The sequence below is a fragment of the Chenopodium album genome, chromosome 19, assembly GCF_948465745.1.
Source record: "Chenopodium album chromosome 19, dcCheAlbu1.1, whole genome shotgun sequence".
NCBI classification, from domain to species: Eukaryota; Viridiplantae; Streptophyta; class Magnoliopsida; order Caryophyllales; family Amaranthaceae; genus Chenopodium; species Chenopodium album.
This window is the reverse complement of record NC_137852.1, coordinates 37,363,797-37,507,975: the sequence shown is the minus strand read 5'-3', so window position 1 is coordinate 37,507,975 and position 144,179 is coordinate 37,363,797. Positions and strand designations below refer to the sequence as shown.

Sequence of the window (144,179 nt, the reverse complement as noted above, 5' to 3'; positions counted from 1 at the left end):
GTGTAGCCTTGAACGGCAACGACAAAAACGTCATGGCGAGGGGTGGACGGACTGTCGAGGAAGAAATGAGGGGGAAGTGAGACACGATGGTCACAAATGACGCATATCAGCCATTAAAATGAACATATCAGCCAATTGATGTTTAATATCAGTCAACATTAGGGACATATTAGACATTCATAAAAACGTATCCGTCGGCACAGTTAAGGAACATATCAGCCAACAAATATAGCATATATATTAGCCAACAAAATGATGAAATCAGCAAACAAAAGCAATAGGTAAGCTAACAAAATAAAACATATAAGCCAATAATTAAAAATATGCATATCAGCCAATTCGCAACTAATTTAAACAAAGTTATTAGTCAGCTGATGTCTGATAGCAGCCAATAAAAGAAACATATTAAACATTAAAAAAAAATAAGTGTATCAGCTAACAAAAGAAATATATCAACCAACACAAAAAACATATCAGCCAACAAGTGAAACATATCAGTCAAATCTTCTCTACTTTTCTTTTTTAACCATTGTAACTTTGTTTCATACATATTGAGGTATCTTTAGATCATTTTAGGACACACTTTACAGCAAGATGTACAATATTTATTGTACACTTGATTATTTTCTTTTATTAAGTTTGTAACTTATCTTCATTTGTTTATTTATTTGAAATAGAAATAAATTTTGTCAATATTGTCACTTGATTATTTTCATCTTTACACGTGGCTTTATGGCCCACTTAACGGATTCCTAAACAGAATCAATTAAGTGGTGGTAAAATCCATATTTTGGAATTTTGTCTGGTGTTAAGATAATTATTTTTTTTTTAATTTTTTTTTATGAGGGTGTTAAAAACCAATTTCGGGTTTTTGTGTTATGTTAAAATCTAAAATTTCCAAATTTATATGTCAAAATCAATGACTTGTTTTTCTTCTATTCTTTACTTCCTAACTATTGATTTAAGTTGTACTCCGCATCAAACATTATCGTTGTGGTAAATTATGTATATGATTTCAAAACTATGTTTATAGTATGTGGCGTACAACTTTAGCCAATTTTTTTTTGTTTAAATACGTTTATTATATTAATACTAACCTAGTAAGTTATAAAAGATGGGTATATATGTGATGATGTGAAGGGAGTGTGTTAAGATTGATACTCAATCACTTGCCTTTCTCATTGATTATGATCAAATATTTATACAAGAGGACTCCTTGGGCTACAAGGAAGATAATACCAAATAATATCAAACTCTATCAAACTAGGAAACTAGCAATACTTTCCTAAGATAAGATAATAACTACCATAAGATAACTAATTAGAGATTCTATCATATCTTTCCTAATACCCCCCCTCAAGTTGGAGCACTTGGGTCAAAGATGCCCAACTTGCTAAGGAGATAATCAAATTGTTGTTTACCCAAGGCCTTCGTAAAAACATCCGCAAGTTGCTCATTGGTACGTACATGAATTGGAGTAATTAGACCTTCTTGAATTGCATCTCGAACAAAATGACAATCAACTTCAATGTGTTTTGTTCGTTCATGGAACACCGGGTTTTGAGCTATATGGATCGCGGCTTGACTATCACAAAATATCGGAATAGCTTTAGGATGTTGACCCCCAAGACTTAAAAGTAGACCCTTCAACCATTTCATTTCCATTGTTATAGCACACATGGAACGATATTCGGACTCACCAGACGAAGTGGCCACCGTGGGCTGTTTCTTGCACTTCCAAGAAATCGGTGAGTGGCCCAAAAAGACCAACCAACCCGAAACGGACCGGCGCGTGAGGGGACAAGCTGCCCAGTCCGCATCGCACCACCCCTCGAGGGTGAGATCACCATCTGTTTTCAGCAGTATGCCTTGACCCGGAGTAGCTTTAAGGTAGCGTACCACATGTAATGCAGCTAGGCCTGTTCACGGATCGGATATCCGATCCGAAATGTGATTTCGGATCGGATATCCGATTCATCGGATGTCAGAAATTGAAATCCGAATCCGATCCGAAAATTTCGGATATCCAATATCCGATATCCGAAATCATTCGGATCGGATATTTCGGATATCCATTATCCAATGTTTAATGAAAACTCAAAATTTTATGGTTGTATTCTTGTAATCCTGTACGGCTGTACTTGTTAATCCTATACTTTTTTTTTTTTTTTTTTGAAAAACCTATACAATAATTGTAGTAGTCTTTTTTGCAAATTAAATTAATTAAAAAAAACCATTAAATACTCCACAAACACAAGCAGAACTGCAGTACGTAGCATACTAGCAATCTTAGTGCATTACAAATCCAACTCCTCAAATAAAAAATACAAAGCTTAGTAAAGTCTCAATATTACAAAGTTTACCAAAGTCTCAATATTACATTTTACTAAATAATAAAAACAGTAGCAAAAAAAAAAAAAAAAACAGTAGCAATAATACTCCTCAAATGCATGCCTCAAATGTAGTCATCAACAACCGAAACCTGCTCAACCAAAGTGGACAGTTCTATACCAAAAAAAAAAAAAAAGTTAATAGTTATCATTTAACTCAAGGCTAAAATAAAGAAAATAAATTATACTTGAAATCATACAAAGAAAAAATATATTACCTTCTTCAATCTTCTCAAGATCTTCAATACGCTCTTCCACCACAAGTGGTTCATTTGTCATTCGCAACCAATCTTGTGCACAAATTAAAGCTTCTACCATTGTTGGTGAGAGAGAACTACGAAATGGATCAAGCACGCGACCACCGGTGCTAAATGCGGACTCCGAAGCTACGGTGGACACGGGAATGGCTAATACATCTCTAGCCATAAGAGAGACTACGGGATAGCTTTCCTCACGTTTTTTCCACCACTCTAATGCATTAAAATTCTTTCCAATGACATGTGGTTCTCTTTCATCTTCTAAGTACTTGTCTAAATCACTCTTCTTTTGAACAACACTTTGTGCACCAACATCTCTCTCAAATTCATAAACTGCCATATCATGCTCATCATAGTTTTCCAAATCTTGTGAAGACAAATCATCTAACTCAGAAGTGGTGGACTGATTTTCAGATTGTTGTGTGGCATAATGCTCATATAAAGAAGTCAAAGTCTCCTTAATCCTACCATACAACTCCCTAGCTTTATCCGAATCATATTGATCATCAATTGCCCACTTAACATAATCCAACTTACGCCTAGCATCAAGCACAACAGCAATATACAACATCAAATTGATATTATCTATATTTTCCCAATACTTATCATGCTTTGCCTTCATCCCATAAGCCATCATTTTCTCATTATGATCATGAGAATCACACCTTCTCTTAATCATTCTATTGATTGTCACAAGCTCTTGCAAGTACATATTAGAGGTAACAAATAAAGAACCAAAAAGTCTAAGAGTGGCATCATAAAATTTTTTAAGAAAAGGTATCAAAGAAGCAACACGGTCCCAATCTTCATCTTCGGGAACACCACAAGTCTTAGACAACTCAGTTCTAAATTTACCACCATCACAAGTTTCAAGCAAATCAAATGCTTTACGATAAATCAAGGCATAATCTAACATCAAGTAAGTGGTGTTCCATCTAGTATCAACATCTAGACAAAGTTGACGTTTTGACTCGATTTGCTCTTGATTTACACAATTTTTAAATTTTTGCATTCTTGCCGGAGAGGATCTTACAAACCTCACACCATTACGAATTCTTTTTATTGAGTTATCTGTTTCTTTCAAACCCTCCTTCACAGTAAGATTGAGAATATGAGCTGCACAACGCATATGCACAAACCTACCATTCAAAACAGTACCATCTTTCCACCTTTGAAACCTCCTTTTTAAATATTGAAGTCCTACATCATTTGAGCTTGCATTATCTACTGTTATGGTTAAGACTCTAGTAATGCCCCACTCAAGCAATCTTTTCTCAACTTCTTTACCAATAACTTCTCCAGAGTGACCACTAATTGGACAAAAGTTCAAAATTTTTTTATGTAATTTCCAATTCTGATCAATGAAGTGGGCTGTTAAACACATATAACTCAAATTTTGACAAGATGTCCATGTGTCAGTGGTGAGACAAATACGTGAAGAACACTTACTAAAAAATTTTTTTAGATTTTTCTTTTCATCTACATAGACACGATTACAATCCCTAGCCACAGTAATACGAGAGGGAATGAGAAAGTTTGGTTGGACAACCGACATAAAGTAACGAAAACCCTCACGCTCGGAAAACCTAAATGGCAATTCATCCATTATTATCATTCTTGCAAAAGCTTTACGACCATCATCTTGCTTAAACTTCCACAACTCTAACTTTCCTTTCTTTTCCCCCACCACATTTTCACCAACACTATCATCTCTGGTAGTTTGTTCACTTTGTAAAGAAAGACGTCTTTGTGACTTATCAATGTTAGGGGGGTATTCTTTACAAATTTGAAGGTGATTTTTCATAGGAGTTGTGCCAAGTCTAGAGCTACCAGAAACATCAATTTTACAATACAAGCGTTTTGATCTTTCAACCCCATTTTTATTGAATTTCTCAAAATGTTCCCAAAGCCAAGATCGTTTTTTTTTTACCTTTACTTGGAGCATCTTCTTCGTTTGGTCTTTTATTTGAATTAGGAACATCTTGAACTTCTGGTTCAGATTGTGGAGTTGGATTTTCTGGAATTTGTGTACCTTCCTCATTCAAAGGAGTGGCACTCTCACTCGTCATATCAACGGTTTCATCCATTTACCTACAATTATTCATATACAATTACAATATAAGAATCTGAATTCTCCAACAAAAACTTAAACTCACATAATTATGTTGAGTATAGCACTAAAGCAGTAACAGAAAATAAGAATTTGAACAAAAATTAACAAAGAAGCAAGAAATTCAGAAAATAAGCAACAAAAAATAAGCACGAAATTCAGAAAATAAGCAATAAAAATTCAACAAAATTAACACAAAACTTAATAGCATGCTTAACTGTCTATAAATATAGCATCTGATACTATTCAATATATATATCTGTTGATGATGCGTAAATCTTTAGTAATTTATCCTTTGTTCCTTGTAGTTCATTGATTGCATCTTTGATTCTTATTCGATATAGAGGTGACTCGACCGAACATTTTAATCCAACCTTAATGCTAGATTTAATGCACTTGATGTAACAGTCAATACTAGCTGCCAAATTATCATCTTGATTCCCATTTCTTGCACCAATTCTATCATCTAGAAGTCGTGGATCGATTATCTTGGACAGCTGGTCTGTCAATAATGCTGATTTTGCGTACTTATGAAGGTCTAAATCTTCCCCAAACATCCTATCGGTGGGAGATTTTGCAGTCATCATCTCTAACAAGTCACAAATAGCTAGAAAACTAGATGAGTAAGATGACAAATAAACTAGCAGAAAACTACAAACAATAATTTGACAAAAAAGTAACACAACTAAATAGAAAAAAGTAAGATAAAAATCGATATTCCAAACAAATACTAGTAGATCGAAAATCTAACAAACAACCAATTTTCCCAACAAATAGAACAAAATTTAGATAAAAAAACGAAATTCACAACACATATTAAAATAAAATTGACAGGAAAACCACCAAAAACATCAAAACAATGAATTTGAACTACATACCTTGTTTGAGGCCGAGCAAATACGAGTAGAAGGAGATCTGGGCGAGTGGAATGAAGGAGATCTGGAGCGTGGTGGTGGGGTGGGGTGGCGCCGTGGCAGTGGGGTGGGGTGGCGCCGTGGCAGCTTGAGGCCTAGAGCGGCTGAGCGTAGAGAGGGAAAGGGAAGAATTTAGGGTTTTTAGTGAGAGAAAGTGAACAAGTGAAATAGTGAATAGGTTGTCTATTGTGAGTATTGTCTACTGAAGTATTGACTCTACTGAGTACTGATTAAGTGATTATTAAGTTTTTTTTAATAATATTTATTTTTTTAAAATAAAAATATATTTAATTTCAATAATATTTACCTTGTAAAATATCGGATATCAGTTCGGATATCCGATATCCGATATCCGATATCCGATATTTTTCGGATATCGGATATCCGAAAATTTAGAAATCAATATCCGAAATTGTATCCGATATCCGATTTTTCGGATCGGATATCCGATCCGAAATGAAAACTCGGATCGGATATCCTAAAATTCGGATCGGTTGCGGATCGGATTTTTGGATTTTCGGATTCTCAGATAGTTTTGTACAGGCCTAAATGCAGCGTCCCAGTGGGCCTCTTGGGGAGCTTTCAAGAACTGCGAGAGAACGTGCACACAATAAGTTAAATCGGGCCGAGTAACAGCAAGGTAAACAAGCCGCCCAACAAGCCTTCGATAAGGCTCCGGATCATGTAAAATCGGAGTAGTAGTACGCCCCAAGTGATGATTTTGTTCCATAGGAGTCATAGCCGGTTTTGACCCTATGAGACCTGTTTCTGAGATAATATCTAGAGCATATTTGCGCTGACACAAGAACAAACCGGTACTACTTCTTGCAACCTCAATGCCAAGAAAATATTTTAGAACACCCAAGTCCTTCATATGAAAGCAAGTATTCAAGTAATTTTTGAACAATTTCAAAGCTGTAGAATTGTTCCCTGCAACAATTAAGTCATACACATACACAAGCACATTGAGTTGAATCGAACCCTTTGTGTAAGTGAACAAAGAATAATCCGAATATGACTGTATAAAACTATATTTTTTCAAGGCCGTAGTCAACTTGGCAAACCAACATCTAGGAGCTTGTTTGAGACCATATAAAGACTTTCGAAGGCGACAAACAAGACCCGGCTCATCAGTGGTAAAACCCGGGGGAAGTTTCATGTATACTTCCTCATTTAAATCACCATGCAAAAATGCATTGTGAACATCCATTTGATGCAACTCCCAATTCTTCGAAGCGGCAATAGCAAGGAAAGCACGAACCGTGGTCATCTTGACCACCGGGGCAAAAGTCTCATCATAATCAATGCCTTCAGTTTGATGATTGCCAAAGACAACTAGTCTTGCTTTCAATCGTTCAATACTACCATCCGAGTTGTATTTAATTTTATACAACCATTGACTTCCAAGGGCCTTTTTACCGGGAGGAAGCTTCTCCAAAGTCCACGTGCCATTGGCTTCCAAGGCACTCATCTCTTCTTTCATGGCCACTTGCCAACCATGATCTTGCATTGCTTCTTTGAATGATCGTGGTTCTTTCCCACCTGTAATAGCTGCAACAAAATTTTGGTGTTTTGCAGAAAACTTATCACAACTAACATAATGTGCTATAGGATACGGCATACCTGAGGGAGGAGTAGCAATCGGATTGAGTGATGCTTCGGATGGACTATTTCTTGCAACATGAGTATGAGTAACAAATTCCCGATACTTAGGATTTGGGAATTTTGGTAGATACCCACGCCCCATCAAAGTGGGTGCCGTGGGGTCCTCTGCTGCTGACGTGTCAGGGGTGTCAGGGGTCCCGTGAGATGCCGCGGCTGGGCTAGGTAGCGGAGCAGCCGTCGGTGACAGTGGTGGAGGGGTGGCAGGCACGAGAGGCTGCGGCATTGGCTGCCCCTCCTCACTGTCGTGCATACTTGGAAAAAATCCAAGTTGTCTCCCATATTAATTGTAGCATTCATACCACTAGTGTCTAGATCAATATTAGTACTTTCGGCATCCAAATAAGGGAACACATCCTTAAAAAAACGCACATCACGAGAAACAAAAAATTCCTTTTTATCCAAGTCAAACAAATACCATCCCTTCTTCCCAAAGGGGTATCCCACAAAGATACATTTTCGGCTTCGGCTTGCAAATTTATCCCCTTTTGCCCTTTGATTGTGAGCAAAACACAAAGAACCAAACACTCTCAATTCACTAAATAAAGGTGGGGTACCAAACAACATCTCATAAGGTGTTTTATTTTCTAGAAGGATCGAAGGTGTACGATTAATTATGTGAGCAACCGCAAGGGCACACTCCCCCCAAAAATAAATTGGTAACCCCCCCTGAAATCTAAGGGCTCAGGCAACATTGAGAATATGTTGATGTTTTCTCTCAACCCTCCCATTTTGTTGAGGGGTGCCTACACATGAAGTTTGAAATAATATACCCTGGGTAAGGAAATAATTTTTCAAGCAAAAAAATTCGGTACCATTATCACTCCGAACTATTTTTATTTTTTGTGAAAATTGCCTATCAATCATAGCAATAAAAGACATAAAAATCTTAAAGACTTCCTTTTTATCAATCAAAAGATATATCCATACGGCACGAGAATAATCATCGACCAAGGTTAAAAAATAATGAGCACCACAAGATGAGGGTTCAACATAAGGGCCCCAAAGATCACAATGTACTATTTTAAAAATACGGGAAGCTTTATTATCACTTAAAGGAAATTTGTCTCTAGTGTGTTTAGAACGATGACACACTTCACAATTTTTATTTAAATGACCACTAGAATTGCTAAGAAAAGGGAGTAGCTTTACAACTTTTTCGGAAGGGTGTCCCAACCGTTTATGCCAAAGTTTCAAGGTATCTTCAACCGAAATTGCCGCAATTGATGCCTCTTCTCGAAGATAGTATAGTCCATCCTTGAGATCACCCGTTCCAATCACCTCCCTCGTGCGTTGGTCCTGTATAGTGCACAATGTAGAGTTAGTTATGACTTCACAATTATTAGTAGAGCACAATTGTGAAACCGAAATCAAGTTACAATTTAATTTAGGAACATAAAGCACATTGGGAAGAATTATTTTTTCCGTTATTTTTACAATGCCTTCTTTCATAGCAATCACATTCGAGCCATCCGGAAGACCAACATTACAAGAAGGGACATCATGAACGTCCGTCAAACAAGAGAAATCACCGGTCACATGATGAGAGCAACCGGTGTCAATAATCCACTTACCATTCACTCGATGAGATGGTGTTTGTGCATTACCCATAACGGCCATCACAGTTTGCCATTGCTCGGGGGTAAGATGCGGCATTGAGGTAGAAGCCGAGGAAGTTTGAGAGGGTGCAGCATTAGGTGGGGTTGGGTTAGCTTTGACAGGTGCACCTCTGCCACGGCTTGCTGCTCGAGTGTCATCCTTCAAGCCATATTTCTCCACATACCACGAGGGAACCCCGTGCTTATCGAAGCAAGTGGTTGAATCGTGGCCTTTTTTGTGACAATGAGTGCAGACCAACGCTGCCCTTTCAGCACGCAACAGCTGTGGTCTTGGGTTATTGTCCAGTCGAACCGCAAAGCCTGCTACCTCCGGAGTCTCGTCTTTAATGTTTGCGATGCCACGGACTCGTTCTTCTTGAGCAATAGTCTGAAAAGCACGGTTCAAAGAGGGCAGGGGTTCTTGGGATAAAAGAGTAGAGCGAAGAGCGGCATAATAATCAGAGTAGAGCCCAAGTAAGAACTGCTGGAGGCGATCCCCTTCACGACGTTGTGCGTGTTGCCTTCCAATATTACATGTACACTTGCCACACTTGCAACCGATCAAAGGCTCAAGCTTATCTAATTCGTCCCAAAGCACCGAAAGCTTGCTAAAGTATACAGCGACAGGCATAGATTTTGTTTGTTCACACCGATTAATTTCGGATTTTAATTGCTGAATTCGAGGTCCATTAACGAGACCAAAACGTTCATGTAAGTCATCCCAGAGCTTCTTCGCATTGTCATAGTTTGATAGCATGGACCGCACCTCCGGATCAATTGTGTTCATAAGCCAAGAAACAAGCATGCAATGTATTGTTACCCAATCATCCTTGGTGCAAGGAGGGGCAAAGTTCGTGATAGTACCATCTAGGAAGCCAAATTTGCGTCTGGAAGATAGAGCTATATAAATTGCATGAGACCAATCATTAAAATTGTTTAATTTAAGACGTTGAGAGGTAATAAAGTCACCCGGACGATCTTGAGGTCCTAGGTAATACGGGGAGTTAGGTTCTATTTTTGGTGGCGGTGGTGGCGGTGTGCCATTATCGCCAGACATTGTGTATGGTTGTTAAAAAAAAAAAAAAAATTGTGAGAAGTAACCTTGCTCCGATACCATGTTAAGATTGATACTCAATCACTTGCCTTTCTCATTGATTATGATCAAATATTTATACAAGAGGACTCCTTGGGCTACAAGGAAGATAATACCAAATAATATCAAACTCTATCAAACTAGGAAACTAGCAATACTTTCCTAAGATAAGATAATAACTACCATAAGATAATTAATTAGAGATTCTATCATATCTTTCCTAATAGAGTGTCAAATTGTAACGCACATGATGAAATGAGTTGTAATCCAATTGTTGCAAAGAAGAAGAGTGATGGGGATAAACATACAAGTCTTATTCGAATGTTATGTAGTTTAATCCGATGTGAAGTTTGTATAATTAACCCATTAAATATCTATCAAAATTCGACTAGTTTACAAAGTTGGTATAATCATTTAAAGCCCAATTGTATGATCAGCTTATCAAAGTTGATTTGTGTTTTATAAGAACAAAATTTTCTTTGGCAATAAATTGGGTGGGGCACGCTAAATAATTTGATCCTCGCATTGAGGGTAAAGGCCAAAAAAATGTACGCATATTTTGTTTTCTCGTTTAGTCTTTGGCATTTTTCTTTGTGTGAAATTGACCAACGTTGCTATATTTTCTTAAGGCCAAATAAATCATTATATGGCCATAGCATGTGTTCGTTGGTAACATGTTCGAAAATTTCTAAGACGTTACTTTTGGGCCTATCAAAAGATCAAAACCTTTTGCATGCACCCGGTTTACAATAATTTTATTGTACATCGAATATTTTACGAAAAGTGACCCTTTTTTCTTATAAAAGTGATCTTTTTTTTTACAAAAGTGACCCATATTTTTATAAAAGTGACCTTTTTTTTCACAAAAGTTACCCTTTTTTTCACAAAAGTGACCCTTTTTTTTTTTACAAAAGTGACCTAAATCTTCACAAAAGTTACCCTTTTTTTTCACAAAAGTGACCTTTTTTTTCACAAAAGTTACCCTTTTTTTCACAAGAGTGACCTTTTTATTTACAAAAACAGAGTATCAAAATCAAAAAATAAACACAAAATGCATGCAAATGTATGCTTGATTGATGTCGTATGCTTAACGAACAATTAGCTTAGCTTGTTTCTGAAATTGGGGTTTGAATAAGGAGCTCCTCCTTTTTTTTTTACTTGCTGGGTAGAGTAATAATGTTGAATGATGAATAAAGTATGCAAATATTGGTCAACTTTCAATTTAATTTAATACCAACGACACCTAACCATTGTTGAAAATTCAATTTTCAGATCAGAATCCCACCCACCCCGGCCAACCTAAAACCCCATTAACCCAAACCAACCTCAAGACTATTCGAAAACCCACCCAATCCGACATTGAGTTCGATGCGAAATCGGGACAGGGGTTGGAGTTCGACGCGAATCAGGGGATGAAGGAGGTCAGCGGCGCCGGAATCGGGGGATGGGGGTGGTCAGCAAGGTCGAAATCGAGGGGGGGACGCCGGATTCTTGGGAGAAGCTAAGGGAGTGGCGACGGTGGTGGGTGTTTTTCTCGGTGATGAAGTAGCCCAGCCCAACCCGATTTACACTAATTTAGTGTAAACCGGATGTTATTAAAAGTTTGTGATCAAAAGATATATACGTACATAACATTATTCCGTTTCATAGTAATGTTAACATTTCACTTTTTAGCAACCAATAGATAGTAATAATAAATAATTTTAGGGAGCGTATATTCGCAATTGTTCAAAGAAAAAAAGACTTTTCTTTTAGTGTTAGTTATATGATATTTCCTTGTTCATTGATTAATCATTGTGATGTGCAATAGAGAGTGTAATAATACTAAAACAATAACATACAATTTACTTAGAGCTAATCAAATTAAATTTTATGATTACTAGGAGTTAACTAATAAGTATACTCTAGTTCCTTATAACAAACATATAAAATAATCAAGATCGATTTTGATCCTTGGACATAATTAAGTTTTACTGTGCAATTTACTTGATATATTGAATCAGAATCTTGAAAGAAGTCATACCTAGTTTCTCCATGTATCGAACCTTATTAATAAAATAAAAAAAGAATAATAACATAATATGAAGTAATAAACTTATATAAATCTAATTATCTAAAACAAAAATTGTCTAAGGTTAATATACTTCTTAATGTTTAAGTGTTGTTGGTGGCTTGGCTGAACTCTAAAGATGCAAGTAACTATTGAAATAGTTAGTAATAATACGGAGTATAAGTTTTTGAAATTTCTTCTATTTTTATATCATAATTGTTTCTAATTACCAAAATTCATAAAATTATTGACTTTAATGAAGTTTCATTGGTTGAACAGAAACAACATACTCCGTACCCCCATGTAACATGCTTACGATTGGTCTATTGCACTTGAAATTTAGGTCTTTAAGCATGTTGTGTCAAAGTGACGGTTGGTCTATTGCACTTGAAATTTAGGTCTTTAAGCATGTTGTGTCAAAGTGACATATTGCACTTATGAATGAGAGCTACCATGTTAACTGGCATGCGTACTCATTCTTCCTAGCATAATTAAGACATCAAAATGCAAGATGCGCGAGACAAAAAATCCGACCAATTAAGACTTAGCTCACTTAATACGATTATATATATATTATATAGGCCCGGCCCTTAGGGTGTGCAGGGTAGGCAACTGCACATCTGCACATGGCCCAAAAGTTAATAGGGCCTCATATCAATTTAAGAATATAAAAAATAAGCTAACATTATTATTGGGAATCTCCGTAGGTAGCTCAATGGTCAGATGTTGGAGAATATTTACAAGTGGTTCAAGGTTCGATGATTGTTGTGATCTTCACTCTAAAGCATCTGGTCTGTAAATACTAGACCGTACCAAAACCTGTGATGATTGAGTTTTGATCAGGGTCCTTTTCCTAACCAAAATTATAAAAGAAAGAAAAAAATAAATAAAAAAGACCGAGAATACTTTCATTGGACCCATTTGTTATCTGTAATACAAGCAATTTTGGAAGAATTAAATCCATAAATTCCCACCATTGTACTCTTGTAAAATGATAAGGAAATGTCCCTACAATATCTTGTTTTGAAAATAAGCCATATTGTATTGCGTATTCACCCCAAAAAGTCATAGCCAACTACGACATTGTCATGTGCCTTTGAGACTGACTTCAATGAGCCTTATATATGGTGTATTTAGTGTTTGCATGTGGCGGCAACAACTAATTAAACGATGTTGAGTTTTGAATCGGTTTCTTCTATATTTGGCAAATCTCCCTGTGCTAATTTGGATTTAATTTCTAAGTTTCAAAAATTAATACTGTACAAGTATTTCTACAAACTTATAAGAAACTTTCAAAATAATGATGTATTCATTTCGTCTTAATCCAATTGTCACATGATGACATATACAAAGTTTATATATGAATTGTTGCATATCTAAAAATTAGGAAAATTTTTAACTTACCACCGAAAAATGTATAATATCATATCCTTTTTAACCCCCCCCCCTACAGTAGCTCATGTTAAAAGAGCGATGTGTAAGTGTTTGTTCATTTTCTTTACTTTATTCACATATTAATGTTTTATATTTTATGTTTCACACAAATCAAACACGTCATCCAAATCAATAAACCAATCAAACCATAGACTTAGCCAAACTAATAACTTTAAGAAAATCTCTAACAACAAAAAAACTATGTACACATAAGATTGGAGTAATTAAGACCCTTTTTTGGACTTATCTGAGTTTATTTCAATTTATCTCAGATAAGTTCAACACAACTCAAAAGAACAGGGCCATAGACTCTCATAAATGAAGAGGGGATGCGATGCTATTATATTGGTGTTATATTAATAGTGAGAGTTATATTGCAAATTCAAGCTTGAGGAGGATCCTAATTTGATCTTATACCTTCATGTGCATCCTCTAATCTACCGTCTAATCTTGCAAGTTACTAAGTACAACTCGGGATGGCAATGGATCGGATTCGGATCGGGTGGAGCTTCACCCGCATCCATCCATTATTCCAATCACTCCATCCACATCCATCCGTCATCCGCTTCACCCATCATCCATATCCGTCCGTCCATCATCCGCGGATGAAACGGCTGGAGCGGATGACTAATGGATGAGTATTAAAGTGGAAAAAAACTCACATAAACTCTATTTTTCTGTTATTTTGACAATCATTTTTTTTTTATTAATACAAAATGAAACAATAACAATATATTGTTTGAAAAATTAATTTGCAACAAAAATATAAGTAATTTTCTTGCACATTTCATATTTTATTATTAAAATTCTTAGATTAAAAAATATAATATATGTTAAACGGGTGGGTGGATGGTTAGCGGGTGAAAAAAGTATCATCCACATCCGATCCATCACTCGCTTCATCCGTCACCCGCTTCTCATCCATTTAATTCGGGTTTTCGTCCATTTATTTATAGCGGGTGGAGCGGGTTCGTGGATATCCACTTAATATTGTCATCCCTAAGTACAACATACTTATTCCGTGTTTGAATACTCGCATCAACTTGACTTTTCTATTTATTCCAAGTGTTACATCTTGATCGACATATCAAATGACGGACTTGCAAAAACATGTGTTTAAAACCTATCAAGACAGATAAAAATCATACAATACAATCCTAAAAGCCCAACAAAATAGAATATTCATTATTTGAAAGTACTTCAAGTTGGGCCTCTGAGAGTATGGGCTATGACAGCTAAACGACTTATTGAAAGGTCCATATAGAAGAGAGAGTATGGGACATGAGACTATGAGATCATTGAGATGAATCCTAGACTCCTTCCAAAGAAAATTTGTGATGGATTGACAAGTTAATTGTTCATGTTAACAAGGTTGAAGCAATTAAGGGGTTGTTTGGTTCGCACGGGTAATCGGAATGAAATGAACAAAGGGAAAGGAGAAGAATGGAATGAAAATACCAAAAATTTGCCATGTTGTTTGTTTTAAAAACAAAGAGAAACAATCCCACTACTCCCACCACCACGTACACAGCCACCAAAGTCATTAGCTTTCCACAATTTTCAGCCACCAAACTAGTCACTGCACCTCCTCCACTGTTCCCCGCCTTTCGCCAGCCCTCCCCCATCCCTCGTCGACCCAGTGGAGGTCATCCCTCCCCCGAAAACCTCCTAAGCCCAGAAAACCCTAGATTCGAATATCACTACTCACTCCCTGTGAAACCCGTCAGCCGGCCCTCCTCCACCGTCAAAACCCTAGCGCCTAGGGTTTCGATGGTGGGGGAGGGTCGATTGGCCGTTTAACAGTGAAGATGGGTTTTTTTAGGTTTTCGCATGTGGGTTTCAATAGTGAGGAAGACCGACGAGGGGTGGGGGAGGTGCGGTAGGAGGTGGGGGAGAATTTATCAGCGGGCGGCGATGGGCGAGGACAGGGCGGCGATGGTCGGGGAAGGGGCGGCGAAGGTCGTGGAAATCGGGGAAGGTCATGGAAGGTTGAGGAAGGGGCATCGAAGGTCGGGGAAGGGACAGCGCATGTCGGTGGATCCGTGGAGGTGCGACTAGGCGGTGGAGGTAAGGTATAAGGGTGGTGGCTAGTTTGGGTGTGGTGGTGGAGGGGTGGCTAAGGAAAGGGAATAGAAAAGTCTAGAGGAGGTGGGTAATGAAGTTTGAAGGATTTGGGGTAATGGAGGGGGTAAAGGGAATGAAAAAAAAAGTGCTTAACAAACAACAACAAAGGCAATCGGGACAGTTGATTCCCATTCCCTTTGTTGAATCCTGTTTAAATATAATATCTAGTTATCCAATCATTCTAATCATGTTTAAGAACATCCGCAGCCATTAGAATCTCATGGTTGCAATTCTAACAATTATAATTTTTCTAGCTAGCAATTCTAAATCAAGGATTACTTGTTCTTCAAGATTATAACAGTTAAAAATTAGAAAATTTCAACAAGTGACAACATTGACATTTAAGAAATAAAAATAAAAACATTAAAAAGGTTTCTCACATTTGAGACTCAGTCTTTTTTAAGACGTTTTAATTGAATGAGTACATAAATTATCTTAAGAATGTGTTCATGAGCATGCTAATATAAGGGATTACGTATTTACGTGAATAAAGATAATGCATGCCATCATGCATGCAACGTTGAAACTTTCTGTAACAACTTCCTATATGTTGAACTCGGCCAATGTAATGTGTTCGTTGTACGTAAAATTTGTTTTTTAAGGTAATGCATTGTACGTAACAATGTACAAACGATTACTCATCATCAACTTGTATCAATTAAATTCACTAGCTCGTGATTCGCGAAAGTTGACTAAATATATGAAGAATGGCAGCCCCGTTCCTAGAAATTTATGGGCCCTAGGCATAATGTAAAAAAAGGCCCTTACGTAAACAGATTTTTTTTTTTTACGCAATCGATTTAATTATAAACAAAATGAAAATAACCTATACTACCTCTGGTTCAATTTACTCGCAACAAAGGAATATTTTATGTCTCACAAATAATACCCCTTTGTTGCGAGTAAATTGAACCGCGTAGTATTATTTAAATAGTAAGTCTCTATACACAATAATGACTTTGCATAATAGTAAAAATTAATTTCTCCCTCCTAAAAAATCATAATACAGAGTATTAAAAATAATGGGCCCTAGATGAATTATTTTTGTTGTTATTTACGGAGTACCTGATTTAATATTTTAACCAATGCCACAATATTAATTAGCCAAAATTAAAAGGCTTGAAATTTGGAAATGGAATAAATCTGAAACGGTGTATTTGGAAAGATAAAATTTTTGTAGCAGATTCTCATAGAAACAGGTAGTTAAAAGAAGAAGTGAATCGTTGCATTGTAATCTCTACCAAAATTGACTGCTAATTAATATTCTAATTTAATGTTAATTGCTAAAAAGAGGCAATAATTATCTTTTTCAATCTAGCTGTTTTTTTTTTTAAAACAAACAAAAGTACGGAGCAGCTTTCTACAAGTATTGAAGCTGATTTTTTGTTATTTGTGGGCCCCCTTTTGGCGTGGGCCCTAGGCGACGGCACTCGAGGCCTACCCTCAGGGCCGGCCCTGAAGAATGGGTTAAATATGGTTAAATTCATCGCTTATGTTTGTTTTATGATTTTAAGTGTAATACCCTGTATTTTGATACGTATTTTCTTCTTCTTATTATTATTTCCTAAAAAGGGTATTTTAGAAATTTATTTTTCTATTTGAATTTTGGAGCAAAAATGATATTTGAATTTTGACACCAAAAGTATTTTGAAATCTAGTTATTATTTTGGATAAGATTTATTATCCATTTATTTTATTTTAAAAACCGGATTATGTATACATTTCACATATTTCCATTAAAGTAAAAATTGTTTTTTTAATTATATAAAAGGTCCAAAAATTCCCAATTATGGCCGAGAATTTCGGATTTTCTATATATAGAAAATCTGATTTTCTTAGTTATTTTATTGGTGGATAATTGGTATTTATTTAATTAATTATTTTATACAAAATAAATATATTATTTAGACAATTATTTTTTAAAGCCTAAATTGTAGCAAAAACTTTCCCTAAATACAACTATATGGTCCGAATTTGGAGCTATGGGATTTGTAAAAATTATTATGACTAGTTTTAATCAGATTTATAATGGTGTTTATGAGAAAATAATTTGAAAGGTTCATGTACATATAGTTGTGGCTTTTTAATTTAATTGTTGTGATTATTTGTTAACCTTATATTAATTAAGGTTGTATTCTTTATTAGGGTGTGTTCAATCAAGGTTCTTGAGGTTCTTTTGTGTGGTTTTGCTAGCAAGGATCAATGTACGATTAGGTGGCTAGATACCTTTGAAAGTGATTGAATTGAATAACACGTTTTGAATGATATTATGATGATTGAATTAGTTTAAATTGAATTATGATTGGTGAAATAAAAGCATGTTTAAATAATTGGTTTTGATAAATAATTTGGAGTATTGATTTTTATATTATGATTTGAAGGATTTAAATTATTATTCATGTTTAAAAGGTTTGATTTTGAAAGCATGTTGTTTTAATTAAAAAGGAGTTTGAGTATTTATAGGAACTATTGAATTAAAGAGGTTGATTGATATATTTATTTAAAACTTTATTTACAAGCATGTTTATTATATTAATCCCACTATGCGGAACATTGAAAACTATGGACTTTGGATGACCTAGTCTTTCTCCAAGAATAGCCTTGAAATAGTAGGAGATTAGCTTGGGGGCGTGCACACTTAGAGAAAAAAAAATGGGTTTTTGAAATTAATTGATTTTATCAATCATCATTATTGAGTTATTGGAATTGTTTTGAGAACATTGAGAATTGGTTTTGAATCATGAGCCTTAGAATTTTTCGATTATTATTGTTATTGATTTTAAAAGCATGTTTATGAATAAATTGAATTTAATTATGTTTCACTTATCGTACTTAGCATATTTTGTTAACCTGTATTTCTTATTTGTTTTGGTTCACCCTGGCCTGTTTACCTTAATGGTAAGCAGTGTTGACTAATTTCAGGTGAAGTTAATATGTGAGCATATGGAGTCCTGTGAATGTCTTCATCTAGATTAGGAATGTTGGTCTTTGTCTTTATTTTGGGTACTCATGACAATGGTTATTATTTATGGTTTTATTAATAAAGAGTATTGAAGTTTTTCGCTGCAAAGTATTGGTTTTATTAAGTAAGTTTGAGTAGCCTTGCATAATTACGCGGCGGTAATACGCCTAAGTTTATATCTATGGTATAATTGTAGGTATTATACTAGTATTTTCGTAGAGAGAGATTTGGGGGTGTTACAAAGTGGTATCAGAACCAGGTTTGATGAAGCCCATGACAAGTTTGATGAAAAAGGAGCATAAGTTCTCATGGACTGGCTCATACGTTAAAAGTGTTACATTAAGAGTTTTAAATCTGTACCTCAAACCCCCCAAGTTCTAGGGTATAGAAACATATATAGAGAGGGGAGGTGATGATGGATTGGCTCATACGTACCAAAACTTTTAGCTTAGGTATCAATATCATATAAAAGAATTCTTAATACCCAATAATTTTGGTTCATCCCAAGTCCCAACGTTGAACATTTCATTTCATAATCATACCAAACATATGATATTAAGAATCAAGTTTCAAATCCATACCGTTGTTATGATTTCATTCTTGATTCTAAGCCTATAACAATTTGCGAAACAAACACCCAAGTCAGGGAAACCAGTTTCTTGCGCCAGTGGTAACCTCACGTGGCCCGATTTTGGGCAGTGATCTACGTAGGCGTTGTTCGAAGTGCGCCTACGTTAAATATGTGTGAATATGCTTGGCACTCATAGGAAGTGGGAATCGACATTACAATTAGGGACACAATTAAGGACAAGGAAAGTAGGGAGCCGCCAACAAGTTTTTAAGAAACTTGTAAACCGTTCACGGATCATAAAAGGCAACCACGAAAAGGGACAACGATAGGCAACAACGATTGACCCGTGAAGGTTACACCCCATTCATAATCCATGAGATTACTAACTCCATATGGTTCGGAACCACGAAATGATGATCGGGGATGATGGTACGAAGTGATCTCAAAGGCATACAAACAAAATATTCAATTCGCTCCAAACTATTATTATGCTAAATTGGTTGAATATTAATGCAACATATAATTTTGATTATTAGTGATCATTTGATTAAATAACAAGATTAAAGGAACCTAAACCGGTTGTCCAAATTATCTTATTAGGCGTGATTTTCAATTACATATTCTCTTTAAAATGCAATATGCATGGTGATCATACAAAAATATAATAAAATCAACATTTATATAGGAAGCAATCATAGCAATAAATCCAACAATATAAAATCGTTAGAAAAATAATAGAAATAAAAGGAGCATGATTCCTTACTTTGATTTTGTTTGCTTGCGACTATAAAAACAATAAACGCGTTAGTAACTTCAAGGAAAAATTAATAAAACAATAATTAAAATGAAATTAAATTAAATGAAATAGAATTGATTTGGGGCCAAACCCTCAAACAGTTCTACCTTTCACGCCGTGGTTTAAGGACAGAACCTTGGGTAAAGTACGGACTCCTTAGCTTGGAGTGCTTAAGGAAGGTATTTTGAGAGAATAGGGTAGGCTAGTGTTTAGGCTAGAGCATAGAAGAGAGAATGAGAGAGTTCATTGATGCCCGTACATCTGAAATGAGGGGGTATTTATAGAAAAAATGTGCTGAGGGAACACACGGAACCCTAAAAAGATTAAAAAAAAACCCAAAAATATGCACCGCGACACGATAGAGGGCACCGTGTCATGGGGAAACCCACCGTCAGACGGGACATGTTACCGTGACACGGTGGACCAGTGAGTGACGCGGGAGATATTTAGGGTACGAGGGAAGAAAACGCGTGAAGGGTTTACACGGAAAGGACACAGAATTGCCCCGTGTCACGGGGAATCCCACCGTCAGACGGGACATGTTCCCGTGACACGGTGGACAAATCCTGTGACGCGGGATTCTGTAATCCGATTTTCCGTCTAAATTCACTTTTAACCCTAATTTCGTTCAGCATTTTTAGTGCCGATTGATAATTTCGGGCCATTTCTGATTTATTATTATTAATTGGGCTAAAATAATAAATGAAATTAATAAAATAAAAAGGTTTGGGGCAAAATAAAAAGAAACTATGCTTTGACTAAACATCAAGACTGATCCGTGGGTTATTTTATGAACTGAATTTGATCGAATATGAATTTTAAGCACTCTCAGGATTAAATACTCAACCCGACCAACTAATGGCGGTGAAAAGTTGTTCATCATCGGGTTTGGTTTTGGGGAGACATTTTTAGGTGTATACAGTCTATTGGGCCAAGAAAAAAAAAACCTCCTTGTAAAGCCGCCATCTTCGATCCATCGCGGTCGCCTCTGACGAGCAATGACCCTACTTTGTCGCTACCCCTTCTACTAGCGGGTGTTGCAGGGGTAGGGAGATGTGGGGAGATTAGTGTTGCAGGTAGTGGTGGTGGTGGTTGGGGATGCAAGGTAGTGAAGCTGGTGGTGCAAGAGGAATGTGGAGCTGGTTGGGTGATGAGAGAGAAAGGAGATAGAAGATTGGTAGGGGGTTAGTAAGGGTATTGAAGATTATTCACACAAAATGTAGGTGTTTTGATAAAATTGTGGGTGGTGTTTAACAACTTTCCGATTTTGTGTGTATGTTTATTAGTTTCTAACATACTTTACCCTTATGCAAATATTTACAAATTAAATTTCACTCTCTGTCTTTTACTTTATTCATATTTTTCTAAGCCCCGCTCACCTTTTATACACACTCTCTCTTACCAACCTTTTGTTACACTACCCATCCTCACCTACTCATATTTAGTATCAATAGACAGAAAGTTGTAAGAAATAGTTAGGTCATTAGACCACCTGATTTGAGTTCTTAGAGAGAGAATTGAACAATGGCCCTGTTTGGTAGTAAGTTTATTGGGGGTATATTAGCTTATTTGACTAACTTTAGCTGATTGACTAGTCAAACAAGCTAATACAAGTGTTTGGTAGTAAGATTATTGAAAGAGTTTATTCCACTAAATAAGCTCTTTTTGAAAAAGCTCATTTTAGGAGCTTTTTCAATTAGCTTATTCATTAATTGTTGTGAAATGATACTGTAGGGAATATTTCAAGCATTATAACCCCAAGCTTGAACCCCACTGTGATCATACACTAAAGTATGGTGGCGTCCAAAGGGAAAAAAAAAGAGAGCAAAAGAGTCGCCAACAAGTTTTAGGAACTTGTAAACAAATCACGAGGTGAAGGTTACACCCCTTAACGATCCATGAGATTGTCAACTCCATAAGGTCTTGAACCAAATAGGGTTCGGGGATGATGGTACGAATCCAATCTACAAAAGAAAGGGTTCGCCCTATAAAATAGGCCTTTACTTTATTCAACTCGTATTCTTGTCGCTTTTTGACTAATATGCAAACATTAATTTAATCCTAAACCTGATTACCTATGTTGGTTGAATATTAATGCACAAATAAAACTATTATTGGCGATCACTTGAATTAAAATCATATTAGCCTAGACCAAATTATTAATTATCTTATTAAGCGTGATTTCAAGTATAAATTCCCTTTAACATGCATAAAAGGCGTGATCAAGCAATATTAATAAAACAATAAATATCATAATATCAAGCAACATAATAATAATCATAATCATGATAAGGCATAATAAAGCTTAATAATAATAGCAAGATCCTAGGCATGATACTTACAAGATTAATAACAAATCCTAACATGTCACTAAGCAATAAAAATCAAAGATTTAAACCTAGCATGGTACTAACATGATATTAGAAAAGAGTAAAAGACACCCTAAACATGATACTAGAAAGCAATAATAACATCCTAACATGATATTAGGAATATTAAACAATACAAGCATGCTCTCTACATTGCAATAGTAAGCTAATCCACTTACTTTGAAGCCTCGTATCTCTTTCTAATAACAAAATACACAAGTTAGTAAACTTCAATGAAAATAATAAATCAAAGAATTAAATTAAATAACTTGAAAGAAAGAGTTAAAAAATTTAGACTGGATTTGGGACCAAACCCTCAAAAATTATCAACCTTTTCACGTCTAGGACGAAGGCAACTTTGAACTTGGCTAGGTGTTTCAAGATCGTATGCCCACAAATCGACAATGTATATCATGGATCTCGTATGCCGACAATTTTGTTACTCTCGCATGCCGACAATGTATTTTGGCAAGTTATTTTTGTGTGTTTCTTGTTGATTATTTTTTGTTCTTTCTCGTATTCTATTTCTAACGTGGCCAAAAATCTTTTTTAATATCATTTATCTTGTATAATTAATAAAATAGTTGAATATGTAAGATTTATTTAACTTACTCCCTCAAGCAATTTTTTTTTTTTTTTAATCTTTACATTTCAATTCTTTTTATGAGAGAAAAATGGTCAATACATAAAGATTAAAAAGTGACGAAGGGAGTATTTTCTTTTCATTATTTTGACATACTTAAACATTATCAGTCTTACCGTACCCCACCCGTTATAACTTAAACAATAATTACTTTGTGATTGCTCTTATAAACATACCAAAGTAATTGAGGAATAAACACGTAGTATTACTTTGATAAATCGGTTCAAAAAATATATATTAAGGCTTTAATTAATTTAATTAGTGTGTGGCCCGGGCTTTGCCCGGGTGATACTTTGAATAATTTTATTTTATATATTAGACGCTTTAAAAGACTTAACAATTTTTTTAACGTGGTAAATTAGAATACAATAACAACAATAACTCATTTTGGATTTTTTTTTGTTTTTATTCTACATTTGTATTATATGTATTTATACATAAATGTGGATTAATTGATTATAATTTAATTCAAGCTAAGATGGTAATGCATATAGTTTTTATTCAATGGGGTTTGGGTTCGAATCTCTTTGCATACATTTTTAATTTGTATCATTGAATGATGATGTGGCATAAAGGTAGAGGTTGTTGAATGATGACATGGCGTAATATTGGTGTGAGAAGGGGTACACGTGGCACATACACCAATTTATGTACGCCTTTTAATATATAGTATAGATTTGTCATCAAAACTTTTATCCCAGCGAACCCAACAACTAAACTTTGGCATATAGTAGATAGGAATTATCCAATTTCACTAGGTTAGTTCATCAAATCATCTACGTCCAATGGGAAAAATTTTAATTAACGAATTAATCAAACTTAGAATAATCTTTATATAATTTTCTTTGTTGGTTAGTATATGGTATGACGTTCATACAATCTCAAAGTATCACTAATAATCTTCCTCACTTTTTTGAAATTTTAGGCTTATAATCATCTATCTCTTTTCATTTAGGCTAGGCTTTGCTTTTACTTTTGTACCTTAATTTGCTTTTATCTAAAATTGTTTGGCAACGATTGATACTTAAAATGAGCTAAAATTGACAAGTTAATTGAAATTAATAAGGTAATAACTTATACTTTCTCCGTTTCTATTTCGTTGACACGTTTGATTTAGCCACATATATTAAGGAGAGGAGAGAGAGTGAGAGAGAATGAAAAAACAAGTGGGGTAGCTTGTAAATACAAGGTAAAAAAGTTACCCCAAAAGAAAACGTGTCAACTAAAAAAAATTCCTAAAAAGGAATATGTGTCAACTAAAAAGAAACGGAGGTAGTATTAATTAATGACGTAGTTGATCACATCATCAAGGCATCAAGTGTTTTATAGAACTACATACTTCGTATATTTATTTTAAATTTGGCTGAAATTCATTCCTTTACTAACTTCTTCAAATTTAATCAACAATAGAGATAATCGATTTAGACAATATAAATATAAAATTAATTTCAATATATAATTTTGATACGGTACTCAAAGTAACATCTGAATTCATCCCTTTATATCATCTTAAAATAATTTTACGGAGTACGTGCTTGTATTATTTAACATGTTCGACAATAAATCTAATCATTTAAAGTGCCTTATGCCAAATATAGCCTAATAAACTTATTATTTGACTAATTAGTTGATATATGTGAATTTAGTAACAATTGTTCGAAATCATATTTGATAACACGTATATATAACCTCAACTTGTAAGAGCTTATATTGGCCGTAGCGCCACCTTTTCTATTGACCTACTTCTTTTTTTTTTTTTTTTTTGAAAGGGAACTATTGACCTACTTTGTATTTCTTATAACACTCTATTCTAAATTTTGAATTATATTTTTTATTGAATAACTCAAAACCTTACTCTTAGGGCTTGTTTGGCATCGTTTTCTGTTTTCAGTTTTCTGTTTTTTTAAAAACAAAAAACCAAAAACTGGAAACAAGAAAAAAGTGTTTTCACTTTTCTGTTGTCAGTTTTCAAAATTATCATGATTTAAATAAGTTTGACTAATTTTTGTTTAATTATATAACTTATATCATATGAGTTTGAAAACCAAAAAACAGAAAACCACAGCAATGCCAAACGAACCCTTAGAAAGTTGTTATATATAGGACCTATAGTTCTGGACCCTTCTGGTAAGAAAATATAAACTCAAGCAACCTAATATATCATATAATCATACCTTCCTAAACTACACATATCTTCCTTCTTAGCTTTCTCCTTTGCCAATATCTCTTAGCTAACTCCAATAATGGGTGTCCATAGAGACTTCAATGTTTCGACGACGGCTAAACACATCGTGGCAGCGGCCGTGCCACTACAGGATCACCGGCTACCCTTAACAAACTTGGACTATCTGTTACCCCCATTAGATGTTAATGTTTTTTTCTGTTACAAAAATAGTGTTACAACCATACGTGACGACGAAGGACAACAAAACGATACGTTCAAGTGTAAGGTGAGTGTACTAAAAAAATCCTTAGCTGAAGCACTTGCGTACTTCTATCCCTTTGCAGGTGAAGTTGTTAAGAACTCCGATGGCGAGCCGGAAGTTCTATGCAATAATCGCGGTGTCGAGTTTGTTGAAGCATTTGCGGACGTTGATCTTTGTGAGCTTGATTTGTATAATCCGGATCAAAGTATTGAAGGCAAATTGGTGCCTAGGAAGAAAGATGCCGTGTTCTCGGTTCAGGTCATTGCTTAGCCCTTACATAATTCCTCTGTTCGATTTACATTTTGACTTTTGACAATATTTACATATTCTATAAATTGACTAGATTTTGTGATTTGAAAAAAAAGTATTGTATACGTACTTTTAAAATACGAAGTATCTATATATTTTAAATAATTTTACTTATGAAAATTAGAGATATTTATAATTGAATTTATGAGTGCAATAGTTGAGTGAATTTTGCTTGTTATTAGTATTTGGTCCTGGAATTTATAACAAATTAATTACTCCGTAACATGTAATTTTCTACCAATTTTGTTAACATACACTAAATGAACGAGATCTACAAGTGTATAGCTCTTGAAAAATATTTAAAAGTTTATTTAATTACGCTATCACTTATACAAAATTTATTTTTCTCTGTTTATTTTTCCTACTCATAAAATGTCATTTTATGTTTATCATTGCACTATTTTATTCACTTATATCTATGATTATAATTAAATGCGTAAAAATAATTAAAATTTGACATTATGAAAATATAAATTAGAGAGAATATAACAAGATCCTACATGACTGATGATTATATGTTTCCTACAATTATAACTCATCAATGCTAATTTTATTAAATCAAAGTGTTACAAGTAAATAAAAAAGAAATATCAGAAGTATAGGATGACATACATACATATATATACATATATATGTATGTATATATATATATGTCCCTAAAAATTGCTATTGTTACATGAGGTTTTTCTTTATTATTATTATTATCTTATTTTATTTTATTTTAGGGACATGCACATGGTTTTAGCAATTAACATTTTATTGATTAAAGGTTAATGTCGTAGATTAGAATATGTCTGGAGAAGTGATAATGCATAGTCCCCACAAACATGTGATCAGGGTCGTTTCCGAAATTTGGAGGCCCTGTGCCCTAGGTCTTAAGATTCTAGATGACATCATCATTTTCTAATTTTGCGGTCTTAACACGAGACTTTATTATTTTTAAGCATTTATGAAGTTTGGTCTTAATAAAATTTGAAGTGGAGTCTTGAAAATTCAAGACTCAACTTCAGACTCAATTTAAAACTCAATTAATTTTTTTTTGACAATTTTTTTTTTTTTTATCTTTAAAAAACTTTAATAATTTAATTTATATGTACAAAAATGAGTCTGAGCAATTGAAGAGATAAATTTTATTGAGTCTTAAGGAGTCTTAACATAATTATAAATTAGAAAAAAAAAATTAAATTCAATCTAAAAAGCTTATTTTTGGAGAAACTAGGGTAGCTAATGCGTACGATGCGCGTGCTATAGCTAACTATATTTGAAATCTCTTTCGGTTTGCCTTTACATCACAAATTTAGCTATTGGCAGCATTAATGAGAAAAACTATACTATAAACAAATATATTTAGGGGTATAAATATATTCTTTTGTTCAAAAAAGATGTAATTATCATTAGTGAAGGTAAATAAGTAAATAAACATTTTAGATGGTCCGATTGTCCAAACACTATTTATTTTTAGAAAAACGTGTATTATTAATGAGAGTACATATGTAAATATAAATATTTTGAATGATATAATTGGCATCATACTATTCATAAGAGTAATCTTATACCCTCCGTCCCCGAAAGAACGACCCTTTTGGGTTGATTTCGCGGGTATTAAGAAAGTTAAATAAGAAAAAGTATATTGGAAAGATAAATTTACATGGTATTTATAAAAAAGTAGAGAGAGATAGTAATAAAAGTACATGGAAAAAAAAATTAAATGGGGAAGCTAATTTTGCACAAATATTGTTGCAAATTAATGGGTATTTTAATGTTAATGAGTCGATCATGTCGGGACTAAAATTAAGCCATAAGGGGTTGAACTTTTGGGAATGGAGGGAATACTTTTTATAAGGTAGGAAGGGATAGAAGAATATGAAGAGTTTGGTTTGAAAATGATAATGAATTAATGACCAACTTTTACAAGGTTATTTTTTTAAAAAATAAAAATTAATCAGTAACTTTCTTAATTTTGGGCCCTTGATTTTTTGGGTCATGTTCTAAAGCTCATAGAAAACAATGTAATAGACGGCCCTGCATGTAGTGGAGTGTTTGGCTGTTTGCTTTGAAGTTTTTAAAAATAAAAAGACAATGAATCACAGTGATTTTCTTTTTTATTACTTCTTATTCCATATTTGTTAGATTAAATAAGTTGGGTGGTTAGGTTCCAGTTTCCTTCCAATTGTTGTTGCGGGGGATCGAACACGGGTCCTCTTTATCAAATATAGTCCCAATCACCACTACACCAACAACCAATTGGCGGATACTCCATATATCAACAACGCAAATAAAACCCAATACATCATAAAATATTGTTTTTCATACATATTAACATTTTTTTGACAATTTGTTATTTGTTTATACTTGTATTAGGTGACCGAGTTGAAGTGTGGGGGAATAGTAGTGGCTTGTGCATTTGACCACCGAGTTGCAGACGCCTACTCAGCAAACATGTTTTGGGTCACTTGGGCCGAAATGGCAACCTTTAAGCCCATTTCAACAACACCAAATTTTCAACGATCTCTTGTTGGCCCAAGAAGCCCAGTTACTTATAACTCCACTTTTGATGAAATGTATATACCCATTTCATCCCTCTCAAATTCAAATCCAAATCCAAATCAAACTATGGACCCACTTATAACCCGGGTTTATTATGTCTCAAAATACCAACTTGATATCCTTCAATCATTGGCTCAAATTGAATGTTGCAAGAAAATTAGCAAACTTCAAAGTTTTAGTGCTTTTCTTTGGCAAATTATTGCTTCTCATGCATGTCAACTTGGAATGGATAATGTGAACAAGATTAGTAGGATGGGCATCGTTGTAGATGGTAAGCATGCATTACACAAATACACGTACATTTGTCGATACTAATTCTGATCGTAGATAATAATTACTATATGTACATTATTTCAACCCCGCATAATATAATAGTAACATAACCACAAAACATTATTTGAAATCGTTATATTAAAGGTTATACAATATTTGACTTTAGACACATAAAAATTTGTGACTATTATTTTTTAACGTTCTAACCTCTTGTAATTTGCTTTTGTTATTTATAACAGGCAGAAATAGATTAAGCAATGAAGAAATCAAGGAGAAAGCACAAGCTTTTAATTCATATTTTGGAAACGTGCTATCAGTACCATTTGGTGAGCAAAAATGTGGTGATATAATAGACATGCCAATTAGTCTAATGGCAAAATTGGTGCATGATTTCCTAGCAAAATCAGTAACAAAGGATCACTTCTTGGGCCTCATTGATTGGGTTGAGGCACACCGCCCCGAGCCCGCCATGACAAAGATCTATTGCACCGAGGACGGTGATGGGCCGGCCTTTGTGGTGTCTTCGGGCCTAAGGTTTCCTGTTTCTAAAGTGGACTTTGGATGGGGCAAACCAAGTTTCGGATCATACCATTTTCCATGGGGTGGTAGTTGTGGTTATGTGATGCCTATGCCAACACCACTAGAAAATGGAGATTGGGTTGTGTACATGCACCTTCACAAAGACCAACTTGACTACATTGAAGCTCAAGTTCCTAATGTGTTCAAACCCTTTTCTTTGGAGATGATTAACTCCAATTAACCATGTCAAATCAGTAAAATTAGGCAATATAATTATGTACTTTTATTAAACAATCTCACAAGGCTTTTATAGGGGATCACATATTGTAAAAAGTATTGGGGGATGAAGTTATTAGATTAACCACCCTTAAATTGTGTGTGTACGTGTGTGTGTGTGTGTGAAGTTGGATGAGTATGTATGTAGTATAGCATAATCTCATATTAACATTTAGTATCTCTTAGATATGGATTATTAATCCTCTTTTTATTATTAACTAGTGTATAGTTGAGCGTTGCTACTTTTGTAGTTGTGTAACTGTTAATTTTTAAAAAGACATTTATTAGTTTATATGTAATTTTAATACTTTTGTAGTATAACATTAATTTGTGTGCAAGATGATAACATAAGTGACAATTAGGCCCTGATCTCTTCACCTTAAAAAAAATAATATTAAGTAAAAATAATTTCAGTTTAGTAAAAATAAGTTCAGTTCAATAAAATTAATTTCAATTCAGTAAAAATAATTTCAGTTCAGTAAAAATGAGTTCAATTCAGTAAAATTCAATTTTCTTAAAGAAGAATTATAAAAGAAAATCAGTAAAAATAATTTCAGTTCAGCAAAAATAATTTCAGTTCAGTAAAATTAATTTAAGTTCTGTAAAAATAATTTAAGTTCAGCAAATATAATTTTGTTTCAGCAAAAATAATTTCAGTTCAGCAAAAATAAGGTGAAGAGAACGGGACCTTAGTTAAATGGTAAACAATGACTTTTCATCTAAGAGGTTGATTGTTCGAACCTCTTTATCCATACGTTTTTTTTATTAATTAGTTGAAGCATCATATAGTGTAATTATTGGTCGCCTGGGTGATGTGAGATTTAAGGAATAGAGTTTGTGACATGGCATATTGAGGAATTGAGTATATGACATGGCGCAATGAGGAGCCTATGTGGCACATAACAATTTTAGTAACGTCTTGTAATATAATAGTATAGATTTGTTTAAGAAAGGTTAATAAAAGTCAGGAGATCAATTAGCAGAAATGGATTTTGTAATGAAGGGTCATAGCTTATGCATTAGAGGAGTGGTCTATCTGAGATTAAAAAAACGACTAAATTTACTATTTCTTAGATATTTACTCTAGCTACAAGCCTCAGTAATAAGAAAATCCCTAAGCGTCCCTTCATCAGCTCCCATTATTATTATTTGGCGCTAGAAGCCCTTATGCATTCCATTAACCATTGACATTTTCGATCTGTATGCATGTACGATAATCATTTTCTTCAAGTTTTCATTTCTTATCGCTCTTCTTCTACAAACTCTACGTTATTAAAGGCTTGAAAAAAAATCCATTATGATGATTATACACACATGTAGAAAGAGGAATGGAATACATATCATTTCAAGTACAACAACGTTAAAATGATTCTAAAAACAATTTGTAATAACGAAGATGACTACATTACTATATTTACTATATGCGCCAACACTAATCCTTTTCTGGATCGTACAATCTACAACCATACTCTTCATCACTATAGCCTACAAACACACATGGATGAGTTTTGGAATAAAGTTTTGACCTCAGTTCTTTCGGCACGTGCACAAATGCCTTACTTCAAAAACTCTCAGATGACCATTTGCAGATACAACAGCGTAAAACAATTCCAAAACCAGTTTGTAATAACGAAGATGACTGCATTGCAACATTTAGTCTATATACATCAACACTAATCCAACGAAATCATCAATCTCATATTAAGAATAAATTTACATCTCAATTGCGAAAACGGGCAATTCTTAGTTAATCTTACATTCCACTCTTGCCTTGATTGTGTATTAATAGATTTAGATAAGAAAGTGATGAATGATGATCAACACTACCTTAACAACAACGGTTATATGACTTATATCATCGTCCTCTCGCATACACGCATTTCTTTTTTTCCTTGTTCAAGTCGACTCAACTTTAAGCGTTACTAGTAGTATAAAACAGTAAGAGAGGAGAGAGAAACTCAACTCAACTCTGAAAACTTTGAGAGCGAAATACAGGTGACGTTGTCGTGCTTAGATTGCTTAGGGTTTCGATTTTTACTCCGATTTCTTCATGAAATTGAAACCCTAAGTTTAATCTCATCATGGATTACTCTAATTCTGCCCAATTTGATATCTTTCATATCTACCGGCAATTCTGCGGTAATTTCAATTTCAATTTCATAAATTCAATTTTGTTTTTGAATTTATGCTGTTCTTTGTCATTTTCTTGTTGCTGATTGTTGGGGTTTTCATGATGATTGTTTTCTTTATTGATTGATTATGTTTTGCTATCATTTTGAGATGATTAATTCTGCTTATTTTGCTGATTGTTGGTTTGATTATTGGTTTTTCATTTTATGGAATTTTGGACTGATTGGCGATTCTTGAATGTTGCTGAATTTGTTTGCTTATCATGGGTTTAATGGAGGGTGTATATCTGATTGTTTGGGAATTTGATTGGATGAGTTAATCTTTTTGTTAAATGGCATTCATTGGTTTTGTCTTTCTGAATTCGCGGCAGTTCTGAATCGTTAATTGATCAGAACGAAGTGTTCAAGAGTGTTAGGATTACATAGGAATTTAGGGAAGTTAAAAGAATTATTTTTTATATGCTTCTAACGCTCCAAGAACTCTTCTGTGGTAGTTATTGATGTATTAGTGAAATCTTTCCGAATCTCTTGGCGTGTTGTACTAATTATCAACCAAGAGATTAAGTTATTAAGGGATTTGTGAAATATTCTGTAGTAGTTATTGACGGATTAGTGAAATCTTCCGAATCTATTGGTGAGTTATACTAATTTTCAACCAAGAGATTAAGTTATATAATATTTTACCTTCAAAATTAGTACAAACCACAATGCTGCCATGAAGCTAGCCCACTTGATTGACCAAAGTATATCACTGGTTCTTTCTCTAGCGTGTAGTAGAATTTGGCATAAAAACAATTCAATACAGTATTTCTGTTTCGAATGGAAGCTTTGTTTTGTCCTGCGGGAGGGAATATTCTAATTAATGATGTTTACGTGGAACTTTTATTATTACGGTGGGACAGCTGGGGTTTTGGAGATAGTATGTGAACCTCAGTACGGTTTAGTGGAATTTTGGACTGATTTGCTTTTCTTGGATGTTGCTGAATTTGTTTGCTTATCATGGGGTAATGGAGGGTGAATTAGTGAATATTTTATTGTTTGGGAAATTGAGTAGTTGAATTAATCTTTTTGTTAAAATGGCATTCATTGGTTTTGTCTTTTTAAATTCACGGCAGTTTCGAATCATTAATTGATCAATAGTGTTAGGATTACTTAGGAATTTTAGGAAAGTTAAAAGTATTATCTTTTATATGCTTTTAACGTTCCAAGAACTCTTCCATAATAGAATTTATTATATACATCCGGGTGCATCGCATACCCAACTAACTCAAGGTTAGTTTTTGCTCTTCATTTGATGATTAAATGAAAAACAATTATCATAATGAGAACAAAATACTCATGGGTGTACGTTGCGCCCGAGTGTATGTAACAATCTCTCCTTCCGTAATAGATATTGATAAATTAGTGAAATCTTCTGAATCTGTAGGTGAGATATACTAATTATCAACCATCAACCAAGAGATTAAGTTTATGATATGTTACCTTCAAAATTAGTACACAACCACAATGCTGCCAAGTAGCTAGGCCACTCGATTGACCAAAGTAAATCACCGGTTCCTTTTTCTAGTGTGGTAGAATTTGGCATCACAACAATTCAATACGGTATTCCTGTTTTGAAAAGAAAATTTGTTTTTTTTTTCCCCCCAGTGGGAGGGGATATTCTAATTAATGATGTTTACGTAGAACTTTTATTATTATGGTGGGATAGCTGGGGTTTTGGAGATAGTATGTGAACCTAAGTTCGTGACAGCCAAATCCATCTTCATAGAATGTGCAATGTTATTTATTCATATAGGTTCAAAGGTTATTTATTGCTTCTAGGGTTTATTACTGTTTTATTATTTATTAATATTAGCTTGTTTGTCAGATATCAGATCAGGAAACGTGTATTCTTGCACTGAAGCGAGCAACATGTTAAATAATGATTTAGAAAAGGCCAAGAATATACGGGAGGCAACGTTCCATCTCTCAAAAATGGTGGAATCAAGCATGATTATGAGGTATATCTTAAAGATTCTTCAATCAATAATATGGAATAAAGTTGACTGAAAACATCCTTGCCAAAGCATGATTTGAACAAAAAAGATTATGAATTCTGTATATCTAAAATGTGGATGCATTGTGTTGCATTTCTCTGTTAATAATATCTTAGTTTTTACAAGTTAATCGTTTTTAAATTAGTCATGAGCCAATATTTGTAACTTTTTTTTATAAATTAATTTCTCAAGTAAATATCTGAATATATGCTTTTGCTGGCTTTATCTTTGAGTTAGATGTTAATGTTTGAGTCCTTGTAAAATCATTCCACTACTTCATTTAATATCTTATTGGCTGAATTGTAAAAGGCCACTTATATGCCGAGTTTAGGAAAGAAATTGACGGTTATCGAGGACCAGGGTGTACATTTGTTTTTACTTTTTTTTAGGAAAAAAAATATAAAAGAGTCATGTTCTTTCATCACTGCAAATTGCCTAGTTCAGATGAGATTATGAATCGGTCTATTTCAGTAGAGCCTGAATACCAATTTAAGCAGAATATTACTGATTTGGGTCAAGAAGGTGATTGAAATGGCCTTTTTGCATTGTAGCAGCGATGATCTAAATATACTCTTCTTTATTTTAGGGTTGGAACCACTTTAGAGGCATTGAAGTAATGTTGATCTTGATGTTGTGGATTAGATCATGGATTCGAGGGAATCATCTTAATTTTGTCGCTCATCCTTTATGGTTGGGTGCTAGATAGTGTTAAGGGCTTGATATATTTTCTCTTTGCCCCTCAGGGAGGGATCATGGATGACACCTTACAGTCGTCCTAATGGATATTCCTAACACAGAAATGATGCTGACATGCCAAATTTGTGTCTACCAAATAATTGGTTGAATATGAATGAATACTTCCACATGTTGAATTCTTGTCCAGCATTGTATCTATTTTCCTAGCAATACCAACAACGAAGGTTACAATGTTTCCAATGTGGGTCATTGGCTCAAGGAATGTATAAAAGTTGAATTTACTAATTGCTCTTTTGCTTCAACTAAGGTGATTGGCTGCATTTCAATCAATTTGTTTTAAGTTCACTCAATGGTTTTGATTGCTTTTGTAATTCTGTTCACCCTAGTAAGTTATTCAATTATTTTCCTTATTGTGCTATAAACTTCTGCTGGCAGCTGTTCGATTTTGGCTGAACTATACAAGCTCATGTCCCGTTTAAATATAATGGTAAGATTAATATTTGCATTAAATACACCCCAAATCTTAAAGAAAAGAGCACTTTATTGTCGTTAGGGATTGTTTTTATACCTGCATATGGTAATATATGTTTCTTTATTCTTTCTAGGGAGATTTTTCAGAATTTTCTAATTTCTATGATTTTGTATTCTTCATGTGTCGTGAAAGTGGTCAAAAGAACATCAGTAAGTATTTCTCCTGCTCCTTAGTTCCATATCATATTGTATTTCTGATGCCTTAACAGATAGAAGTACTCCTCATGGATTTTCTTCTGTTGTCTTTTAGCTGTAAGAAGGGCAATAGATGCATGGAAGTTAGTCCTTTCTGGAAGATTTAGGCTACTTGATCAGTGGTGTGACTTTGTTGAGGTAGGATGATCTTGCTTTGACATTTTCGAATTCTAGATGTATAGATCATTCTCATCTTTAAGTGCAGTAGTCATTTTTGAGGTCTGTTATTCTATGTGTCATATTTACTGTGGTCTTGTGATGTCTTAACGGAAGCTTATTTACTGTTGTCTGTGTATATACTTAATTACTTTTTTTTTGTTAGTTGTTTAATTTGCTTGTCTTTGTTGAAGATCTGCCGTGAAAAGAGCATGGATTTATGTAAATCAATGTACATTCTAGTAATTTACCTCCTGCTAAGCTTATTAATCTTGGGTCTTGATTTTCAAATTTCTATTGGCATGGAAGTTGTGGATTTCATTTTATGTACTCATGTTGAATGGGTAATCTCAGAAGAACCAGAAGCACAATCTCTCTGAAGATACCTGGCGTCAAGTTTTGGCTTTCAGCCGGTGTGTACATGAAGATCTGGAAGGGTATGATCCTGAAGGTAGTGGTTTCCGGAATTCCTTATTTAGCTTAGCTTGATTTCATTTTGTTCAGCTTTGAAGCATTATCAAGAAGAATTTAATGGGGTTTTGTCTTATGATGAGGCTGAGATTGCTAAAGTACTTTGTGTGGTGGACTTTACGTATTTGTGTATTATCCTACATTGTGCTGCATAGTTATTAACCTTGTTACGCATTCTATGTCTTTAATTAGTAATTCTGTTTCTAGTTATTTTTCTACGTTTATTAAAATTTAGATAAGATCCAAAGGGGTTTTTTTGGTTGTGTGAGATTGCACTCTTGGAGGCTTGTGAGGCTGTGATGGATTTACTGAAGCTGATACTCAATGATGAGATGATACCCAGTGTATAGTAGTCATTAAAAAGATATAATGGTAATTTGTTCAGTTGATGGCTTCACACTTATTCATACGCAGATTAATGGTTTTGCAATGTAAATTGGGAATTTAGCCGCTGTTATTTGTATGTGCTAGAAGTTTAATCTTTGAGTTGATATAGCTTCATATTTAGTGTTGAAGTATGATGATTTTGTGACATTTAGTGTTATGGAAGTATGAAGTACGAATGACTTGTTTAGTAATCATGCAAATCTAATCATTAAGTTAGACAATACTTCTATATATGAAGAGAAGATCTTCTCAGTTGAGTTAGGATCGATTATGGGAAGATTTTCGTGATTAAATCGTATTTCTTAGATACTTTGTCCCAAATCTTATGCCTAATTTTAAATTTATTGATTGACAACCGTTTCTTTTTAGTTGCAACAAATTTATTGATTCACAAATTTAATACCAAATTTATTGATTCACAACAATATACTACCTCCGTTTCTGTTTAGTTGCAACAAAGGGGCATTATATGTGAGACAAAAAAAAAAAAAAATCTTTTGTTGCAATTAAAAAGAAACAGTGGTAGTATTCTAAAACTTAAAAGCAAGGAATACACACTGGTTGACCCAAAAACTATATTAGAGTGAGAGGTTTATTCGATTTAAGCTATGAATGGAGGCTTCTCGAGCTCAGATTCTAGCACACTGAATGATTCTCTCTATTAATGGTGGGAGAAATAACATATTATTCGGGTAGGAAGCTTGCTGGAGGAATTTACAGGTTTTGTTGAGTGAAATTATTCTCTGAAAGTAGTCAATCAAGGATGCAAAGTCTGTTTCCATTACTTACACTACATAGAAATTATGACTAGGATTAATTAGAAAACAGTCGAGGCTAGAACAGTCTTGTATATTATTAGTTGGCTTTTCGTTTTCTATTTTGTTCGATAACTCTTGTTTATCAACATTAATAATTCGTACTTTTCAGAAATAAAGTTATATTTCAAATTAACTCTCGCGGCTAATTTATTTTCAGGTGCTTGGCCTACATTGATCGATGACTTTGTTGAGCACATGTACAGGTTTGATATCTATCTCAATATTTACTTCGTGATTCGCAAATGTGTTCTTTCATTCATTTTGTAAGTATGAAACAGTCACTAATATTATGTCAATTATGTGGTATTTGGGGGCGTATTGATACTGGTGAAGTGGTGAAGGAGCTGGAGTTGCTATTGACTCCCACAAAATTGGCTAGTACTCTGTTAGTATCGTAGTGGGTTTTGGTGTTATCAGTCTTGTAATTATTTTTCGTTGTCTAAGACGTTATGTTCCCCACACAACCCCAAACGTACTGTGTTCTGTTTTTCATAATATCACTAGATTTATAGAGTTATGATGCGTTTTTATTCAGCTATTACAAACCAGTCGAACCTAGATGGCTAGATCGAAAGAAATACTTTCTTTTGCCTATATTAAACTTCAAAGTTGGAATTGACTCAAAGATTAAAATAATATATAGAATAGAGAAATGAATATGGGTAGAGTGAAAATAAAAATTAAACTTACGTGCCGAAAAACAGAGAATTCTAGGACAAGATGGTGTAGCTTTTACATTTTCCTATTTTGAAATGTAAGTCATGTTACAAATTTTTCTTTCTTTCTTTTTTTTCCTTATAAAAAATATTCTAAGTCATCATACAATACCACAATGCAACATTGGTCGGTCAATTTATGAAATCATTGAAGGATTGCAGGCTATTTTTTATTAGTTAGTAGACAAATTCTTCGCATGGTGTGGCCAGTGGCCCACTTCACATACTTCCTCCGTTTCTATTTAGTTGACGCGTTCAATTTAGGCACACATGTTAAGGAGAGGAGAGAGAATGATCAAGCAAGTGGGGTATACTAATAAATGCAAGGTATAACACTTACCTAAAAAGGAAACGTGTCAACTAAAAATAAACTTCCTAAAAAGGAATACTTGTCAACTAAAAAAAAAAAAGGTAAGTATAAGGCAGTAGTTAAGTAATATGGGCACGATGATGAGAAAATGGGGTAACTTTGATGTATTTGGGTTACTTAAATGGTAAAAGGGGTTACTAAGTGGAGTCGTTCTTTCATTTTTTAAAACAAAAGAAGGGTTACTCAAATGAACAAATGGGGTTACTTATTCTTAAATTGCTTGATATTATTCGTATAATAAATTTGGTTTCATTTATGGACAAAATGAGGATATTCTTATGAATAAATGGGGTCACCCAGACATATAAATGAAGATTACTCGTATAAACCAATGTGGCCACACGTATGGCTAGCTACATACAAGGCTTACCGCATGGAAAATGTTTATGGGTTGTGCTACTCCCCTTTTCTTCAGTTCTATATTTTGAAGCCTGTTATTACCCTTTACCTCATTACTGTTGGCCACTTTTGCTGCTTGTGACTGTTGTTCGTGCCTCTGAATTTATTGGATTCTGCGAGCATGATCAGATATGGTACCATGCAGTGGCCCTGCAATCTTATTATTGTTCTACCTCCCACTTTTGGACGCCATTGTTTTCTTGCAACCTAAAGTTGTTAATCGGCAAATTGGATATGTTAGTTCTAGACTGAGGATGGGTTTAGGGCATCATTTTTTCGATTGGGGTATTTATCGGAGTCTGTTTTGCTCAGTTAGGGCTTATCGTAATACCAAATGGTGCTTTGTTACAAATTGCTTTAAATCGTCATTTGATGAGATTAGCAAATAGTGAGGATTCTGCCTTGGGCCCTCATTTTATGTACTATTCTGCAATCTTGCCTCCTTATCTTGATTACTATACTTTTTGAGTAATTTCCAAACTATCGTTTGTATATGCTTAATAAAACTAAATTTGGCCCTTACAAATCCCCCCCCTCCCCCCACCTGGCGGTATGTTAGCATACCTTTTAAAACTCATACAATAATATCCGCTGGTAAAGACACTTTAGAAATATATGTTAACCCCCACCACCATTCTCTTTTTTTTTTTATTTTTTTATTTTTATTATTTATTTATTTATTATTTATTATTATTTTATCATGAATGATTTTTTGAAACATGAAAGCTGTTGTGAACCAGATGTATTCTAGATTTTTTTTTTTTGGAAGATTTGATTAGGAATGTCATTTGAAGATTTAAGAAAAGGATACTAAAGTGATTACTAGAAGGTGGAGGAGAATTTGAGAATATTGAGTGTGTATGGAGGAAACTACACAACCAATACCTGGCTAGGTATGCACAAAGGAGGTTGCCTAGATTTAGTTTGCCCAGTGTTGATGGACGAGCTGTACCAATGGCCAGAATACCCCTTGATATAAGTTTATATTTTAATGCAATTAATTACTCTATATTTTTTTTAGCTGACATTTGCACTTGAATAGGAATGTTATAGAATTTCAAAGAGGGCAATTTGAATGGAATAGGTTAATTTACAGCAGGAAAGTTTTTTCGTTGAGGGTACCGCCAAAGAGTTGCATAGAGTAGGAGCTTACCCTATCTATGATGATAAATGCTTTCTCAGGCCTTGTTCTTAGTCTTCTCACAATCTCACCTTGAATTCTATAAGTTCAGCAAAAATAAGCAAGACTATTAAAGGTAAACTTAGATGTATTTTAGAAGTTCAGATCAAAGCTACCAGCATCATTACAAACCAACAATGGTTAAATAAGATCTTCAGGTGAAATGAAGCTTTAATTAGAAGAATGTATAATATTTTTTTATCAGATCATCATGATCGAATTTATCCACTATGCAATTTTTAGTATATTCTTGGTGTACCATTCTATGGGTTTTCTTTGACTTATCTTTAATACCCATTATAGGGAGACTGGTTCATATAGCTCTTTTTTTGCCTCTTTTTTTGTTGATTATAATATCATTCAAAACTTTTTTTCCTCCTCCTGTATATATTTTCTCACCTTTGCCCATTAAATGCTTTGTAGAATTACTGGATCCAATAACCGCACCCGTCACAACATCACCTGTGATTGTGATGATCCTGAGGGCAAATCATCCATGTTTGAAGAGACTCTTCCAGGTATAAATGCATTTGCAATCAGTATAAATTAATAATGAGACAACCAAGTGCACCCCCCCCCCCCCCCTCCCCAAACCCAATTCCTCTCTCTCTGTCTCTCTCATATGATGTATTTTTGGAAGTCTATTAATTTTTTATATTCCCTTTGTAGCTTAATCTTGATGCATTATTAAATGCTTGTGTTGCAGGATTAAAGAACTTGCCTGGTTTGAAGAGGAAATTCCGACTGGACTTGATGGAAACTGATTTGGATATCAACTCCCTACCTGCAAAAATGAAAAATGCCAATATAAGCTGCAAGCGAAGGAAGCATCCACAGCAGCACCAGAGATGTGGAGGCCATCAGACTGCAGATGCTTTAGATGAAGGGTTGCACACTGCTACAGTTAATCCATTGAGTTCGTCAAAATTTCTTCACACAGCTGAAGGCCGACTTTCAAAGGGCTTCTCTGCTCTTTTTTCATCTCCTGTGCAGAATCAGTAGCAGAGGGTATCATATACTTGAAGTACATAGTCATGATAGAGGGATGCCTTCATATTTTTGTCATATTCATTTTAACGAAACTAATGGCACTGGTACCGGCTATAGGTTTGCCTGTGAGTTTTCTGGGATAGAATGTATTACCTTCACAATAGGAAAAATACTGAAATGTCTTAGTTTGCATTGTGGATAGTTCTATCTTCTCTGAATTTCAATTGGTGAACTTTTGCAATTGGTGAAGGCCAGTGATAGCTCCCTGTTACTAGCAAGTCCTTCAGTTCCTCCCCAATGATGATCAAATATGCGGAGACATGGCCTGGTGAAGTAATTGCAATACCCTGCCTGCTGTATGTTGTTATTAGAATTATACATCTATACATCATCTCTTACATATTATTCGCCTCAATGTTTTGATGGCGTGGAAATTCTTGAGCTCATATTCATCATTGAAGATTCACATGTGGTGTCAATGCAAGCTAGAAAATAGAGGTCCCTGAAGCACAAAGACTGCCTGCTTGCTCGCTGGCAATTGGTCTTCTGCACTGCTGACAATACCCTTTGTGTATTTTTCTTTCTTGTTATTAGGTTTGAGTCAAAAAGTTGTTATTGTTCAGTCATACAGTTAAACTGGAGTGATATTGTAGTAAAATTTTTGGTGGTGATAGTGAGTTTTTAGGGAAAATAGTGTACTATATCCAATATGTCCCTTTTTTTTAAAAAAAAAAAAAAAAAAAAAAATCTCAGAGAATAAAATTTAAGTGAGTAATCACCCTTTTGTATTATTAGTATTACTGCTGTTCTTGTACATTTTATAGAGTTTTGCCTGAGGCAGGCCTTGAAATTTACTGCAGCTGCATTATTTTATGCAATAATTAAATTTTCAGGAGAAGTTGATCATCTATATTTTGTTTCTAATTTTCAAGTTTATTCAACTGTCAAGCGCCATCCTGTAAAATGGAGGATCGTGGTTTTGGATTTTGGTCTGGGTGGAGGAGAAAGAGAAGGGGGGTTGGGGATTGTTGTCGTGGGTTTGGGTTTTGGTTGTGGGTTTGGCATTCTGGGCGGTGGTCATGGTTTGAGAACATAGAGGGAGTAGTGGTCAAAGTTTGGGATTCTGAGTGGGTGGCGGTTGGGGTGGGGGAAATCGGAGGGGTTGGGTATAGGGATGAGGGAAGGGTTGCTGGCGGGGGTAAGCTTGGGCGTTGGCGGGTGAAGGCTTGTGCAAGTGTGGATGGTGGAGGTGGTTGGATTTAATTTTTTTCTTTTATTTATTTTTTTACTATAATAAATCTAATCATATTATATTTTATTTAAGTATTTATGAAAATAAGGTTATAGGTGGGATAAAATTTTTAAATAAGGTCATTTTGTATAATTCAATTCGAGAGGGTCATCATTTTTGTGTCACACAAGTTAAAGGGTTAAACATTGAGAATCCCTCTTTTTTCCAAATATACAAGTGTAAAAACTAAATGGGAACAAAAGAAAAGTATGTTATTTATATGAAGTACAAAATTAGACTTAAACCATGCTTAGTTTGGACTTAATTTGAGTTTAGTTTTATAATTGACTTTTTTCTTTGATATTTTTTTTAGTCTAAATTTGATTTAGTTATTATTAACAACCATATAAATATGTTATCAATTTTTTTTACAGAAAGAAATTATCAAATAATATAGAGCATACCAATGCTAATGCACGGAATATGTTATTCACGAAAGAAAACAACCCAAAGTAAAATATAGAAACCATAATGTCACTGCTCACTAGTATTAGAATTATCATCATACCATGGCCAGATAAGAATCATTAGAAACCAAAACGGAGAACTTCCATCTCCCATCTATTCATAGTCCCATCACAACTAGAGATGGCAATGGATCGGATTCGGATCGGGTGGAGCTTCACCCGCATCCATCCATTACTCTAATCGCTCCATCCACATCCATCCATCATCCGCTTCACCCATCATCCATATCCATCCGTCCATCATCCGCGGATGAAACGGATGGAGCGGATGACTAATGGATGAGTATTAAAGTTGAAAAAAAACTCACATAAACTTTAATATTTGGTTATTTGTACAATAGTTTTATTAATTTTATTAATTAAAAAGGAAACAATAACAATATATTGTTTGAAAAATTAATTTGCAACAAAAAATACATATAATTTTCTTGCACATTTCATATTTTATTATTAAAATTCTTTGATTAAAAAATTAATATATGTTAAACGGGTGGGTGGATTGTTAGCGGGTGAAAAAAGTATCATCCATATCCGATCCGATCCATCATCCGCTTCATCCATCACCCGCTTCTCATCCATTTAATTCGGATTTTCGTCCATTTATTTATTGCGGGTGGAGCGGGTTAGTGGATATCCACTTAATATTGCCATCCCTAATCACAACACCTCACGGCACTATTCTTTCAGTCACCTTCCACTTCATCAGAGTCAATTTAACACACACACACAAAATATAAATAAATAATAAAAATAAAAAATAAAAATAAAAAATAAAAATACAGTAGGAGATTAATTGATGTCAAGACTGAAGATCTTAACCTTGATTTATACAAGTATTACAATTTATTTATAGAACAATGGGAGCAACTGACAAGGGCAAGCACTAGACTTATTAAACTGTATTTAATGTTCTGCTATATGATGTTAGTTCTACAAGAGGCTACTGAGCACATTACACTGGCGTTGGCCACTCCCATTTGTAATATTTCAGTCTCTAAAGATCTGAATACTCTCAGCATAAAAGATTGCAACCAGATACGTGGCGTGGAACTTATACATTAACCAGAAAAATATTTACTTAAAACTCCATATATTCAAGTTCCTGCATGATCAGCAACAACTGCCTTTCACTCTGAAAGAGTGTTGACAGAGCACCTGGACTGAACCAAAGGTGTACTCCAATAGTAACCCAACAATTTACCAGTGGTACTTGGCTGCAACAAGGACTTCCTCATAAATCTCGGCAGCATGGTCCCAACTAAGATCCTGGGACATCCCTCGTGTTTGGATACCTTCCCAACTGTCTTTATACTGACGGAATGTCAATAAACAGTTGCCCAAAGCATGAATCAGGCGGTGTGCCTCGGCCCGATCAAATGTCCAGCCAAGACCAGAATTGCTATATGGATCAAAAGGCTGGACAGTATCTTTCAGCCCACCAACAGCATGAACAACAGGAATAGTTCCATACTTCATTGCATATAGCTGATTAAGCCCACAAGGCTCAAACCTCGAAGGCATAAGTAATATATCTGCTCCAGCAGTGATTCGGTGAGCTGTCTTCACAGAAAACCCAACCCATCCCCTTACTTTATCTGGGTATTGGCTTTCAAATTGCTTGAGCATTTGTTCCAGATCCTGCCTCCCTGTGCCCAACATGACTAGCTGCACGTCAAGGCCCATTAACCAAGGAATTGATTCTGCTATGATATCAACACCTTTCTGGTTATCTAGCCTTCCGATAAAACCAAGCAATGGAACATCATCTCGAACAGGCAAACCGAGCTCCTTTTGCAGTGCTGCCTTACACTGTGATTTGCCAGGTTTCAGCGTCTCAAGGGAATAGTTAATGTACCCGTCAGACTGTAGATGAACATCCAATTGTGGGTTCCATTCTTTCTCATCGATCCCATTCACTATGCCTCTTAATTTCCAATCATTCTCGCTGATAATCCCATTCAAACCCCAACCGCCTTCCTGAGTTTTCAGCTCCCATGCATACCCATGACTTACAGTCACTATTCGATCAGCAGCCTTGAGACCAGCAGCAAAGATATTGAAATGCTCTCCACCAACTGGATCATACATCTTGAAGTAGTCAATGTAGTGTGGTGGAAGGTCCACGCAGGAGAAGTCATCTACAGGTCCACGACCCTGACAATGATCAATTGGTTTAATAACTCAGAAGTCAATACAAAATCAGATCTTAACTGGTCTAGCATGGAAAGAGTAATGTTTAGCATTGTTTATAAGCGGACCTTGTTCAGCATGATGCACAAAGTCATAGGATGATGACATATCTAGGGTTGGGTTGCAGCACATTTGGGCCACTCACATAACGATTTGTACGGAAAACTTCATGCTTCTAAAAATTAGATGCTGCTCAGCAATCATCGTGAAGAGCACGAATATGTTGCATCCAGCTTAGATAGGAGAATTGGAGAAACCGATATAGACGCTTCTAAATGCATATATGGATCATGGAATAGTTAAGGAAGCAAAAGGGCTTTCTTAATTCTTTTTCTTTTTAAATTTTTTTTTTTTTTTTTTTTTTTTTAAAAATTTTTTTTTTTTTCATTTTGGATTAAACACTCCTCTTCAAGTTTGCCAATGCTTGTTTTCAACAATTAATATCTTTAGTAATCTATTAGGAAAAAATATTTTTTAAAAATTGATATTTTGATATTGTACAATGATACAATTAGAGAAGTAGAGTCTGTAAATAGCGTAATAATCAAAGTAATTTATCTAAAAAAATAGAGGAAGTATCAAATAAAGATTTCGTAATGCTTCCCAGAATGTGCAAAGAAACTTCAGTGAGAGAAGCCATATATTATGCAGCAATATTTTAACTATGTAATAGGCTTAACATTCACTGGAATAAACATAACCATGCAAACGTTATGACTGTTTTAGGTGAGAGATTGTGCCAGATTGATAGAATTAAAAATATTGAAGGAGGCTAGCAACAATGTATTGACAAGCAGATGTATACGATATACAATTATAATTGCAGCTATAATAATCAAACTTCAAAAAAATTAGTTAAAATTCAAACCCATCAATTAAAGCAAACCTGGTGTGCTATGTTGTGGATGACAAGGACTGATCGTGTGTACATCATCAGGCCATTGTCACGATAGTACGCTTTCAAATACACTGGTAGCAGTGCGGTATGCCAATCATTTGCAATAAAAACCAAATTGCCATCACCGTAGCACACACCTCCACAAGGGATATGCCAAGGAACCTGGAAAAATCAAGACTCTGCTCATCAATGTCATATACATTTAAACGCAATTTCTGTGGATCAATCAGCTCTAGGAGAAGATGAGAGGTTATGTATACATTAATGTTACTAGACCTACCAACAATAAAATCTTCACTTGTACGCTGTAGCTGCCTTAGGTGATACATTAGTGGTAGGCTAGATAGCTATCACATGTTGATATACTTTAGCATAAATAGAGAGTTTCAAGCTCAAATTTGGGCAAGGATTGGCAATAAATAATACTCTGTTCATCCCTCAATAATCACTCAGCACAAACTACCTCTGTTCTACATGTACCCAATTTTGTTTTAAGCTGCTCTATCAAATTCTATCCTTTTTGAATCTTTCCATTCTTGGTAAACATTATATACTCCGTGTTTTAATAAGTGTTACACTTACTCAATGCGGCCGTGTTTTAATAAGTATTACCCTTCTTTTTTGGAAAAAAACTACAATTAAACATAACATCTCTCTCCTCTCATGATCCCCACCCAAACCCACGAGTATTACCCTTCTTTTACAATTTTTTAATACTCCAACTACCCCACTTCCTCCGTTCTCTCTCCTCCTCCAAAACAAAGCTACTGTCGGAAACCTAGGGAATTGTCGGAGTTCCGGCGCCACGACCGGTTCTCCAGCGAGCAACCCCGTAATTTTCCTTTTTTTGTGCGCGATTAGTCCCTAATCAGATTCTCGTCCCTTGTCGTGGTCAAGCTACCCACCTCTTTTAAGTCTCTTGCGGTTTCACCGGCGTTGAAGAGGAAGCGGAGCCAAGTTGACCTTACACCGACAATCTCCACCTCCACTAAGCTTCAACCTCGTTTCGCCGGCATGTATCTTCTTATTTTTTTTGTCAATTAGAGAAGGTTATTTGGCTTGTTAACCTTGTGGGAAGTGTTTGGTGTTGTTAATTTCTTCGGTTCAAGGTTTGTGGGCTTGTGTTTCCTTATTTTGTTCAGTTTATGGAAGCATATTATTTGCTCTTTATGGCATTAAATATCTAGCTGCTGGTATTGTTCTTTGTTATTCTATTTTTATTTCAAGTACTATGGATGTGTTTGAGGAACTTAGGGCGGATTAGTGTTTTGCTCAGTTTGAAGAGGAGTGTTTTGCTCAGTTTGAGAGGAGGATTTCTCTTCTCGTAAGTTAGAGAAAATAGTTAGGGAATTGGAGAATCCTTTTGGTATTCTGAAATTTGTTAGGAGTTTAAAAGATGAGGGTTACCAGTTGTACAAGCAGAGTAATATGGTTTTAGCCATTGCAAAATACTTCCTCCGTTCTTTATTACTTGACCCGCTTTGACTTTTACACTATTCACCACTCCTCCTTTGACCGTCTTTTGTGAATAATATGTAAAGAAAAATATATTCATGTATGATCTTTTTGGATTTGTCTCTATAATTACTATCATAATATATAACTTTTATAATATTTACTTATGCAAAATTTAAGTTATTGATCGTTAAAGTTTTACATTGGCAAACGTGATAAAAGAAACTGGTGAAGTAAAAAAGAACAGAAGAAGTACTCTTTTGAACTCAAGATCTTGTCCTTTGTTCTGGTTTGTAATGATGATGATAAATCAGTTTTTTCGAGCCTTGCTGTGTCTCTTAATATGAACTTGGGGGCATGTTATGTCAAAGGGCGAACTTTGACAAGGCTGGTCTCAAATGTGAAAGCTTACTTTAGAAGAGCCGTAGCAGCTTTAGAGGTAAACAAACCCAACTTAGCTTTCATGGATCTTTCGCAAGCAATTAGGATTGATTCCAACAACAAAGAGTTTCAACAAAAACTCAAGGAGGTGACCTCTAGATTGGGTTGGTCTCAAAATTTTGTTGATGATGCACTTTGTTCAGTTTGGGAAGGAAGAAGATTGGATGAGAGGTTTGGAGACTTTGTTCTGTTTGGGAAGGAAGAAGAAAAAAGAAAGTTGGGAAAGAGGGGGAAAAGGAAAGAAGGAGATGGTCATGAAAATGGGTGTGTTCGTAGATGTATTGGTGTAAAAGGTGACACCAAAGTGGAAAAGAATGTTGTTGGCAAATCTTTGGATTTGGAAGGTAAGGTTAACCTCTCCGATCAAGATGAAAGGCCCACGTTATTGATAAGATTTCTGTTCTGAAGTCAACTTCAGAAGAAAAAAAAAATCCAAATCTTACAGGGTCAAGTTATCGGTTTTCAAACCGAAAACGAATTGATTCCTATCTGCAATCTCACCCCGACAATGTATGGGGCGGTTTCCAAGAGACGAACACTACTTTACTATTGTTCTTCCAGGAAGCATTCAAGTACTTGATCCTCCAAAAAAGAAGGATAGTGTTGAAATCTAAGGAGTTTCTACACCAATGGAGATTAGTCACCCCCCTTTTGAAGGGTATGATAGGTGTGAAAAAACTCCTGACGCAAGAAGATCCGACTACAGGTATAGTCACTCATGCGTCATCATGTGAAAGTATGTCGATGTACCACGCTTGAAGTCTACTACAAACCCCAAAACGTGCTCCTCTCACACGTGGAAGATATTTGCCTCCTCCCACCGCTCCAGAGTTAAAGAAACTGTTTGTCAAAGAAGTAAAACTCCCTCTAGTATTACACACTCCTTATTTTGCAGGATGAGTGGCTCTAAAAGAAGAGCATCCTGTTCCTTCGAAAGCATTTGGTTCCCCAATATAAAAAGATTGTATGGTCCTACCCCTAATGTTTTAGTGTGTAATTTGTTTTATGATTAATATAATGCTTTCTCCAATGTCAAAAAATAATAATAATAATAACAATAAAAAAAAACTACCCCACTTACCTCTTATTTTATTTAAATTAATTATATTGCCTAAAACTATATGTCAGTCAAAGTGTACCAATTATTAAAACACGGAGGGAGTACTATTTATGGATCTTTGGCCCACACACTCTCTCTTTCCCTTAAATTTTAATTCATATTAAACTCACACTCTCTTTTCTTTGTATGAATAATAAACAAAACAAGCTGTCCCCAAAAGTTACACACTTAAAACCAATGGCACAAAGATCCATCACTAACAATTAATCACTAATATACGCTCACACACGTTAAAAAAATTGACTTACAATACGTAGAGCACAAGAACTTTCTCTTGACTCCATTCACTTCACAGTGTTTGTCAAGCTTAGTATAAAGAGAATATTTGGAAAATAGCCAATAAAAACAGCTTAAGTTGAGTAATGGGTGAAATGCTTATTGAGATCATGGATCATTAGTATTGCTAAGTGAAAATAACTGCAATGTGGAAAGAAAATTTCTTATTATATTAGATATATTATTTGCACCTCCAACTACTGCTTTATATAAGGTCCAGTCCACAAATATGCGTATCCTTCATTACAGCTAAAACAGGAACAGCAGAAAATGAAAAGCATATTCATTACAGCCAAAAGAGGAACAGCAGAAAATGAAAAGCGCATTCATTACAGCCAAAACAGGAACAGCAGAAAATGAAAAGCGTAAAACAAGGCTATTGTATTATACCTCGACAGCAGCCTTGCAAAATAAAGCCATACGTTTCAAAATGTCCTACAAATACAGTGATATGAATGAAAATCAGGAACATCATATAACAAAGCAGGAAAATAATAGAAATTCAACACAAATATCAGAAATGATTATTCTTGCATTCAAGTAATTTAAAAACAGGGTCTAATTACTCTAATTAACCAGAACACATTAAGTTCCATATGTAAAAGTTCCGCAAAGAATATCCAGTAACTGTCTACTTGAAAACATTTCTATGTATTGAAATATAAGCTGCATGAGATAATTGATGGACTTAAAGACATAATGGGAAAATATCACTTTGGGGAACTATATGACGTTGTTTATAAACTGACTCAAACATGCATGTACAATTGTTTACTGAAGTAAAACCTTCTTATAGTGTTCACATTCTTTATCTTAAAATATTTTTGCATAGTTTGTATGGATCAGTAAGCAATAAAACAACTGTTGTGAAATTGAATTAGAGGGCATTAATGCCGTGGATGACGTAAAATACATAATAGGATCCATCTCTTAAAAACCTTAAAAAAAAACCTTAAAAGTACACACCAAACACTTCAAAGTAAAATTTCATGATTGTCTTAAACAGCATAAATTTCTTTACCTGTCTACTACCCCCATATATATCATTCAGATGACGAAACATTGGGGCTTCAATAAATACAAAGTCCACACCATCAATAAATGTCTGGAAGTAGTTTACTTCTATATCCTGCAAAAAACAATATTCAAAAGAGTTGAAACAGCATAAGAATTGATTGCCATAGTTTCTGAAGGGCAGGTTAAAGCTTATTCATATTTCTACCTGGCCATCCACCCGATATCTTCTCATCACTCCCGTATGGTGAGTATCAGTATAGTCACCATATCGAGGTGTCACAACCTGAAAAGTAAATTTTTTTAAAAAAAAAAATTAACAGAAGTAAAAAAATAAATAAATAAATAAATAAATAAAAATATCCGAGATATGTAATTTTCCACATAATTTACACTTCCAAAGACACAGTCTTGTTATTATGGAGTATAACTTGTTGTTTTTCCAAGTCTGAATGGAGCTTCTTTAAGACCAAAACATGAGAAAAAGTACCCCCACTTGATAGAATGTACGAAAGGTCATAGCTCACATTATCAATCTATAGAACTGAAAAGAGACAAGCCTAGAATAGTAAACACTACAGTAAGAGAAAAGAGTCTTCTTTATCAACTGAACATAGTCCTAAAACTCAGCACAAATTAATAGAATTAGTTTCAATGAAATATCCAATGCATTTTACAAGCCAAAGAAGGAGGATTGTCTCACCATTACTCGATGCCCACGCCTAGCCAAAGCTTTTGGCAAGGACCCAGCAACATCTCCAAGACCACCTATGAGAACTCATTGCAATTACTTTATGCAGCCAAAAGACATGCACACACAAGCATGCGAACGTGAAAACAAGAATATTTGTGAAATGATTACAAAGAAACTCAGCAACACTTATTATTAGTCAAAGATATAAATCAAGCATACATTTATATTCCCTCCGTCCCATAATATAGTTACTGTTTTCCTTTTCGGGTGCCCCAAAATATTAGTCAAAGATGTAAATCAAGCATATATTTATATTCCCTCCGTCCCATAATATAGTTACTGTTTTCCTTTTCGGGTGCCCCAAAATATTGTTCCTATTTCATTTTTTTCCCTTTTTAGACACTACGATGTATCTAAAATACCCTTATTATTTTTGTCTTTATTCAATGCACTACCCAAAAAACCCTCACATTTCTTCTTATTATTTGTGCCCTCACCTACTTTTATGTACTCTCTTCATTCATGTATTTATTATCTGTGTCCAACTCATATGTCTTGCACTTTTCTCCTTTTTTTTCATGTACTTAATGTATCATTTCCGTGGAATTTTATAAACGAAAACTATATTATGGGACAGAGGGTGTATATATATATATATATATAGGCCTATGATATACTCATCCTATTACATCAACATATATTAGTCATGCCCATTAGATAAACTAGATATAAATAAATATGGGCTCTCACATATGGACCTATTCTCACCGGATCCCTCCCCTATTTAAATTTAAGATGTTCTAGATGATTCTCAATACTACCAAGAGTTCAGTGCACAATAAAATAAAGTATACTTGGTTGAGGCTACACAAGTTAATGGGCACTCACATACTACATTCCATGAAAAATTATAGAGACGTCCATATGCAAATTATATAGGCTTGTGCCAGATGCAATAATGTACAAGTACTCTTAGGTTAAGTTCTCAAGAGAAATAAAAACCTGTTTTACACCAAGGCGCACATTCTGCAGCAACCAAGATCACATTCATCACATTTGCTCCGGCAAGAGGGGGTGGCTTGGTTTCTTCGCCAACAGGATGATTCACATGCTCATTACTTTCTAACTGTTTTTCCTTTTCATCCTTAATTCTAGAAGGAACGTAACTCCTTGACAAAAAACTTGGCTGCATAGAGTTTTCGTCAGATTTCTTTAATGTATGTAAACCATTGGAAGTTCTTTCATGTGATGAGCTTTCAGTGGTTTCCTTTTTACCAAAACGTGAGCTTACATCAGACTTAGAGGGAGATTTTTCTGGTGTTCTGGTCAAGACTTCAGTATCCATTTTACCAAAACTTGAGCTTCCATCAGACTTAGATGGGGATTTTTCTGGTGCCCTAGTCAAGACTTCTTTTCGCACGGAAGAACCCAAGTTTGATGGCGATTTTCCCTGTTCTTTTCTATCTTCACGCGAATTAACAGGAGTTGGCAGTTGGTCTTTACTAGACTTGCTGGAAAAAGTGCTTCTGTTATTCTCGTTATTGACATGCGTTTGACTGCTGCTATCATCATCAACCTTTGGAGAAGAGTTGTCACTATTTTTGGTGAAGGGTTCTCCGTCATGGTTGATCATAGTACTTTTGATAGAAGAAACTAGCTTCTTCCTTTCAGCAATCTGCACATTAGAAGGACAATATACTGATATACTCATCCTATTACGTTAACAAATATTAAAAGGAATGAAGGATATATTAGTTAAACAGTCATGCTCATTAGAAAAAGTAAATATACAAGCCAATCGACAATAGCTGAGGCTACAAACAAGTTCCTTTAATTTTTTTGCAGTATTACTGATATACCCATCAAAGAACAGATACACAAACAAACTCATATATTTAGTTCAAGGCTTCCAGCTTAAGCCATCAATGTTTAGTTTGTAACAGATTTTCGTCTTTTGTTCATGGTTGCATGCAGATTATTCAGGAATGGTTTGAGTTCCAAGGGTGGATTGGGTTGCTTAAGGAATCAAGTTTGACATATCTTGAACATGTGAGACAGTTCTACACCCATATAGACCCCCAGTTACCTAAAAAGTGGTGTTCCAAAATAGGACAATAGGTCAAATACAATGATTATTTCCTTATATTTCAACCTTCATACATGAAATCTTTATTTCAATTAAAACATCATGTTGAATATTTGACATGTTAAGGTTAAGATCACAATAGATATTTGTAAATCAGCAATATCTAGAAATACAGCTGTATTAGATAAGTGCAGCTTAGTCCATTAATTGAAAATCCAAATCCAAATTACTGAGCCACAGTGTAATAGAAATAAATGGCCATATTCCCTCATACCAGAAACACATCATCAGTGGAGGACCTACATTGGGGCCCGGGGAAGCACGTGCTACCCCTCAAAAAAGTAATACGTTGAAACATACTGCAGTAAAGATTCTATATAAATACTATGCCTCTTACTATCAAACATGAACACCGTTGCTCTGGTGTTGTGGGAAGTATGATGCTAGTTGTTGTACGTGTGCAGGTTCAAAACCTTTAGGCTACAGCCAACAAGTTTAGTTTTTTTCTTCTTCTTTTATAGGGTAGAGGATTACTCCTACTATCACCTATTGGTTTTAGTATGGAATCTCCTTAGCCTTGTTTGTGGACCAAACTCTCCTCCTCCTTGTTCGGGTTGCCAGATCCATTCTGTATGCTCTCAAAATTTAACATTTTCATAACACTTTTTACAAATAAATTTCTTCTCATTTTCATAACATGTTTTCCAATGCCTGTATTTGGCCAGTAATAAATTTACTTATATATTTTTAACAATATTTATGAAAATTTAAATTGAAATGCAGATAAAAATATAACATGTTCTTACACACAACGGTTAAATAAAAAATTTTGACATATGAACAATACTTTATAACTTCTGGAACGTAGTGAGTATTTATAGTTTGATTGTAGTATATGGAAACCTAGAGCATACATTATTTGCAAATTAAAAATAAAATTTTTATAAATGAAAAAATAAAAAATAAAAAACCTGAATGCAAATAAATGCTTAAAATTAATTTAGGGTTATTATTACTCCATTTGTTTTAATATTCAAATATGACTAGTAAATGTACCAACAAAGAACTTTTACCAATAATATCTTACAATATAACAAGTACAAAATATAAAAGTTGATATTGGGAAACTATACATTGTTATGATTATAACAAGTATTCACATTATTCTATTTAAATGTATGGATAATGCACCAATATTAGTCAAAATTATATTTATTTTTTTAAAAAAAAAACAAGTCAAAGTATTATATGTGAATCATAAAAACTCAAAATTAGGCACTTACAAAAATACGGAGGGAGTATAGTAGTATACGACAAGACAATGCGTTATAAAAAAAAATTAACCCAGCTGTTCAGTTGATTGTTGTACTATGAGTTTCTAGTTATTTAAGTTTTTTCTAGTTATCTAATGCGTAGTGCTACCCCTAGTTAGAAATCCTGAATTCGTCATTATGTAGCATAATCATCATGGCTCAGCTAAAACCTTCAAGAACTACATATGAGTGAGAAGGGATGCAATAGCATACAAAATAACTTCAATATTCCAAGAATCTTCTCAACTCAGAATCTGAGCCCATTCTCCATGTTAAACTAGAAGCACAGGTTGAAATTTTAAGATATGTGTTTTCGAGTGAGAGTGATGATAAACTTCACATAAGAATGGATGGTTGAGAAACAAGTTCCAAGGGCAGGAATTCTAACATTAAGGGGCAATTCAAACAATTGGATAAGTAAACAATTCTGTTTACTGTGTAGGGCAAGTAACCTAGATCACTATTACTCTACTAACTAATTTCACTCTTACACTAGGATTATAGCATAAAACCAGTTACTTAACCAACTAAGCCGCATAACTGCAAACAAAGTACATTCACCAAATGGTCTTTCTTATCTCATGGAAATCACAATATATTCTTCCAAACCATGTTTTTTATTTTCACGCCCCTCCAACGGGCATGATAGGAGGCTTTCACAGGTCATAACAAATGAGGTTACAATCATTGTACTACCTTTGTTACATATAATGAGCAACTTTTGGATATTATTTGTAAGATATAAAAGTTCAAAAGTTGCACATAATAACCATTACTTAAAATCAGTCACACTGACATCAAGTTCCTATACCACAAATCCATACAATATGACCTTTATGCTACCTAATCTTAGAATAACATATGTAAAAACTTCATTATTAGGTACTCATTCTCTCATCACCATCAAGATACATTCTCTGAATAGCACAAGACTAGAACAAAACCGACTTCAAAGAGGATTCAATAGCCTTAGTAAACGAGGTATAAAAGTCTAAATCTAGGCACCAAACCGACTTCAATAACAATAGAAATGTGAATGTAGCAAGAATAACTTATACCTGTTGAAGTAGCTCTTTCTGCATAGCTAGAACCTTATTACTCTTGTCAATTGTAGCTTGGACAGCATCATCAGTATCATTGCTATCTTCCCCTTCACCCGAATCATTCGAAACCGCCTTTAACCGATTAAAACCCCATGACTCTCCTCTCCTACACCCATTTACTGACTTAATACAGCACAAAGATGATCTCCCATTAGCATAATCACCATTATGATCCAAAAATTTCAGAAAACCACCGCAATCCAAAGGCTTTCGCCGTTGATAAGCCAAAGGGTGAGACCCAATTGAGCTATGGCGCAAACACCTCGTCTCAATCGTAAAAGGAAACGAATTTAGAGACGCCATCTAAGTGTTCGACGAAATGCGTGAATGAAAAGTTCAGGGTTTTGGGTAAAATCACAGTGACCCAGTTCAGAAAAATGGAAATGGAAGTAAACCCAGAAATTGAAATTTTGATTGGAAGTGGAATTTGATGAGTAAGGGAAGAGAGAGAAAGTGGGTAATATTGGGAATAGTGAATTGCAGAAACCAAGAACGAGTTAACTCAGCAGTCACGAACACGTTCGTTAAGAAAGGAGGACCCACAACATTAAAAGATCATGAAAAACCTGGGAATTTATGAGGTCGATTTTTGCAGGAAGAAAAAAAGTACATTGATTTTTCTTATAATTCGTGAAAAAAAGGAAACAAGAAAATAGAAAAATGTACTGTGTGATAGAGGAAGAAGTGAAGAAGAAAAGATGACTTTTGAACCTTTGAACACTCTCACTCTCTCACTCTCTCACTATCAGTGTCATTGTGGGTCCATAAAAAGGAATACTAATGAATCTAAGATATAGCCAGCCCAATGATGTTGTGTGCTAGCCCAATATGATTGTATGCAATTCATGAAAAACCTTTTTTTTTTTTTTTTTTTTTTTTTTTTTTTTTTTTTTTTTTTTTTTTTTTTTACAGAGCCACAAGAGCAAGTAATGATAATGGATCCCACGATCACTTAGAATTGGAACTTGGAAGGGAGCTCTAACTACCTGAGTTATCCCTCGCTCTCATAAAATACTATTAACTATGATGTGGTCAGTCGCACAGTTAGGGACTTGGGTTTCAACAATGATCAAATAGGGTTACTTTGATGGTTGAGGATTTTTATTGCAATGGAAAAAGGGTTGTTATAAACGAAAGGTAAAATTAATGAATTATTTTTTAAATAGTCAAAACAAAAGAATGGGTGAATTGAAAATGAACAATAGAACTTTGTTTTTAACTATTTGATGTTACTTGTGTAATCAGTTAGGTTATTCTTATGGACAAAATAAGGTTACCATTATAAATAAGTTACTCATATTAATAAATAACTTGGTTTCAAAAAAGAAAATTAATAAGTAATTTTTCTCTTCAAAATTAATGTAGCCACATCATATGACTGGGCATAGGAATGTCAGTGGGGCGGGTCAAGTAGGAGACCCGCCCCATCCCTATTGGGGTGGGGATGGGTCCCAGGTTGGCGGGTGGTGGGCGGTGATGGGGATAAAAACCATACCCGTCATGGGCGATGAGGCAAGGGTGGATTTTAGGTTGTACTCGCCCCATCCCCGCTCAACCCCACCCGCCCTATCCCCACCCCATACCCATCTATATATTTTCTATTTTACATAAACTTTTTTATATGAAATAGCGTAAGAGTATATACATAACTGAGCACACATAAAACTTGTTGAAACTCCAATGTAACATGTATTATACATATGAATTTATAATTAAAATATACTGATTAACACTTCATAACTATTAAACACTGTTATTCATCACCTCACAAAAATACTAAACAAAATAGATTTAGACAATAATCAAATCACTCATTACTTATTACAGTGCATAACATTCAAGTATTAGTAATCTACATCAGTTCTCTATATAATTCAACAATTGAAATGTAGGTACCAGATATTGTAATCAATATACTTATAATTATAGTACCTATCACTAGTATTGCTTCTCCTTTTAAGTGATTGCTTGAGATCTTCAAATAGCATAAGCAAGGAAGTGTGATTGATGTAGTAACGCTTAGAAGTGCTCCTACAAGAGACATGAGATACCCAAAGAAGGGAACAACCAATGCTACAATGACTTGGGAAGCTACCAAACTTGTCCTTAACAAAATTTTGAACCATCTTTTCTTGTAGTAATTTGGGAACCAACCCTCAATAGATTTCACAATGGGTTCTAACATCAATGCATATTTTGATAGCGGATTCACCAATGTTGTATAGATTGCAATCTTTGCGCTAAGCTTGTTAGTTGGAAGGTTTAAAGTAATTTGAGAATCTACTTTTGAACCATACATCAGATACCCTATAATTGCCATTGAACCGTAACCAATTGTTGAACAAAGGAAACATAGAAGTAGTACCTACAATTGACAAATAAACACCAAATGATTGAATATTAACACAATTGGGAAATATCAAAGAGCTATAATAATCAATAGTAATTCTTAAGATATTTACACAACAAATGTGCAACAAACTTATCATCCAGATAATGTAGATTAATTATTTGTACGTCTACACAACCTAATCTAATTGTTCATGTCCGTGTAGGAAAGGATACTGTAAAATCAGAGAAAATTAAGATTGAAATGTGGGCCGAATAATTTAATATATGTATAACGTTGTGACGTGTTAAGAACACTGTCTTAGAAGCAAAATTCGGCCCGATTATGGTGCAATCGGAGATGGCATTACCCCCAAGATTTAACACAATGATCCCTCTTAATGTGCACTCAAAAAGAGAGATTAGGAACTCACAATATACTCAGAAGTAATTTAGAGGAAAATTGATTTTTAGAGGAAGAAGATATTTATTCCTTGTACAAAAACGGATTGAAAACTCGGTTTTTAAAAGCCTTAAAAAGGAGTAAAGATAGAGGGCGAAAATCGTGGAAACATTTTGAACGAGTACAATACATGTTACAAGCTTCGTAACGGTCTCATAAACACGCCAAAAAGGTAGCCACACTACACCGGACAACGAAGCATGGGAATACCCCCTTCTAGCCCAGAACAATAGGAAAAACACTTCAAACAACTAACCTTAAACCCTCATATAAAAATCAAGTAAAACTTTCTTCCTCCACCAATTTGGGATAAAACCCCTTTCTTCCAATATATAAAACAAGTAAAACTTCCTTATTATCTTACAAATATGGGGATTATGGGACAAAGAAGCATTATTTCCAACAGTCCAAGTGGCGAATGTATTATATTAGCTCTTGGATAGGTAGTAGGTACATGACATACATTTATATGCCATAAAATTTGTAGTTCTAACATTATTTAGCTAGTATACCTAAGCTTGATAATAATTAGAGTAATTTTGAGTTTTTGACTAGGAATATTAGTATTTGGGTTTTATGTTTATAAAATCTAATTATCTATTTTGGTCTTGAGATGACATAAACCAGCCTCCACTAGTAACTAAAATCCTAACCCTAATGAAACACCATCCCTTACCATCTACTAACTTTCGAGAAGAGATGAATTTTTTATTCTTGTATTTAGTACTAACATCAAAAGGTAGCTTACATTTGTTGCATGCCCAGAATTCATAATTGGGTTCTAATTTATGAAAATTAAATTTTCAAACTGTCTAAGGAAGCACACATCAAATTCTTGTCATATGTCAATACTTAATTACACTCATGTAGTTAACTTTGTATCTAATATATATTCAAATATTCACACATGTGTTATGTGTATAAGGCAAATTGAATACCTCTATATGTAGAGTAGTAAACATTAAATCTTTACCTTTGAAAATTGTCGCTTATTTTTCATGGAGTTGTATAAGGAAGGAAAAACCGGATGAGCACAATAGCAAAAACCATATAAGCTAGCAGTGGTAGGAATCCCGGACCAAATTAGGAGTTCATCTTTGCCATGAAATCCAACTCCATCAAATGCGCCAACACATAAAATTGAGACAATGATTATAACAGAAGCAAGAACACCCGTAGCAGAGATGTAAGAAAGGATACTTAGGTCATCCAAGTAAACCGACGGAAGAATAATAAGGGCAACAATCAACACAAAACTCTCCTTTCCTCCAAGATTTAACCCACAGTAGGTGCCGAGTTTGAGATTAGGCAAAACGTTATGCAAATTGTCTCCTTCCATTATTAGGAAGCCTGTAACAACCAAGTATAATTCCGCAAACATGAAAGTTGAAATGATTGTTCTTCCCATTTTCCCAAATGCACGTTCTCCTATATCAGGGTATGTTTTGATGCTTGAATCAAATTCCATGCAATCTTTTATCAACAGACTCAACCAGCCACCTGATGCTAGGGCATATGGGACTGACAATATTCCTATCCCTATATAGAAAATTTTAAAAACATAATTAAAGTTTTAATTAGAAAGCCCGGTCAAGAGGCAAATTATTTTTTCTATAATTATTTGTGTAGCATATGAAATAAATTGTCTGCGTTGTAGGCAGGATAAACCATGGGCACAAAATATGTAAATACCGGATATATGAATATTCTATGGTAGTCATCCTTAAAATGACTGTCATTATACTAATTTTTTATTGGGTGATTTTTTTATATAGTTTTTATGTGAAAATCGATTATAAATGTTTTTCCTTATTACTAATTTATTTTTAATATTTTCATAACTAATTTATGAATTGTTATTAATTTCAGTAATAATAAAAATTGAATTTTGTAAATTAATTAGGAAGATTATTTAAAAAATAAAAAAAAATGATTTCACAATTAATAAATGAATTTAAAAATTAGATAAATGATTTATAAATTTTAACTTTAAAAAAATCAAAATTAGCCAATTAATAAGTAGTATGATGGTAGTCATTTTAAGGATGACTACCATTGAATCATCCTTGGATATATTTTGAAAATCGGATTAGTGAAGTGACGAAATATTAAAATGAATGGGTCAAAAGTAAGTCAAATTAAAGTAAATGTCACCGCATCATTATTTTTTAAACAAAGTCACTCCAAAGATGATGCACCATGGTAGACGAGGCATATTTTAGTTAGGGTAGGTAGAGTACAACTTTTAAACTGGAATTGCCCCCAGTTTGAATTGGTTGTTCCCGCGACCAGAAATGAACATTTATTATAACAAAAATGAACATTTAGTAATAAACATATTTGAAAGGTGGGTGGTCCTTCCCAACAAATATGAACATTTAGTAATTGAACATATTTGAAAAGTAAGATTGAAACTGCAAATGTATACCAGACAATTGAGATGAAAATTTTGTTAAATAATAATGAACACTTTTATTTTATGAAAAATGAGTTCCATATCAAAAGAAAGAAGTATCTAAAACTTGAAATTAACATTGCAACGTATAAAAATGAAAATTTATAATATAAGAGTAAAATAAACAGATATGAAACTGGAAAAAAAAAATTGTACATCTAATATTATATAACTAAACATTTCAGTTGTAAATAATAATGAACATATAATGTTGTTCCTTATTCATCAATATATTTTTAAGCTTCAAGTGAAATCATACGACATGAAAATGAACATCATACTGCATGAAAGTGAACATTTAATTTTTAACATAAAACATCCGTAATACAAATGAACATCTAATTTCATATTTTTGAAAATTGAAATAAATAAATAAATAAATAAATAACTTTTTTTTAATTAAAATGATATACAAATAAACATATAGTTGTATGATTATGAACATTTTGCTAATATTAACCTGGACATCATTAATATACTCTTCAATAGTATAAAACATACGAGAATGAACATATATTGATTATATAATGAATAAAATTGTAAAATATGTTCAGTTAGAAAAAGTTCATTTTTGTTATAATGTTCATTTATGGTCGCAGGACCAGCTAGCTCTGGTTGGGCGCGAGTTCAGCCTATACTAACCGATAGGTAGAGGCAGTGCCACTCATGTCTTTTATGGGCCCTAGGCAAAACCATGCATAGATAAAGGCACTATGTATATCTATAATATTATTAAAACTCAAAGAGAAAACATGCTACCATCATCTATCACCATTTCTTACATATGACTTGGTGCCACATGAGCACTATGTGTCACTTTATGTATCATTCATTCATTACATTAAAATTATTCATATGTGTAACCTTTGCACTTAATAAAATTTTTCCACAAAATGTAAGTCCTAAATAATTGCACATCAAGACATTAATCACACACTAATGCATGGTTGTTGATTCCTTAGATGCTAATTTCCTAGATTCAATACCAATCATGCAATTATACAAAGTACTCTGTGTATTATTTTATTTTAAACTAGCTTAATCCCCGTAATTTAATTTTTTTTTTTAAAAATAACTATATATGACAAATAAAAGTGACACTTTGAAGTAATTTATGTATTATATATGACAAATAAAAGTGACACTTTGAAGTAATTAATATGAATAAAGTTTTATCACGGATTATTTTTTTGGCAAGATTTAATATTGCTCTTTTTACCAGATTATTAAAAAGAAAGAAGTTGGAAAAATATTTTAAATAAATGTGTATGGAAGAATTATGAACAACAAATAAAAAGGAATGAATTTGTCATATAGATAATATAAAGAATTTGGAATGATAATATTATAGTTTTTTCATACATTCACCAAAAAAAAAAAAAAAGTTGAAAAAGGAAAGGAGTTTTGGAGGGAAAAAATAGCACCAAGATGTGACATGTGTTACTCCCGGTATCTGTTTTAGTATTAAGTTATTATATTGATTTTTGACAAAAAGTTACTCCGTATTATTTTATGTATAGTAAAAAAAAATTTATATTATTAGTAATTAAATGTTTTATTATGTATATAGGACATTAATCTTATATTTATTATTATATTTTTATTCACTTATAACTGTTATTGAGTACTAATATTTTAAATTTAGTTTTTATCAAACTTATGAATTTATAGTTATCTGGGGCATCGCCTGGGTCAATAACTAGTTTATAATAAAAAAAAAAAAAAAAAAGATAAAAAAAGTATGCACCCATGGTTGTTGAGTTTTTAAGGTGAGCCCATACTTCTTCAAAATTACAAGATGTGCCCTCCAACTTAAGGTATTTATTCAATCGTATCATCCGACGTTAACCCAACGTTAGTTATTATGTGTTGGAGTTGGTAATGCGACCGGAGATATTTGTTCTCATTTGGTTGTAGACTCGTTTCGCAACAATTGATACATGGTCGTGTGTCTAATAGTGCACGATCGTGTGATATCTCCTGCATATAAACTCGACTACACGGCTGTGTGTTCTTTCCTACACGACCGTGTGATAGCTCTTGCATATAAACCCGACTACACGGCCGTGTGTTCTTTCATACATGACCGTGTACTTCAGCAGACAAGTTTTTACTACACAGTCGTGTTCCCTCACCAAAACGACCGTGTACGGCTGTAGCAAAGACGAAGTTTATATTTATTAGATTTCTTTTGGAGACCTTATAAATATACTACTACTACAACTTTTCACGTACGTTTTTTTCCAAGGAAAAAAAAAAGGAGAAAAACCAAACACAAAAACATAAACCCACCCTTTGAGATCAAAACAGCTCTTGAGTAATTCCACTTTTCGGGTTCGGGTACACGAATTACGAAGGAGAGTTGCGTTAAACTTGTCATCAGGAAACCTGTACCCGGTGGTGGCGTATTTCGCTTCTAAGGCAGTGGATTATGTTCCACGGCGCGAATGTGAGTTTGAGATCTTCAATCAAGTATTTTCCTTTTCATCTTCTCTATTTTGTCATTGGAATCAACAGGTATTTTACCAACATTATGTTAACCCAGGCCAACGTTAGTAGTTATAATAACTTAAAATTACTGCACTTTGGAGATAAATTTCATGCCCAAATCGGGTTAGAGTTAATAAGGGGGTTAACAATAATCATGTATTTCTTCTTCTTTTTCTCATCCGCTTCTTATTAATTCCTTTTTTTTTACAATTACTAACGTTGAGTTGACGTCAAAGGGCAGGGTTGGTTAAACACCTTAAATTGGAGGGCACAACATGTAATTTTGAAAAAGTATGGACACTCCTTAGAAACTCAATAACATCAAGAGCATATCTTAGAAAAACCCAAAAAATTATTACTCCCTCCGTGTTTTTTTAAGTGATACATATTGACCGGCACATAGTTTTAGGCAATTTAATTGACTTAAATAAAATAAGAGGTAAGTGGGGGTAGTGGAGTATTAAAAAATTGTTAATAGTTATTATTAAAATTGATAACATAGTTTTATCAGTATTAAGCTATTTGTTTGTAGTTTTACGCATATTGACTTAATTGAATTGTTGTCTGTGTTTTTTTGTTGGCTTATTCCTAAAGATAGATAGTGAGGTTAATAGTTTATTGAAAAGTAATGAATGTGAGAGGAAAGATATAATAAAAAAAGTAGTAATGGGTTTGGGTGGGGACCATGAGAAGAGAGGATATAATATTTTAATGTGTTGTTTTGCCAAAAAAGGAAATGTATCACTTAAAAAAACACGGCCGGAAATGGAATATGTGTCACTTAAAAAAACACGGAGGAAGTAATTATAATACTTCTTCCAGTCTTTTATTATTGCACCATAGAAGTTGGGCACACTTCCTTTGGTAGTGGGATAAAAGGAAGAGAAAGGGGTAAATGTACAAACTTATCCATGTGATATAAACATGAACTAAAAAAGCAATGGTTAAAAGTAGAGGTACATTGGGTATTTATAGTGTGAACACAAATATTTTATTTCCTAAATTAGATATGGTACAATATTTGTGAAACTTACTTTAAATAGGCAAACGGTGCAATAATAATAATAAATAATAATGGAGAAAGTAATATTATATGGTTGAATACGTCTTTTGGTTTTTTAGACCCTATATACTTCACCTTAAAAAAAAGTTCATTAAAAAAAATTTCAGTTCAGTAAAATTATGTTCAATTTAGTAAAATTAATTTCAATGCAATAACATTAATTTCAGTTCAGTAAAGATAATTTTAGTTCAGTATTAATCAGTTTTTGTAAGGAAGAAACATAATAGAGAATCAGTAAAAATAATTTTAGTTCAGCAAAAAATAATTTTAGTCCAGTAATTTGAATTCAATTGAGTAAATTAAATAAATTCAATATGAATAATTTCAGTTCAGTATAAATAATTTTAGTTCAGCAAAAATAAGGTGAGGTGAATAGAACCCTAGTGAGTAATAATTTAGATTGTTAGTTAAAAAGTGCAACTTCCCTCAATCATTGAAAGATATAAATTAGGTATTATAATTATACAAATTCTTAAATGGACCTGGTTCACACTAATTTATTGTGGACCGCTATCATTAGAGATAATATGATTGTTTTGTTGATAAAAAAAAAAGTCACTATATTAAAATAAAGGTTATTATGTTGAAATAAAAGTCCGTGGGACATTAAAAGCTATAAAAGGTTATTTTTTTAATGATATTTTTAATATTATGGTCAATATGAATAATAAAGATCACTATATTAAAATTAGGTCACGTTTCAACATAATTTCGTACTTTAAGTTCATGATAATATTAATGGTCACACAAGTTTTAAAAAAGGTTACTATGTTAAAAATAAGGTTACTATATTAAAATTAAGGGTTACTATGTTGAATATAATGCAGTTATGTGTGGATAAACCTTAGGTTCACAATAATATTATTGTGAACCAGGTCCACGCAAGATTTTCTGTTATAATTAACCCTCATTGAAATATATAAATTAGGTATAATTAACCCTCAAGGCTCGAGAGGAGGACCACCTAATTGTAATTTCTATAATCTTATACTAAGACGAATTTTTGGGATAGCAAGTGTTATATTTTAATTAAATTTCCTATCTAAATATTTTTGTCTTTGTCATACATCATTTTAAAATTTCTATGTGTACTAAAAACTAGGTACTCCCTCTGTTTTCTTTTATTTGCATCAGTTTAACCGGTACATTTGTCGAGACGCAACGTTGACCATTAATATCTTTCATTGTCTGTTAGTAAAAATTGTAACAAAATTATATTATGAAACTAGACATTATGGTTAATCCAATGATATATTATATAATAACATTTATTTATTTTATAGTAATAAAAACAAATTAAGTCAATCATGGTATGTGAATAGTGCAAAAATCAAAGTGATGCATATAAAAAAACGGAGGGAGTATATTTAAGAAAAAACCATTATTCCCACCAGTTTGCCAAACCCGTGCCATTTCATTTAAGAAAAAAAACCCCCCTATATAAACCCTAACCCTACTTCATTTCACTCACGGGCCTCCTTTTCACTCCTCTTCCTCTCTCTCATTCTCTCTCCTCTCCCTCTCTCTTCTGCTGCTTCGTTTCACCACCACCTTCTGTTGCTTCGTTTCACCACCACCACCAACGTCTTCTTCTCTATCCTCTCTTCTCTCTCGTCTCTGCTTCTCTCTCCTCTCTCTCGTCTCTCCTTCTCTCACCTCTCCCTCTACCGCTCCTAACCACCCACCTAAAATCACCGCCGCTATTAACCACCCCCACCACCAAGACCGACAACCCCCTTCGACAACACCACCGTCGCCCTCCTCGTGATGAAAATATAAGTTTTCAGGTCAATTTCGACCGTGAAAACTCTAGAATGGGCCCCGTAAACTCAATTTCAAGGTATGAGTGTCGTTGAATGAAGATTTGTGTTTTTTTTTTCATTTTTTCTGTTTTTGGGTGGTAAAGTCGTTGGTGGTGGGTTATGAGTCGTGGGTTGTTGGTGGTGGGTTTTCCTGGGTTGTGGGTTGTTCAACGTTCTCGCTGACCAAATTTCTCTATTAAAAGATGCGTTTTAATTAAATGAATAGAGATTGTAGTACTTTTTTTTTCTGGGTTTAATTTTGGATTTTTTAGGGTTTGATTTTAATCAATTTTCTGGGTTTAATTTTGGGTTTAATTTTTAGGTTTAATTAATCGATTTTTCTGGGTACATGCATGAGTGTTTTTTTTTTTTTTTTTTTTTTTTTGAAGCTTGTAATGTGAGTTTTATTAATTTTAATTTGGTGTTTTAATTGTTGCAGGTACTAGTTTATGACTCCACACAGAAGAATCAAGATGTTAATTTTTAATTTTGGAATCATGTTGTTGATGTTGTAATTTTGTTTTTTGATTTTGATGTTGTAAATAATTTTTTTTTTTTTCTGATTTTTGTGTTGTAATTTTTGTTTTTTTTTTTTTTGGTATTTTACAATAACAATTTAATGATAATTATATTTCAGTTGATTATGATGTTGTGTTTATTACATTTAATTGTTTGATTGTAATTTTTGCTTTTTTTTTTTGGAGGAAAAACGAGCACTCATAGCAATCAATATCACCAAAGTTTGATATTCCGTATTATTTCAAGTGAATTAAAAAAAAAATTCTACATGGAGTATTGCCACCGGTTAACCGGTGGCATTAAATTTTGAATAAAAAAAAACCGGGAAGTGACTATTGAACCGGTGGCATTCCATCTAACTATTGCCACCCCCCAAATGCGGACCGGTTCAAAACCGGTGGCATAGAGGGGTTTTGAACCGGTGGCCAAATGTGTTTTTCTACTAGTGTTTTACCCGCTGTCAAAAAAAAACATATGGGGAGAACACAAGCTAAGGGAGAGAAGCCTAGAACACTTTGGGTTAATCAATGCATGATATTACCAGGCATTCCAACACTAATACCAACTAACAAAAGTGATAGATATTATAGGATTACAAAAAGGAATTAAATGCTTAGATGTAGTTTTAATTAGGCAAATTTGTCAAAAAAAACCTTTTAAATGCACAATTTTGCGAGAAAAAACCTTTTAAAAGCTTTTTTGCAAATGAAAACCAGATTTTTAACAATTTAGCAAAAGGAAACCTGATTGTGAAATGTTTTTGTTAAAGACAACCTAATGCCTCTAATTAGCTTAATTAAGTACTAATTTCTTCTATTAATCATCTAATTCTTACTTAACCATTTATTAATTAACTTAATTTATAAATTAAGAAAAAAACCCAAAAACCACCACCCCCACCACCAGCCAGCCACCCCTCCTTTTCCCTCTCCCACAACAACAGCCCCCTCCCCGCAACCGAGCCACCGCCTTGAATCCCCAACTCTCGGTGACCCACCTCGACCACCAGCCGACCTTCCTGCCTTTCCCGCTTACCCCCGGTGCAACCCTCCCCTTTCCCTAAACCCTAACACCGAGCACTTAATGGGTGTTTCCGGTTGTTCTCGCTTATCCACGCATCTTCCCCCTATTCTTTTTCTCTCCTTGAATCACTCCCTCTCCCTCTTTCTCGTCATCGCCGCCGCCGCGTCGCCGATCTCTCTCAGGATCTCCTCCACTCGATGTTGATTCTCTGTCACTTGATGTAGATGTTGATTAATTGAAGAAGAAATCGTTCATGTAGTGATGTTAGGTGAATGGTCGGGGTTAGGGTTTAGGGAAGGAGGAGGGTTGTAGCGGGGGTAAGTGGGAAAGGGAGAGAGACCGGCCAGCAGTTCAGTACGGTGGCTCAGTTGGGGGGAGGGGGCTGCTGGCAGGGCAGGGGGAAAGGGAGATGATGGCTTGGAGCGGTTGTGGGAATGGTGGTTTTTGTTTTTATTTTGTTTATAAATTATTTTAATTATAAAATAGCTAAGTGAGAGTTAGAGGGTAATTAGGAAAAAATTAGAGCTTAATTAAGTGAATTAGAGGCACAGGTTGTCTTCAACAAAAAAATTTTAACCTCGGTTTTTCTTTTACAATAAAGCTTTTAAAAGGTTTTTTCTCGCAAAATGGTGCATTTAAAAGGTTTTTTTTTTGACAAATTTGCCTTTTAATTAAGGGCTACATAATCATTATCTTTAACATAAAGTGAAAGGTTGAAAAAGTGAAGAGTTTGCTACTTTGATGAAATTCTGTTGACCATCAGATTTTATTTTTATGCTGAAATTTGCACTCGCCTCCATAAATGGCGCTGTGCATTGCTTCAATTAAAGGTTGTGTTCTTGGCCACACCTGGTCAATAATTGGTTTTCATTGTTCCATACCACGCCAATTTTTCTTTTCATTTTATGTTCTCTAAGCTAAGAAATGAAAACTCTTACTACTTCCGCTACATATTATTTGCAACGATTAGACATTTTCCCTCTCTACTTTATGTCAAATCGTTGTAACTAATACTTCCTCTATTTCTATTTAGTTGACGCGTTTGATTTAGGCACATATATTAAGGAGAGGAGAGAGAGTGATAGAGAATGAAAAAGCAAGTGGGGTAGTTTGTAAATGCAAAGTAAAAAGTTTACCTAAAAAGGAAACGTGTCAACTAAAAAGAAACTTCCTAAAAAGGAATACGTATCAACTAAAAAGAAACGGAGGTAGTATGTAACAGAGGAAGTATGAAATTTATTTGTTGGAATAGAGAATGTGTTAGTACCGTTTCTTAACCAATTTTACTGAATGAAAAACCTTTTTATCCCTTATCCCCACAAAGTTTCTACTAAACTTTTCTTCACATGGTATAAACCTTTGATTGAGAAAATGGAGGAAAGAATAAGAGAGACTAAGGGAATCCCTACCTATATATGGTTTGGAGATGATAGGAGTAGAAGAGAGACTAAGGGAATCCCTACCTCCAAGTACACTGATCACTTCATATAATTCAAACCTCATTCCTCAAGGATTTGAGATAAGAAATTAACCAGTAAGTAAGCCAACACTTTAGGGTTTGTTTGGCATCATTTTTGGTTTTCAGTTTTCTGTTTTTTTGAAAACTAAAAACCAAAAACAGGAAACAAGAAAATGGTGTTTCCACTTTTTTGTTGTCAGTTTTCAAAATTATCATAATTTTAATAAGTCTAAATAATTTTTTATTCATTATGTGACATATATAATATACTTTTAAAAAACAAAAAACCAAAAAACAGAAAACCACAGCAATGCCAAACAAACCCTTAGATTTTGGATTGGATGAACAAATTATGTTCCTTTTAATCTACAATAATTGATGAAGTGGTTACCTTTAAATCTTTAATGTTCATTTTATTTTATTTTATATATATTTTTTTATTGCGTGTGTGTACAATTCAACCAACCCTTTGGTTAGTTCCCATGTGCATTCTTTAAGTATAGATTGTGATTTAAGGAATAATTGTTAATTTGACCATTTCCATACTCTTAACTTCAAATCCAAATTGTTCTTTCCACCATAATGAAGTTATCATGGGGTCGGGAAACATTTATTGGTTGAATAGTACTTGAATTTGTTCATTTCGTTTGTCACTATTTGTATATCCAAGACAAGAAATTAATTATATACAAACTTTTAAATAAATCGGATGTACAATAAATATTGTACATCCGTTATAAAGTAACCCTTAAAATAAGCAAAAGTTACCCTAATATGGATAAATGTTACCCTAACATAAATAAATGTTACAAAGTATTTATACTTTGTTGATAAAAGTTATCCAAAAAATTGCAAAAGTGACCCTAAATTTGATAAAAAGTGACCCCCGATGTACAGTAAATTACTGTACACCGGATGTATACAAAAGTTATTCTTAATTATATTGGATAAGGCTGGCAAAACCTGACCCGACCCAAAGTTATGAAGAGAAACCCAAACCCGACCCGAACCGAACTTTGACATTAGTTGAAAACAAGACCAAAAGTCCCTCAATTTTGGAGAGTATTAAGTATTATAATGGCAAATGTAATCATTTTGGAAACTAAAAACAAATAAAACACAATACCAAATTGAATTGTATAACATATACAGTATACTACCTCTGTTATACATTATTTGCAACGAAGTTAGTATAACATATGTAACGGAGGTAGTATATCAATGAAGTTAGTAACCTACAACATTTTCTTGAATAATTTTTGCTAAAGAAGTGTAAGTACCAAATATTGCAATCAATATACTAAACATTACAGTGCCTAACACTAATAGTCCCTCGCCTGTCCTTATGCATTTGCCTGAAATCTTCAAGTAGAACAAGCAAGGAAGTATAATTGACGCGGTAATGCTTAAAAATGCTCCAACAAGAGACATGCGAAACCCAAAAAATGGAACAACCAATGCTACGATTACTTGACTAGTAACCAAACCAGTCCTTAACATAAACTTTATGTACTTTTTCTTGTGATGATTTGGGAACCAACTCTCCGTATAATTCACAACAGGTTCTAACATTAGTGCATATTTGGATAACGGATTGACCAATGTAGTGTAGATTGCGATTTTAGAGCTCAATGCCTCAATTGGAAGATTCAGAGTTATTTGAGAGTTTACTTTTGAACCATACATCAGATAGCCAATGACTGCCATGGACGCGTAACCAATAGTTGAGCAAACGAAACAGAGACGTAATACCTGTAGACAAGTTAAAATTTACGACCATTTAATCTCATAATAATATCATGTCTCACAAATAATACCCCTTTGTTGTACATAATAAGAAACAGAAATAGTATCAGTCTTTTTCAATGCAGTAAAAGATGAACATAATAAACTATACCTTCGAAAACTGATGTTTTTTCTGCATCGAGTTGTACAAGCTAGGAAAAACAGGATGAGCACAATAACAGAATCCATACAAACTAACAGTTGTAGGAATTCCTGACCAATTCAGGAGTTCCCCTTTGTTGTGAAACCCGATTCCATCAAACGTGCCAACAGAGAAAATCGACACGATTATGACAACAGACGCGATGACACCAGTAGCAGAGATGTAAGAAAGAATACTCAGATCATCCAAATAAATCGAAGGAAGAATAACAAGAGCAATAATCAACACAAAGCTCTCTCTTCCTCCAATGTTCACTCCACACGTGTCGAATTTCATTTCAGGGAAAAGGTTATGCAGATTGTCTCCTTCCATGATCAGGAAACCTGTTACAACCAAGTATAACTCTGTGCACATAAACACTGATGTTATTAGTCTTCCTATCTTTCCGAATGCACGATCTCCGATGTCAGGGTATGTTCTTATACTCGAATCGGCTTCCATGCATCGCTTTATAAGTATGCTTGTGTAGAATGCAGCCATTGCTACAATAAAAAGTAACAGCAGGCTTAACCATCCACCTGAAGCTAGTGCATATGGTACTGATAGTATTCCAACCCCTGTTATAATATTACAGTAGAATTATAAGAAAAGAAATTAGATCATTGACTTTGTATCAAATCAAAAAGTAGTCTAATTATAAGTGATTCGATCCTCTATAACTCTATTTTGGGAAGAATTTAGTGGGGTAATGAATTTATGAATCCTGTTTTAAAATTATTGCACAATTCTTTTTTTAATTTTTTATTGTAAGGTAAGGAGACATCTGGGATAGACGGGAAAGTAAGGGATTACCCCAAGCGCCCTCACTTGGGCACAATTCGAGTCTCATACCTCTGGAATTTGAGGTAAGATTCTTATTAAATGATTAAAATGAGCCAACACTTCAATAGTTTTATTTATAAACTAATGCACATATATAGTTAAATTTCTTTTGTTCTTTTTCATTTGTTACTTTTGGGTCTTATAATATTCGCCTACTTCTTTGATCATCTTATTTTAGTTTCATAATACGTAAGTAGGATATAGTCATGTGATATAGATACATGCTTTAAAAATACCAAATCTTAATATTATGTGTAAAATGTGCACTAATCACAAAAAATTTAAAATGGTGCAATTAAAAAAGCAGAGAAATAAAGTATTTTCAAAGGAGATAACCTGAAAGGGCGTTAAGGCCATTAAAGAAAGTCTTCAAAAAAGAGGAGTTTCCTTCTTCTTTAAAAGATATATCGTTGGCCTCCAAATGATTCTCCAAAAGAGGGTGGCTAATCATAACTTTTTCATCCTTTATTGTCATTTTCTTACCAATTTAGAAAGAGGGAGAGAGAAACTGAATTTTAAGTAGAAATAAAATGTGAGTAGTGTCAACTGTCAAGTAACTACTTATTTATAAACCTTTGACACTTGGGTAGTTTGATTTGTTTAAACGATTAACACATGGAATTGAGCCGTGGATAATTGTAACAACGTTTTTGTACCATTGTCATTTTGGGTTATTGTACTAGTTTTGTGTCTGGGCAATTGCCCAGGTTGTTGATTTTGTTTTTGTCCTGAATGCCATATTTTAACACATAATTTTGATACAAATCATCATATCTTATAAAAGGCTATTTATCACGTTTGATTTATGATACTTTGACGTAACATACCCTTGATTTATATAAAAACAATATATATTATTATAGAATTATACTCCGTAAAGAAGAAAAAACAATGGTGTAATTCATATGTAAGATACTTCTATGTTATTTCATAGTAATACTAATAAATAAATTATCACTATATAATTACATTTGTGAATGTGATTTAACAAATTTTATTAATTGTTAATATTTTAACACTGAACATGAATTGATGATATAATATTAGCAAAAGTTAAAAAAAATATATAACCACTAGTAATTTGGGATTTACAAACGACATCAGCCCATGTTTTTTAAGCGTTTGACTACACCATAGTACCATTGAAGTCTTTTTTTTTTTTTTTTTTGAAACACCCACAAAGGGGAACTTAGATTAATAAATCATCATTAGCAACAAGCAAGATACGAGCCGGGAAATTATTATTCCACACTCTTTGACCAAAATCCCAAGTACCATTGAAGTCTTAATTATACTCTCATATATCAGATTAATTGGTACTATTTAAAATTACATTTTTCTAGTATAGTACAAATAAAGTTTTTTGAACATGATAAATTTCAATAATACTATAGGTATTAAGGCTTCAATTCGATGGTACTATATATGGTTTTTAATTGTACATAAAATATACCATTAAAATTTAAATTTCTCATAAAATGACCAAAATGCCCCTATGTTGTATGACTATATGAAAATTATATCTCCTTCTATTATCCCCACGCAAACCTACTACATGTCATACTTATTCTTATTAATTGTCTACTTGACGGATACTTGACAAAAAGTTAAAATGTAAAATTTCGATGTCTCGTTTTAGTTGATTAAAAAATGTCATAAATGGATATAAAAATAACATATTTATAAGATATTGTTTTTGAAAGTTATAATCTATTTCATACATATGAAATATTAGAATTCCTATCAGAGATAAAACTCTAAAGTAAATTCTTTATCCTAAGAAATCTATCTTATACTCGCTTAAGTATTTAATACATATGGAAAAAAGTCCTAGCATAAATCAAACTCTATAATAAATTCTTATCCTTTAAAATCTATCTTAAATTCGCTAATCTAACGCCATAGGTGTTGTAATTAAGCTTATTTGTCGTTTACGTGGCGCAACATTTGGCGAAAAGTTAAAACGCTAAGGGCATGTTCACATTTACTTAATTTCAGTTCAGCTCTAATCAGTTCAGTTCAGTTCAGCTCCAATCAGTTCAGTTCAGTTCAGCTCTTAATTTTCCTCTCTCATAAAATATTCATTTCAGCTCAATTCAGTTCAGTTCAGTTCAACTCCAATCAGTTCAATTCAGTTCAGTTTAGTTCAGTTCAGCTCAATTCAGTAAATGTGACCAGGTCCTAAGTGTCAATGTCTCGTGGTCTGGCTAAAGCTTTATATATTAGTTATATGATATATAACATGTTTTGTTTAATTAAATCAAACAATCAAATTAAATATATTAAAAAAATTAGTTTTAATCAAATCTAATAAGCAAATGGACTTATGCTTTATTATGACATATTTACAAGGAATTTGACTTAAAAAGTTACATGATTTCGATGTGAACGTTTATTGAAGTTTTTGGGTCTTAAGGTTTAAGACATATTTTCAAACTTTGAGTTAAATGACTTCGGGCTGAAGATATTTTAAGGAGTTTGGATATACATCTAATTTAAGATATCTTGAGGCGTTTAGATATATATATTTGATTTAAGGCATGTGAGTACGGACTGTTGGATTTCAAAGACTTTAATTTAACATACAAAGTACTCATTTAGCTTCAGATCAATCACAATTGTTTGACTTCTGGATCATCATTTTCACAATTGTTTGACTTCTGGATCATCATTTATATACTCTCTCCATTATACCTAAATAATCAATACATTTGGCTTTTTTCACTATTCAAATACTAATCTGGACCATCATACGTTTTTTTTTAATACTCCCTCCATCCCTAAATAACATTCCTAATTCTAGCATTTATTCCTCACATAATAGAGAGAAGTAGGAATGTAATTTAAGGACGGAGGTAGTAATTTATAATATAAATTTTTTAATTATGAAATAGGTACTCCCTCCATCCTTAAATTAGATGTCTACTTCTCTTTATTATGTGAGTAATAAATGCTAATACTAGGCATCTAATAAAGGGACGGAGGGAGTATTATATTTAAGGCAAAAGCTAATGAACTCCCCGGGGGCGTTAGATAAAATAATTATTAACTTGAAATAAACGTTTTTAAAAAAAAAAAAAAAACAAAAAAAAAACCTTGAAATAAACATTAATTACACCGATTGACACATGATTTTGGTATACATTTTCAAATTAATACGCTTTAAGTACTATATTAAAGGATTATCTAACACGTCGGGGCATTTGTTAGCTAGATCCTTATATTTCCTCTGTTTCCGAAAGTTCGACTCACTTTGCATTTGCGAGGTCTCCAATAAACATCTTTGACCATGAATATCTTCGGCAATGTATAAGTGAAAATTATTAAAAAAGTTGAAATTTGAAAAATTTATAGTAAGAGGAATCTAATAAGATCCCTCATGGTAATTCAAATATATTGTATAAATCATAACATGTAGTCAAAGTTATTTTATTTTGACCACATGAATAGTAAGTGAGTCGATTAGTCGAACTTTCATAAACGAACGTAGTTTTAATATAAAGTTTCATAATATCATTTTTTTTGTATTATTTTTTAACAAATATTTAATCATGTATGTCTAAGGTCAAACTAGTGCATTTGGGCCAAGTTTGACTGTGTCAATTATTCGAGAATGGATGGAGTAATTTTTTTTTTTTTTTTTTTTTTTTTTTTTGTATACCAATATATAAGAAATTATACCAAGTGTTCTCATGTGATGTTTTTAAAATAAATATATATATATATAAATATATATATATATAAATATATATATATATATATATATATATATATATATATATATATATATATATATATATATATATATATATATATATATATATATATATAAATTCATAAATTTCTTGCAAATTTAGAAATATAAATAGTCAAATTTGTACATTGACATGTGTGTCCGTCAAATAATTGCAATTAATTTGAAACGACTTCAAGTTAAATGATTTCAAGTTGAGGATATTTTGAAGCGTTTGGCTTATTGGTTTAAGACATATTAATATCCTGAGGACTTTGTGTTACATGATTTTGAGTTGAAGCTATTTTGAGGCATTTAGATTTATGGTTTAAGACATTAATTTTCAGGATTTTGGTTTAAGGATGATGTGGATCTTTCAAAACTCTCATAAGACTCGCAAGCTATAATAACATTGGATCTTCGGATTTAATAAGAACTACAGAAATTACACGAAAATTATAAGGATAGTACTCTAATTCTCGCACGAATAGAGGGCCTCTTCCAAGTCGCAACTAGAAGATGATCACAAATCGCAACAATTGATGTTTTTGATTAACAATCAAACAAGCAATGCTCAAAGGATTAATTCCCATAACAAAACTCTCTCATTCTTAAACTACTATTATATACACCCATATTTATAGGATGACAAATCGTACAATGATAAGATAGGAAACTAATAATTATATCCTAAAATAAGATAAAAGATTAAGAATCTTAATCCTAATATATCTACTAATCATATTTAACCAACTACTAAATTTATCCTAACGTAAATAAATTAAATAAATAAATATCCTAATGGCTAAAACTCTTAAAGCCTAAACATAGGAAAAATCCTTTCAAGTGAAAGGTAAAAACACATAGGCAAAAATCCTAATAATTAATAATAACTAAAAGATAGTGTAGGCTTTCTGAAAATTCCATGAATTTTCAAGAATACCCATATTGGTCTATTGCTCCCGCATCAAAAGATATTTTAAAGCTCAAATTTGAATATGTGGTTTAAGACATATTTATTTTCAAGGACTTTGAATTAAATGATTTCGTGTTGGGGATAATTTAAAGCATTTGGATTTATGGTTAAGACATATTAAATTTTATCGATTTCAAGTTAAATAATTTTGAGTTAAGGATATTTTACTTAAAGCATTTGGATTTACAATTGAAGACATATTATCTTCAAGGACTCCGAGTTAAATGATGATTTTAAATTGAGGATATTGTATAGCATTTGGATTTACATGCAGTTTGAAGATATACCATTAATCAAGGACTCCGAAATAAATGACTTTTGAGTTGAGGATATTTTAAAGCAATTTGGATTTATGGTTTAAGACATACTATGTATTCCAAGGACTTCGTGTTGCATGAAATTATATTGATTTGGAAGAAACCCATTTTCGATTTGCCATTACTTTAATTCAATTGATTTTTACTTTACGTGTTCAACGAATAAAAATTGGCTTGGATCAATTCGGCATAACAATTTTTTTTTTTAAAAAAAAAAAAAAAAAAAAAAAAACGAAACAAACAAAAATATATTGGTTTAAAATAAAATCGTGTTCAAATTTTGGCAAATCCTTTTTTTTAAGGAAAATTTCACACCAATAATCCAACCTTTCACTCATTCTCCCAGAATAATCCAACCTTTGGATTAACCTTGAATAATCCTAAGTTTGGTACTTATTCTCTTTTACCAAACCTCTTTAACCTGGAACCGGCTGGGAAAGTCAACACAAGACATGTTGACATTTTGGGCGGTTGATTTCCCTCGAAAACGAATTGAAGCTGCTTTAATTTCCCCAACCAACTATGTCACCATCATCATCAATACGAAGGCTGGAGCTTTGCTCACCACACTCAGTCTCTCTCTTTCACTTTCACTTCTTCAATTTCACTCTCACCCTATATTTACTGCTCCATTTATGCGCTCTACCTAAATTTGTACTTGGTACTGTACCTGGCGAATTCAGCGAAGAAGACGTGTGGAGAAGCTGCTGTGGTCCTTGAAGAAAGTGTTTGCGTTTATAGGTACGTGCTTAGATCACCCTAAATTTCTTTCCTTTTATGGTTAATTGCGTGTAATTTGGGCGAATTTGGAATTATGTTTCAAAAAGTGCTCTGCTTTAGCGTTTTTTTATTGTCGTGTAAATAGTAATTGAATTTGGAACTTCATTAGCAATGGGTGGGTAATTAGGGTTATTTGGCTTGTAATTTGAATGTTTTAATTGTTGGTGTGCATATTTGGCTGAATTTTGTGTGTTTATTTGTTGTCTTTGTTGTGTAATGGTAGAGGATGGCTGATCCATTTGCTGTTGTGACTCTAAAATACTGGTTTGGTGGTACTTTTAGAACTGATGGTAGTGGTATGTTAGTGTATGAGGGTGGTAAAGGAAGGACCTTTAACATAGATCCTGATGAATTGTGTTGGTGGTGGTTGGAAGATTTTGCAAAGCAGTGTGGAGGGTATGACACAATAGAAAGTGTGTATTACTTAGTACCTGGGGAGAACTTAAGTCAAGGGTTAAGAAAGGTATACTCTAACTATGAGGTGAATGAATTGCGTGAGTTAGTAGTCAAATATAGAAGTCTTGAGGTGTATGTTATAGAAGGGGTACAATTGCCAGTGTTGGACTTCACTGATCCCTCACAACAACAGATAATCTGTCTTCCTTTGACAAAAGAAGATATGGCACAAAAACTAACAGTAAGGAGGGCCCCACCTAATACTTTATTGATAAAAGATGCTCCCAACCAAAAAGATGCCTCACAAAGTTTGACTCCTTCCTCAACTAATGTAGATAAAAGTATCCAACCTACCATCAATTCCAAGAGAAAACAGATACAACCAAGGCATTCACTACCTCTATCCACATTCTACCAGGGCTCCTCTCAACTAACCCATTCCTTCCCCACATCTGAACTGATTCTTAACTGTGAAACAGATGATGTTGATTTATGGTTAGATAATAGGGGAGATAGTCCTTTAAAGTGGGATGAGCTTGTGGGTGAGTATGAGAGTAGTGGTGAAGAAAAAGATCCAGATTACAACCCAGATATAGATAAAGGGAAAAAAATTGTTGGGGTTGAGGAGGAGTATGATGATAGTGATGATTGTAGTGTAGATCTGGAAGATGGGCTTAATTTAAGTGATGAGGAACATTTGAATGAGGGTGTGAATGATGAATCATGTGGGGATGAGACTGACCTCAGTGATGAAGAAGTAAAAACAGCAAAGGAGAGAGTTAGATCTTGCTCTGCCAAGTTAATAGAGATAGCAAATCAGCTTCAGTTAGATGCAGCTGCAGGGAGATTAGGGACTGTAGAGGGGGAGAGTGATAAAGGGGGTAAAAACCATGTGGAAAAAGGAGATAAATCTACTGATCAGGGGTATGAGAGTGAATATGATAACAGTGATGATGATATGCTCACTCCAAACAACAGTGGAGATGAAGAAGAAAGTAAATCTGAGAGGAGGAAGAGGGCAGGTAGTCTTATAAGTGTAGACACAGATTTTAGTGTGTTCAATTGGAAGGTTGGGCAAAGATTCTCTTCAAGGGGTGCTTTCAGGGATGCAGTAGCCAAGTATGGTATTTTACAAGGTAGGGATGTGAGTATTGAAATTAGTGACATTAACAGAAAACAAAGATTAGGTGTTAGATGTGTAGAGGGGTGTGATTTTTTCCTGTATGGGTGTTGGGATTGCAGGAGAGCATGCTTTGTAGTTAGGAGGGTGAAGCCAGAGCATAGTTGCTGTAGGAACATGAAAAAAAACAGACAACTCAAGTCAGGGTGGGTAGCAAAACAATTTCTTGAGGTTTTCAAAACTAGACCTCACTGGCCAGCAAAAGAAATAATAGAAACTATTAAGAGGGCATTCAAGATTGTGGTGAAGTCAGATGCAAAGCTTTTCTGCAGAGCTTTTTTGGATTGCTCTATGAAGTCAGATGCAATTACATCCAACATGGCTGAGACCTTCAACGGTTACATAATCAATGCTAGAACCAAGCATCTCATTTACATGCTTGAAGAGATTAGGTGTGCTCTGATGCAAAGACTTCTGCAAAAAAGGCTTGAAATGCAAAAGTGCACCTCAAAGCTTTGCCCTAAGATCCAACTAAGGCTAGAGAAAGAGAAGGAGAAAGCTGCTATGTGTGATGTCAGCCCTTCCACAGAGACACTTTTCAATGTCAGCCACTACTATGACCAACTGGTGGTGAATTTGAAGGAAAGGACATGCACATGTAGGAAGTGGGACATGGTTGGCATACCATGTTGTCATGCCATTGCCTGTATTTTCTTCTTGCACCAAAATGCTGAAGATTATGTTGACACCTGCTATTGGAGGGAGGTGTATTTGAGAGCTTATGCAGGTGATGTGTCTGTTTTGTTTTGAACTAAATTAATTTTAACCACATATAATACATATCATGTTAACTAATGTGTAATTATTGGAACAGGATCAATTCCACCATGTGAGGGTAAGAGACATTGGCCTAGGGTCAACTATACAGTGGAGCCCCCCCCAATCAAGATTGGGCCAGGAAGGCCAAGAAAGAACAGGATAAAAGATCCTGCAGAAATCCCTTCCAAACCAGGCCACCTATCTAGGGTAGGTATGGAGATGACCTGCTCCCTCTGTTTAGTGAAAGGGCACAACAAAAGGAGGTGCCCTAACAAAGACCAGCCACCTGTTGGTCAACCTCCTCAAAAAAAGCAGAAGGGCAGGCCAAGAAAGGAGGTTCCTACACCAACTCCTACTACTATGGCTGCCTCCAATGAGGTGGCTGCAGTAACACAACCACCAACTGCACCAACCTCTGCCCCTATTCACCACACAGCAACTGCCCAACCAAGTCAACTTGGCAGAGGAGGGAAGATGATCAGAGGGGGAGCAGGATCAAGAGGGGGTGCAGGTTCAAGGGGGGGTGCAGGTTCAAGAGGAGGAAGAAGTACAAGAGGGGGCAGGGGTAGCTCAGCTTCTGCAGCAGAGAGTAGCACAGCTTCTGCAGCAGGGCAAGGTTCATCAAGAGGTAGAGGTGGAAGGGGTGGGAGAGGTTCAAGAGGTGGTGCAAGAGGAAGAGGAAGGGGAAGAACTCCAGTTGGTGTTGGTGTTCTTTTTGCATCTGATGGCAGCATAGTGAGCAACAATAACCCTGCAACTCAGTCAAGTCAGGTCTGATGTGCTTTGATAATGCCATGTCCCCACCTATTTTGCTAGAAAATTGATTTCAAGTTGAATCTTTTGTTAAACAAACTTATATGTATGATGCAATACTTATATTCTACTATCTGTCATGTTTGTGATCCATGTTTTTAAGTGAACAAGTAAGGGTGTTCTGCTTTATTAAAGATAAGACAGAGTACATGTATTTGGATGTCATTAGGTTTGGATTTTTTTGGTTGCTACTTCATACAATTAGCTTGCTTAATTTTGTTATTCATACTCAACATGCTATGCCACAACTCAAAATCATGCAAAATTAGGTCCATTTATTCATAACACGTACACATTACATCCAAATTCTACTTCCAAATTCTACAAACTACTTCAAGTACATCATAAGAATACCAAATAACACCCATGACAGAATCAAAGCCAGAGAAAAGTTCTTCTCATTCCTTGCATTCTTCAATAACTCAATGCGCATTTGGGTAACTTCAGCTTTGAGTTCTTGCACATCTTCCTCCAAGTTCTCCTTTTTCAGCTGGACTCTCTTCACCTTGTCTTCAACCATCTTCACTTTGTCTTCAACCATCTTATTCTGCATCTCTAATTCTGCAATGGTGGTGTCTTTCTCAAATAGCTGAAACCGTAAGTCGTCAACTTCATCTCTCCCACCAGCAAACCACTTAAAAAAGCCACAATCTGGTTCCTGTGCTCAACACCACACAATTTAATTAACACACATAACCTAACCAAAATCAAACAAAATTAAAGAAATTACAAATAACTATTACACTTACAGGCCACAATGAACAGCTATGGAACTTCATTCCAGAATTTGGGCCATTTTTTCACTGTGCGAATTACAGCATCCCTTCCACAATTACACTTTATCCTTCCAATTGACCCACTTCTTGAGGAAGAAGATGACCCAGTCGCAATCGCCTGATGCTTTCCCCTTTCCATTGCAAACCAATTTCAGGAAATTAATTTGAGAAGATTAATTGAGTTGAAGAGTTAAGAAATCGATTTGATTTTTATAGAAGAAAATCGCAAAATAAAAAAAAAAGGATTAATTAATTTAAAACACCAACGGTCAAAGCCACGTAGGACTGAAACCGGATACAACAGGTAAAGTGACCTACAAGGTTTGGTAAAAGAGAATAAGTACCAAACTTAGGATTATTCAAGGTTAATCCAAAGGTTGGATTATTCTGGGAGAATGAGTGAAAGGTTGGATTATTGGTGTGAAATTTTCCTTTTTTTAACAGCCAGAATTATAATTTTCACGTGATAAATTGAATAGTAAGCGGTCTTCACGTACTAGTATATCAATTATCAGTCATATCATATGGCCTATGGCATAGAATGGTACTTGCATTGTAAAAGATAAATGGACAGTACATAAGCACATAACACTTTCTTGGTTTTGAAATCTATTATTGAACACTTTAATGCATGACTAGTTGAAAAAGTGTTTACAATGTTTTTATCAAGGTTTTGTAAATCAAATGATAGAAAGTTCAACCAAATAGAAATTGCGTTTCAAATCTAACTACTCACGTCTTGGCGTCTTGCCTAGTCAATAAGTATACACGCACTCACCCATCAACCTTGTGTTTTGCCCTTTTTATCTTAGTACTCGTCAAGCTTGTTAAATGCCTTTAGTAAAGCTGCTACTTGTTCCCAATTTATTGATTCTCTCCTTTTGTACTTCAGCCCTTTTTTTTTGTTTGTCATATTTAAAATCTTATTAAACGATTATTGATAGAGTTTGTCATAAAATCTTATTAAATGATTTCTGATAGAGCCATAGAGGGTATAAATTAATCTTGGAATTCAACTACTACCTTAATCTTTGATTAAATTAGTCCTCTAACATAGTATCAAGAGTTAGTGCGACACAAATGCTCTCATGCGATGAGAAAACGTGATAGAGTAAATATATCAATTATAAACTTCAACCATGATTTAACCTTTTAATTGAGTTGGTCATTTAATAATGTTGCCCTTGATGTTTTGATGATAACACAAGTCAAACAAGGAAATTGATAAATTTTGTGAGTCTTGCAGTTTGTATATAAGTCACAGGATTCACTGAAGCTAAGGGAAACAAAGAGCTAAAAGTCCAAGAGATCAGCTGAAGAGTTCCTGGAAAGGAGCTGGAGCTTCGGAGCAGAAGCTAAGGAAAGAAGACTCGGGGAAGAGACTTCTAAGAGAAGCATAAAGTCTGAAGTATTTTTCTATTTTAGATTTTATGTAAGTGAAAATTAATTAGGATTAATGCCTAGTGGAATGCGTTTGAAAAAGATAATTATTGACTTGCTAAAAAATAGGAGAATTTGTTTGAGATAATCTTTCACTGATTTTATCTTTCAAAACGCTAAGTTATTTTCTGAAAAATATATCTTTGCAAAACTGATTTCCTAAACTTGCGCTACTGGTTGTTTGATTCAGTCTTCCCCACTAACAAAGATACTGCTTCCTTAAGTAATAAACGTGCCCTGGTTTTTAGGACACGATTTAGAACTTTGGAAGTGGTATTGAGTAGTGGAGAGGATCTGAAACGAAGGTGGTGCAAGTGGTGGAGATTATGGCGTTTTCTCCAAGCAACATTCTTCTATAAATATCGAAGTTATTTTCAGAATAACTTCACCCTTGCTCAAATACTTTTATCCATCTTTTGTTTAAAGAGTCAAGTGTCGCATTCCACTAAGTGTTTTTCTTAATTACTTTCACTAGAGTTTGTCATTGAGTTGTAATTTGGGAATTGGGAGTTTGAGTGAACTCTTAGAGAAGTTTGTTGAGAAAGAGAGAGAAGAGAATAGAGAAGAGAAGAGTAGCAAGTAGTGGGACTTGCTGCTGGGAACTTCAAGTTTGTTGAGGAACTTGAAGATTGATTCTTTAGTTTGTAATAGGTTGTTTGCCCTGTTATAGTGGAGAATCTTTCCTAAAATCCCAAGTGGTCGTGGTTTTTCCTCTTGTTAGGGCCAAGAGGTTTTCCACGTAAAATCTCTCTGTGTTCACTTTAAGTTCCTATAGCTTAATAGTTTTCAATTCCGCAAAAATTAGCTCAATTCTCTTAAACTACAATTCACCCCCCTCCCTCTTGTAGTATTCTTCTAAAGTAACAAATAATTTAATGATTATAGTCTCACTCTTTTGCTAATATAATTATGGTCTCACCCTTAAGTTAATATAATTTAATCATAAACTTCCCAAGTTCCCATCCTTTTGTTATAATTTAGATAGCTAGAGGGGTTGGTGGCTAGTTTTGGTGGTTAAGAGGGTGGTCGGCCGGTTGCCGGCGTGTTAAGGGGTTGGGGTTAGGGTTTTGGCGGTGGGGGAAGGTTGCTGGGAATTTTGGGTTTATTTAATTTTTTTTTAGTGTTTTTATTTATTTTTGAACCAATTATGTGTTGACACATGTCATGGCAACTTGTTATAACAAGTCGTTGACTTGGTGTTGACCGTTGTTGGGACCATTGAAGGCAAATATATAGCATAGGTGGGATTATTAGATAATAAACCTTGATTGGGATTATTAGAATTACATCACCGATAGTAGAGATTATAAAAGTGTATTTTTCTTTTATAAAAACAAATGAATTATTGCCTTAGTCGTATAATTGTATCACCAAGTTTAGTAGTGCTTGCTGTTCAAATTGCTATCATCACTCAGGCTGTAGTGTCTCTCTCTTGATTTAAAATTTGAAAGCTTACTATTGTTGGCAGCATCATTAAAAAAATTAAAGTTGAACTTGACTTTTTAATATGGAATCATTTTTTGAAGACACCTATATATATATATATATATATATATATATATATATATATATATATATATATATATATATATATATAGATATATTGACAATGACATCCCTAATGTTTGGAAATTGGATAAGTACATAGTAACCTATAGTTGGATTAATATGCCAACAAGAGTTGACTCAAGTGGTGAGCAACTTGATGTCGCTTAAGGGAGGTCTCGGGTTCAATCCTCACCGTATGCAGTATGCAGAAACTCTTGTTGGGAGACTCACCCACCATAAGCCAGGTATGCTGCCCGAGTCGGATCCGGATGTAGTCGGAGCTAAGTTCTGGTGAATCGGGTGGGCATCCTAAAAAAAATATAGTTGGATTAATATGGGAAGATAATCAATAGTTGGGATTTGGGAATCATATTAAAAAAAAAAAGGTAATTTGAGTCTTATCTCTCTAATAAAATTTGTATGTTTTAATAAGTGTTACACTTATCTAATCCGGCCGTGTTTTAATAAGTATTATACTTTGTTAATTAAATTATTATATCTCTCTCATCACATGGTCCCCACCCAAACCCAAGTGTAACACTTAAAAATACACGGAGAGAATATTATTTTTTTATTATAACTTTTCTCTAACACTCATTACTTTTCAATAACTATCAACCTCACTATCTTTCTTTTACAATTTTTTAATACTCCAACTACCTTACTTACCTCTTACTCCCTCCGTCCCTTTTTGATATTCTCTTATGGGCAAATTTCAGTCCCAAAATGTTCACCCCATTTGCTTTTTCCAACAACATTAAATATTAGTTTTTTACCAAATTTCCCTCCAATTTGCAACAATACTTGTGCAAATTTCTATTTATGTAAATTTTATTTTCCTATGTACATTTATTACTTTCTCTCTCTACTTTTTTGCATATCTAATGTCAATTTACTTTTTCAATGTACTTAAACTATTCTTATCTGTGTTTATTAATTCTCGTAAAAAATGCCCATAAGGGACTATCACAAGGGGACGGAGGTAGTATTTTATTTAAATCAATTAAATTGCCTAAAACTATGTGTCATTCAAATTGTAACATTTTAAAAAACACGGAGGGAGTAATAATTTGTCCGCTTTTAAAACTCACTTGTCATTGCAAATTACAACTAACTACGTAGGTTTTTTTTTTAAAAAAAAAATAAAAAATTTATTTAATTGATTGTCAATAAAAATTTGATAATCGCAAAGTATCAATCAAGATGAATGAAACAAGACATTTGTTCACATGATGATATTGACAATGCATTAAAAGCAACGAAAGCTAAAACAAATTAATTAGTAGAACATATTGCATATTTACACAAAAAAATCTTTCATAACAGCATCTAACAATAAATTAAATTAGTAACCAACAACAGTTCCTTGTATGATTTGTACTAAAGAAGTATAAGTACCAAATATTGCAATCAATACACTCAATACAACAGTAGCTACCACTAATAACCCCTCACCTCTCATGTAATTGCCTGAAATTTTTATATAGCACAAGCATGGAAGTGTGATTGATGCTGTAATGCTTAGAAATGCTCCGACTAGAGACATGAGATACCCGAAAAACGGAACCACCAATGCTACAATCACTTGAGTAGCAACCAAGCTTGTTCTTAACACGAGTTTAAAATGCTTTTTCTTGTGAAGATTTGGGAACCAACTCTCAGTAGAATTCACAACAGGTTCTAGCATCAGCGCGTATTTGGATAGAGGATTAACCAATGTCGTATAGATTGCAATTTTAGAGAACACTTTGTCCGTTGGAAGGTTTAGAGTTATTTGTGACTCAACTTCCGAACCATACATCAGGTATCCAATGATTGCCATTGACGCGTAACCAATAGTTGAACAGAGAAAACATAGAAGTAGTACCTGCCATTAAAAAAAAAAAAAAAAAAAAAGCACATTCTTATGTAGGACTACTTGTATATGAGTACTGCTAGTTTTTTTTTTTTTTTTTTATTGGAATATGTTTGTGGGAGATTATATGGATATGTTCGACGAGTAACAGCTCTGACATTAATCCTAAGTTAAAAGTAAATGATAACATAGACAGTATATAAAATGTTAAAAGTTTACCTTAGAAAACTGATGTTTTTTCTGCATAGAGTTGTACAAGGTAGGAAAAACAGGATGCGCGCAATAACAGAAGCCATACAAGCTAACTGATGTAGGAATGCCTGACCAATTCAGCACATTACCCTTGCTGTGAAATCCAATCCCATCAAACGTGCCAACACATAAAATCGACACAATAATCACAACAGAAGCGAGGACACCAGTAGCAGAGATGTACGAAAGAATACTAAGATTATCCAACCAAACCGAGGGAAGAATGATAAGGGCAATAAGAAGCACAAAACTCTCTCTTCCCCCAAGTTGCAACCAAGAGGTTTCTAATTTTAGACCAGGAAAAAGGTTGTGTAGATTGTCGCCTTCTAAGATTAGAAAACCTGTTACGACTAAGTATAACTCTGTGCACATAAATACTGATGTTATTGTTCTTCCGATCTTTCCAAATGCTCGCTCCCCTATATCAGGGTATGTTCTTATGCTTGAATCAGCTTCCATACATCGCTTTATAAGCAAACCTGTGTAGAATGCTGCTGTCGCGACAATGAAGATCAATATCAGACTTAACCAGCCACCTGATGCTAGAGCATATGGTACTGATAGAATTCCAACCCCTGTTACATTTATAAAATAAGATGTAAAAAAAAGAGTTAGTAATGTTTTTGAAGCAAAGAAATTAGATCAATTATTTTTTTAAACCGATGAATTATTATTACTACCTCCGGTCCAAATTACTCGCAACTTTGGAATATTTTATATCTCACAAATAATACCCCAAAGTTGCGATTAATTTGGACCGGATATAGTATTTATAAATAATAGAAAAGTTTAGTTCAAAAAAAAAAAAAAAAAAAAAAAAAGAGAGTTAATTTGTATTCCATTGAATCATAATGACTGGTATCATTTTGTTCTACATTAATCTCAATTTTTTGGTCAAATAAATAAACAATTGAGATTACTTCTATAAAATTTAAGGGTTTAGACTTTAGATTTAAAACAATTATAATGGCTACAAATTTAGTACGTGTAACTATTGAATAGTAAGTCTTCCTATTATTTACTTCCTCTTTTTTTTAGTTGACACCGTTTTTTTATCACGCTTGCCAACGAATGTTTTTAATGCTTAATAACTTCAATTTTCAACATTGTACTTCCTCCGTTTTTTTTTTTTTTTTTTTTATTTTATATATGCATCACTTTGACAATTGCACTATTCACATACCATGGTTGACTTAATTTTTTCACCTCTAAAAAATAAATAAATGTTATTATATAATATATCATTAGATTTGTCATAATATGTAGTTTCATAATATAATTTTGCTATAATTTTTACTAATGCACAATTAAAGATATTAATGGTCAAAGTAACGTCTTGGCTAATGTGCCTGTCAAACTAATACATACAAAAAAACAGAGGGTGTGAAATTATAAAAAGTGGATATTAATAAAATATACATATAGACGATTCAAACAAGATCCCATATAATTATACTTTATCATATCTATAAATCACAAAACGAGTCAAAGTGTAGAGTGAGAATTGTGTAAAAATCAAACGGTGTCAACTTATAAAACGGACGAAGTATATTGTATTTTTTTAATCGTAAAGTATAATAAAATAAAATAAACAAAATAAAGACTATCCTAAGAGTAGGAGAGGGAACTTTTTGGGAAACCCCTCCTAAAATTAAGATCTTAGCCAACTAGGTGCTATGTGCTAATGGTCCTTGCATAGTTGCATGCCCGGGCAGGAGCAGCCGAGCAGGAGGCTTTTGTTGCTTCGTGAAACCAGCCTCACACGGTCCCCTCCACTTTAGCTCCCATGAAAACTGGGGCCTTCGCCCAACCCACAATGGTCCAACTCCTAAATTTGTGTTTAATTTAAGTATCACATGAAAACCTCAAAATATGAGCTTTAAGAATCCATTTGTTCTCTCCATATTCTATACTTCGTGTAAAATGTAGATTATAGAATATGTTTCATTTTAGTTTATATATCATGTTAGGCCCCGTCCACTTCACCTTATTTTTACTAAACTGAAATTATTTTTAGTAATATGAGTATTATATTTCTTCTTTAGATTTACTATTTTTGCTGAAGTGATTATTTTTACCAAAGTGAAATTATTTTTTACGGAACTAAATTTATTTTTGCTGATCTAAAATTTGTTTTATTGAACTGAAATTATTTTTACATAATATTTTTTTTTAAAAGTGAATTAAACAGAGCCTTAATGATATACTTCCTTCGTTCTTTTTTACTTGACCAACTTTAACTTTTACACTATTCACCACCACTCCTTTGATCGTCTTTTGTGAATAATATGTAAAGAAAAACATATTCATATTGGATCTTTTTGAATTGGTCTTAATAAATACTATTTTTTTTTTTTTTGAAAGAGTCTTAATAAATACTATTATAATATATAACTTTTATATTTTTTTACTTATGGTGAATAAAAGTTGTTGGTCGTTAAAGATTTGTATTGGCAAGCGTAATAAAATAAACAGGTCAAGTAAAAAAGAATAGAGAAAGTAATAAATTATCAAACTACATAGCAAAATGTTTAAGAGTGAGGAATAGCTCAAGTGGTTAGAGTTTCTCTCCCGATTCCAGGAGATCCTGGGATCAATTCTCACCCCGCCCTTGTGGCTCTCTAAACACCAAAAAACATAGCAAAATTTTTACCAGTATTGACTTTAAGTATGTTAGTGGACCCGAAAGATGATATTATCGTCCGAAAACTAGCTTATCCCCTGATTCCCATCTTCCTCATCTAGAATTTTGTTCTTATCATATAGTAAATTGAAGTTAATTAATTTTTGATTTTTTTTATTAATCATCTCATTTTAATATTTTACATATTTTGGAGGGATACCCCGTCAATTCCACAAAAAAACAAAATTAGTTTATTTGGGACTATAATTGTCTTTTCAAGTAGCAGTGGAGGGATATATGTGTCTTTTTATGTACTAGTTGAGGGGTACATGTGAAATTTCATCACCAAACAATAAAAGCAAAAAGCAAATAGTAATTGAACAGCTCACCAGAAGTACTTAATAAATGATCCTGCATTTTTAATATATTTACAAAAATGTCATCAGGTAACAAAAATTCGTTTATCTGCAGATTAACTTGTATTTTCCCCATATATTGTGAGTTATTATTATTTTGTTATTTTTTAAAGAGTCACAAAAGTAAGTGTGAGATCGATTTCAGGATCACATGGACCGATAGAGTTACCAACTAAATTATCCCTCACTCTCATATGCTTTGAGTTTATCATGCAATTATTTTTTTTTTTTTTTTTTTTTTTTGCTCTTCTCCAATAATGAGTTCATAATTCATTATGCTTATGTTTGATACTCAAATAAAAATTTGTCTCCTAAATCAGATACAGAGAGGGCTTCTGAACATTATACCCTAGCTAGTGCAAGATACATACGGAGTACTGAATTGCATAATCGTTTTTAATTTTGATGAAATATACCTATATGCGTGTTTATATTCTAACAAAAATTAAAGGATGTGCTTATTAAGTAGTTTGTAAGAAAAAAAACCCTAACAAGAATTGGAAGTGGTATAACCTGAAAGGGCGTTAAGGCCATTGAAGAAAGCTTTGAAGAAAGAGGAGTCGCCGCCTTCGTTGGTTGAATGCTTCTGGTTTACTTCCCATTCATTCTCATACTCCAAAAGAGGGTGGCTAAGGCTAACCATAACTCCCTCCATTGCCATATTAATAAAATTACGAGGAGGAGATGGAGAAGAATAACCTCTAGTATTTGTACTAGATAAAGCTTATTATAAATTTTACATTTTCTTAGTAGTAGTTTATTACAACTTTATATTGGGTGGAAGTGGAACTTTAACAAACTGCCAATAGAAGTACAAGTATAAAAGAGAAAAACTTTAATTATTTGGTAGTGCTTTTGACAAAAGGAAATTGTACAAACTTATGATATGATAATAAATGTCAATATATCATACATAAATTTAACTATAATACTTGTATCATATATTCATATTATATATAGTATTTCCTCCCACACTAATGTGTATTTTTCCCGTTTCTTTTTAGTTGACACACTAAAATAAACTATTTCTTATATATTAGTATATATTCAACGTGTGATTTCCTTTAAATTTATTTTGATATGAACCTAGTATATACTACAGTATATATTATCAAATGTAATGTTTTTTTCTATGTGGATTTTTAACTAAATAATATTTAATAATTGATATGTATATATTGATTTATTATTGTACATAATATGTCCTATATAACCAGTCAACAAAAGTTTTGCATGTATCAAGTGTAAATTTAATGCTCATCTGGTTATTATATATCAAAAGTTACCCATAAACTACGTATTATTATCACAATTGTTAACTTTTGTGACTTCTGTCCAGTTATTTTTATTTTTATAAATTACCCTTTAACTATTAAATAATTAGGAACAATTGACATAAATAATCCCAACTATTAACAATTTTTGACAAATAATCCTAACTTTTGATTATTCTTGAACTACCCCAACTTATATGTATCTTCTTATAATTATCCGAACTTTTGTTTTGTAATACGTAATAGTCCCAAACGGGATCAACAAAAGCAACTTCGAAAATTATTCTAGGAAAATACACGTATAAGTTGAGATTATTCCAAAATAATCAAAAGCTGAAATTATGTTTAAAAAAAAAAAAACCAGCTAAGTATGGATTATTAAAACCAAATTTCCCCAAAAGTTATTCATATTAGATTATTAGTATACTAGTTTTGTGCCCCCTGCGATGCCCCAGTTGTTTCTTAAATTTTAAGATAAATCTATTTAATTACAAACAAAACTACAAAAAGAATACAATTATATAAATAAGCGATATGATATCATATGTCTAAAAAGTACACAAATCTATCCAATCTAATCTAACATGACATCTAATTTAATTACAACAATATCTATTTGTCACCTACGTGGCGCAACAGTTGGCGAAAAACTGGAATGTCAAGTGTCGCTGTCTCGTGGCCTGACTGTAATACCGACTTTATTTAATACTGATATGATATAGTTTTGTGTTCGGGCGATGCCCAGATTGTCCTAAACGTTTTAGCTTGAATGTTAAGTACGATTATATATTCCCTTTTGATAATGCAAAATATTTAGACATATAATATCATATCGCTTATTTATATAATTGTGTACTTTTTGTAGTTTTGTTTGTAAATATACATCTATGTTATTATTGACTTGAAATTATATTTATTGAATTTAAATTATTACTAAACTAAAAGTATTTTACCAAAATTTTACTAATAAAACTTATTTTTACTGATTTTCTAATAATTTTTAAAAATTTAAAATTAAATAATAACAGTGCAATATAAAAAATTGACCAAATAACCCCTGAATTACTAATTAAGTAACCTCTAACACTCTGAATAAGTAACCTTTATCTATATCATTGATTCAGTAACCACTATAACACTAAGTAACCATATAGCACTAACGACGTAACTCTTGTAATAGTTGGTGACACGGCAGGGCCAGCTACGTATAAACGTTTATAATTAAATATATTATAAATAGATCTTATTTTATACTTCCTCCGTTCTTTTTTACTAGACCCGTTTTGACTTTTACACTATTCACCACCTCTCCTTTGACCGTCTTTTGTGAATAGTATGTAAGGAAAAACATATTCATGTGAGATCTTATTGAATTTGTTTCAATAAATACTATCATAATATATAACTTTTGTAATTTTTACTTATTGAGAATTAAAGTTATTGATCGTGAAAGTTTTGCATTGGAAAGCGTGATAAAAGAAACAAGTCAAGTAAAAAAGAACAGAGGAAGTACTAAAGACCTTTTTAAAACGAATTTGATGATGAAAATAAAATTGAGTTATAAAATATTTATTAAAAGTTATGATTAATTTTGTATTATGAAATATAATAATTCTATTGTTATAAAACTTTATACAACAATTTTTTCTTAAAAAATCTATCCAAAAATCACTTACTTAGGATCATATTTGTCACAATTATACTTATTTATCTCCTATGTGACGCGACACTTGGCGAAAAATAAAATGTCAAGTGTCGTTGTCTCATGGCGTGGCTGCGAGACCGATTTTATATATTAGCGATATGATATGATTACCGAGTTATTTTAAATCTCACAAAATTATCCAAAATTACCCATGATAAATTATACTCCGTTAAAAGTAACCCACATTTCTTTCCTTTTTTCTTCTGAGCATGCAGTAAGCAACTATACATCTGTTTCTTTTCTTGGTTTCAAAAAAAATAAAAAATACACTATACATCCGTTTCTTTTGTCTAAAGTCAAACAGGACACCTTTGGACGAAAGTGAGGGATAACTCAAGTAGTTAGAGCTTCCCTTCCGATTTCAAGATCTGAAATCGATTCTTATCACTTACTCTTATGGCTCTTTAAACATCAGAATAAAATTTTTTTTTTTTTAAAAAAAAAAAAGGCACCTTTGGAATCGCGATGGCTCAAATTTTTTATGGATATCAAGGTAATATTTATCACGTGATCAATTGGGTTGGTGAGTTGTATCCACTTTTGTTTTATTGATTGGTTTTAGGATCTTTTGCTAGGAACAAAGTTGCTGTGCACCGGAAGAATGGTACAAAGATTTTGGACATATATAGTGCAATTGGCTGAGCAGATTTTTACGGCTCTTGAAGTTCTCGAAAAATCAATTATTTGAGCCTAAAGATATCATTTTATATTATGAACTACTTTTTGTTGATTAAAAATTGAAAGATTTGTTATCTACTCTCGTCTAAAACACAAATTTCTTCTTTGTAACTCTCTAAACCAAAACAAATATCGAAATGCGCAACAATTTTGGTTATAGTAATATATAAGGTGTGCGATTTAGTTAGTAAAACATTTTATATGTGGCTGATTACACCGTGTAGTCAACCATCAACTAATCAGTCACTGTTATAGGTTATACTTCGTCAGTGTTATAGGGGTTATTCAGTCAGTGTTATAAATGTTACTTTGTTCTCTTATAAGCAAGCAACATGGTGTGACCAGCCACATACAAGACGCACTGGGAAGATAAATATTACGGGCCTGTTCACATTTACTGAACTGAGTTGAAATGAACTAATCTGAATTGAATTGATTGGGGTTGACCTGAACTGAATAGAGATGAAATGAATATTTTATGAGAGAAGAAAATTAGGAGCTAAAATGAACTGAAATAAACTGATTAGAGTTGAACTAAATTGAATTGAAATGAAATTAAGCTGAAATGAACAAGCCTACATATTACTTTCAAAGTCAAACAAAGTTTTTTCCAAATAAATTAAGGTTATTCTTAAAGTTGGAAAACCTTATTCTTAAAATTAAAAAATTTCCTAATTACGATTGAAGTTTCTTATAAATTATACTTGTTTCCATAGTAATTTTTTTTTTTTTTTTTTGAAAACCTATTTCCATAGTAATTAAGTGTATATAATTCTTAAAAAACACAAAGTTTTATCTGTGGCTGGCCACACCATGTGGTTGGGGTTATTTATTCAGGGTAACATATGGCCGATCGAGTAACCCCTAATCGATCAAGTAACTCCTAACCGAGTAACCTCTGACCGACTGAATAACCTTTGACAGAACAAGTAAGCTTTGACCGACCGAGTAACCCCTGAGGCTTGACTGAATGAGTAACGGATAACCAATCTAGTAACCTCTGACCAAGTAACCCGTGAATAAATAAACGTAGCCGATTGAGTAAACCTTAGCTTGAAAAAGCAACATCAACCACACAGAAACGCGTTGCTTAAAAAAAATACAAAAAGTTACCATATTATTGCACATGTATAGCAAACATAATTTTTGAATTGCTTTCAAAGATATAGTAAGGACAAACAAGAAATTTACACTTGTCAATTTTTGATGCATCTTTTAGTAAATAACTAGTGAGTGACCCCGGGGGTTGCCCCGGGTTGCTAATATTGTAGGTGTACAATCGATAATTTTTTTTAAAAGGTTTTTAAAACTGCAATTGTCATTGTCAAACCAAAATTGAATCATTCTTTGAATATAAATTTTTTTTTTTTTTTTTAATTGAAACTTGTGGTTTGCACTTTTATCAATTTTTATTCCATACAAACAACATAGTTGACATTGGCTTAGATGGTTAAATAGTCATATGTGTTATAAGAGGTTGAGGGTTTGAACTTCCTTATCCTTATGTTTTTATATGGACTAATGTTAGTTGCTTGGGTGATGTGGCATTGTTAGAGTGATGATATGGCATCATGAGATGTTGGGAAGATGATATGGCGTAACAAATTAGGAGCTACGTGGCACATCGACGTTTTTAGAAACGTCTTTTTATATATTAGTATGGATTATTATTTATTGATTTATGTAAGGCCTTTCGAACAGCAGAAAGAAGCTCATTCAATTCACAAGTTTACAAATTTTGTTTGGAACCATTTTTGAGTGGGGCAAAAGAAGGTTTGTGTATGTAAATAAACCTCCTTTGGCACATTGTCTTGGCTATATAAATTTTATAAGCCTCAATCCCTCAAATGAGGGATGATTGACATATATATTGTCCATTTGCTCAAATATTCGAGAAATTTGCTATATCAACATGATTTTTTTTGAAAATATAATACTACCTTTATTTCATAATTTGCAACGATTTGATATAAAATTTAAGTTTTGAAAATGTCTAATCATTATAAATTTATGCTCATGGTCCTGCATTATTTTTATGGTATTTTTGATGGAAAACTTGCCTGTATAGATTCCCTCCAATAATGAGTGTCAATGGCATCGGGATCCTCCATTAGTTTATGAGCAGCAATTAACTTCAGTGAATGCTCAGGGATTACATTGGCAAAGGACTCCCATTTCTAGCCTGAATTCTTGTCCCACATGTCCTCTACAACAGCTCCATCTATCTCTTCTGGTATTTGAGCTGTTACGGTATTGCAAAGAGGTTCATTTTAGGCCCAGCAATGATCCCAGAATAAGGTGGTATGGTCATTCCCAATCGCAACAGTTGCACCTTTCTTGATCCAACACACATTGTCAGTAATAATACCTCTCCAAACATGTCTATGTCGCATCGCCCTTTGCAGTACTTGGAACGAAGAACTCTCGACCATAAAGCTTGCGATTCTGTAAGTACTCTCCAACCAAGTTAGGTTAAGATGGCTGAATTTGCTTGTCTTGCTCATCGAATTCGAATTCCCCCTTTGTTACTAGGAAGTTGCAAGGATTCCCAAGACAACAAGTGAATTCTACTTCTTTCTTCGTTTCCACCCTAGATGAATCTACGAGCCTTTTTATCAATGCTATCACAGATAGTTCTGGGAATTTTTGCCGTTTGCATTGAGTAATTAGCAATTATAGTGAGGGTCGATTTAGCAAGAGTGATACGTCCCGCTAATTAGAGGTATTTAGATTTCCATCCCTTGAGCTTACGATCAATTTTTTCGCAAAGATGAGCATATGTTTCCTTCGTAACCCTACTTGTCAAAGTAGGCATACCATGATAAAAAAAACCCAAATTAGTTGTAGACTCCATACCCAAGGCTTGGCTGATAATATTCTACTAATCAGGATTGGCATTGCGCGAGTAATACACCCTTGACTTGGGTAAACTAACTTTCTGCCTAGACACATCACAAAATCTGGTAAGGCAATCATTTATGACCTAAGCTTGCTCCAAATTTGCTTCAACAAATAGATACAGATTGTCAGCAAAAAACAAGTTTGAAAGTTGTGGCCTCCTCTGCTAGCATAAATCGGCTTCTAATTTCCCCTTAATATCGCCTCTTATTCAATCGTTCCATACATAAGACAAATAGATATGGTGAAAGTGGATCACCTTGTCTTATTCCTCGGGAAGGATAAAAGGCCTCCGTTCTTTCTGCATTCCACAACACTTGTATTGAAGGGGAGGAAACACACTCCATGATAACATTTATCATACAAAGAGAGAAGTTCATATCAATGAGTGTGTCACGTATGAATGACCATTTAAGTTGATCATAAGCTTTTTTAAAATCGATCTTAATGGTCATATACCCTTTACCACTCTGCTTTCTTTTCATAGTATGGATGACTTCCTGAACAATTACGATATTGTTAGTGATTTGTCGATTAGGAACGAAACTGGATTGAGAGTGAGAGACAATCTTTGGCAAAAAAGGCTTCATCCTATTAACAATGGCCTTTATAATAATCTTAAAAGTAACATTACAAAGGCCTATGGGTCTGAATTGGGCTGCAGATTTAGGAGAGTCCAATTATTTGACTTGTTGTTTATCATGGATCCAGTCCCTTGCATTATTCTTGATGGCAATTTTCCTGTTTTTCCACCTCCTCACAATCATGCTAAGGTGAAAAAATGTTGTATTACGATCTCTATCTTGAATCCAATTGACACGGGCTTTTTGAAACCATAGGAGTTCCTTTTGCTTGAGGACTGTATCAAGTTCCCTTCGAAGTTTAGTTTCAAGTTTCAATAAACCAGATTCTCTCCTAGTTGTAAGAGAGGTTTGGATGCTTGTGATGCGAGCAATAAGCCTTCTCTACTGGCAAAAAACATTATGAAAGACTTCCTGGTTACTAGTTTTGTAAGTCACTTGCAAAGGTTTTGAGCAGAGGAACAATAGGGGTGTCGTTGTTCCATTTTTCTTTAAGAAAATCTGTGAACTTCTCATAGGAGAGCCCCGCCGCTTGAAATCTAAAAGGTCTGTTCATCGAATCAAGAGGAGTGAATCCATTAGATGAGATTAACAAGGGACAATGGTCGGATTGGAGAGCTGGAAGGTGCTTCACTCGAGCTTTATCAAATTTTAGACTCCATTCAGAAGAGCATGGTCTAATCTTGCACTTCTACGAGCTGAAGGAGAGTTACCACGAGCCCATGTGTGGGAGGGACCAAAATTTCAACTTCAAGGAGTTGATTTGTTTCAATCCAGTGATTGTATTGGACAGATCTTCCAGTGGAAGTATTGCAACTCGAACTTCTTCCCCAACCATATCTAGTTTCATTGAAGTCCCCCGCTACAAGCCATGGCTTGTTGTTGTTTCGAGCAAAATTAGAGAGATCATCCCATAGTTCTTGTCTCTTCGAGGGATCTGGGCTTGCATAGACGGTAGAAAAATACCAAGGTTTTTCACCAACTCTTGAAATTACCATGGTAATGTATTTATTTGATTTTTCAATCGGATCAATCGTGACTATTCGGGTTTCCAATACACCCAAATTCCACCACTGAAGCCTTGAGCGTCCACCCGAGTGTGACCATTGTATCCTAGAACATTAGCAATATACAAAGCATGTTCCCCATCCATGTGTGTTTCAATCAGAGCAAAGACACATGGTTCGTTAAATGTTAATTCGAATCACTTCTCGCAAAACCAATAGAAAATCACGACTACCGGCACCTTTAACATTCCATACCATACACGTTATGGGGAAGGAATCAGATTGATATTCATAAGACCAAGGGAGTTAGGAAAAACAGCATAGTAAGCATCTGTAATCCACCGCAAGGCTTGTTTTAGCTTAAGAGATAACTTAGTGTCACCATCATCTCGAGTAGACCTGCCATTCTCCATGAGTGTATCTCCACTTCTATCTTGTGTATCAAAAGGTCTGCTATGCCTAGAAACGGTTGCTCCATCGAAGTGGTGGTGCAAACTATCTTCTCTGGTGGTATTCGCCTCACCATTGGGGTAGGCAGTGGGAGAGACATGGGTTAGGGAGTTTGTGATCTCATCCAGGGAGGGTAGATTGTTAGGGTTAGTGAAGGATGGAATAGCAGAGGCGTTTTTGATAGCTTGAAAAGTGAGTGGGATATTTTTTCCAATAGCTTCAAAAGATTTTGGCTTGCTTTGACCTTCGGTTGCCAGCTCATTGGAAGTATCTTTGAGGATAGAATTTTGGGAAATATTATGTTTCCTTAAAGATTGCTTATTTTTTGCCCCACCTAAAAGATTGACATTCGTTTTAGGTGCACTAGTAGATTTTCTTGAATGGAATTCCAAATTAATTATGGGAATATCGGGTCTTTGAGATTATTTTCGTAACTCAACCGTTTCTTGCTGAGTAGAATCTTCAGTATTTGTTTCCATATTAACTTGGATTGTATCCTTGCTAGCCAAGTTTTCCTGATTTCCCTCCTCTCCCAGAAAAGAAAATCTTGACCCACCTTGATATGATTCCTGCCTAGATTTTTTCCTTGCCCCTGCTGCATTGATTTTGAATTATTGCCAAGATTGCCCTTACTAGCTTCCTGTTGGTGTTTCTCCGACCTCGGCAGTCTATTGCGCGGTGATGGTTTTTTCACCATCATCCACGAGCCATAGTCTTGAACTTCAAGCAACAATTGAGATTTTTCCCTGGCATCCAGTACTTGTTCTGGTTTAGTCCTCATCTCCATGTCAGCACTTTCATCTATCTTATTTGGACATTTGTCTCCCTGATGACCAATTTTCCCACACTCAAAGCAAATCATGCGGAGACCTTCATACTGAATTTTCCAGATACGCCCTTTTAATTCTTTGTCAAAATATTCAACAGCTAACTGCGGAATGCGAACCCACGCAGTGAGAAATCTTAGTGGGGCATAATCTGGTATGAAATTGGGAATCCACTTCCTTATAGTAAGGTAATTATCATCAAGCATTAACGGTCCTTGGGTGAGAACATGATTATAATCACCCAAATTCGAGAATCGAGGCGATGAAATAATCATGTCCGATCTCTGTGAGAACTACTCCACTAGTTAATTCCCACTTCTTCTTAAGTCTCTTCATCAGTGACATGTAAACAATTTTACCATGAAATAATTTGATGATGAGAGTGTGCTTCCATGGCATGCAAATGCGTTGTTTTTCTTCTTTAGAGAATAGAATAACAGGGCATTTCGGATCGTCCACCATATCTTCGGGGGGTTCATCATCATCCGATACCTCACCCTCCTCATCTAACATTCCCATTGACATTGGATTGCCATGAAAATGGTCAGTCACCACCATATCCCTAAAAGAGACATTGTCCTGGTTATTCTGTAAATTTGGAAGTGGGGGGAATTGATAGGCAGTAGTAGTATCCTGATTTACAGGTTCTTTATCTTTATCAAAGATAGTTTGATTAGTTTTACTCTTAGGTTTTTTGGTTGAACGAATGAGTTGATCTCGAATTTTCGGTGAGGTTTCATGGTTGAGAGAATTTTCAGCCATAGAGAGAGAATTTTGTTCTGCTAATTTCTTTTGTAGATAGTGGAGGTTATATTTTTCGTATTCCAAAGTGAATATAAGTATAAATAAAAAAGAAAAACTTTGTATACACCTGTTTTACACTAATATTAGTGTGCATTGAGCAGTATAAGGGTAACTTTTAGCTAATTTTAGGATAACTTTTTGCCTTTTTTTGGGTAACATTAAACATAATACAATTTTTATATAAATAGGTAACAAGAAAAGTTTTATAAAGGCAATTTAATTACATTCAACCACTAATAATTGATTTTTAATCATTTAAAATGTGATTTTTTTTACTAAAAAAGCGTAGATAACTTTTGTTTGTATTGGGGAAACTTTTATTCATTTCAGGGGTAACTTTTACTCATTTTAGGGTAACTTTATAACGAATGTACAATATTTTACTGTGTGCATCCGATTTTTTTTTTAAAAGTTTGTTAATAAAAAAAGGCACTAATTATCCTAGATTCCTTCCTATTTAGTTGTGATGATAAGTGTAAATAAAATAAAAAAGCAATAATTATTCAAAGTGACTGATAATTTATTTTAATATATATATATATATATATATCAAAGTAATCACCAAAAATATCCCAAGATTACACTTGTCAACTTCTCATAAAATATTTTCCCGCCCAAAAACTTAGTTTTTTTTTTTTTTGGTAATTTTATTTTATTTAACAAAACTTGAAGTTATTCTTATCTTATTATTTAAGATCCCATATTCAATTTTGAATTTTGAATTTTTGACTAAAAAAAAGCCAAAAGGTATGTTAATTTTGATACTTATTAAATCATGCATCATATATCTTTACAAAAAAATCATCAAGCAAAATTAATTTTCTGTATTATGCATAAAGATAATTCAGCCATATATAGTAACCAAAAAAAATTAAAAAAAATAAAATAAAAATTCAGCCATATATCAAATGAAAATCCGAGCATGGCTCGGGCATTAACTAGTATATATATATATGTGTGTGTGTATATATATATATATATATATATATATATGTGTGTGTATATATATATATATGTGTGTGTATATATATATATATGTGTGTGTGTATATATATATATATATATATATATGTGTGTGTGTGTGTGTGTGTGTGTGTGTGTGTGTGTGTGTGTGTGTGTGTGTGTGTGTGTGTGTGTGTGTGTGTGTGTGTGTGTGTGTGTGTGTGTGTGTGTGTGTGTGTGTGTGTGTGTGTGTGTGTGTGTGTGTGTGTGTGTGTGTGTGTGTGTGTGTGTGTGTGTGTGTGTGTGTGTGTGTGTGTGTGTGTGTGTGTGTATATATATATGTTGCATTATTTTTTTCAACATTACCTTTGTTTAGTGTGTGTCTTATGTATTTGAAGGTATGAAAATATTTGTCTTCCACATTTCAATTTTTTGCAATTTAGTTTTACTCATATTGATGTCAATTATTATGATTATTCGGTATAACTTTTCTAATCATGTTGGATATATGAAAAGGTCTGGAAAACAATATGAGTTCATTGAAGACATAACTCCGATGAAGGAATATATGACAATTAAGATACGAATAATACGCTTATGGAAGCAACCAAGCTTTGATAATCCAAATGACTATAATAGCATTGAGATGGTTCTCGATAAAAAGGTATTGATAATATCTATTATTAACTAATACAAAACAAAATGTTGCTGACATAATCAACCCCTCTCCCTATCTTATGTATCGTTTCCTCATTAAAAAATTTCTCGCCAATTTAATGTATGATGTCATTATTGAGTTTTTTCTATTATTATGTTTGTAAAAATCTACAATGTATAGATAAGCTCAATAAATTTTTAACTGATTTTACGGATAATGTCAACCATTGATTTCTTCAAAATACTCATTTGATTATAGAATAAACAAATTAAGAGAAAGAAAAGACCAGTAAAAATGTATTATACCGCTAAATGAAAAAAATATAATCATGATTAAAGTTTATAGATTACTTATTTCATATAATTTAAATTAGAAAAAATTACATATAATCACCGTGCAACACAGAAGTACTAATCTAGTAACCTTATAACAAAACATGAACTACATAATTAGGAGAAAGTAAAAAAGGGAAAGAACCTGAAAGAGCGTTTAGGCCATTGAAGAAAGCCTTGAAGGAAGAAGAGTTGCCTTCTTTTGTTGAATTATTTGCCTCCAATTCATTCTCCAAAAGAGGTTGGCTTACCATAATATCTTCACTCACTCCACCCTCCATTGCTAGTATCCTACCAAATAAAGGAAATAGAGACTTTCCAAGTAGAAAATGATAACTATAATTAACATTACTTAGCGTAGTTGTTAGGGTAGAACATATCCTATCTACAAAAAAATAAGGAGTTACATTTATTGCTCCTTGTATTACACGCGTAAAATAATGGGAATTGATATATATATACGGTTGTAGAAGTGATGTCAAAAGTGAAAATATTTAACTAAATATATTGATATTTTTAACACTTGCTGAACTTATCATACATAGCAAAATGAAAATAATTTGTTTAATGATTATAATTTATATACATACTACTTTGATTTAGGCTTGTATATATCAATATATAATCACTTAAAAAATTGTAGTAGAATATAAAAACGGACAATAAAGATAGAACCGCAGATAAGTATAATAAGTAAGGCCCTGTTCTTTTGAGCTTCTGGGCAGAGCAGAGCAGATTTCAGCAGAGCAGAGCAAAGCAGAGCAGAGCAGAGCAGATTTCAGCAGAGCAGAGCAGATTGAAGCAGAGCAGAGCATAGCAAAGCAGAGCCGAGCAGAGCAGAGCAGATTTCATTAATATTAATATTATTATTATTACTAATATTATTATAATTACTAATATTATTATTACTATTATTATTACTATTATTATTATTATTATTATTATTATTATTATTACTATTATTATTATTATTATTATTATTATTATTATTTTTACTATTATTATTATTATTATTATTATTATTATTATTATTATTACTATTATTATTATTATTATTATTACTACAATTATTATTATTACTACTGCTGTTGCTGCTGCTACTACTACTACTACTATAATCATTAAATTTTATTATTAAATATTAATTATAATTAATAATATTTATATTATTAAATATTAATTATATTATTATTATTAATATTATTATTATCAAATATTAATTATGTTATTATTAATATTATTATTATTAAATATTAATTATATTATTATTCATATTATTATTATTTAATATTAATTATTATTATTATTTAATATTAATATTTAATTATATTATTATTATTAAATATTATATATTATTATTATTAAATATTAATTATATATTATTATTATTAAATATTAATTATATATTATTATTAAATATTATTTATATATTATTATTATTAAATATTAATTATATATTATTATTAAATATTATTTATATATTATTATTATTAAATATTAATTATATATTATTATTATTAAATATTTATTATTATTATTAAATATTATTTATTTATTATTATTATTAAATATTAATTATTATTATCATTAAGTATTAATTATTTATTATTATTATTATTATTAAATATACATTATTATTATAATATTTCAATATTAAGTATTAATTTTAAGCAGAGCAGAGCAGGGCAGAGCAGAGCAGATTGAAGCAGAGCAGAGCAGATTTCAGCAGAGCAGAGCAGAGCAGAGCAGATTTCAGCAGAGCAAAGCAGAGCATAGCAGCTCTAAAGAACGGGGCCTAAGAGTGTTTTGTATTACCATGATCACCTTTGATATTTGTATAGTTGTATCTCTTACGACACAATATTACAATATTAGAATATTAATCGCATTAATATGCATTTGATGGGCAACAATAGCAAGCAAGCTTGATTGTATTTTAGGATATGAACAAAATTTATATGGTTGTTATGAAATATATAGAAATTAGAGGATTAAGAGAAGAAGGTAAAAAGAGAAGTATTACTACTTTTATGTATTACTCTTGGTAATATTTTTTGTGTATCATACAAGTGAAATTACATGGCTATTTATAGTAGTAAAAACCACTATTACATTGTGGGCTATAACCTTAGAGGGTGGCAATTAGGGTTGGCTACTACATTAAATGTAATGAAGAAATTGGAGTGTGGACATTCACACCTTGACTAAATTAATTAACTCTTAACACTCCCCCTTGAATGTCCATACAGAATAGGGTATATGTTGCCTCGTTAAAACCTTGCTAGGTAAAACCCTTTAGGATAAAAGCCATAGCTAAGGGAAAAGAGTACAACAATATATTACTATATGCTTTAGTGTACTGCCTCATTAAAAACCTTGTCAGGAAAAACCCATTGGGATAAAAACCTGATCGAAGGGAAAAAGAGTGCAGTGCATATAATGCTCCCCCTGATTTTAACATAGTTTATGAAGACAACGCATCCCAATCTTGTGGACCAACCGCTCAACACTCTTCGAAGGTAGGGACTTTGTAAACAAGTCTGCAAGATTATCAGATGATTGGATCTGTTGGACATTTATCTTCCCTTCCTTCTGCAAATCGTGTGTAAAGAACAGTTTTGGGGATATATGTTTAGTCCTATCACCTTTAATATATCCTTCAGTTACTTGTGCGATACATGCAGTATTATCTTCGTAAATGATGGTTGGACTTTCAGTTACTTCTTTCATCCCACATTCTTCTTGGATATTGCCGATCATTGACCTTAGCCATACACACTCACGTCCTGCTTCATAAAGGGCAATCAACTCAGCATGATTTGATGATGTCGCAGTTAAGGTTTGCTTTGTTGATTTCCAAGAAATTGCAGTTCCACCATAGGTGAACAGATATCCAGTTTGTGACTTGGCGTTTTGTGGGTCTGATAGATATCCAGCATCTGCATATCCGATGAGGGTGGCATCTTGCCTTGATTGATAAAACAAACCAAGATCTTTTGTTCCTCGTAGATATCGTAGTAAGTGTCTTACTCCTTTCCAGTGTCTCTTCGTTGGTGTGTTGCTAAACCTGGCTAACAAATTCACAGAAAAAGCTATGTCTGGTCTAGTATTGTTAGCTAGATACATTAGAGCCCCAATTGCACTTAGATATGGTACTTCAGGACCAAGGACATCCTCGTTTTCCTCTCGAGGTCTAAATGGATCATATTTCATAGTCAAAGACCGCACAATCATCGGGGTGTTTGTTGGGGTCGCTTTGTCCATGAAAAAACGTTTTAACACTCTTTCGGTGTAGTTAGACTGATGGACGAAAATACCATTATTTAAGTGCTCAATTTGCAATCCAAGGCAAAATTTAGTTTGTCCAAGGTCTTTCATCTCAAATTCTTTCATCAAGTATTTTGCAGTTATTTCAAGTTCATTTGGGGTTCCAATGATATTCAAGTCATCAACATAAACTGCAACAATTGCAAACCCTGATTGTGATCTCTTAATGAAAACACAAGGACTGATTTGATTATTCTTGAACCCTTCTTTCATAAGGTATTCACTAAGACGATTATACCACATCCTCCCAGACTGTTTCAATCCATAAAGTGACCTTTTTAATTTTATGGAAAGTTTATGTCTAGGCTTGTGGTTTTCTGGTAATTTTAGTCCATCTGGGACTTTCATATAAATATCTGTATCGAGTGACCCATATAAATATGCGGTCACTACATCCATCAATCGCATCTTTAGTCCTTCTGAGACTGTCAAGCTTACCAGAAATCTTAACGTAGTTGCATCAACTACGGGAGAATATGTCTCCTCATAATCAATCCCTGGAATTTGAGAAAAACCTTGGGCTACAAGTCTTGCCTTGTATCTAACAATTTCATTTTTCTCATTTCGTTTTCTCACAAATACCCACTTGTATCCAACTGGCTTTACACCTTCTGGTGTAAGGGTTATTTTTCCAAACACTTCTCGTTTTTCGAGTGACTTTAACTCTGTCTGCATTGCCTCTTTCCATTTTGGCCAATCATGCCTGCAACGACATTCTTCCACTGTTCTTGGTTCACTATCATTTTCGTCAGATGCCATTTAAATTGCAATGGAATATGCAAATATTTCATTTACGATAACATCATTTCTATTCCAATAATTCCTGGTAGAAACAAAGTTTATTGAAGTTTCATTGTTATCGATGTCATGGTCATCTTGTTCATCCCCTTTCGGATTATCATCTTTTTCTCTATTCTCATCTGTACTTTGTCTTTCTTGACCTTCCGTAAGGGGAATGTTGTTGATCTCATCAGGTCTTTTTAATTTTCTTGGTTTAGAGTCTTTTGAACCAAGTGGTCTTCCACGCTTTCGGCGTGCTAGAGATTCATTTTCAATGATCTTATCACCAGATGGAATTTCAATTCGTGCAGGGGCATTTTCAGCTGGTATATGTGATTTTGTCACTTTCTTTGCATCTATAAATGCATCAGGCAGCTGATTTGCAATGCTTTGTAAATGAACAATTTTCTGAACTTCTTGTTCACACATATTTGTTCGTGGATCAAACATTGACAATTGTGTTGCATTCCAAATGATTTCTATTTCTTTCTTTCGTGGGTCCACTTTCTCTCCCCCTAAGGCTGGGAATACTGTCTCATTGAAATGACAGTCGGCAAATCTGGCCGTAAATAAATCACCGGTCATTGGTTCAAGATATTTAATTATGGAGGGTGATTCAAATCCAACATAAATTCCCAGCCTTCTTTGTGGACCCATCTTTGTTCGTTGGGGTGGAGCAATAGGAACATACACCGCACAACCAAAAATTTTTAGATGTGAGACATTAGGTTCTCGACCAAAAACTAATTGTAGTGGTGAGAACTTATGATAAGCAGTTGGTCTCAATCTAATTAGAGTTGCCGCATGTATTATGGCATGACCCCAAGCAGATGAAGGCAATTTTGATCTCATCAATAATGGCCTTGCAATCAATTGTAGTCTCTTAATTAATGACTCAGCAAGTCCATTTTGTGTATGAACATGAGCTACTGGATGTTCTACAACAATTCCAATAGACATACAATAATCATTAAATGTTTGGGATGTAAATTCCCCAGCATTGTCAAGCCTTATTCTTTTTATTGTATGGTCTGGAAATTGTGCTCTTAGTTTAATAATTTGAGCAAGGAGTTTTGCAAAAGCAACATTTCTACTGGATAAGAGACTTACATGTGACCATCGAGTTGAGGCATCAATTAATACCATAAAATATCGGAATGGTCCACATGCAGGATTAATTGGTCCACAAATGTCTCCTTGAATCCTCTCTAAAAATGTTGGAGATTCAGTAGCAATTTTGTTCATAGATGGCCTTATTATTAATTTGCCAAGTGAACATGCAGAGCATGTTAATTCATCTGATCGAGGGATTTTGACATTCCTAATTGAATGTCCTACTGAATTTGCTATAATCTTGTGCATCATTCCTGTACCAGGATGACCCAAACGATCATGCCATAAATTTAGCAGATTCTTATTATCTAACTTCTGGTTAGATATCGAATTTATTTCAACTGGTCGTATATCTATATGATATAACCCTGAAGAATATGCTGGCAATTTCTCATACACATGTTTCTTGCCATGTTTTTCTGCCGTGAGGCATAAATATTCCTTTTGATCCACTATCATTGTTTCTAAATGAAAACCATTTTGACGCACATCTTTAAAACTTATAAGATTTCTTCGAGATTTACTCGAATATAAAGCGTCATTAATGATTAATTTTGTTCCATTTGGGAGTATTATGCAAGCTTTTCCAGAACCTTCTATTAGCTTGGCTGACCCAGAAATGGTATTAACATTTGCTTGAAACAATCTTAACTTTAAAAAATATTTTCTATCCTTCAGAATAGTGTGTGTTGTTCCACTGTCCAAAAGGCATTGAAATTTGGAACCAACTTCGGGCGGATCCATTTCTTCATAAAATAATAAGTACAAGATTAGTTTAAGATAATTAAACTGGACTTACTTTATTAATGATGAAAAATTAAGAGTACATAATTTGAACATGAAAAAAAAACATACAAGAAAAGTACATAATGAAAACATAATACATATCATAGTAATTGATGAATTATCTAAACATGATTATTCTCTCCAAAGATAAATTCACCACCAGCTTCACCATTGTCTATGTGGAAATCAGACACATCAAGGCTAATTCCAGGGAAATTTTCTTCATTAACATAATTTGTTTCGGCATGTTTTTCTTTCCCTTTAATGGAAGCCTGGTATAGTTCTACCAGATGTTTGGCCGTACGACAAGTACGTCCCCAATGTCCAGTCATGCCACATCTATAACATGTGTCTTTTCCTTTTGTGGTGGCTTGATTTTTGTTTCCTTGTTGATGCCCCCTTTGAGTGTTGTTTCTAGGGGGAAATTGGCCTCTACCACGGCCATAACCACGTCCACGGCCACGTCCACGGAAATTTCCACGACCTCTGCCACGGTTATTATATTTTCCACGTCCACCTCTATGGGCAACATTTGTCTCGGGTGGATTTGAGCTTTCTACAGCATTTGTTTCATTGAATGCTTGAGACCCAGTTGGTCTTAGGTTGTGATTCTTCAACAGAAGATCATTATTCTTTTCAGCAACCAATAATGTAGAAATAAGCTCAGAATATTTTGCAAAACCTCTTTCACGGTATTGCTGTTGCAATACAATGTTGTTAGCATGGAATGTAGAGAGTGTTTTCTCTATCATTTGCACTTCAGTGACTGGTTGATCACAATATCTCAATATTGATACGATTTTATATAGTGATGAATTATAATCACTGACAGATTTAAAGTCCTGAAATCTCAGGTTTGTCCATTCAAACTGTGCTGAAGGAAGGAGTACCCTTTTGTGGTGGTCATACCTTCCTTTCAGGCTATCCCATAGTTCTTTGGGATTTTCCACCATTAAATACTCAGTTTTTAAACTGTTATGTAAATGATGCCTTAAGATAACTATAGCTTTTGCTTTCTCTTGATCAGTAGGAACTTTAATTTGAGCAGGGGCATCTTTTTCGCTTCCTGGGATGGTAATTTCTTTGATTGTATGTTCCAATCCCTGAGCCTTTAAATTCATTTGGGCATCAACTGTCCATTCAAGATAATTATGTCCAGACAAGTCTAATACGTCAAATTGTCTTTTCATCAAGTCTCCCATTTTAACTACAATCAAATAGGTAATTATTATTAAGCCAATTAAGCAAGTGATAATTAAAGTAATCAAATTATAATCATAATAATAATCCATTTAAAACATATTTGCTTCTCCCCCTTGGGTTATTATTATGATTTACATAAAGTTAAGCTAAAATTAAACATGATAATTACTTTAGTTAAACAACGACAACAACAAATATAACAATAACAATGATAATAATAACAATAACAATAAATACTACTACTATTACTATATCACCGACAACAACAACAACAACAATAATAATAATAATATTAATGACATACATTAATGATAAGACAAAAGGAACATTTATTATAACAAAATGCACTTATAATCTACCTAGAAGACAAAAAAAACTTGAAGTACTACGGAGATTACATGCATGAATTCCCTTTGTCGAAAAACCGAGCGCTACTTATGTAAAATGATGAAAATCATCATTGCCATTAATAAAACTACTAGGGCCATAATTAAAACTAAATATAGTTTTAATTTCCTTAAATCTTCTTCAAAGGTAAAGGGGTGTGGTGGTTGTCGGTTGTCGACGGGGAACATGGTGTGTGACCGGTGTAAATGGAGGAAGAAGAAGAGGAGATAATTTGGGTAAAGTTTAAGGAGGGGATAAGGTTTGTATGGTGAAATAAGGGGGTGTAATCCGCCTTTTATAGGGGGGTAAATTATCTGTTTCAGCTTTACACTACTGTAAAAATATCATACAATGTTCTAGTAGACTGGTAAAATAATTGTAATCAAACTATTAATATTTACAAACGTAAATAAGTATCACACTGGGATGCAAGCCGTAGTGGTCCGAGAACCCTAATCTATTCATGAGGTCAAGGGTTCGAAAACTGAAAGAAACATAAAAGTGTGTAATCTAAAAATTAAATAAATATAAAGGCTGCATCATTTTTTTTCATTTTAGTAATTATGCACAAGTAAGTAAGTATAAACATGATTTGTGTGACCATGAAATTTACTTTATTAACATGCATACAACAAATATTTCCACATGCAAAAGTAATTATATATTACTTTCTATAACCATGCATGAGAGTTACTAAACTAAATATCATAAATAAGGTATGTATTGATATCCTCATTTTTATCAACATGGCTAATTATGTAGAGTAATTTTGTGGAGAAATATATTATGAGTTTCTGGTATAGAGGATCCCATATGGGCAACTATAGAGCATACTCCTCAAAATATATTTTGTGAAAGAAATTGAATCTTTGTAAAAATTGGATAATCGGTATAAGTATACCTGATTGAAGATGGTGCTGATAACGTGTTATGAAATATATAGAAATTAGAGGATTAAGAGAAGAAGGTAAAAAGAGAAGTATTACTACTTTTATGTATTACTCTTGGTAATATTTTTTGTGTATCATACAAGTGAAATTACATGGCTATTTATAGTAGTAAAAACCACTATTACATTGTGGGCTATAACCTTAGAGGGTGGCAATTAGGGTTGGCTACTACATTAAATGTAATGAAGAAATTGGAGTGTGGACATTCACACCTTGACTAAATTAATTAACTCTTAACAATGGTAAGAATGCTACGAATGTTAATGGACATAATGCGTCAGTCCTATTTCAATACCATTTGGCTTGTTGTACCATGCACTACTAATTAACTTGCCAAAGAAGGACCATATTTTGACGGTTATTGTGGTCCTTCGCGAAAACAATAATTGGATGTTCGCGTAAAATGATACATCGCTATCTACATATAGGAATGACAACTGTCACTCTTTTTTCCTTTTTTTTTTTTTTGGATAAGGTAAGGATAAGGATCTTATTAAATTAACATCTCTTTTATGTAAGGATAAGGAAATCATTACCACTGACATGTGGTTAGAGCTTTCCTCTAGGTTATCCTGAGATCGATTTACACCCCCGCCCTTATGGCTCTCTTAACAAAAAATTCCTAGTGGGGATTTGACCCCAAGAGGGTCAAGATGTTCAAGTTTTTAGACCAAAACCTTACCACTAGGCTAACTAAGCTTTGTTTGGTAAACGCACTTTGATGGACCATAATTGGTTCTCTAGCAACTGACTACACTTCGGTGGTCAATCACTGGTTCCCTTCCCAAGTTCCCATACTTGTGCATTGCCTCATGTTTCCTTGAATCAAGAAGAGGCATCAGAACTTGTATTGATAATTCATCCGAATGAAATTTATTAAGTTAAGCACCTCCACCTTCATGTTTTTCTTTACTACAAGCTTAGAACTTAATAAAATCAACACCAACAGGCAACATCTAATAATCATAGCTTCAAATCTTCAATTGATTTCCTTTCAGTTTCACAGCAAACTCAATAATCATCAATTTTCATCAAACTAATGCAGTAGCATACTTTTTATCCACCGGCAGTACAGCAACAGTCATGTCTATCAGTTTCGCTGTGATCAGCCGACGATAAAACATATTCTTAACTGCTGTAATTCCCGTGCGGGGACTGAGTTAACTGCACCTTTCTGGGTGTAGATTAGAGGTATCCCTGGGCAAATGGAAGCACCCATATCATGTCACCACTAAAGTTTGAAAGCCAGTCAGATGGGCAGTAACATTACAAGTCATCATTCCATGCATTTACACTATTAGCCGATACATGTAGAATCAACAACAATAATAACTGTCGTAGCATAAGTAGCATCAACGACAAACTAAAATCACTTTACACTTGCAGAATCAGACACACCACAGAACTTCGACATGGCTTTCATCATTATTTTCCTCATCTCATCTAGGTACTCCCGCTGTCTCCTCTCATTCTCTTCACGCTCCTTCTGCAGCCGCTCATCCAATAGTCTCTCCATCTGTGCCTTGAAAGCTTCCAACTGTTGTTGGTGCTGTGTACTCAGTTCCTGGCACCTCCTCTCATTTTCTTCTCGTTCCCTTTGTATCTGAGAGGACAATTGAGCAACAGATGGGTAGTAAGTGTTGGATGAGCCGCGAACCAGTCGGGAACGCTTATTACCGTAGTACATGTCTACACTGATTCCCAAACCCGGTACTGTGCCTCTCTTTTTACCACCAACCGTATCCAAAAATATTTGATTTGGATCCTTCTTAACACCCTTCTCCTTACATTCCTCCACTGCCTTTAGGTAGGCATCCTGTTATATTAACAACCACAATACAGGTGAAAAAGATTTAGATTCAAAAAATGGCCAAAATGCTTAAATCCTTCCCATTTTACATGTTTTTAATCAAATGTATGAATTAACATCCATGACATGCCAAATATACTTGGTCATAATTTTCTGCAAATTGAAGCAACATGAATATACTACAGGGAGCAATTACGATAAAAAAAAGAGTCAAAAATAGCCAAAATAACTTTTACCTTTCCCACTTTCCATGTTTTTGGCAAAAAGCATGAACTAACAACTATAACTAACCATAAATTACGGGCTTGTTTGGCATCATTTTTGGTTTTCAGTTTTCTGTTTTTTTGAAAACTAAAAACCAAAAACAGGAAACAAGAAAAATGTGTTTTCACTTTTTTGTTGTCAGTTTTCAAAATTATCATGATTTTAATAAGTCTAAATATTTTTTATCCATTATGTAACATATGTAATATACTTTTAAAAAACAAAAAACCAAAAAACAGAAAACCACAGCGATGCCAAACGGACCCTTAGTTATGAGTTTCTATAACTTAAAACCACATAATATACACATAAAATAAACTAAGATTTAAGAGCATAAAAGAAAAAATAAAGTCTAAAAATAGCCAAAATGACTTCTATCCTTCTCATTTTCCATTTTTTAATCAAATGAATGAACTAACAACCATCACATGCCAAACATAGTTAGTTCAGCTTCTATGACTTGAAACATCAAGTTTGGGCCTTGGGGAGCATATAGGACCAAAAAGGTTAATAAATGCCCAAAATGGCTTCCACCTTCATTTTCCATGTTTTTAATCAAATAAATAAAACTAATACCCATGGCATGCCATATATACTTTATGAGCTTCAATGACTTGAAACCACATAAATATGCAAAGTTAAAAAGTCTTGGGAGCATATAGGACCAAAATGGCTTCTACCATTCCCATTTTTCAAGTATTTAGTGGATTAAATGATCTTACACCCATGACATACCAAATATACTTAGTTATGATTTTGATAGCTTAAAACCACATAAATATGTAAAGTTACTAAGTCATAAGAGCGTATAGGACCAAAATTGGACAATAATGGCATTTACCCTCCAATCCTCCATACTTTCCATGTTTTTAGCCAAATGATTGAATTAACTCCCATAACATGTCCAACATGCGTAATTATGGGTTTTTAAACTCGTAACTTAAAACCACATGAAAAGGCAAAATAACTAAGCTTTGTTGGCATTTAGGACCAAAAGGGGAAAAAATGACCAAATGGCTTCTACCTTTCCCATTTTCTATATATATAGCCAAATGAATGACTAACACCCACGACATGCCAAATATATTTTGTTATGAGTTTGTATGACTTGAAACCACATAAAAATGCAAAGTTATTAAGTTTTTAGGGCATATAGGACTTAAACGGACCAAAAATGACCTGTATCCTTCCTATTTTTTATGCTTATAATCAAATGAAAGAACTAACACCCATGACATGTTATACATATATTTAGTTATGAGTTTTTAAGACTTGCAATCACATAAGCATACCACGCTAATAATGTTTGGGAGCACGTAAGACCCACATAGAAATAAATGGATAAATGCATAAAACGCAAAGTTAACTTAATTACCGTGATCCGCTTAGCTTTCGAACTACATGGGACACTACCTTTGCCAGGCACTTCCTTAAAATGTGTTTTGAGGTATAGCTCTGCCGCATTAGGAAGTACGCCATTACTCTTGACAGCCTTGTAATTTGAAGTAATTCAAAGTTAGTAAAAACAACAATGATACTTAAATATGAGTTATACTATCTTAATCTTACCAGCCGCCTAGCATGCTCCTTAGCTGAAATAGAACCTTGGAAATGGGACGGTTCAATTGGATTAGATAGGGAACCGCCCCTACGGTTCTTTTTAGCTTGCTCTGATTTTGCTTTGAATGTAGGATCTTCAAGGATTTTCATCCAACCTTCATGAACATGTTCCGCTAGCCATTTTGGCTTCTTACCATTGCACTTCTGAGTGACATAGTAAAACAGCTCCCTCAAGCGTTTAGCAGCTTTAATGGAGTACACCCTCCTAACCTCGGCGTCTAACTCAGGTCTCCATGTGAATTGACGCTGCAATGTCAGACCACATTCACACCTTCAAAATTAAACAATAATGAAATTTTAATCATTTGTTCACAATAAGAAAAAAAACATGCAATTAACCTCAAACAAGGTCCACCAATGTGCTTTTGTGACTTCATCCACCTCTGTGTAATTTCTATAGGGTTCTCGTAAGTATCCCTGAAATATTTCAGTAATGGACCGACTAACGCGGTTGTCATCAAACCTGACATAGAAGGAAAGCGAACAATTAGGGGTGCGTTTGCATGCGGAAACGATCACACAATTACAGTCTATAAATTACAAAAACATACACAAAACAATTTAAGCCATACCAAAAGCCATCGGGGTCCAACTCCCTGGAATGGGGTGATGATTCTCCTTGCTCAAACTGAGTCTCAGAAACTACGATTTCAGTAGCACTAGCATCCTGGGTCTCCTCTTCATCTAATGATACAATTAGGGGTGTGTTTTGCGCTGGTACAGGCTGGGAACCACTATGACCCCGTTTCTGACCGCCACCAAAACCTCGTGATCGGCTTAACATTTGTACGGTTTCGGTAGCACCAGCATCATCTTGGGTCTCATCTTCATCTAATAGTTGAATTTCCTGTATATTTTGTACTGGTATAGGTTGAGAACTGCTACGACCCCGTTTCTTACTGCCACCAAAACCTCGTGATCGGCTTAACATTTGTACCTGTTACAGGGGTTTAAAAAATTGAATGAACACCCAAATATGTTTGCTTGGTTTGTTTCCTTAATCCACACACACAAAAGGTTTTACAAATATCACAACAATTATTAAGAACTCAAGCTTAAACAAAATAAAAGCATTCATCATATCTCAAAAATTAATACATATATACATATCAAAACTAATGTCAAATTACACATAAAGTCATACATATGAGCACTACTCTCAACGAAACAAATCAAGATCATCGTCCTCATCATCACCACTAATGCTTGAATCAAAACTAGACACATCCTCTGCATCATCCAAAAGGCTCCCCTCGACAACATCATCATTACTTCGAGTTTCATCATCACCAATGTATTTCCAATACAACTTGAAAAATGTCTAAATCAACAGGAGTGACCTAGCCTTCGTCTTAAACACAGCTAGGGTGTGAAATACACCTCTCATATTCGGTATAACAACACAAACGGGTCGTACTTTGAGTATTTTTTTCATTTGGTTGATCTAAACAAGTTTGTATTGTTCATTAATGTTCATTCCTTTTACACAATCCATCCACTTGAATTTAAGCAACATTGTCATATACACTCCAATAATCTTAGTATAATTGATCTCGACATTGTCATATACACTCCAATATGACCCCCACAGTGGTAATGATGGAAAGTTTAGGCCTTTTTATTAAAAAAAATTGAAGCAAAACTAATTCTACTAAGACTACCCCTATCCTAGCACCCCTATAAACTGAAAATAAGATGAAACCCAGAAATTCACAATCTAATTTCATAGTTCAATTCTAACATTAAAGGGTTCTGCAACACATTAGCAACCAAATTTGATTCAATTATCAAATTTCTAGCAACATATTTTCTGATTATGATCTTCATATCATCCCTTAGTAGTAATTAGAAACAATAGTTCAAATTTTCAAACCCTAAACTTACAACACTGAAAATTGAATTAGATTAGATCAACGATAAACCCTAGATTGTAAAATTGACATGATGATTAAACATAGAAACAACAAATTACCTTAGTAGCTGCTTTAATGGGGGATACAAGTATCAGAATTCAGAAGGCGCTTCAATGGAGAACGTCGAGTGATGCGATTCAATGGAGAACAGTGAAAAGAGGTTTTTTTTTTTTTTTTAAACTAGCCATTTTTACGGTGTAATAAGTTTAGTTAAGTTTAGATTAGTGCAGATCATGTTTAATAAACTTTGATAAGGAATACTCAAGTACTCCCTCTATTTTTAAATACTTTTTCATTTCTCCATGCACGGAGTTTTAATAGAACTAGTTTAGTCTCCGTGTGCTGCCCGGATTAAGTAGCTATTATTTGTTTTAATAGTTTAATTTAATATTCGAAAACAGTGTAATTATAATGTCATTAATTAATTTTGAAAGGAGTATAGTATTGTATTTATTAAGTTTTGGAATCGATGAGAGGAAAAAAAAATGTTGTCAAAAATAGTTTAGGTGGGAAAATTTTTAATAAGAAATTGACATGTGTCCTCTAATGATGTCAGCATGTTTTATTTTAGTAATAGTTAATAGATTGGAGAAATTAAATATGAAGGTAGTGGGGTAGGTGAAATAATAAAAATTGTAAAAAAAAACAAAAGTATTTCAGAGATATGGAGGAGATAAAATTTGGAAATAATTATGTTAGGATCATTAGTTCACAAATAAGGAAATGGGGCAAGTATTTAGAGACGGCAGCAAATGAAAAGTGGAGCAAGTATTTAAAATGAAGGAGTACAAATTATAGCTAAAGTAAGTTTTAATGAGGTTTTGTAAATTCAAATCAGTGAAAATAAGCTTAATAGAAAACACCTACCGCACTCTATCAATTATTTAAGATTAAGAACAGAGGGAGTATAAATTTTATTCATTTTATTACACTGTCGAAAAATATAAAACTAATTAATCTACATAAACTAATTTCTTATGGATTATTTTGTCCATTTACAGAGAGTTGAAATTAATTAAGCGTATGGATTTTATTTTTTTTTTCCTTTTTATCCATTATATTGTAAGTTTATACATGGCACAGAGAATAAATATAGACAAACTTTTCAATAAAACGGATGTTCAGTATTACTGAACATCCGTTATAAAGTGACAATAAAATGTGCAAAAGTTACACTAAAATGCACAAAAGTTACCCCGACATATATAAGAGTTATTTATGCTTCATTGATAAATTTGACAAAAGTGACACTAAATTTGACAAAAGTGACACTAAATCTAATAAAAATGTACCCGATGTACAGTAAAAAACTGAAAACCGGGTGTATATATACAAAAGTTTTCCATAAATATAATGTAAGTTTATACATGGCACAAAGAATATAAGCTTCATGGATTATGACAACTTAAATCAACAAAAATGTTACTCTCCATTCTTTTTTTAACAAGTAGTGTAGATGTTCGTCCGTCTCCTATATGGTTTTATCTTTTTTATTTTTCCTATATGGTATTTAGGAAAATAAAAAAAGTAAAAAAAACAAAACTTCTTATAAACCTATTTTGCATATCTTCCTAATGTTCCTGTTAGATTATGTAAATAATCTAGTATGTAATTAGTTTGTAAATTACTAATGTAGCCTTAACCCTAACCTAGTATACGCTTGTATTATATATTGACTTTTGATCAATGAGAAAGGCACGGCAAATATTCTCTCATCTCTCATATTCTCTCACACTACTAGAAAACACCTTATTTCCGACGGAATCCCTCCAACGGACCTTAATTTCCGTCGGAAAGTTTGAAATTTACGACGGAAATGTGTGCCTCGGAATATTTCGTCGGAAAATAGATCTTCCGACGGAAAATCCCTCGCACATTTTCCGACGGAATTAAAGTTCCTCGCAAAAATTAAATTGCGACGGAATTTTCCGTCGGAAATTGGTTTCCGACGGAAATTTCCGTCGCAATTCAAATTTTCCGAGGAAATTTAATTCCGTCGGAAAATATTTAACACAAATCACCCTCTCCCCGTGCCTTAGCAACAGAACAGAAGAGAAGAGAGAGAAATTAAGAAAGGGGAAGAGAAGAGAGAGAAAGAAAGGGGAAGAGAAGAGAGAGAAAGAAAGGGGAAGAGAAGGGAGAAAGAGAAGACCGCCGCCACCGCCGCCGGACTTTCTCCCGTTCGTCTTTTTTATTTTTTTTTATTTTCGAAGAACCCTAAGGTTCCTAACCCTAACTATCTCCAGCCACCGCCACCGCCTGAGGCGCCGAATTTTCTCCCCTTCATCCACCGTCGCTGCGCACCTCAGGTAAGTGCCGCAATTTTTTTTTTTTTTTTTTAATTTTCGAAGAACCTAACCCTAACTATGTCCAGCCACCGCCACCGCCACCGTCCCCTGAGGCTTCTCTGCCACCGCCACTGCCCCTTTCCCTTCTACCACCACCACTTGCCTGCCGACGGTAAGTGAATTGTGGTTTTTATTGTTATTTTTTTTTTTTTACTCTAACCCGCGCCACCTTTGGGTTGACAGGCGCCACCTTTGGGTTGACAGGCGACCACAACCACCACCACAACCTCCGGCCACTGTGCGTAGGTGGTAAGTTTTGTGGTTGTTTTCTGTTATTTTTTTTGTTTTTTTTTTATTTTTTTATTTTGTAAAACACTTTAATTAATTGAATCTCACATTACACACTCTAAATTATATGTCAATTAAATTTATTTGTTATAAGTGTGGATTTTTTTGGTGTAATTGTCAATAAAAAGGGTAGATCTATAGTTTAATGACATTATAAAACTTAAAATTGTTAGTTTAGTTGATGAATGACATGTTAGTGAAATATATAAATTTAATTGTATATAGAAATATGTTAGTTTAGTTTATTTGGTTAAAAATAGGCATTAGTTTTGTTTATTTTGAAAAAAATATTAACTTAGTTAAATCAAGTTTTATTATACATGTTAATTATTTATAATGTTAACATTTTTGTTAGTTTAGTTTAGTTTATTTTAATTATGTATGTTAGGTTATTTGGTTAAAAATAGGCATTAGTTTTGTTTATTATGAAAAAAAATGTTAACTTAGTTAAATTAAGTTTGATATATGTTAATTTATAATGTTAACATTTTTTGTTAGTTAAGTTTACTTTGGAAAAAATAATATGTTAGTTTAGTAAATAGCTTGTTTAATTATGTATGTTAGTTTATTTGGTTTATAATAAGCATTAGTTTAGTTTACTTTGATAAAAAAATATTAATTGCCATTTAGTTTATTTAGTTAATTAAACGAGAATAACATATTTTTGCATTCCCATGACACTTTGATGGGTAATGAATATTCAACACATTTTGTGACTAATGTGATTATACATTTGCGTGAGTTGTGTAGAAGTTGTAATCATGAAACGAACTGAACGAAGCTGGATGTATGAAAGGAAAGTTGGACAATCTGTTAATCCGGCCTTTGTGAAAGGGGTAGATGAATTCCTTAAATACGTGGAAGATCATCCCGAAAGTAGCAACCCCAATGAAGTTAAGTGTCCATGTTTTAAATGTAAGAACAAAAAGCTTTGGGACACGGAAACGGTTAAACTTCATTTGTACCGGAACGGTTTTGTTCCTAATTACTATGAGTGGATGTGTCATGGGGAAGGGTTTCCAGAAGTTCCTGAACGAGAGGTAAATGAATATCGTGAAATGGTCTTCGATGCTTTTGGTCATAATGAAGATGAAGACCGAGGGCATTTGGAAGAGGCGAGTGTTTCTGTAGAGGAGGAGCCTAATGCACAAGCTAAGCATTTTCTGGATTTGTTGAAGAATTCCGAACAACCATTATACGAAGGGAGTTCAATGTCTGTGTTGGAGATGGCTGCTAGAATTACTAGTCTTAAGTGAGAGTATAATTTGCCCCATAGATGTGTTGACGGGTTTGCTTCTTTGGTGAATGAAGCGATTCCTGACAACAACCATATGGCAGACACATTCTATGAGGTGAAAAAGATTGTGAAGGGGTTGGAGTTGCCTCATGAAAAGATTCATGCATGCCCGAAAGGATGTATGTGAAGGAGTTATGTCTTCGATAAGTGCAATTACTAGATATATCAAGGATCACTATTATGGAGATAATAAGTTCATTCTATAGGGTCGTCAATATCTGGTGCTAGATATGATAATTGATCTTTGGGTTAGTTAAATAGCCCAAAGCCTTATAGAATGGATCCTATGAGGTCACACAACAAGGGTATTGGGTTAAACAAGTAAGAGGCCCATTAATGGGCCTCATGAGATTATGACATACCATGTAGAGTGTTGGGCTAGAGTAGTGTGTTTAGGATAAGGGTTTTGGGCTTTTGACATGGGCTCTTATTTAGAGATGAGATCTATAAATAAGATCCATGCCTAGGGTTTGCAGTAAGCAGTCATAATTCACACACTGTGAATTTTGACATCCAGGCAACCAATCCCAAAACCCTAAACACTCTCCTCACTCACGGCCCTCTTCTCTCCCCTTCACGTCCGTACGTGCGGCGCCCCTCATGGTGGCTCGTGGTGTTCGTCGTGGTGGTTTGTGGTTAGCTCGTGTCTCTCTTCTCCGTTGAAGGTTGCTTGAAGCGTTCAATCACGACTAACTAGCATTAGTGGAGGTTTAACTTGTGCCCGTGGACCAAGTAGAGGAATCACGCTTGGGGTTCTTTATCTCCCATTGTTCTTGCTCGATCGCACGTGGAATCACGCTTCAAAGGTACAATTATTTGTTCTTTACGTGTTATGCATTAGATCCTTGGATTAGGTACTGTATGAATATGATTCATGTTTATTTCCGCTGCGTAGTACCTATAAACTCCTACAGTGGTATCAGTTAGCCTATTGCATTTACGCATATTGCCAATAATTCTTTGATAATCCACAATTTTAATTCAATTAGGAGGGAGAATATTTAATTATGGTTCAATTGTTACTTTTAATGTGATTAAACTTTTGGAATAGATTAAATGCGATTTAATTATGCTCAAATAGCCATGAAGAGGACCGAATTAAGCCCTAATATGTTCGAAAATTTCGAGCCCTAGAACCCTAATTTCGAATATTTTCGAAAATCCTAGCCCTAAAATATGATTTTTGTGCTTGATTTTGATCTAATTCGATTTGTTTTATGTTTCATAATTTTAATTGGGTTGATTTATGCATAAAAATATTTTATGTATGATCATAGATTTAATTTTAAATGTTAGAATTAAATTGGGATTAATTTTATGATGAACCCTAATTTTAAAGTTGAATGTGATTTAATTTTAATCTTATGGACTGATTTAATTTAATTAGGATAAATGTTATTTTAATTAAATTAAAACAAAAAAAAAAAAAATTGGTCGGCAACCGCGGCTGGGTGGCGCAGCCACGGCGACTGCCGACCAGGTGGTGGTCCAAGAGGGAGGGTTAGGGAGGGCGGCGGTCCATGGTGGCTGTGGGCAGCAGCGTGCAACCGTTGCACGGCTGCTGCCGCGGCTGCCACCGCTAGTGCTGCTGCTGCCTTACGCGGCAGTGGCTGCTGCAAAGCAGCCAGCCACCGTGGCTAGCCTTGGCTGGGCACGCACGGTGGCCTGCAGCCCAGCAGAAGCAGCTCCACGCTGCTGCCCTTTGAGGCAGTGGCTGCTGTCACGGCAGCCAGCCACTGTGGCTAGCTTCGGCTAGCCAACCACGGTGGGCGGCGTTGGTGGTTGCTGTATTTTCAAAAAAAAAAAATCAGCTTTTTGAAAATTTATTTCAAGATAATTATGAATTATTTTGGGATAAAATCAGTTTTATTTTGGATAAGTTAAAATATTTTGAAAATATGATCTTTTATTTTAAAAGATAAAATTGGTTTTATTTGGATAAAATCTTTTATTTTAGGATAAAATCAAACATTCAAAAGTTGTTATATTTGATATTATCCATATTTAAGTTGTTAAATTGGTAATTATCCTAAATTAAAGTGGTTAATTATGGATAAGATTTGTTAGGACATTCTGAGCATATTCCAAAAGGATAATAATTGATTTAAATAATGTGATTATCCCATAATTATTTTTTGGATATAATTGATTTAAAATTTTGTGATTGGCTAGTAATTAGGATAGAATTTCCTAACTTTGTTAGGATAATCTTTAAGGATAAATATGATTTATCTTTTAAGATTAAAATAAGATTTGATTCTATCTCATGACTAATTTAGAATATATGATATTTTATTGATGATCATGAATAATATATGATATTATCTAATTGCGGTAATTAAAATATGAGATATTTAGATGCCATGTTTCCTTAATTATGATCATTCGATGTTATAGTTTAGGAAAGCATGATGAGTGATTTATTATGTGGCAATTTTATAATATATGATGTTGTTTATTGCTATATAATGACTAGTATGGCCCAGTAGATTGCTAAATACGATCTGCGCATTGTGATGTATTTTTGTAATCTTAGTACGGTCTACGAACCGATAAAGTATTTTGTAATTTTATTTTATTTTATTTAAGTCGTAGATAGAATAGAGTAGAATTACAGGTTGCAATTAATCCAAGAAGCCCATGAAGTGAAGGCCCAAAGGAGCAAGGTGGATGCGATCCATGATGATTCAAGTGGGAGCATTTACTTTATTAGTTTTCTTAGGATTAGGGGTCATGTTATGTCTTATTTATGCATTCAGTATTTTATGCATGTTAGATTTTATTGATGTTTTGTGATGATGCGCTAGAGTTCACTATTTAATCACAACATAATAAATCTAGATCCCAGTAATATTGATGCAGCTTTTCCAATTAAAAACCCGACGAAAACCTTGATCGTTTATGATGGGTCGGCCCTCAGCAGAGCATCATAATATATCTTGGGGAAGTGGGGGTAGGACCGCATATCTACACTTTTAATTGGTTATATTCAACAAGGTTACCTAAAGCGTTTAGAACCTTGAAGCTAAGAGTAATAATTAAACATGCGATGGTTAATTATTCAACCAAGAATTACAAGAGTTGTAATCAGTAAAGAGTTTACTCACCTTGAAAATGTAGTGGTTGATTGCAGAGCCTCACTCTGGTTAATTATTGCACAAATAAAGGATCTTGGAATCACTTAATTCAAGTTGGGATCACTTAAATTGAATAGAGTGTTTTAAAGTTACCAATTTAATTCGCTTATGGTACTTTAAATTTTAATAAACATAATTGAATTTTGCGTTTACTTGTAAGTAACATGTCGTTCTAATTTTAATATTATATATAATCTCCTCGATTGAAAATAAAGTTAAAAAACGTTCTCAAAAAGTTTAAAAGATAATCCATAAACCTATATTCCAATTTTGCTAAGATTGTTCTAAAAGGCAAGTTTTAGAAATCCATGTCACAGGTCTAAGGTTGGTTTTATTCAAAATGTTTGAGTAAATTGTGACATCTTCATTTAGAAAAATATTTCAAGGGATATAATGAGATGAGAGGTACAAACCCTCCAAAAGACAAGTATAAAAATCCAATAAAATCTCTTATCCTCAATATGATTGAATATAAGAAAGTGATTGGAAATATCTAAGATCAAAAGTTGATCAAATGACAGTATTCTTAATCTACATTATATAGAGTTTAATACTTGATTAAACTCAAATATAAATAATGATAGAATAGACTTAGCAAAATCATGAAAAATGCTTAAAGTAGTTGAGCAAGGTATCATTTTGAACCTAAGAGAAATGTTCTAAGTGGCTCAAAGGGAAAGGTTTAGGAATATATGAGGATTGCATTAAGATGTTATAGGCCAAGAAATGCAAACAAGTTGCTACTTCTCAAACCTAGAACTACTTACATGCTAAAAGTTGTTATGAATAACAAATGTTTCAAATTAAATGGACCAATTCCAATTGATTAGATACTACCTCATATAGTTGGAAGGTAAAAGAATGGAAATGTTCCAATTTAAGAAGTATATTATAGAAAATGATTTGGCATATTGCTACTTCTTGGACATATGATGTCTTGTTTAGATCACTCATTGCACAGTGTAGTTGAATTAAAGGAAGAAATTAGCTAAAGGAGGAATAAATCTATAAGTTTAGAAGCAAACGTTGCTACTTCACAAGTAGAATCTACAAGTTTGGAAGCAAAAGTTGCAACTTTACAAGTAGAACCAGTATTTCACCACTAATAATTGGCTAGAATTAAATAAATGTTATTCATTCTTGCCATTATCAAAACACCATTCAATGTTAGTAATGACTAAGCATCGAAGATTCAAAAACGTGGAATAAATGTTATTTTATGCTTCATTGAATCATAATGTATTTTGGATAGCTAAATGGGTTTATAATTCTATATGATAGAAATAATTAAACCATTTCTATATATATATATAAATTGTCTCTAAAATGTCAATTAATTCGAATAAAAATGAAAATTGCATGCGGAAGATCCAAAGGGATGGACTTTCAATATCATTGAATTATGAATCCATTGATATATGTAATTATCATTCTAATTTGAAATTTTAAAAAAGTCACCATTTAGAAAAATGATGATGAGAACTCAAGGTCGAATACATATCGATGTAAGAAAACCAAAGGTTCAAAGGTTAGAGACGACAATGAAACTTCATTTGTGATATGATCACTACTTGTGCTTAGTTGAAACATAAGGGTGAAAATTTTGAAATATTCAAAATGTTCAGTATGAAGTTCAGTATCAACTTGACAAGATAATGATTACACTACAATATGATTGTGAAAATTTAAGTCAAGACATGTACTTGGCAACACATTCAAAATATTGCAATATGATCGTAATAATGAGAATTTAAGCCAAAACCTTGATAAACATCCAAGAGTTGTGAAATCGTTTTACAACAAACTCCGAAAACAAACCTTGTGAAGTGTTTATGAAGGAAGCTATCGATCTATATGAGATATATTTTGATAATGGATGTAAATTACCTATCTTCCAACCATTGTTCAAGGGATAATATACTTTTAAGATAAGCTACAAAACTAAACAAACTACATACGTCAAATCAAATGTAGCAATAGCTTCATATGTGATATGGATAAGAAAAGTTCTTATTAAGTCTTTCTACAAAGCAAGGAATAAAACATGTATTAAACCGTTTGATGCACGTTCGATTCCTATATAGAGCACTGGGTACTACTATAGAACCATACTTAGCACAAAATGTTTGTTGCTCAAGTAGGTGCCCTTATGGAAATTGTTCCAAAAGGTCAAGTGGGAGTAGTGTAAATCTCAAAAGAGTTTGAGAAAAGCAACAAACAAACGTGGTTCAAACCATGATTGGTTCACCCTATGCTAAATATGCCTCCTCAAAAGGCAAGTGGGAGTATAAGAATCTCGAAAATTTCGAGAGCCTTGAAAGAGTTCAAGAAAAGTGATTTCGAAAATCTCGAAGAAATTTGAGAAGTTATCGAATAAAAGCAACAATATGAGCATGATTCACCTCATGTTACAAATGACAACGCGTGGTCTCATTAAGTGTAATGGGATTAATAACCATGTGTCAAAGGTAGTACATTCCAAGTGCAAATCCTCTACTGTCGTTTCTCATTGAAAACTAAACAAAGTTGTTGTATGAGTTTCAATTGTTGCATAAGAACCCACAATGATAACTAGCATATGTAAAACTTAGTCAAAGAAATATGATTTCATATTGACTAAGAGTTCTAAAATATTGATTTTGGAACATTATGTTTATGCAAGTAATAAAGATGATTTGACAAGTTATGACTCCAAGTGGTTTAAAACCAGGAAATCTGAAATAGATTCTAAGTCTGTAAGCAAATGTATGACACTTGAATAATTTGCCTAAATTGGGTGAAACCCATTGTAAGCAAAGCAGACAAGAAAGAAAAATGTTTTCTAACTAAAGCAAAGACTTGTTAATGGATTCAACATATTCATAGTATGACTATGATTACGATGAAACCTTTACATTAGTCATGTTGCAAAGATCTATTAAAGATATTTGAGTGATTTCTACCTTATAAGATTTGGTAGATGGATTTCAAAACACTTTCTTGAAATTGTTCATGAAATAAGATTTGTATATGATATAGTCAAAAGTTTGGAGATCCAATAATCCTAGGGATGCATAAAAGATCCATAATGGATTGAAGTTAGCATCAGGGAGTTATGTTCCTAATTTTATGAGTTATTCAAATCGTTTGATGTTCTCGTAAAATAAAGAAAAGGTCTTGTATGTACAAGATTTTTAGTGGGAGCTATGAAGTCTTCTTGGTCTAGTATAAAGAGCAATTATTCATTGCTTGAAGAGTCAAGTAATGGCTAATGCATTTTATATGAAAACCTTGAAGAAGAAGATGAGTACATTTGGGATTCAAGATCTATAAAGATAGGTCTCGAAGGATGTTTGAGTTTTGGTTAAGAAGCTTATATTGATAAGATTCTTATAAGGTTCAACATTATATTGAAAAGAGTTTCAATCCCTTGTGACATGGCACATTGCTTAATGATTCAATACCTTGAGAAAGGATTGATGAAATTAAGACTTTGAGTGATGATCCTTATGCAATTTGCAAAGGATGCATCATGCATACCATGGACTATACTCGTCTATTTGATTCACATGTTTTAAAGAACAAGTGATGATAGATTTCAATCGAAATCCAATGTGATGTTGGAATACAAATTAGAAATTCCTAAGTTCCTTACGAAAGGGCGAAGGAAAATTCTTAGTGTATGGAGATGAAAATGATTATAAGATTTAGAAATTGCAAAGTTCATGTTTATGAGAATGTCTCATGAACTCTACTTACTGAACCCCTTCCATGACCAAGGTATGAGAGTCATACTTAGGTTTTTGGATTGAAGCAAGTTATGTAATTTTAGTTGTGTATGTTTTGAGAAAGCATATTACAAAAGTAAATACACTAGCTTGCAGAATTATGTTTATCAATTGAAACAAAGTTTCAATCTTATTTAATCGTGGTTTCAAGATTAAATAAAATGTCCAAAATAATTATGAATTGATGGGCTCACTAGGTTAATGACCTTTTGAATGAAATCCCACAGGTGAACTAAATTCATACATTATTTAAGTTCCTAGTTCGGAATCATTAAACTGGACATAAATGATTTCAATAATGGACTAACATGTTAAGATTGATTGGATAGCGCAGTTTCATGGGCTATAGGAGCGTAGTGATGCTCGGTCAATCACATGGATATGCATGAATGATGCATGATCGAACTATAGACCTACTTTGAAGTTCAAGTATAGAGCTTCCGGATATATTAGTGGATTCCTTTGACATGAGTGGAACACTGATTCCATTCAATGATTGATTTGATTGTGGTACATTCAAACGTCTTACCGTAACTTGAGATTATAAAGGATGTTTCCCGGTTACTTCATGAGTTGAGTGGGAGCTTTGGTTGCCACAAGATTGGATAGAGTCTACCTATTTAATTAGGAATGTGTCTTGGCCCCTTGAAGAGGGAGAATTCAGAAAATGCATGGCCGTGCTCAAATGGATTACATTGTAACCATTTGTTTTGTAATTCTAACTCAGATTTCAAGAAAGATTTGTAGATTAATATGATCACGACATGAGATGCAATCATATTATCAAATCGACACACATTGACTTAAGGAATTTGAATATTGCGCACTTGTCTCAGACAAGTGGGAGATTGAAGGAGTTATGTCTTCGATAAGTGCAATTACTAGATATATCAAGGATCACTATTATGGAGATAATAAGTTCATTCTATAGGGTCGTCAATATCTGGTGCTAGATATGATAATTGATCTTTGGGTTAGTTAAATAGCCCAAAGCCTTATAGAATGGATCCTATGAGGTCACACAATAAGGGTATTGGGTTAAACAAGTAAGAGGCCCATTAATGGGCCTCATGAGATTATGACATACCATGTAGAGTGTTGGGCTAGAGTAGTGTGTTTAGGATAAGGGTTTTGGGCTTTTGACATGGGCTCTTATTTAGAGATGAGATCTATAAATAAGATCCATGCCTAGGGTTTGCAGTAAGCAGTCATAATTCACACACTGTGAATTTTGACATCAAGGCAACCAATCCCAAAACCCTAAACACTCTCCTCACTCACGGCCCTCTTCTCTCCCCTTCACGTCCGTACGTGCGGCGCCCCTCATGGTGGCTCGTGGTGTTCGTCGTGGTGGTTTGTGGTTAGCTCGTGTCTCTCTTCTCCGTTGAAGGTTGCTTGAAGCGTTCAATCACGACTAACTAGCATTAGTGGAGGTTTAACTTGTGCCCGTGGACCAAGTAGAGGAATCACGCTTGGGGTTCTTTATCTCCCATTGTTCTTGCTCGATCGCACGTGGAATCACGCTTCAAAGGTACAATTATTTGTTCTTTATGTGTTATGCATTAGATCCTTGGATTAGGTACTGTATGAATATGTTTCATGTTTATTTCCGCTGCGTAGTACCTATAAACTCCTACAGTATGCTGTTTTGGAAGGATGATGTGCTGTTAACCACATGTAAGGTGTGTGGTAGCGATCGATACAAGAAGACTTCTAAAGGTAGCTTAGTGCCTCTGAATGTTCTATTTTATTTCCCGATCACACCCAGGTTGCAAAGGCTTTATGCAACCAAGAAAGTTTCGGAGGAAATGACATGGCATTCGAACAATCCTCGGGTTCAAGGCACGATGGCGCACCTTAGTGATACTGAAGCTTGGAAACATCTTGATAGTTGCTTTCTAGATTTTGCCAATGAGCCTCGTAATGTTCGACTTGGCTTGTGTACAGATGGTTTTGCTCCTCATGGTAAGTTTGGGGGACAGTATTCTTGTTGGCCTGTCATTTTGACCCCTTATAACTTGCCTCCCTCGATGTGTATGAAAAGGCAATTCATGTTCCTTTAGTTGCTCGTTCCCGGTCCGAAAAACCCTAAGGGCAACTTGGATGTGTATATGCAACCGCTGGTAGAAGAGTTGAAACAATTATGGGAAGTTGGGGCAAACACATATGACATTTCGAGGAAACAAAATTTCACACTTCGAGCAGCCATCCTTTGGACCATTAGTGACTTCCCGGCTTATGGCATGTTGTCTGGTTGGACTACAGCGGGTAAGAAGGCTTGTCCTTATTGCATGGAGAAAAGCAAAGCATTTTGGCTTGACCATGGAGGAAAAGTTTCCTGGTTTGATTGTCATCGCCAATTCCTTCCAGTAGATCACCCTTTTCGAAAGAGTAAAACTGCATTTTGTAAAAACAAAGTCGAGAAAGGTTCACCACCACATATCATGTCTGGAGAGGAACTGTGGGAATGTGTTAAAGACCTTCCAAGGGCAGTAGATGGGCCGGAAGCACTGAAATTTCTCAAAAAAGCCAAAAAAGGGTGGTTCAAGCAAAGCACGCTCTGGGACCTTCCTTATTGGAAGCATTTGCTTGTCCGTCACAACTTAGATGTCATGCACATTGAAAAGTATCAATTAATTCACACTATCATGGATGTCAAAAAGCATACATGTGACACGCTATCTGCCCGAAATGACATTGCCAAATACTGTAAACGGCCACAACTCCATCTTCAGGAGGATGACAGGGGAAAAGAGTTCATGCCAAAAGCCCCATTCTCCCTTGACAAGGCTCAGAGAAAAGTGTTGTGTGAGTGGGTTAAACAGTTGCGGTTTCCTGATGGATACGCCTCCAATTTGAGCAGATGCGTAGATTTGCAAGCATGTAAGCTTCATGGAATGAAGAGCCACGACTGTCATGTGTTCATGGAGAGGTTGTTGCCCACCGCCTTGAGGGAATTGCTCCCTATCCATATTTGGAATGCGATTACAGAGATCAGTCTATTCTTCCGCGATTTGTGTTGCTACACAATCACAGTTAGTGACATGGAGCGGTTGGAGAAAAACATCGCTGAAATCCTTTGTAAGCTTGAGAAGGTTTTCCCCCCTGCTTTCTTTAACTCCATGGAGCATTTACCTATTCATTTGCCATATGAAGGCAAGTTATGTGGTCCTGTTCAATATAGATGGATGTATCCCTTCGAAAGGTAATTTCAACACCCTTTCACATCCTCTTTCTTAAAAACCATTCATTGTCATGACTTGTTCAATGTAATTGCAGGTTCTTGAATCACTTGAAACGAAAAATTGGGAACAAGGCTCGGGTTGAAGGTTCCATATGCAATGCTTATCTCTCTGAAGAGATAGCAAACTTCTGCTCAAATTACTTTCAAGCGTCGGTCGACACAAAAACACGAGATCTCGGTCGTAATGTGAATGTAGATGTTGATAGCAATATGGACAACGCAGATTTACCAGAGTTGTTCTCGGTGGACAGTGGTCGTGTCTCAACTGAGGGTAAAACTCGGTATTTAGATGACAAGGAACTCGAGTGTGCTCATTTGTTCGTGTTAAGAAACAGTGGTGTTCTTGGCGAATACGAAAGGTATACATTTTAAGGAATGAATTGAATTCAAAGTTCTAAACAATTAAAATGTTTGAACTACTAATTTATCTTGGTTCATTTATGAAATAGGAAGTTTGAGGACTACATTCTTAGTACTCGACCTTACCTGCGTAGAGAAGAAGTCATGGAGAAATGTGAATCTCAATTCTCTGGTTGGTTTCATCACAAGGTGATAGAAACTTTCTAGCTTTTATGTAAAAATGAATTATAGATGTTGCAATTTTATCTATTTGATGTATTGTGACATGTGTAGGTGGTTGAAGAAAAACCAAATTCGGATGTCTTGCAAGCATTGTCCATGCGCCCTTTCAAGCGTGTTCGAACATGGAAGCAGATTTTTGTTGGTGGATTTAAATTCCATACACATTCCCATGGCAAACACAAGTCTACCATGAATTATGGTGTGTGTGTGTCTAGTGAGGACGGTGGAGAGTACTTTGGGATTCTAGATGACATCATTGAACTAGTCTACACTGGTGTTTTCTAGTAGTGTCATGGTATCAAGAGCCAGCATGACACAAAGGTCACGGGTTCGAATCTCATCCACCCCCACTTTCAAGTGGAATATTAAGCGCTAGGGTATGAGGGAGGCCCATGCTGCATCCACACTTCTAGCCCAAACGGGCTCTCGTGTGAGGGGGCGTGATAGAGTATAAAACATATTCCTAGGCCTCAACCATCAGCTTAAGCTTTTGGTTGAGATGGTCCTCTAACAGGTCCTATAATCAATAGTAATCAGTCTTACCCTTCCCTATATAGGCATTGATTCTCTTACACATTTGAAGCATTAAATGTAAAATAATTCAATGTTATATTCCATGTTTCATTTTACTCCCTCCGTCCTTTTTTTACATTCCTATTTCTAAAATTACACGGGAATTAAGGAATTTGGAATAAAACAAAGAACAATAAAACAAAGTACAATGGGAATTACAAGACATTAATTGATGTATTTGAATAAAACAAAGATTGAATAATATTTAATGATACACATGTCATCAATCCTTTAAAAAGAAAAAGGACCAATAACATTTTTTAGAGAGAAAGAGAGGGTGGTACCAATGCTAGAACTTTGGACCTAGACTTCAGAGGTTTCATTCTCTTATAACATTTTTTGGTGAAAAATAAAAGGAGCAATCATTTTCATCTAAAGTGATGCACATGGATTTTGAAATTTTTAAAGGCATTAATAAGAGTGAGAATGAGAAAATAAGAGTGAGAAAATAGAGAAAACATTAATTACACAACAGAAAAATAGAGATAATTTGGGAGATTTGATAAAAATTTACTTACTAAAAAAGGAGAGTAGGATTGTAATTTTGAAACACCCAAAAAGAAAAGCAGGAATGTAAATAAGGGACGGAGGGAGTATCAAATACTTCAATTTTGTTCAAATTATTATTTTTATTCTATTGATCAATGTTATTAAAATATATATATGTATATATATATGTATATATATGTCGTACCTAGTGTTCAACTATTTGTATATAGCTAGTATATGATCCGGACATTGCCTCGAATGTTACGATTTTTTTACCTCATATGTATTTAGTTTCAAATTAAACCTTGTGAAAAATAAATAAATTAAATAACCTCTAATTTGAAAGAAATATATACTGTTAATCATGTGAAATTTAAAACATTAATACAAGTTGGTTGAGATGGCAAGTGTATAAATTTTTTTTTGTTGGTGGTTGCGGGTTCGAACGTGGATCAAACCATAATTTATTTATTTTATTAAATGAAGTTGCAAGCTTCTGCAAGTACATTAAATAATGACGTGGCATAGTAACATGATGTCATATACGTTGAAGAATACCACGTGACACCGTTCCTTTAAAACAAACACCTTTTAATGAATAGTATAGATAGATAGTAACGTGGCATAATGATATGGTGTCATATACATTAAAGAGTGTCATGTGGCACCGTTCTTTTAAAAGAAACACTTTATAGTGTAAAGTATAGATAGTGACGTAGCATAGTGATATGGTGTCATATACGTTAAAGAGTATCACGTGACACCGTTCCTTTAAAAGGAACACCTTCTAATATATATATAGTATAGAACTATAGATATGTGATGGTTCTATCTGTGGTTTGGTAAAAATATGCGTGGGTCTATACATAGTATAAAGTATAAACTCGTATGGGTATATACTTGATTAAATTTCGTAATTATCTATAATTATCAATATACCTATACTAAAGGCGAAATCAGAAATGACACTTGTCATAACCTGGTTAAAAAATTTCCCTCCAAAAGGTTTTTTTTTTTTTTTCTTCAAAGCTTCTTAGAGAAGTATTTAATTTAATACTTACTTTACAATAATATTTCTTTTCTATTTGGCAAGTATATTCATTTTTACACATTCAACAAAGATTTATATATTTATTTATTTTATGACGGGTACAAAGTCATATAATACAATAATGTAATATTATCTATAACTTTATAATGTAATCCATGGTTATTTTTATTAGTCGTGCATGCATTTCTTCCTCTGTTTTCTTTAAAGATTCAAAAAAATTGTAATTATAGAACTTTCATCCTATTTTGCAATTTTATATTATTTTTTATAGTAAAATAATTGTATTAAACTAATGACAAATATTGAAATTACCGTGCATGGCACGGGATCTAACCTAGTTATTTAATATAATCAAGCGCACTTGATTAGTTATAAAGAGTTGTAACTAAAGTATTGTTGATGTTTTTTGGTATTAAAAGACATGTATGGCCTCTTGGGAATCATGTCAATTATGTCATATCAAGAATGTTTCTACCCTCTATAAATAGAGATGGTTTTTTCCTAATTTGAATGTCAATCCATTTGCTTGCTTGTTTGAGAGAATTTATTTAAGAACTTTTCTCTCGTTTAGCCAAACACTAGGTTAAATCCCGTGCAATGCACGGTCATTAAATATTTTTGACAATTTTATTATAAATTTTTTAATATATTGACTTGAGAATTAAAAAATATAGAGTATATTAAAAATAAAAGCATGTTTTCCTCAAAAAAAAAAAAAATAATAAAAGCATGCAAGAGAAAATATTTTAAAAAAACATGTTAAGTTATAACTTATAATGGATAGTTTAATCTTTTAGGAAAAGATTTATATTTTATATAAAACAAATTATGTCATAATTTAGATATAATTTTTATTTTCCTTAAGTAACAATAATTATTTTAGAAGGTACTTTTGGCGGGAAATTTTTTAATGATACATTGACAAGTGTGTCTTTAGATTCGCTTTTTGTAGTATGTAATTGATTGTACTTGTTCACATCTATTTGTAGATTATTTTAGTTAAACAACCAAATCAATTGCCCTCTCATTTGTATATCAATAGTTTGATCGAGTTAACCTTGTTATATTTGTAGAGGGTTGATAATAAAGTATTAAATTAGAAAAGCGACATTAAGCTACGTGCCTAAGCTAAAAGAAATATCTGGTCTCTCTTATTTAATTTTATCGAGACCTGACTTAATCTAAATTGAACCCGACCTGAATACCCGAATTGCCACCTCTAACATTATGCACTAGTAGAAGATAACATACTCCCTCGGTGTTTTTTTAAGTGATACATATTCCATTTCCGACTGTGTTTTTTTAAGTGATACAATTCTTTTTTTGGCAAAACAATACATTAAAATATTATATCTCTCCTCTCATGGTCCCCACCCAAATCCACTACTACTTTTTTATTATATCTTTCTTCTCACATATATTACTTTTCAATAAACTATTAACCCCACTATCTTTCTTTAACAATTTTTTAATACTCCACTACCCCACTTATCTCTTATTTTATTTAAGTCAATTAAATTGCCTAAAACTATGTGCCGGTCAATATGTATCACTTAAAAAAACACGGAGGGAGTATATCACTTTTTTTGAGGGGGGGGGGGCAGAATGTTGGTCTACCAATAAAACATATGGTATGTATTGCGTGAAAGATGCACCACAAGATAATTAGAATTTCTTTAAAAAAAATATTAAAAATAATCAACAAATTATAACAATTTGCATGGTAGACAATAGAGCTGGGCATGGGTACGGGCCCAGCACGAGATTGGCCCGACACAGTACAAGCCCGCCAGCAGCATGGCACGACAAGGAGACCGAGAAGTGGGCCATGATCCGTGCCGGGAACACGATTTCAAAAATCCGGCACGAGCATGGTACGAACCGGCGGGCGGAACGGTAGTTTGGCCCGCCAGCACGGCAAACCATGCACGGCCCGACACGACCATAAAAATAAAGAAAATAATAATAAATAAAGAACTATAATAATAAAAATAAGAATAATAAAATGAACAAAAATAATATCTATAAATAAACTAAAACAACCACCACCAACATCATTTTATTTTAAAAAATTAAAAATATTATGGGCGGCCCGGTGCCCGGCACGGTACAACACGCCAGGCACGTGGGCTGGAATGTGCCAAATGGTAGCATGACACGGCACGACACGCCAAGATGCAGGCACAATATGGCACTAGCCACCATCAGGCACGACCCGTGGCACGATGCCCACCTCTAGTAGACAGTGAGTTATAATTAAAGATGTTTGAGTAGTTCGTTAATGAGTGATAATGTATGAAAGGCATGTCGAATTTGAATTTAATTGGTATCCTAGAAGTAGGTGAATCTATTTATACAGATTATGAAGTATGTGAACCTTGTATTACACGAATTTATTGGTAACACATTTCGACTCCTTTTAATTATTTTCTTTCTGATTGTGACATGATAAATTGTAAAAGATGGATGACAAAAATCATCAATCATTGGTAGTTTTTTCCCTTTGTTAATCATGTGTGTATGGGAATAAGGGCCTGTTTCGATTTATTGAAAATAACTGAACTGAAATGAATTGTTTATGAGACAACGAAATTGGAAACTGAATTGAATTAAACTGAACTGATCTGATTGGAGATGAAATGAACTGAACTGAAATTAAGCTGAACAAAACAGACCCTAATTAAGGCTTTATTTACTTCAATTATTCAATTGTTTAGCTAAAGTTTTATTAGAATTTTTCAAAAATAATAATAATAGTAATAATAATAATCGTTTTAATTAAAACATATATTCTAGTTCTTCATCGAATGTTATTGTGTTAATTGTATATTTTTGCTATTTGTGTGTCTAGCAAGTAATCTGAGTAACCGCCTTATGGAGATCAGAAAAGTTTATATATGAATAGTTAGGAACATAGGTAGTAAATGTTAATAATTACCACACATATAAGATAATTTTGTGGATGATCAACTACTTTTGTTGGTTAATGTCTTAATGGGTGATACTCAAAATCTTAAATCAAATTATGTGGATACCATTGGCCCTTGCGGCTCTCTTAACTCTATAAAACATATAACATATTCAATTATGACCTAAAAATGTGATTATAATATTTAAATTCATACCATACTAAAGTTTTCAATTCATTCCTTATGTCTCATATGTTTTTCTTACACTTTTTAATGCACAAATTTGAGCATATTATTATTTTCATGCTCATAAGATTATAGAAGTTGATCATATTTTGAAAATAGACATGTATTATGATGAATCTACACAATCCCATATGAAATATTTTTGTTCTATAGTATTATTTATTTAAAATTGATCTTTAAAATATTTTTTTTCTCTCTTTTGTCTTCTCAATTACAGATTCTAAATGGGACAAATAAAAAGGAAAGTATGAGTTTTGTAAGATTATTAAAGAGTAAATGTTAATCCTTATGTTGTTTTTGTATTGCAATATTGTGTCAAGTTTTTTTATTTTTTTATTTTATTTTTATTTTTATTTTTTATTTTTTATCTTGCAGGTTAGAAGAAGGACCACAATCAAATTAACCTCAACCCTCACGGTTTTTTTAGTCCAATATTTTCGGATTAGACCGTTTGAAAGTGAAGGAAATGATAAAAAAAAATCCCCACCTTTAAAGTGTCTCTAATAAGGATTGCATCCCAAACCTTTGGAAGGTGCATTCTTTTCATCAAGACTTAACTAACTAGCTTAGCTTAGTGTAACATTGTGTTAAATTGATCAAAATTGAAATGCGCTTTTATGAAACAGGAACATCATTATGAAACGGATGGAGTATTTCTTTTGACCCTTTCCATCTATAGTTTGAATATTTATTGTGTCAACTTACATTATTTTCTATAAATAGCATACTGTGGAGCACATAGACCTTCACAATTTCGTCCAATCTTTTTCCCCCTTAATTAATTAAATAAGTATCAACCAATTCAATTCTATAAATTTTAATTGTTTAAGTGCTCTTAGTCTATAGAAATGGAAACGAATTCTTCAATTGCTTCAAGCAATGATCAGATTCATCAGAATATGTATCATGCTTTCCTCACTTCATTTCATAAACACTATCCAAATGAATTTTTACGTAAGGTACGTATAATCACCATTTTTTTTCCATTAAGTTTAATTTGTCATTTTTTTCTAACATTCTATATACGATCACCTTGTTTTTATGGCGTTTTTTTTGTTTTTTATTCTTTGTTTATATTCTTAACATCGTTTGTATATAAAAATAGCTGTTAGCTGAAGTAATAGCAACATACATGTTGGTGTTTGTGGCATGTGGTGTGGCCTCCATAAGTGACACTAGTGAACATAAGATCACTAGGCTCGGAGCTTCCCTTGCCGGAGGAATGATTGTAACGGTTATGATATATGCAGTCGGCCATATTTCGGGTGCCCATATGAACCCGGCCATCACTATAGCGTTCGCGGCTACTAGGCATTTTCCTTGGAAGCAGGTATATTGCTAGCTTTAATTTGACTCCGTTATTATTCCCAAATCAACCGTACTAAGCAGTAAAGTAGGGACTTGCCTCTAGCAGTGAACTAGTGATCATAAAAAATGTATGTACGTATCTAGTTTAAAGTTAATAAAGAGGTTAGTGAAATATAGTTGCATTAGACAAAAAGTGATACCACAAGATAATGAAAATTATACTCGGTAATAAGTAGTATTTGGTTTAGTGATAAGGGTTGTATACCACAACCATGAGTCCTTGAGGTTGCTTTAGGGGAACTTTAACAAATATTCTCTTACCTCGCCTGCTACTTTCAAGATATGCTAATTCAAGTTAACTAGACTGACTAGTGTAAAATTTCAATTTAATACGACGCTTTTTCTTTACCTATTTAAAAAAAATATTGAATGTATGGAACGAAAGTGATAGCTAAACTCATGGTAGATAGATGAGTTATAATTAAAGGTGAGTAGATCGATTATGTGTGATACTACAAGCATGAAGACATGTCCAATTTTATGTAATAAATTGGTATCCCAAAAGTAGGTGAATCTATTTATATTTATATAGGTTATGAAGTACTTCGTATGTTTGATTTTCGGACACGATATACACGAATTTATTGGCAACAAATTCTGATTGTGACACTTTTGAATAAATGTTATCACTCTAAACTTGTTCTCTCTAAATTTTGAATAAAAGTTGAATACATAAATCTGGATTAAGTTTGAGAAAATTCTCCAAGTTAATTAGCTTTACAAACAATAAGCTTTGTTTGGCATTATTTTTTGTTTTCAATTTCCTTTTTTTTTTAAAAAAAAAAAAAACCAAAAACAAAAAACATAAAAACAAAAAATTGGAAACAAGAAAAAGGTGTTTCCACTTTTTTTTTGCCAGTAAATTATCATGATTTTAATAAGCTTAAACAATTTTTGATTCATTATGTGACATATATCATATATTTTTAAAAGGAAATTTTGTCAGAAAAAACCATTTATAACAACTATTTTGCTGGAAAAAACCTTATAAAAATTTTTTGGCAAGGAGAAACCAAATTGTAAAATATTTTTGTTGAAGACAACCAAAGATCTCTAATCACTCAATTAACCACTAATTTTCCCTTAATTCTTCTAATTACTCATAACTCTAACTTAATATCTTTAATAATTAAGTTGATTTCTAAATTTTAAAAAAAAAAAAAAAAAAAAAAAAAAAAAAAAAACTCTCACCACTACCATCCACCCTCTCCTTCTCCCCCTCCTAGCAGCAGCCCCCCCCCCCATCCCCAACCACCGCCTGGAACCCCTAACCCCCCGCCGATCAGCCTCCACCACCGAACCGACCCCCTTCCTTTCCCCCTTCTTCCTCGTCGTGACCACCCTCCTAAACCCTAACCCAAAAATTTCATTCAAAGAAACCACCAACACTAGATCTTCTTTGTATTTGTGAATTTTGAAGTTGAAATTAGATGGGAGGAGAGAGATTGTGGCGTTTAAGAATGGATTGTTGAAGATCGAGGAGGGGATTTGGTTGCGTATGAAGCATTTTCGTTGGGGTTTTATTAGGGTGGTTTTCTGGGTTTTGGTTATGGCAGAAGGTGGTATTGGTGGGTGGTTTTTCCGGAGGAGGGTGTTCGACGACGGTAAAGGGAAAAGGGAGGGAGACGGTTTGGTGGTGGAGGTTGGTTAGGAGGCGGCTGGGGGTGGGGGAGGGGGGCTGCTGAGCTGCTGCCATGGGAGGGGGAGAAGGAGAGGGTGGATGGTGGTGGTGAGGGTGGTTTTTTTTAAAAAAAAAAAAATTATAAATCAGCTTAATTATTTAAGATATTAAGTTAGAGTTATGAGTAATTAGAAGAATTAAGGGAAAATTAGTGTTTAATTGAGTGATTAAAGGTCTCAGGTTGTCTTCAACAAAATTATTTTATAATTTGGTTTCTCTTTGCCAAAAAAATTTTATAAGGTTTTTTCCAACAAAATAGGTGTTATAAATGGTTTTTTCTGACAAAATTTCCTTTTTAAAATAAAAAACCAAAAAACAGAAAATCACAACAATGTCAAACGAACCCTAAGCTTTAATTTTTGATTTTATATCGATTTAATTAGTAATCTTTCATTAATTTTTGGTTTTATATCGATTTAATTAGTAATCTTTCATTAAGTCTTGAGTCATGTCTCTACTTTTCTTATACATTCAACCAACATTTGAAATTTTTAAAACTCATTTATTTGATTTATTTTTTATTTTTTTGTTTGATCATTAATAAAGTTGTAATCAGATGAACTCCGGTAATCTGGTTTATTTATTTCCTTTTTGGACACAATTGAAAATAAGATGAATATATAATACAAGTAACACGTAAAGTCGAAAAAGTATGTAATTGACTAATTGCAATATATATGTGTGTACATGTACAGGTTCCTGCATATTCATTAGCACACATAACAGGAGCAATATCAGCAGCATTTACGTTGAAATTCTTGTTACACCCCTTTAAACTACTAGGAATTACCACTCCTTCTGGAACAACTCCTCAAGCTTTGATAATGGAGATTGTTGTTACTTTTTGTATGATGTTCGTCATTTCAGCCGTTGCAACTGACTCTAAATCTGTATGTTTCTTATTCTATTCTTCAGTCATTATATTTTATAATAATCTAAACACTTAAAACACAAAATGAGAGTTTTTTTTTCATGACAAATTTTAGACTAACCATTTTTTGTTACTATCGTTTTTTAGGTGGGGGAATTAGCTGGAATTGCTGTTGGTTCTGCAGTTTGCATTGGTTCAATGTTAGCAGGGTAAGCTACACTTTTACCACGTGCCTTCGTTTCATATTATGTGCAATAAAGATTTTAACACAAATTCTTAGGATAAAATAATTTACGAGTGTCAAAATGAGATAAATATATTAATACATGTGATGAGAAGAGAGATAGATAGAAATGATAACTTAAAAAAGGAAAAAAAAAAAAAAAATTGTTGCACATGTGTAGCATCAGCTTTTAATAAATGTTACACGTAATATGAAATGGTGATTTAAGTTTTAAACAAAAAAACACTTAAATTTATATATTTAAAGCTTATTTTTTGCACTGAGGATTTCATACGAAGTACTAATTAGTTGCTTATCTTACATTAACAGGCCTATATCTGGAGGATCAATGAACCCGGTTAGAACCATAGGACCAGCATTAGCCAGTGGATGTTACAAAGATCTATGGGTGTATGTGGTTGGGCCACTAATTGGGACATTAGCAGGAGCATGGTCATATGAGTTTATTAGGGTTAATGAGAAACAAGTTCATTCAATCTCTAGTAGGTCTTTTGTTTGAATTATTATTTCAAGGGAGGGTTCTTTTATAATTTCTCATAATTAGTAATACCGGATAATTTTTATTTTACATCCGAGTGTTCATATGTGCATAGCATGTAAAATTTTCAATTTGCAATTTGAATGTCGATATATAATGGACAATGTGCCTTTTAAATACGTTATGGTATATTCAATTATATACTTTAAGACATATTACTGTAAAATCTTGCTCAAAAAGATCAATGTTCGTTATAACATGTAATCAACATAATAGATTGGTATGATGTTAGGAGATCACAATTCAAACCAATAACAATTGCAAATCTTAAACGAGTGGCCATGTCATTAGGATCTACAATGTTATCTAGTATAGTTCTCAAGGCCTAATCAAACTAAGTACATGAAAATTTACATTAATCACTTTAATCTCAACAATCAATCAACATCATTCCCAAACTAATCACAATCAATCAATCATACAAGTTTTACCCAAACTCTAGCAAAACAACTACTCACTAACAATCATCATCTAATCAAACAAGTAAATGAAATCAAAAATCAACAACAACAACTAATCAAATCAAGAATCAAGCAATAAACTTTAACAAACAAACATAAAATTAAAGAAAACATTAAGATGAGATAGAGTAAGAAATGATCATTGATTATTGAGAAAATCTTCAATCAAGTCTATTATCTATGATAAAATATTACAAATACTGTAGACTTTTATGATAATATATTATTGTTAAGTAATGGTCAATAATTCTCACTGTATATTCATTCACAATAAACGACATCCAATATAATGTTATATATAGATGGAATACTTGGGGGGCAATCCCGAATATTCCCTATTGATCACAACTACCTAAATATCACAATAATGTATAAGCATATCTTTTCACAATATTATCATATCACATAATTATCTCCAATTCCCCCCCCCCCAAGTTGGAGCATACGGGTCACAATTGCCCAACTGCCAAAGAAGGTAATCAAACTTCAACTTCCCTAAAGCCTTTCTGAAGATGTCAGCCACTCGAACCATCGTAGACACCTACGAAGGTTTTATAGTGCCATTTGTAATTGCGTCTCATAATAAGTGACAATCTGCTTCAATATGTTTAGTTAATTCATGAAACACATGATTTTGCGCAATGTACAAAGTAGACTGACTATCACAATAAAGATGCATCCCATTTTCATGCCGCACGCCCAAGTCTCTAAGAAGCTGTTTCAGCCACTTTAACTCACAAGTCACTGCTGACATCGAACGATATTCTACTTTTGCCGAGCTCTTAGCCACCGTAGGTTGCTTTTTGGTCTTCCATGACATAGGAAATAGACCAAGTAAGACAAACCAACCAGTTAATGAATGTCGAGATAATGGACAGCTCGCCCAATCTGAATCACACCAACCTTCCAAGTACAAAACTCTATCATATCTCAACAAAATACCTTAACCCATATTCTTTTTCAAATATCTCGCCATACGCAATGTGGCATCCCAATGCTCAACCCTGCATACATTGGGATAAAACATGCATTGAATAAGCCAAGTCCAGCCTAGTGACTGACAAATAAATTAAACGTCCTTTAAGACGTCTATACTTTTCCACATCTTGGGAAAAATCGTCATCTGCCACAGCAGCAAGCTTGTGGTTTTTCTCCATGGGAAAATCTACGGGTTTCGCATCAAGCAAACCTGCTTCTGTAATAATATCCAAGACATACTTTTTCTTACACATGAAAATTCCCTGCTTGTTTTGGGCTACCTTTAGCCCCAAAAACTTAATAAGCCCAAGTCTTTCATCTTAAAACAGTTTCCTAAATATGCTTTGAAGTTTAACATAGCAAACTTATAATTGCCTGCAACAATTAAATCATCCGCATAAACTAGCACATTAAGTTGCATTTTCTCTCTCGTCAGAGTATATAGGGAACAAATAGAATATGACCGAGGAAAGCCATAATTTTCAAAGTCGTTGCCAATTTTGCAAACCAACAATGAGGAGCCTACTTCAAGCCATACAATGACTTCTTCATCTTGCACACTTTCCCAGAATTACTTTTATCAAAATCAGGCGGAATTTTCATGTATACCTCTTCCTTCAAGTCACCATGTAAAAAGGCATTGTGAACGTCCATTGGATGAACATCCCAATTCTTTACTGCTGCAATAACTGCAAGAAAAATTCAAACTGTCACCATCTTCGCTACCGGAACAAGTGTTGCATTATATTCTAGTCCTTCAACCTGATTATGGCCGAAGATGACTAGTCTAGCCTTCAATATCTACAGATTTCCATGCCCATCGTACTTATCTTTGTACACCCAGGCCATTTGCTCCCAAGCACCTTTTTACCAGGTGGAAAGTCTGCTAGAACCCACGTGCTCTGTTCTTCAAGTGCCCAAATTTCATCGATCATCGCCTTTCTCCATCCTTCATGCTTCATAGCTTCTTCAAAAATTTTCGGCTCATTACCACCTGTAACTGCTGCAATGTAGTTTCTATGTTTCATAGAAAACCGGTGAGAATTAATAAAATGTGTTACATGATAGACAATACCCGAGGAAGTTGGCGCGAGTGAACTCTGAGATGTGGATGGACTTTATGTTGTATGGTGTGTGTCACAAAATCACAAAGTTTAATTGAACAGAACTTTGTCCGCTTCTGTTTGCCCATGGCACCATCATTCTCCATCACCCCACTACTCGAACTCCCCTCTTTCTGCTCAAAAGCAGCCTCGGTATGCACTTGTTGCTGCTGTTCTGCCTCACCCCCTGCAGCAGTGTGTGCATAAGTAGTAGCCTTTGCTTGTCGCTGGTCATATTGCTACTGCTGCTGGCCAAAATCAGGAGCTGAGACAGGTGACTTCGCAGCCCCTTCCGCTCAGTAGCATTATGTCGCGGGGTGGTTGCGGAGGGGTCTATTTCCCCCTTTCCACCGATTTTGAACCCTCAAAATCATAAGCACTCCCTTCCTTTATCTCAATCTGAGCAAGCGGCTCCATTCCCCATTCATCATCACTAAAATACTCCCTTTCGGTTTTAAGGTAAGAAAACTCACTCTTAAAAAATTGCACATCTCGTGAAACAGACATTTGCCTTGTCTCCAAATCATAGACTCTCCAACCTTTACTCCCGAAGGGATAGCCTAATAAGACACATTTTCTATTCCGACTAGCAAATTTGTCACCTTTACTCCGTTGATTGTGGGCATAGCACAAACAACCAAAAACCCGAATGTACTCATAGGAGGGTAATTTATTAAATAAAACTTCAAAAGGTATTTTATAGTCAAGCAATCTTGAGGGTGTTCTATTAATTAAATGACAAGAACCTTGTACACACTCCCCCCAAAATTTCAAAGGCAAATTTGCTTGAACCGCAAGGCCCTAGCCACATTCAAAATATGTTGGTGTTTCATCTCAATCCCGACCATTTTGTTGGGGTGTCCCAAGACATGATATCTCAAAAATTATTCTATTAGCAAAACAATAATCTTTCAAGGAATTGAACTCTGTATCGTTATCACTACGAACTATTTTTATGACTAGATTAAATTGACGTTTGACCATAGCAACCAAACTAAGAAGCATAAACTCAACTTCAGTCTTATTACTTATCAAATAGGTCCAAACACCACAAGAAAAATCATCTATAATAGTAAAAAAATACTGAGCACCACAAGACAAAGCTGTCTTGTAGCGCCCCCCCCCCCCCCCCCAAATCCAAATGAACTAGCTCAAACTACGACTAGCTTTATTTTTGCTAATTGGGAAACTACTCCTATGTTGTTTTGCCCATGGGCATAAATCACAAGGTCGATTTTTTAATGCTTCTACTAGAACTACTCACAAGTCGAAGAAAGTGTAGTACTTTATTCGAAGGATGTCCCAATCTTTGATGCCATAACTCCAAGGAACCATCTCCCTTCACGGTCAATGCCTTCACCTCAGGAATACCACGGAAATAGTAAAGTCCATCCACTCGTTCAACCCGCTCCAATCACCTTCCTCGTTGTTAGGTCCTGTATAACACAAAGACTGTTAGTGAATTATAATGAACAATTCGATTAATCACTTACTTGAGTGACAGAGATCAAGTTGCCATTTAACTGCGGCACAAAAAGGACATTTTTAATCATCAAACCCCCGTTTAAGGTGCCAATCTGGGAGGCATTGGCATATTTCTCGTCTGGTAACCCGACTGGGTAATTGGTCACATTCGTCACATTGTTCAAAAGAGATAAATCGCAGGTTACATGGTTTGATGCTCATGTATCAATAATCTAAGCCGAACTATTCT

The 144,179-nt window shown here is 33.8% G+C and overlaps 8 protein-coding genes, 1 long non-coding RNA gene and 2 pseudogenes across 12 annotated transcripts; 5 read left to right on the top strand and 6 right to left on the bottom strand.

Moving 5' to 3' along the window:
• Positions 1 to 4,726: 4,726 nt before the first annotated feature.
• LOC145594318 (uncharacterized) lies at positions 4,727 to 9,988 on the bottom strand. Its single transcript, XM_081650650.1, has 5 exons — positions 8,771 to 9,988; positions 8,511 to 8,632; positions 6,262 to 7,575; positions 5,132 to 5,408; positions 4,727 to 4,738 (listed from the first exon to the last, which is right to left on the bottom strand). Exons 1-5 carry the CDS (start codon positions 9,986 to 9,988, stop codon positions 4,727 to 4,729), a joined length of 2,943 nt encoding a protein of 980 aa, XP_081506776.1.
• Positions 9,989 to 25,216: 15,228 nt separating this feature from the next.
• LOC145594317 (coniferyl alcohol acyltransferase-like) lies at positions 25,217 to 29,288 on the top strand. Its single transcript, XM_081650649.1, has 3 exons — positions 25,217 to 25,657; positions 28,070 to 28,526; positions 28,768 to 29,288. The coding sequence occupies exons 1-3, from the start codon at positions 25,217 to 25,219 to the stop codon at positions 29,286 to 29,288; spliced, it is 1,419 nt and encodes a 472-aa protein (XP_081506775.1).
• Positions 29,289 to 31,235: 1,947 nt separating this feature from the next.
• LOC145595387 (defective in cullin neddylation protein AAR3-like) lies at positions 31,236 to 41,098 on the top strand. Of its 2 annotated transcripts, none has more exons than XM_081651788.1 (9): positions 31,236 to 31,462; positions 33,320 to 33,452; positions 34,620 to 34,671; positions 34,790 to 34,865; positions 34,966 to 35,048; positions 35,424 to 35,517; positions 36,900 to 36,945; positions 39,831 to 39,925; positions 40,114 to 41,098. In XM_081651788.1, the coding sequence occupies exons 1-9, from the start codon at positions 31,405 to 31,407 to the stop codon at positions 40,407 to 40,409; spliced, it is 933 nt and encodes a 310-aa protein (XP_081507914.1). In that variant the 5' UTR covers positions 31,236 to 31,404; the 3' UTR covers positions 40,410 to 41,098. The 2 variants fall into 2 exon arrangements, with proteins under 2 accessions (XP_081507914.1, XP_081507913.1); XM_081651787.1 differs by having other exon boundaries at positions 31,238 to 31,462; positions 35,421 to 35,517.
• A 1,821-nt stretch (positions 41,099 to 42,919) lies between these two features.
• On the bottom strand, positions 42,920 to 55,424 carry LOC145593626 (granule-bound starch synthase 2, chloroplastic/amyloplastic-like). The gene is made up of 8 exons (XM_081649916.1): positions 54,701 to 55,424; positions 51,246 to 51,918; positions 50,253 to 50,317; positions 49,758 to 49,835; positions 49,557 to 49,664; positions 48,926 to 48,970; positions 45,232 to 45,405; positions 42,920 to 44,309 (listed from the first exon to the last, which is right to left on the bottom strand). The coding sequence occupies exons 1-8, from the start codon at positions 55,046 to 55,048 to the stop codon at positions 43,353 to 43,355; spliced, it is 2,448 nt and encodes an 815-aa protein (XP_081506042.1). The 5' UTR covers positions 55,049 to 55,424; the 3' UTR covers positions 42,920 to 43,352.
• Positions 55,425 to 56,597: 1,173 nt separating this feature from the next.
• LOC145594316 (amino acid transporter AVT1I pseudogene) lies at positions 56,598 to 60,766 on the bottom strand (annotated as a pseudogene).
• Positions 60,767 to 64,916: 4,150 nt separating this feature from the next.
• LOC145595855 (uncharacterized) lies at positions 64,917 to 65,990 on the top strand. Its single transcript, XR_014103024.1, has 2 exons — positions 64,917 to 65,384; positions 65,786 to 65,990. It is a non-coding gene; the product is annotated as an uncharacterized LOC145595855 (long non-coding RNA).
• A 3,584-nt stretch (positions 65,991 to 69,574) lies between these two features.
• On the bottom strand, positions 69,575 to 71,585 carry LOC145594315 (amino acid transporter AVT1I pseudogene; annotated as a pseudogene). The gene is made up of 3 exons (XR_014102832.1): positions 71,454 to 71,585; positions 70,245 to 70,852; positions 69,575 to 70,099 (listed from the first exon to the last, which is right to left on the bottom strand). The product of XR_014102832.1 is annotated as an amino acid transporter AVT1I pseudogene (transcript).
• Positions 71,586 to 85,165: 13,580 nt separating this feature from the next.
• On the bottom strand, positions 85,166 to 101,418 carry LOC145595385 (amino acid transporter AVT1I-like). The gene is made up of 3 exons (XM_081651785.1): positions 101,283 to 101,418; positions 85,910 to 86,517; positions 85,166 to 85,702 (listed from the first exon to the last, which is right to left on the bottom strand). Exons 1-3 carry the CDS (start codon positions 101,416 to 101,418, stop codon positions 85,181 to 85,183), a joined length of 1,266 nt encoding a protein of 421 aa, XP_081507911.1. The 3' UTR covers positions 85,166 to 85,180.
• A 9,463-nt stretch (positions 101,419 to 110,881) lies between these two features.
• LOC145595384 (uncharacterized) lies at positions 110,882 to 115,486 on the bottom strand. 2 transcript variants are annotated; one of them, XM_081651783.1, is made up of 6 exons: positions 115,350 to 115,486; positions 113,950 to 114,314; positions 113,717 to 113,840; positions 113,327 to 113,623; positions 113,133 to 113,249; positions 110,882 to 111,499 (listed from the first exon to the last, which is right to left on the bottom strand). In XM_081651783.1, exons 2-6 carry the CDS (start codon positions 114,306 to 114,308, stop codon positions 111,053 to 111,055), a joined length of 1,344 nt encoding a protein of 447 aa, XP_081507909.1. In that variant the 5' UTR covers positions 114,309 to 114,314; positions 115,350 to 115,486; the 3' UTR covers positions 110,882 to 111,052. The 2 variants fall into 2 exon arrangements, with proteins under 2 accessions (XP_081507909.1, XP_081507910.1); XM_081651784.1 differs by lacking the exon at positions 115,350 to 115,486 and having other exon boundaries at positions 113,950 to 114,412.
• Positions 115,487 to 127,974: 12,488 nt separating this feature from the next.
• LOC145594314 (uncharacterized) lies at positions 127,975 to 130,238 on the top strand. Its single transcript, XM_081650648.1, has 6 exons — positions 127,975 to 128,052; positions 128,191 to 128,395; positions 128,498 to 129,254; positions 129,407 to 129,730; positions 129,821 to 129,920; positions 130,005 to 130,238. Exons 1-6 carry the CDS (start codon positions 127,975 to 127,977, stop codon positions 130,236 to 130,238), a joined length of 1,698 nt encoding a protein of 565 aa, XP_081506774.1.
• A 5,729-nt stretch (positions 130,239 to 135,967) lies between these two features.
• Positions 135,968 to 140,042, top strand: LOC145595383 (aquaporin NIP2-1-like). The gene is made up of 5 exons (XM_081651782.1): positions 135,968 to 136,180; positions 136,327 to 136,551; positions 138,966 to 139,160; positions 139,289 to 139,350; positions 139,695 to 140,042. The coding sequence occupies exons 1-5, from the start codon at positions 136,070 to 136,072 to the stop codon at positions 139,882 to 139,884; spliced, it is 783 nt and encodes a 260-aa protein (XP_081507908.1). The 5' UTR covers positions 135,968 to 136,069; the 3' UTR covers positions 139,885 to 140,042.
• Positions 140,043 to 144,179: the final 4,137 nt, after the last annotated feature.

What these genes read in the sequence shown, in the direction of transcription:
- LOC145594318 (XM_081650650.1), bottom strand. Translation starts at nt 9,988, where the DNA reads ATGTCTGGCGATAATGGCACACCGCCACCACCGCCACCAAAAATAGAA. An exon ending in TTGAAACTTTGGCATAAACG is followed by an intron (nt 7,576 to 8,510) that starts GTTGGGACACCC and finishes TATGCACGACAG; the next exon opens with TGAGGAGGGGCAGCCAATGC. An exon ending in TGTGTGCACGTTCTCTCGCA is followed by an intron (nt 5,409 to 6,261) that starts GTTCTTGAAAGC and finishes TATTGTTTGTAG; the next exon opens with TTTTCTGCTAGTTTATTTGT.
- LOC145594317 (XM_081650649.1), top strand. Translation starts at nt 25,217, where the DNA reads ATGGGTGTCCATAGAGACTTCAATGTTTCGACGACGGCTAAACACATC. An exon ending in ATGCCGTGTTCTCGGTTCAG is followed by an intron (nt 25,658 to 28,069) that starts GTCATTGCTTAG and finishes TACTTGTATTAG; the next exon opens with GTGACCGAGTTGAAGTGTGG. An exon ending in GATGGGCATCGTTGTAGATG is followed by an intron (nt 28,527 to 28,767) that starts GTAAGCATGCAT and finishes TATTTATAACAG; the next exon opens with GCAGAAATAGATTAAGCAAT.
- LOC145595387 (XM_081651787.1), top strand. Translation starts at nt 31,405, where the DNA reads ATGGATTACTCTAATTCTGCCCAATTTGATATCTTTCATATCTACCGG. An exon ending in TGTCCCGTTTAAATATAATG is followed by an intron (nt 34,672 to 34,789) that starts GTAAGATTAATA and finishes TATTCTTTCTAG; the next exon opens with GGAGATTTTTCAGAATTTTC. An exon ending in TTTGTTGAGCACATGTACAG is followed by an intron (nt 36,946 to 39,830) that starts GTTTGATATCTA and finishes AATGCTTTGTAG; the next exon opens with AATTACTGGATCCAATAACC.
- LOC145593626 (XM_081649916.1), bottom strand. Translation starts at nt 55,048, where the DNA reads ATGGCGTCTCTAAATTCGTTTCCTTTTACGATTGAGACGAGGTGTTTG. An exon ending in GGCGTGGGCATCGAGTAATG is followed by an intron (nt 49,836 to 50,252) that starts GTGAGACAATCC and finishes TTTACTTTTCAG; the next exon opens with GTTGTGACACCTCGATATGG. An exon ending in TCCACAACATAGCACACCAG is followed by an intron (nt 44,310 to 45,231) that starts GTTTGCTTTAAT and finishes GATCATTGTCAG; the next exon opens with GGTCGTGGACCTGTAGATGA.
- LOC145595385 (XM_081651785.1), bottom strand. Translation starts at nt 101,418, where the DNA reads ATGGAGGGTGGAGTGAGTGAAGATATTATGGTAAGCCAACCTCTTTTG. An exon ending in TGGCCTAAACGCTCTTTCAG is followed by an intron (nt 86,518 to 101,282) that starts GTTCTTTCCCTT and finishes TAAATGTAACAG; the next exon opens with GGGTTGGAATTCTATCAGTA. An exon ending in AAAAACATCAGTTTTCTAAG is followed by an intron (nt 85,703 to 85,909) that starts GTAAACTTTTAA and finishes TTTTAATGGCAG; the next exon opens with GTACTACTTCTATGTTTTCT.
- LOC145595384 (XM_081651783.1), bottom strand. Translation starts at nt 114,308, where the DNA reads ATGTTAAGCCGATCACGAGGTTTTGGTGGCAGTAAGAAACGGGGTCGT. An exon ending in AGGAGCATGCTAGGCGGCTG is followed by an intron (nt 113,250 to 113,326) that starts GTAAGATTAAGA and finishes TCAAATTACAAG; the next exon opens with GCTGTCAAGAGTAATGGCGT. An exon ending in CGAAAGCTAAGCGGATCACG is followed by an intron (nt 111,500 to 113,132) that starts GTAATTAAGTTA and finishes TTAATATAACAG; the next exon opens with GATGCCTACCTAAAGGCAGT.
- LOC145594314 (XM_081650648.1), top strand. Translation starts at nt 127,975, where the DNA reads ATGGCGCACCTTAGTGATACTGAAGCTTGGAAACATCTTGATAGTTGC. An exon ending in TTGCCAATGAGCCTCGTAAT is followed by an intron (nt 128,053 to 128,190) that starts GTTCGACTTGGC and finishes ATGTTCCTTTAG; the next exon opens with TTGCTCGTTCCCGGTCCGAA. An exon ending in CTGGTTGGTTTCATCACAAG is followed by an intron (nt 129,921 to 130,004) that starts GTGATAGAAACT and finishes TGACATGTGTAG; the next exon opens with GTGGTTGAAGAAAAACCAAA.
- LOC145595383 (XM_081651782.1), top strand. Translation starts at nt 136,070, where the DNA reads ATGGAAACGAATTCTTCAATTGCTTCAAGCAATGATCAGATTCATCAG. An exon ending in GGCATTTTCCTTGGAAGCAG is followed by an intron (nt 136,552 to 138,965) that starts GTATATTGCTAG and finishes GTACATGTACAG; the next exon opens with GTTCCTGCATATTCATTAGC. An exon ending in ATTGGTTCAATGTTAGCAGG is followed by an intron (nt 139,351 to 139,694) that starts GTAAGCTACACT and finishes TTACATTAACAG; the next exon opens with GCCTATATCTGGAGGATCAA.